This window comes from Eschscholzia californica, unplaced genomic scaffold, assembly GCF_041429995.1.
Source record: "Eschscholzia californica isolate CP2 unplaced genomic scaffold, dmEscCali1.0.p SCAF_1, whole genome shotgun sequence".
Classification (NCBI taxonomy): Eukaryota; Viridiplantae; Streptophyta; class Magnoliopsida; order Ranunculales; family Papaveraceae; genus Eschscholzia; species Eschscholzia californica.
Window position 1 is genome coordinate 30395192 of NW_028238198.1, and position 140298 is coordinate 30535489.

The 140298-nt window shown below is 35.4% G+C and overlaps 15 protein-coding genes, 1 long non-coding RNA gene, 2 other non-coding genes and 1 pseudogene across 33 annotated transcripts in view; 10 read left to right on the forward strand and 9 right to left on the reverse strand.

Moving 5' to 3' along the window:
- Positions 1-79: 79 nt before the first annotated feature.
- Positions 80-5247, forward strand: LOC147565945 (ferredoxin--nitrite reductase, chloroplastic-like). Its single transcript, XM_086652380.1, has 4 exons — positions 80-890; positions 3146-3500; positions 3953-4241; positions 4319-5247. Exons 1-4 carry the CDS (start codon positions 491-493, stop codon positions 5051-5053), a joined length of 1779 nt encoding a protein of 592 aa, XP_086508506.1. The 5' UTR covers positions 80-490; the 3' UTR covers positions 5054-5247.
- Positions 5248-24411: 19164 nt separating this feature from the next.
- Positions 24412-28763, forward strand: LOC147565946 (abscisic acid 8'-hydroxylase 4-like). Of its 2 annotated transcripts, XM_086652400.1 has the most exons (9): positions 24412-24740; positions 25012-25351; positions 25720-25869; positions 25954-26205; positions 26315-26404; positions 27360-27438; positions 27532-27638; positions 28279-28397; positions 28530-28763. In XM_086652400.1, the coding sequence occupies exons 1-9, from the start codon at positions 24511-24513 to the stop codon at positions 28618-28620; spliced, it is 1458 nt and encodes a 485-aa protein (XP_086508526.1). In that variant the 5' UTR covers positions 24412-24510; the 3' UTR covers positions 28621-28763. The 2 variants fall into 2 exon arrangements, with proteins under 2 accessions (XP_086508526.1, XP_086508527.1); XM_086652401.1 differs by lacking the exon at positions 28279-28397.
- A 2644-nt stretch (positions 28764-31407) lies between these two features.
- On the forward strand, positions 31408-32665 carry SCP2 (sterol carrier protein 2). The gene is made up of 4 exons (XM_086652381.1): positions 31408-31812; positions 31905-31965; positions 32077-32176; positions 32271-32665. The coding sequence occupies exons 1-4, from the start codon at positions 31684-31686 to the stop codon at positions 32350-32352; spliced, it is 372 nt and encodes a 123-aa protein (XP_086508507.1). The 5' UTR covers positions 31408-31683; the 3' UTR covers positions 32353-32665.
- Positions 32666-33333: 668 nt separating this feature from the next.
- Positions 33334-33407, reverse strand: TRNAE-UUC (transfer RNA glutamic acid (anticodon UUC)). Its single transcript has one exon. It is a non-coding gene; the product is annotated as a tRNA-Glu (tRNA).
- Positions 33408-34340: 933 nt separating this feature from the next.
- On the forward strand, positions 34341-38431 carry LOC147565949 (protein CYPRO4-like). The gene is made up of 2 exons (XM_086652399.1): positions 34341-36434; positions 37846-38431. Exons 1-2 carry the CDS (start codon positions 34788-34790, stop codon positions 38125-38127), a joined length of 1929 nt encoding a protein of 642 aa, XP_086508525.1. The 5' UTR covers positions 34341-34787; the 3' UTR covers positions 38128-38431.
- A 403-nt stretch (positions 38432-38834) lies between these two features.
- TRNAR-CCU (transfer RNA arginine (anticodon CCU)) lies at positions 38835-38907 on the forward strand. The gene has a single exon. It is a non-coding gene; the product is annotated as a tRNA-Arg (tRNA).
- A 2718-nt stretch (positions 38908-41625) lies between these two features.
- On the forward strand, positions 41626-42389 carry LOC147565951 (calmodulin-like protein 30 pseudogene; annotated as a pseudogene). Its single transcript, XR_015237378.1, has one exon. The product of XR_015237378.1 is annotated as a calmodulin-like protein 30 pseudogene (transcript).
- Positions 42390-45183: 2794 nt separating this feature from the next.
- LOC147565952 (uncharacterized) lies at positions 45184-49615 on the forward strand. The gene is made up of 2 exons (XM_086653077.1): positions 45184-45388; positions 49302-49615. The coding sequence occupies exons 1-2, from the start codon at positions 45184-45186 to the stop codon at positions 49613-49615; spliced, it is 519 nt and encodes a 172-aa protein (XP_086509203.1).
- A 914-nt stretch (positions 49616-50529) lies between these two features.
- PAH2 (phosphatidic acid phosphohydrolase 2) lies at positions 50530-56843 on the reverse strand. Its single transcript, XM_086652402.1, has 10 exons — positions 54105-56843; positions 53456-54030; positions 53288-53361; positions 52898-52982; positions 52491-52577; positions 52299-52371; positions 51838-51881; positions 51612-51740; positions 51425-51523; positions 50530-50981 (listed from the first exon to the last, which is right to left on the reverse strand). Exons 1-10 carry the CDS (start codon positions 55888-55890, stop codon positions 50928-50930), a joined length of 3006 nt encoding a protein of 1001 aa, XP_086508528.1. The 5' UTR covers positions 55891-56843; the 3' UTR covers positions 50530-50927.
- A 1613-nt stretch (positions 56844-58456) lies between these two features.
- On the forward strand, positions 58457-62023 carry LOC147565954 (uncharacterized). Of its 5 annotated transcripts, XR_015237384.1 has the most exons (9): positions 58457-58733; positions 59023-59059; positions 59783-59926; positions 60050-60089; positions 60196-60302; positions 60702-60825; positions 60919-60986; positions 61137-61298; positions 61865-62023. It is a non-coding gene; the product is annotated as an uncharacterized LOC147565954 (long non-coding RNA). The 5 variants fall into 5 exon arrangements; XR_015237379.1 differs by having other exon boundaries at positions 60919-61298; XR_015237380.1 differs by having other exon boundaries at positions 60919-61231.
- Positions 62024-66543: 4520 nt separating this feature from the next.
- On the reverse strand, positions 66544-69125 carry LOC147565955 (uncharacterized). The gene is made up of 4 exons (XM_086653088.1): positions 68861-69125; positions 68254-68656; positions 67725-68037; positions 66544-66600 (listed from the first exon to the last, which is right to left on the reverse strand). Exons 1-4 carry the CDS (start codon positions 69123-69125, stop codon positions 66544-66546), a joined length of 1038 nt encoding a protein of 345 aa, XP_086509214.1.
- A 3976-nt stretch (positions 69126-73101) lies between these two features.
- On the forward strand, positions 73102-79049 carry LOC147565956 (uncharacterized). 3 transcript variants are annotated; one of them, XR_015230323.1, is made up of 4 exons: positions 73102-73437; positions 75749-75796; positions 78348-78656; positions 78759-79049. XR_015230323.1 is itself a non-coding variant. In XM_086652403.1 (2 exons), the coding sequence occupies exons 1-2, from the start codon at positions 78149-78151 to the stop codon at positions 78773-78775; spliced, it is 525 nt and encodes a 174-aa protein (XP_086508529.1). In that variant the 5' UTR covers positions 76600-78148; the 3' UTR covers positions 78776-79049. The 3 variants fall into 3 exon arrangements, 1 of the variants encoding a protein (XP_086508529.1); XR_015230324.1 differs by lacking the exon at positions 78759-79049 and adding an exon at positions 74327-75020 and having other exon boundaries at positions 73105-73437; positions 78348-78486; XM_086652403.1 differs by lacking the exons at positions 73102-73437; positions 75749-75796 and having other exon boundaries at positions 76600-78656.
- A 1529-nt stretch (positions 79050-80578) lies between these two features.
- Positions 80579-85534, forward strand: LOC147565957 (DEAD-box ATP-dependent RNA helicase 53, mitochondrial-like). 3 transcript variants are annotated; one of them, XM_086652404.1, is made up of 8 exons: positions 80579-81147; positions 81715-81842; positions 82277-82688; positions 82818-82916; positions 83305-83529; positions 83679-83840; positions 84288-84790; positions 85153-85534. In XM_086652404.1, exons 1-7 carry the CDS (start codon positions 80800-80802, stop codon positions 84753-84755), a joined length of 1842 nt encoding a protein of 613 aa, XP_086508530.1. In that variant the 5' UTR covers positions 80579-80799; the 3' UTR covers positions 84756-84790; positions 85153-85534. The 3 variants fall into 3 exon arrangements, with proteins under 3 accessions (XP_086508530.1, XP_086508531.1, XP_086508532.1); XM_086652405.1 differs by having other exon boundaries at positions 80601-81147; positions 85156-85534; XM_086652406.1 differs by lacking the exon at positions 80579-81147 and having other exon boundaries at positions 81615-81842.
- Positions 85535-86985: 1451 nt separating this feature from the next.
- On the reverse strand, positions 86986-88496 carry LOC147565958 (BRI1 kinase inhibitor 1-like). The gene has a single exon (XM_086652408.1). The coding sequence runs from the start codon at positions 88256-88258 to the stop codon at positions 87254-87256; it is 1005 nt and encodes a 334-aa protein (XP_086508534.1). The 5' UTR covers positions 88259-88496; the 3' UTR covers positions 86986-87253.
- A 2685-nt stretch (positions 88497-91181) lies between these two features.
- On the reverse strand, positions 91182-103299 carry ATG2 (autophagy 2). Of its 4 annotated transcripts, none has more exons than XR_015230325.1 (15): positions 102539-103299; positions 101033-102132; positions 99357-99505; positions 98875-99050; positions 95553-98726; positions 95335-95447; positions 94686-94893; positions 94125-94238; positions 93492-93599; positions 93261-93390; positions 92382-92584; positions 92094-92290; positions 91926-92000; positions 91742-91833; positions 91182-91377 (listed from the first exon to the last, which is right to left on the reverse strand). XR_015230325.1 is itself a non-coding variant. In XM_086652407.1 (14 exons), exons 1-13 carry the CDS (start codon positions 102740-102742, stop codon positions 91928-91930), a joined length of 5949 nt encoding a protein of 1982 aa, XP_086508533.1. In that variant the 5' UTR covers positions 102743-103299; the 3' UTR covers positions 91182-91377; positions 91926-91927. The 4 variants fall into 4 exon arrangements, 1 of the variants encoding a protein (XP_086508533.1); XR_015230327.1 differs by having other exon boundaries at positions 91599-91833; XR_015230326.1 differs by having other exon boundaries at positions 91595-91833.
- Positions 103300-104979: 1680 nt separating this feature from the next.
- Positions 104980-110414, reverse strand: LOC147565960 (putative protein phosphatase 2C 12). The gene is made up of 9 exons (XM_086652409.1): positions 108998-110414; positions 107714-107885; positions 107438-107591; positions 107287-107350; positions 106727-106834; positions 106418-106543; positions 106095-106324; positions 105588-105790; positions 104980-105503 (listed from the first exon to the last, which is right to left on the reverse strand). The coding sequence occupies exons 1-9, from the start codon at positions 109208-109210 to the stop codon at positions 105469-105471; spliced, it is 1305 nt and encodes a 434-aa protein (XP_086508535.1). The 5' UTR covers positions 109211-110414; the 3' UTR covers positions 104980-105468.
- Positions 110415-113291: 2877 nt separating this feature from the next.
- Positions 113292-115586, reverse strand: LOC147565961 (B3 domain-containing protein At3g19184-like). The gene is made up of 7 exons (XM_086652410.1): positions 115310-115586; positions 115117-115218; positions 114996-115027; positions 114744-114909; positions 114429-114635; positions 113817-113897; positions 113292-113569 (listed from the first exon to the last, which is right to left on the reverse strand). Exons 1-6 carry the CDS (start codon positions 115442-115444, stop codon positions 113841-113843), a joined length of 699 nt encoding a protein of 232 aa, XP_086508536.1. The 5' UTR covers positions 115445-115586; the 3' UTR covers positions 113292-113569; positions 113817-113840.
- A 1000-nt stretch (positions 115587-116586) lies between these two features.
- Positions 116587-120269, reverse strand: LOC147565962 (uncharacterized). 2 transcript variants are annotated; one of them, XM_086652414.1, is made up of 7 exons: positions 119720-120269; positions 118546-118603; positions 118268-118348; positions 118086-118121; positions 117755-117994; positions 117529-117670; positions 116587-117342 (listed from the first exon to the last, which is right to left on the reverse strand). In XM_086652414.1, exons 1-7 carry the CDS (start codon positions 119896-119898, stop codon positions 116858-116860), a joined length of 1221 nt encoding a protein of 406 aa, XP_086508540.1. In that variant the 5' UTR covers positions 119899-120269; the 3' UTR covers positions 116587-116857. The 2 variants fall into 2 exon arrangements, with proteins under 2 accessions (XP_086508540.1, XP_086508541.1); XM_086652415.1 differs by having other exon boundaries at positions 118546-118689; positions 118884-120062.
- Positions 120270-134709: 14440 nt separating this feature from the next.
- Positions 134710-140298, reverse strand: part of LOC147565963 (uncharacterized) — an 8954-nt gene continuing 3365 nt past the window's right edge. The window contains exon 3 of one of the 2 annotated variants that reach the window (XM_086652412.1): positions 134710-135310. In XM_086652412.1, the coding sequence (XP_086508538.1) occupies positions 135124-135310 (187 nt within the window). In that variant the 3' untranslated portion in view covers positions 134710-135123. Of the gene's footprint in view, positions 135317-140298 lie in introns of both variants that reach the window. The other variant, XM_086652413.1, reaches the window with a different exon arrangement.

The following is a 140298-nucleotide window of genomic DNA, read 5'->3' on the forward strand; positions in this document are numbered from 1 at the left end:
ATAAGTAAAATATTTGAATAGATTATAACATTAGTTAAATAGCAACCTAAAGAGATTCGATAAGCTCTCATCATCTCATGCGAGTAGTTGTATTCTTATATAGATTCTATAAGACTGGATCTAGAACTGTAATTTTTAATACATTCTAGTTTTAAGTAGTGAGATGCCCCAAACTAGAACCGATCTTTTTGGTTTGAAATAGAACCAACTTGTTTTCCTTTTTGTTGCAAATAGAACCAACTTGTTAGGACCTCCAAGTTACATGAGAAAAACAAACAAAGGGGAAGAAAAAACCAAACAACAAAGGCCAATTAGGTAATCAAAAGATCATAAAAAAGATGACCTTTAGAAGAACCCAAAAGACTTCCTCCCTCCTCCAACAATTTCATCATTTTATCACTATACATAAATAAAAGGACACACACATCTCACCACCACCACCACCCCACACACCACACCTAAAGGTTCTCTTATCGGTTCTTCATCTAAGATGGCTTCTTCTTCATCACTTAGGTTTCTACTACCAACAAAAATTCCCACACAGATCCAATCCAATCGTCGAAAACCAAGAAGTAATATTCTTATAGCTCAAGCTGTAACACCATCAACTCCGTCGGCAGCACCGTCGTCGGCAGAGGAAGTAGATCGGTTGGAACCAAGAGTTGAAGAGAAAGATGGGTATTGGATATTAAAAGAAAAATTCAGAAAAGGAATAAATCCTCAAGAGAAAATCAAGATTGAGAAAGAACCCATGAAATTATTCATGGAATATGGTATTAAAGAATTATCAGAGATCCCTTTTGATGAAATTGAAAAATCTAAACTTACTAAAGATGATATTGATGTTCGTCTTAAATGGCTTGGTCTCTTCCACAGAAGAAAACATCAATGTACGTATCATTTCCTTTCTCTTTCTTTTTATCAATTTTTGCTTCTTTTAATTTGTTCATATTACTCTGTTTTAGTGTAATTTTTAGCTCAAAATTTTGTTCACTAGACTTTTCTTTTATTAGTATCTCGAGGATAAAATTATGAATTTATTAATTTTTCTTATCAAGTTTATGAAAATGTGGACCGCACATCGAAATAGTTAATAAACGACATAAATGTTTTATCGTGTCAAACACACGCGAGTCGCATGGGATGACACTCACGTGCTATGCATACGGTATCGTCGTCAATGATTCTAAAAAGTAAAAATTTCAGAACGACGATTTTTTTGTTATTAGTGATCAATTCCAGTAAGTCTGGACCATTCCTTGGTCTCGTACATAAATTATATGTATTTTCAATTGTAGTTTTAGCTTTAAATTCCTCCATTTAGTGGACCTATAGCCAAAAGTTTTATTTTAATATTTAGGGTTAATTCCGTTTTGGCCCCCGATTTGTGACCAACTGGCCGTTTTGGCCTCCAATTGTGTCCGGCAGTTCGTTTTGGCCCCAATTTCCTGTTTGGCCCCAACATATTTTTGTAAGCTTCTCCATTCTACCCTTATGGTAATTTTGTAAATTAAATGTATTTTCCGGCGACCTTATGTGGACGAATATGACGTGACAATTGCTTAGTGAGGTGGACAAAGAGAAAGAAAATACATTTAATTTACAAAATTGCCATAAGGGTAGAACGGAGAAGCTTACAAAAATATGTTGGGGCCAAACAGGAAATTGGGGCCAAAACGAACTGCCGGACACAATTGGGGGCCAAAACAGCCAGTTGGTCACAAATCGGGGGCCAAAACGGAATTAACCCTAATATTTATTAGGGTATATCTCGTGTCCTAGGGCACGAACAATTGTATCAATTAAATTTGACGACTTTCCGTATTTATTATTGTTAGATTGTGATACCTTAGTTATTTTTTGTTTGCTATTGTTTCATTTTTTTTCTCAAATTAGTTATTTTATTGAGAGAAGGAGATTTCATTTTCTTATTTTTAACTCTTGCAATATCTTTTGTTTCTTTTTTTCTTAAATTAGTTATTTTGTTTTTAAAAATGAAACGTTTTTTTTAAATAAGTTATTTTTTTAAGAAGGACTATATTTTAAATTTTAAGAAGGTCTTCTAGACAATATCCTTTATTAAAAAAAGATGTTTGTCCCAGTCAGCGTTTTCCCTTCTGTTTTATTATATAGATCATATAAATTTCTCATTTTCGGGAGTGCTACATATACAAGATCCTTGAAAAAATTTGTGACTTAATGACTATTTTTCACTAAAAGACAAATATTGATCAAAGTTTTTCAACGTTTTACTTTGATCGGGACCGTTCAAATAGCATTTTGTCAAGAATTTTGTCAAAGATTCTTTGTACATATAGCATTTTCCATTTTATAATGTGGTAAGAACACGACATGTTAGGTTCTAAAGTGCCTTGCTTTTTTAAAAACACCTTGGGCGCCTTGGACCCTAGGCAAACAGTTTTGACTTGGAAATAGTAGGAGCACCCTCGGGCGCCTTTGTCCGGAGTTTGAGTATTCATCTTCATCTTAGGGGCACTTAGGGTGGATTTTCCAATTACGGACGTTAAGAGGAGTGCCTTAATTTCATGCATAAATTTTGGATGGCTTCGACCTCTCTTTTATCTGGGCTTGGGTCTAGGCGTAGACTTGGCATGGGCCTGTCCCCAGGCTGCCAAAATCTCAAGTCGGCTCATTCATCTTTATCTCTTTATAGGCCTCTTGAATCTTCTCTTTCCCTATTTTTTTATTTATTTTGATTTGGTATTTTGTTTTTCTTTGTGTGAAATGTAGATTTACTTTTTTTTTTTTATTATTGATATGATAGGAATTCTCTTGTTGAGACCCTATGAATCGATTGAAACCTCAGATTCATACTAGAACCACGATGATTCAATAGAGCCCCAAGCCCAGCCCAAAGGTTCTCTGAGTAAGAACCGTTTGATCATCACTTATTCAATGAATAGATGAAATGACTAAAACTCCAGAGAAACATTTGTCCTTTGTTCAAAATCCCGCTTATGCTTATATTTTGAACAGGAAGTAACAACTAAATTTATAGGCACCAGTGCACCACATATACTCTTTCACCTATATTATAATTTTATCTTTGAATAGTTTATACTGTCTTGTACACAGTCTGAAATCAAGAGTACTAATGTCCTTTAGTAATTGGTGATTTTGATAGACGGAAGATTTATGATGAGGCTAAAGGTACCGAACGGAGTAACAACGAGCGCTCAAACTCGTTATCTAGCAAGCGTGATACGAAAATACGGAAAGGAAGGATGTGCAGATATAACAACTAGGCAAAACTGGCAAATTCGAGGTGTTGTTTTGCCTGATGTACCAGAAATAATCGAAGGACTTGAAAAAGTTGGACTTACTAGTATACAAACTGGTATGGACAATGTGAGAAATGCTGTTGGAAGTCCTATTGCCGGTATTGACCCACTTGAGATCGTCGATACTAGACCTTATACTAATCTTCTATCTCAATTCATCACCAGCAATTCACGTGGAAACCCGACCGTAAGCAACCTGTAAGTGTGTGTTTTTATGTCTAGCGCAATATGTCCTTAACTTTTAGAAGACACTTACATTGTGGGGAAAGCCGAGTTAAGCTAAAAAGAGAGAGACTAAAGTAGTGTTTCTTGTTTTGTTTGAATCTGACTCGTCTAAATCTGAATAGTTTGACTTATTTCGGTCAAGGGTAAGTCATTTGAAGTTATTTTAGATGAGAGTCTGACTCGTACTTTTTATATTTGACTCGAGTCAACTCAAAATCAGGCTGAGTCAGTCATTTGGATGCATTTGATGCATGAGTCAAGCACAAACAAACATTCTGAAATCAACTCGACTTAGAAGATTCAGACCATTCAGACGAGTCAGATTGGAATTAAGAAAAACAACCACTACCTAAACTTGTATTTCTCCAAAGTACTAAACTTAAGCAGAATATAATTATGTTTGAAATGCTTATTAATGTGTCCAGGCCAAGGAAATGGAATGTATGTGTAGTAGGCACTCACGATCTTTACGAGCATCCTCATATCAATGATCTTGCTTATATGCCTGCAACAAAGAACGGGCGCTTTGGATTCAATTTACTAGTTGGAGGATTCTTTAGTGCGAAACGTTGTGCAGAGGCCGTACCTCTTGATGCTTGGGTTTCAGCAGAAGATGTAGTTCCAGTTTGCAAAGCTGTTTTGGAGGCATATAGAGACCTTGGTTTCAGAGGAAATCGGCAAAAAACAAGAATGATGTGGTTAATCGACGAACTTGTAAGTAGTCCTTACCTTCAACAATTGTCTGTCTGAATTTATGGAACTCGCGTCTTACTTTAATTACGTAAATGCAGGGAATAGAGGTATTCCGTTCGGAGGTTGAAAAGAGAATGACACAAGAACTAGAAAGAGAATCTAAAGAGGAACTAGTCAAGAAAGAATGGGAAAGGAGAGACTACTTTGGTGTTCACCCACAAAAACAAGAAGGTTTAAGCTTTATAGGCATACATATCCCAGTGGGTCGAGTCGAAGCTGATGACTTAGACGAGCTAGCTCGTCTCTCTGACGAGTACGGGTCAGGTGAACTACGTCTAACTGTCGAACAAAACATCATAATTCCGAATATTGAAAACTCAAAACTCGCGAAGTTACTCAATGAGCCATTACTTAAGGAAAGATTTTCGCCCGAACCACCTATACTAATGAAAGGATTAGTATCATGTACTGGTAGTCAATTCTGTGGGCAAGCCATTATCGAAACGAAAGCTCGAGCAGTGAAGGTAACAGAGGAAGTTGAAAAGATAGTCGATGTAACTCGACCAGTAAGAATGCATTGGACGGGTTGTCCGAATACTTGTGCGCAGGTACAAGTTGCTGATATTGGGTTTATGGGATGTATGGCAAGGGATGAGAATGGGAAGATGTGTGAAGGAGTTGATGTTTATTTAGGTGGAAGAATTGGAAGTGATTCACATTTGGGTGATGTTTATAAGAAATCGGTTCCTATTAAGGATTTAGTTCCTTTGGTTGTTGATATCTTGAAAGAGCATTTTGGAGCTATTCCTAAAGAGATAGAAGATGAAGATTGAGTTGAAGTTATAAGTTTTGAATAAGGAATTTGTTGTAGTTCTTGGAGTATGTATTTTATTGTTCTTGAAGACTAATAAGGAAATGGGATCAAACTTTATGTATTTTAGTTTTTGTGTTTTCAACAAGATTGTCAATTGGTTTTAATTCGTCGAAAAATAAAAAAAGAAATATACAATGTATAATGTGTTGTATATATCTTGTAGTGGTTGTAGTTTTTCTTTTGTCTTAAGTCGACATCTACTTCGAAGATAGCCACTTCTCACTCTCTATAATTTCTTCTCTGCAATCCCGAAATTCTAAATTCTAAATTCTCACTCTCTTCCGTCAAATACTTTTGTTTCTCCTTTCCTTACTCTTCAAAATTTCTATGGTTTAACAACATGAACGTTTGGTAATTGAATTATTTTGGGAAAGAAATAAAGACGTACAAATAGATATTCATCCCAGTCAAGTTACTTCCTAACGGTTACCACGAGCCTCTTAGGCACCTTGAACTCTTTCACGACTTAAAAGGCCTGCAAAAGAGTGGATCTGGGTCAGTTGTACGACCTAAATCCTGGAACCGGAGATCTATTTGGGTTTTGCCCTTTGTGAGAAAAATGATGGTTATGCGTAAGACTAGGTGGCGTCGAATATCCATATGACATATACAAAGATAAGATCATACTACTATTGAAACAAAAGAGAATTGTATTGAATTGACTTGATATCCCTAGCTATTACATAAGGTCTTTATAAAGAGTTTTACAAGAGAGAATTTTTAACAATTACACTATGTGGGACTATATAACTATTCTAACAATCCCCCTCAAACAAATGACTTTGCTAAAAAATTTGTAGAGTTTCACTTGTTATTGATATAGAGACATCATTGTGAGTTTGCTCGTGTATTTGTATCTTGTATTTTGTTGTTGTTGTTGTTCTTCTCTATTTGAAAAGAAGTTGTCACCATTGCCAGGTTTTGTTGTTGTTGTTCTTCTTCTTCTCAATTTGAAGAGAAGTTGGCACCATTGCCAGGTTTTGTTGTTGTTGTTGTTTGTTCTTCTCTATTTGAAGAGAAGTTGGCACCATTGCCAGGTTTTGACAATTACTAATCATTGTCCGGTTTTGTTTAAAGTTCTTCCTCCCTTGGTTTTTAATAGTCCTCACACATGATTATTACTCCATCCAGGGGCGGCCCTAGGTCGTGGTAGGCCTAAAGCGAAGCCTGAAAGTGAGGCCCTTTAAAAAATTTAAAAGAAAATTTTATATAATTTTGTTACCTTATTCCTATTAAAAAGGTGTACTTATTTTTAGGTTAGATTGTTCGGATTTATGAACAAATTTGTGTAGAAAATTTCGAACAACTTAAAAATAATATTTTATTCAATACAAATATAAATTTAATCTCAATTTTAATATGGAATGCATACTAATTTCAATTAATTGTACAAAAATTATATCTTATTTACCACTTTGTTTCTAATAAAAAAAAACGAGAGATCATTACATTACTTTAGTTCGATTGGTATAACAACTTTTTAAAATTAGATTGAAAAGAACATGTAAAAGGATAACATATAAATAACAAAACTACTTACTAAAAGTAAAACTCAATTTGATTTGTATTGATGATCAAGATTTCAACAAAAAAGACAAGATTAAGAGAATTTATTAAAATAAACAATTAATTAGGATATTAATTCAATAAAGAAAAAATGAGTGAAAAACCCAAAAATCTAGACCCTAATAAGAAAAAAATCCACTCAAAAATAATAATGTCAAAAAAACCCATTTTTTTTAACATTTTTCAAAATGTTCACAACATATGTAATTATGTTGTTAACAAGGCAACATATTTTTTTCATAATTCCATTTTTACCCTTATATGTTGACAACATATATCATTGTGTTGTTATAAAATGTTGACAATATCTATAATAATGTCCCGACTTATTATAAAATGTTGGCGTCATATATAATTATGTTCTTAACAACATATATAATGTATTAGTCAAAATATTATTTGTTCGTTAACGGATTTGTTAAATACAAAGGATAATATGCATAACATTTTAATTTTTGTAAAGGACAAATAAAAAATGCTTTAGTCTTTATATTTATGTCGAAAGCAAAATAGAAAATGCGAAAACCATTTATTTTTTCACAAGACAAATCGAAAAATGTTGTAGCCAAAATGTTTGTGTTTGTTTGTCTATGTAAAATGCAAAAGAAAAAAATGCGAAATATTTTGGCAAAACAATGTCTAAGCAAAAACGAATTTGTTCAAAAATTTACAAATTGTTGAGACAAACTAAGATTTGTTCAGAAATTTACAAAATTGTCGAGAGCAAACCAAGAATTGTTCAGAACGCTGATTTGGGCGGAAAATTTCATTTTTGGAGGGTAAAATTGTATTTTTACCTACTGGGTTTTTTCCTCATTATTATTTAGTATTGGGCCTGATTCTCTTTAACTTCCCCATTTTGGGCCTTATAATTACCGGCCCATTAAATAAATGGGTTGTGTGGGTTGTGGTAGAAAAGGAGCAAAATTATGTAGACAATAGGGATTGAACCCATGACCTTTAGGGTTATTAAAGAAAGCTTTGCCAACTGAGCTACATGCATACATGTGATACTATCACGTTCAGCTAGTAAATATGTCGTTGGTTGGGGGCCCTCCTGTTGTCATCAAGAGCTGGGGGCCCAAAGCCACCGCTTTGGTGGCTTTGGGCCTAGGCCGCCCCTGACTCCATCATCAATACAATAAAAGGCAAACCCTTGATCTTATTGATTTTATCATTTTTCAAACACTAGCAATCACCATTCTTGATTTTTCTCACTTCTATTCTTCTTAATACGCTTTTCTCTTATTTCCTGTTCATTTGGTCGTATGGAAAACTAATGGAACAATAGTTTGAGAGTTCTCAACTTGGATATAAGAAGTATGAGCAAATCAAGTAAGAGAATGAACTATTTTTCCATTAACGAATCCACAAACATGTTTACGAAAAACACCAAAAGAAAACCATCTTTGAGAATAAGCATGATTTCTTTGACACATTCTATCGACCACTTGGTGTGCATCATTTAGCAAATCAACTCTTAAAAACCATCTTTGAGAATAAGCATGATTTCTTTGACACATTCTATCGAGCACTTGGTGCATCATTTAGCAAATCAAATCTTCGAAAACTATAAGTCTAGTTTCATGATAAACACGGGGTATATAACTATTCTAAAAAAAACCATGAATTCTTTCCCCCTCTCTAATAGCTTTCGAATTTCTCTTGGTTTGGATATCTCAAATAGAACTTCATTTGAATGACCATTGATGTGAAGGATATATCCGTTCCGTCTAAAGGAGATGTCCTTCCGAAGGAGTGTCTTTCAACCAAGATGGCAATGCGATCAATTTGTCAACTAGGATAACGATGACCTAATCCTGAAGATCATCCAGTCTGGTCCAATTAGAGATCATAATGTTTTGCTAGAAGCCGCTTACGATCGTCGGATCACTTCGGTGATTCACAGCTAACATAGACCGGATCTTACAACGAGTTACACATAAGAGTGGTGAATTGATCGGAGAGATTTGACTAATGGAAGCTAGGCTTAAGATGGATTAGATCCAACTAAATAGGCCAAAAGCGTCCGAATGGAGATTCTGAACAAAGATAGAAAGAACCGGGCTCGAAAGGGGTGTCCGGAGCAAGGCTCATTGGGTCGGCCATGTGATGGCCGACCAAGGTGAGTGGGCCAGCCAGGCCAAGCCCATAGTGGGCTACTCTGGCCGGCCGCACTTAAGGGGAACCCCTAATTATCCTAAAAGGGCGTTTTGGGTAATATCTTTTCTGTGGCCCGAATAGAAACCTAATTTGAGTGAGACTCTTATATTATTAGGGTTTCTATATAAGGACCAGTTAGAGAGCAAAAAAGGTGTGGAATTTTCTCATAGAGAAAATCATCTCTCTTTAACAGCTCAGGGAGAGAGGAGATTTTAGAGAAAAAACTTTCATTTTATCTATCTAGTCAAGAAGAAAGGTTCTTCTCAACCTTCCATTAAGTCCTAGAAGACATTAAGGAAGGGAGAACAAGTTAACCTACTCGTAGGCCTGTAAACGGTAGCTTATCGGATCGGATATAGGCATATCTGTATCCGAATCTGATAAGTTATCTGAATATCCAAATCCGATAATTATCCGACGGATATTAGAAATCAATATCCGAATCCGATAATATTAACGGATATCGGATAATATCTGATATCCGAAACTTTAACAAAATTTCAAATTTTTTTCTTTAAATTTTTAACCATTAGATCTAAATAATAAATCTCACTCATACATTTTATATATTATTATGAATAAATTTAAATTTTTATTAATTTTCTATATTTTTTTATCAGATACAGATATTAATCGGATCGAATATGAGTGTATCCGTATCCGTATCCGATATCCGATAAGCAGATATCCGATAAGGAATATCTGAATCCGTATCCGAATTCGAAATTTCGGATATTTTTTTAAAATTCGAATACGGATGCGGATGTCGAATATTCGGATATCCATTGACAGACTTACCTACTCGGTGTCTCAAGTAGAAGAGCGACAATTGGAGCTCTCGATCTTCCCACGCGATTGGAAAGCTTAGAGGGAAAAATTGCGATTAAGGTAAGTTTTTCCCGATTTTTAGTTCATCTTTAGTTCTTGCTATGATCCTGGTTATCTAGTGTTAAACATATAGATGTTTGAAATTTCGCTTACAACACTAGTTAGTAGTTTTAGAGACGTACAAAACCCACAGTGGCATCACGAGCCGGTTGCACAAACTAACTTTGACTAGACGAATTAGATTCGAACTTGATTGATTAGAAGTTTATGTTTGAATAAAGATTTAGATATAAATTTTATTTATACGTAATCGAATAGAGTTTTGAACGAGTTTCAAAGCATAGAAACTTTGGATTTTCGGGTTTTTGAAAATAGTTTTTGAAAAGATGATTAAGAGTTCACAGTAATGCATGCATGATAGAAACGTAAAAGTCCCCAAAAAGAATTTTGAGTAAAGACTACCCAGATTAAGACACCTATTGGTTGTTCATCGATGGTGGGTCTGCCTCCGCAGGATGCCATCTTTTACCTCGGGAGTCGGGACAATACGGGTAGACCTATGAAAAGGTCTACATGTCTAAATAGTTATTCTCATCGAGTCAGCAAAAGGGTTTTGGACTTCGAGGCAAAGGGTGAGTTTGACACTCAAGTGTGAAACTCATCAACCAAGAGTCATATGAGTATGATCAGTGAAGAGTTTACTCACCCAGAACGAAGAAGTTACGGGTAATGCCCTAGTACGCTTAACTTCGAAGAAATGAGATCTTGTAATCGTATTATTCAAAAGGAGGCGGTTTTCATTGAATAATATGGCAAAACTGTTTTGCGAACATTGAATGTAGTAATTAGCAACATCCTTTTTCTGTTTTATGTTAGAGTAGAATGACATATAATAATTTTAGTTCACAATTAGATTCACTCCTTGGGAAGGAAGAGGTGGATCTGTATGACTTTCTAATTGGGAGAAGGACTCAAAAGTGCTCTTGAGACTTCGAACAAAGAAAACCTAGTAGAGATACCAGTAAGTAATCAGAAAATCAGTGCCTATATTATAGAGGTAAATTTGGCAGATATGGCTGATTCCCCGTCATGGGTATTTGATACCGGATGTGGAGCTCATTTAATTACGAATTTAGATGGGCTAAAGTATTTGATAAAGCGAGATGGTTCTACGAGTTGCAAACAAGGCAAGAGTTGTTACTATGGTTGTAGGAACATATCATCTTAGTTTAGAAACTGGATTGATATTGGTGTTACATAATTGCTATTGTGTACCACCTATTTCAAAGAACATCATCTCTGTGTCAGTTCTCGACAGAAGGATATCATCTAGTAATAAAGAACAAAAGTTGTTCTCTATACAAAGGTGAGATGTTCTCTACCAGTGCTAAACTCTGTAATGGTTTTTTATGTTACGAACATAGAAGACGAAATCCTGAACATACACACGAAACGGCTTCGTACTCTTGATTCGAACCAAGGCTATCTCTGGCATTGTCGTTTAGGGCACATTAACATGAAACGCATGCAGAAGCTTCATGCAAATGGACTTTTGGGTTCTTGTGATTTAAAATCACACTATACATGTGAATCATGTTTAATGGGGAAAATGACATGTTCACCCTTTAAAGGGAAAGGTGATCGGGTTAGTGAACCATTAGGACTGATACATACGGATGTATGTGGACCAATGAGTACACTAGCGAGAGGTAACTTTGGGTAATTCATCACGTTCACTGACGACTTCACTAGATATGGTTACATATATCTAATGAGGCATAAGTCAGAATCGTTTGAAATGTTCAAACAATTTCAGAATGAAGTAGAGAATCAACTTGGCAAGAAAATAAAAGCCATTCGATCGGACTGAGGTGGTGAATATTTGGGTCAAGAGTTTGAGAATCATCTTAGGGATTGCGGGTTAGTATCCCAACTCACGCCGTCAGAAACACCTCAGACGAACAGTGTGTCCGAAAGGAGAAATCGAACTTTGTTAGACATGGTTCGATCGATGATGAACTTAGCCGGTCTTCCTAACACTTTCTGGGGGCATGCTCTTGAAACGGCTACTTTCACACTTAACCGTGCTCCGCCAAAAGCTATGAAAAAAGACACCATATGAGTTATGGTTTGGAAAGGTTCCAAAGTTGTCTTTTCTCAAAGTCTGGGGTTACGATGTTTTTGTAAAGCGTTTACAAGGAGATAAACTAACATCCAAATCAGACAAATGTCTCTTTGTGGGATATCCAAAAGAGACTAGGGGCTATTACTTCTACAACCCATCAAAGAACAAAGCGTTTCTTGCTCGTGATGGTGTCTTCCTTGAAAAAAAAATTCTTTCCAAGAAGACAGGTTAGATAAATATAGAAATCGAAGAAATTCGATCTAAGCAACAAACTGACACTGATGTACCGATGTCAGAATTCGTGATTCCCACCTATTCAGAGCTGATTGAAAGGGAAAGTGAGGAAGAGATGGAAGATCTCGGAGATCCTCCTGCGCAAGGCGAATTAGATTCGTAGAAGAACCCTCAAGGAGTTGAGAGTGTCTCACCAGTTGTTCAAGCCCCACGTTGGTCCCCAAGGCTAACTGAGTTATCTCAACGAACATATCTGCTGTTAGTCGAGGATAATGAACCTAGCACCTATAAAGAAGCTATGACGAGCCCAAATTCCGATGGCTTGGACTCATGAAATCCGAAATGATATCTGTGTCTGAGAATCAAGTTTGGAACTTGGTCGATTTGCCTGATGCAGTCACGCCCATTGGATGCAAATGGATTTTCAAGATGAAAACAGACAAGGAAGGAACATTAACATTTTCAAAGCTAGACTCATCACACAAGGTTACAAACAGATTCATGGTATAGACTACGATGCAACCTTATCCCCTATCGCGATGCTTAAATCCATTCGGATTATTTTAGCAATTGCAGCTCATTATGATTATGAGATATGGAAAATGGATGTCAAAATCGCCTTCCTAAATGGAGATTTAAAAGAGGATATGACATGACACAACCTGAGGGTTTTGCAGACACCAAAGATGCTGGAAAAGTTTGCAAGCTTCAAAGATCCATTTATGGATTAAAGCAGGCAAGCAGGAGTTGAAATCTTCGATTCGACAAGAGAATCGAAGAGTTCGGTTTTATGAAGAACGAAGAAGAATCTTGTGTTTACAAGAAAGTTAGTAGGAGCGACCTAGTTTTCTTGGTCCTGTATGTAGAAGACATACTGCTCATTGAAAACAACATTCCGATGTTAGGATCGGTAAAAGACTGGTTACGGAAGTGTTTATCAATGAAAGGCCTAGGAGATGCAGAATACATTTTGGAATCAAGATCTATAGGGATAGATCGAAGAGGATGATTGGACTCAGTCAAGAAACTTATATAGATAAGATTCTTGGGAGATTCCAGATGAAAGACTCTAAGAGAGGATTTCTACCCATGACGCATGGTACGGTACTTTGCAAAACTCAAACTCCTCGTGACCTAGATGAGCAAGCACGCACGACTAAGGTGCCTTATGCTTCGGCAATAGGATCTATCATGTACGCCATGATCTGCACTCGCCCAAACGTCTCATATGCCTTGAGCATGTGTAGTCGTTACCAATCAGATCCAAGTGAAGATCACTGGACCGCAGCTAAGAATATCCTAATGTACTTAAGAATGAGAAAAGATCCCTTCTTGGTTTATGGCGGGAAAGAAGCACTAATCGTGGAAGGTCATGTGGATGCGAGTTTCCAAACGGAAAAAGTTGATTTCAGAACGCAGTCAGGTTATGTCTTTTGCCTGAATGGAGGAGCAGTAAGCTGGAAAAGCTCTAAATAGACTACTGTAGCAAACTCTACCACAGAAGCAGAATATCTAGCTGCTTCGGAACCAGCTAAGGAAGGAGTTTTGGATTAAGAAGTTTATCTCTGAACTCGGTGTCGTTCCTAGCATAGAAAACGGAATAGCTTTATATTGTGACAACAATGGAGCTATTACCCAAGCTAAGGAACCGAGAGCACACCAGAAATCCAAACATGTCCAAAGGAAGTACCACGTGATAAGGGATATCACAGAGCGAAAAGATGTGGTGATGCAGGGAAATTTTCATGAGATATTCCAAGTATCTTGGATATCTTAAAATCTAGTTATTTTAGTAGTATAATATTTTTGTTCGTAGAGAAATATTTTTTTTAGCAGTTTTATATTTTTTAGGAAAGCTTTTAGGTTTTAGATTCTAGTATTTTATTTATTTAGAAGTTGTTATTAGAATTTGATTAGGTTTAGGAAAGTAGTATTTTATTTATTAGAAATTGTTATTTGAGTTTGATTAGATTAAGGAAACCCTAAGTCTATATAAAGGGGGTCTAGGAGTTGTTTTATTCATTGAAGTTTATCAATAAAGTTCAGCTTTTTAGTATTAAATCTTCTTAGTTTTGGTTCTATAGTCTTTAGACGAAGATCAAAGACTTTTTTCTGGGTTCTATAAGTTTTAGACGGAGTTCTAATTCTTTCCGGAATTTTCCGCTGCGTCATGTGGTCATTTGCAAAGTCCATACGGATAACAACGTAACGGATCCGTTAACTAAACCACTACCTCAACCCAAACATGAGAGCCATAAGAAGGGCATAGGTATAAACCGCATTGTAGAATGGCTTTAACAGTTTGTAATTCGATTAATAAAGGACTTTATGTAATCGATTGGCTACATTCAATAAATGAAATAACTTAGTTGTCTCGTTGTTAAAATCATAGTTTAGTGTTAAAGCGACAGTCCAAAATAATGAAGGATTTCAAGTACGCTTATCAAATACGTGATCTGGTAATTGAAAGTTGAAACTCTACTAAGTGAACTTGGAATAGATTCATTATTAAGTCCCTAGTCCAGGCAATGGACACCAATGACTTAAGAAGACTAGCATGTGAGATTGACTAATAGCGTAGTTTCATGGGGTATAGGAATATGGTATTCAAGTCAATTACATGGGTGTATGATTGGGAATATACACGGGATAACCCAAACATGAGAGTTTTTCAAGTGATGAAAGACGTCATAACTCTCATAGGCAAGAATGGAGAGATTCTTTAAACATGAGTACTCCACTCATGTTATGTAAGGAATGTCAAACTTTGGTACCGCCAAACATGTGATGTAAAAGGAGGTTATAAAAGCGGATTACTGGGTGAGACATGATAGACATGAAGTTAAGTGGGAGTAGAAGACTGGATTATGTCCTCTTATTAGGTTATGACTAGTATCTCCAGGCCACTTGAGGAAAAGCAACTGGAAAATGTGTGGCCGCACTCAAATGGATTAATAGTTAATCATTTGTATTGACAGCTGTTCTCCAGATCAAGAAAGTATGAAAGGTATAACATATCAAATGAGATACGAAGCGACATGGGAATCGAGCATTGCACTTGTTCTAAGTACAAGTGGGAGACTGAAGGATATATCCGTGCGGACTGAAGGAGATGTCCTCCCGAAGGCGTGTCCTTCGACCAAGATGGCAATGCGATCAATTTGTCAGCTAGGATAACGATGACCTAATACTGAAGATCATAAAGTCTGGTCCAATTAAGGATCGTAATGTTTTGCTAGAAGCCGCTTACGATCGTCGGATCACTTCGGTGATTCGCAGCTAACATAAACCAGATCCTACAACGAATTACACATAAGAGTGATGACTTGATCGGAGAAATGTGACTAGTGGGAGCTAGGCTTAAGATGGATTAGATCCAACTAAATAGGCCAAAAGGGTTCGAATGGAGATTCGAAACAAAGATAGAAAGAATCGGGCTCGAAAGGGGTGCCCGGAGCAAGGCTCATTGGGCCGGCCATGTGATGTCCGACCAAGGTGAATGGGTCGGCCAAGCCCATAGTAGGCTACTCTGGCCGGCAACACTTAAGGGGGAAACCCTAATTACCCTAAAAGTGCGTTTTGGGTAATATCTTTTCTGTGGCCCGAATAGAAACCTAATTTGAGTGAGACTCTTATTATTAGGGTTTCTATATAAGGACCAGTTAGAGAGCAAAAAAGGTGTGGAATTTTCTCATAGAGAAAATCATCTCTCTCTAACAGCTCAAGAGAGAGGAGATTTTAGAGAAAAAACTTTCATTCTATCTATCTAGTCAAGAAGAAAGGTTCTTCTCAACCTTCCATTAAGTCCTAGCTGCATTAAGGAAGGGCGATCGAATTAACATACTCGGTGTCTCAAGTAGAGGAGCGACAATTGGAGCTCTCGATCTTCACACGCGATTGGAAAGGTTCGAGGGAAAAATTGCGATTAAGGTAAATTTTTCCCAATTCTAGTTCATCTTTAGTTCTTGCTATGATCCTGGTTATCTAGTGTTAAACATATATGTTTGAGATTCCGTTTATAACACTAGTTATTAGTCTTAGAGACTACAAAACCCAACATGATGCACATTACATAGGATTCATATTGTGGAAAACTTGAGGCATTTGAAATGTTTGAGATCATTTAAGAGCTTATCTTTTGTTTTCTTCAACAAATTACTCTTGTTTTGATCTTTCTTTTTCTTGTTAATCTACATCATTATCAAATACTATTGAGAAAAGTATCGAATAATGATTAGATTTGAATGATAGAAGAGAACTGCTCTTATTGGAAAAAAAAAAACTACACTTGAAACATAAGCTAAAATCCGGCGAAAGTCTGGCGGGAGGTAGCCATTAATGGGACTACCCGCCGCTGGCTAAGCGGAAGACTATTATTGACTAATTATTTCCAAGAATGAAACTTAAGCTCTTATACCATGAAAGAAAAGAGAATTGTATTGAATTGACTTGATATCTCTACCTATTACATAAGGTCTTTATAAAGAGTTTTGCAAGAGAGAAGTTTTAACAATTGTAGTATGTGGGACTATATAACTATTCTAACAACTATGATCATAAAGATTCTATTAATATTCCTGCTAAGCATCAAGTTATCAATAGGAGGTAAGAAGCAATCAAATCAAAGGCAACAAGGACGATTGTTCTAGGGATATTTGGGAAGTCCATAAAATTAACGATAAGAAAATTACGAGGATTGAAGAGCAAGCAGAAGTTAAGCGTCAACGAACTTTTGCTTGGTTAGATGTGAAGAATGATAAGTCTGAGCTTCAGGGTACTTCGCTAATATCCCTTCAATTAGGGGATGAGAGCTCTCCTAGCTCCAGAGGCAGAAGAGCTTGATTATCTGTCTACACCTTTAATGGTTGTCTGCGCACCCCAAACTTCGTCGCTTGCTCGGGGGCTAATAAAGAAAATTTTGTCCCTATCGTTTTTCCGCCCTGACTTGGTGTTGATAAGATGAAAATCCTTAATCCTTAGCAGAAAGATGATACGGAGAACCGTCCAGCGTACCATTGTGCAAACATAGATGATCACCACGACATTCAGGTTTAGTTGGCAAGGCAGAATTTAATAGTAAGACAACGGGGAGGTTGAAAAAAAAAAGATGCAAAGGCAAGAAAAGCCCCACAAGAAGACTTCACAAAATCCCAGGACTTGAACTACAGTCTTAAAGATGAATGATTTGGGTAATGTGAACAATTTTAGAGCTAAATTTTCAAGTTAAATGTCCAATTTTAGATGAATGAGTACGTTAGACTTGTTAAGCAAGGTTGACTTAATCCGTCCCAAACCTGTACTCACTCAGTCACGGTGTGTCGATGTGCCAAGAAGAAGTCTCATTAGGATGGGGAACCGAATTCTCCAAGATCCATCTCGAGCGGGTGCTTTTATTTGGGAAACCATTTGATCTCTTGGACATTAGAAAAACAACCTACAATTTCTAGAAGTAGCATTAAGGCCGAGTATTGCGCAATTAGCATATACAAATGTTGAGATTAATGTACGAATCCAAAACTCTAAAATCAATATCCAAATACTGAAAGTTCTTACTTCAAACTTATTTGACGCCTTAACTATACAAGTCAATAAGAACGCAATGACATTAGGCTAATGTCATTAGCACATAGGTAGCTCCCAAAATAATTTTTGAAAGAACAACAAAATATTTGTGGTGATTGGAAGAATGGGCATCCGCCGTATGTTCCAAAAATAGTGAAAAGAAGATGAAAAACATAGTCTATCTATTATTGTAGAGTACTAGAGGGTCAGGGTAGCAAAGAATATTTTCATCTCATCTAGTAATTATTCATTAGAAAAATCCCCTGTTGAGGATATGGAGAGATTTGGGATGGGAGGGGTGTATCACATAAAAATCCATCTCAAATATCACAGAAGTCATGATTTTTCCTTCCTTTTCTTTACCCATTTGGTCTTATTAGGCCTCTTTTTTTCTCTTATCTAACTGGTTGTTGTATTGGGTACTCACTCTTTGATGCATGATTGTGAAATTTATATGACAATTTTATTTGGGGTATCCAATTAAGATAGCATAGGATCTCCTAAAGAGAGAAAGAGAGGATCTATTATGATAAGTTTTGCAGAGTGGATGATATGGTTGGGGATTTGGGGGAATCATATATCTAAAGTCAAAGAGAACTAATTTTCTATCTTGAACTTCAATCTCCAACTTCTCACTATTGATATTCTTTTGTTATTTACCCTCTAAGTTCTTGCAATTAGTCGAATTTCACATAACATTATAAATAAGATTATCATTTAGATAAGATTAACAAATTACTTAGTTCGATTCATTTGTAATGTTTTCAACAAAAAAAAAGTCATTGAAATGATATGACATTAATTGTGGGGGGTCATTAGCCAAATATTAGGTCCATTCACATTTTGCCCCCACAAGAGACAAACTCATTTTGTGACCTCTAATTCGACTTTTGAACCATTTGGGGACTAAAATGGAGATTTAGTCATATCTACATGGCCAAATCAGATAAGTATGAAAGAGTATAGTTCTTGTTTTTTTTTTTTTTTTTTTGTTGAAAGAGTATAGTTCTTGTTCTTGTAATTATATCTGCAGAGAATTATATCACTTAAAAAAGGGAAAGAAAACGATTTAACAGGTCGGCAAAATAAAAGCACACAAACATGACGTTGATTTGTTTCCAATGTCTCAAACTTTCCCGACCATGGAATTTCAATCTCGGTATGAAAATGTTTCTGGTTGGTGAAACGTAAATTCTAGTAAGGGCGAGGAGTGACGAATGCTGCTTTCATATGAGCTGGACGTCACTACTTTTTGCCATTACTTTTTGATGGAACAACTTTCACATTTTTTTACATTTTTTTATTGATTTAAATTCTAATATTTTTATATTTTTTTTTATTGATTTAAATCCTAATATTTTTTCCTTCACTAATATATCATTGGGTTGTTTTTCGTTGCACCTCCTAACTTGGGATCAATTTTCAGTCTGAGTCCTTCATTTATGCATATATGCTGATGATCTTATTTTCAATACATTTGATTAGCTAGAAACAGAATATTCCACTTTCCTGAAGTACTCTTTTTTATATTTTTATTTTGAGTTAATTCCTATATGGCCCCCTACTTTGTGACCAGCTTCCTTTATGGCCCCTTTTTTTTCGTAAATTCAAATATGACCCCCTATTTTCATGGAAATGTCCTAACTACCCTTCCTTTAAATCTTTTTTCAAAATAAAATCAAAAAAACAAACATAATTCCACCTCACTTCCCTCTCCACCACTTATCTCTCTCCACCTCACCTCTCTTCCCAAATCATCTTTCTCTCTCTCCAACTCACCTTTTTCTCTCTCCACCTCACCTCTCTCTCTCTCTCCACCTCACTCTATCTTCTCCGATGAAGGTCGCCGGCCGGAAAATTTTCCGGCCGACGACCTTCAACCTAAAAAAAAGAATATTTTTTTTTTTACTCTCATCTCTCTCTCTCTCTCTAAAAACTCCGGCGAAGGGGGTTCCCTTCGCCGGAGTACGGGTCTGTTGAAGAACAGACCAGATGGTCTGTTCTTCAACAGACCAGATCAACAGACCAGATCGGTCTGTTCTTCAACAGACCAGATCTGGTCTGTTCTTCAGCAGACCCGTACTCCGGCGAAGGGAACCCCCTTCGCCGGAGTTTTTAGAGAGAGAGAGAGATGAGAGTAAAAAAAAAAAAAAAAATTATTTTTTTTTAGGTTGAAGGTCCCCGGCCGGAAAATTTTCCGGCCGGCGACCTTCATCGGAGAAGATAGAGTGAGGTGGAGAGAGAGAGGTGAGTTGGAAAGAGAGAAAGATGATTTGGGAAGAGAGGTGAGGTGGAGAGAGATAAGTGGTGGAGAGGGAAGTGAGGTGGAATTATGTTTGTTTCTTTGATTTTATTTTGAAAAAAGATTTAAAGGAAGGGTAGTTAGGACATTTCCATGAAAATAGGGGGCCATATTTGAATTTACGAAAAAAAGGGGGCCATAAAGGAAGCTAGTCACAAAGTAGGGGGCCATATAGGAATTAACTCTTTTATTTTCTTTCTTCTACCACCAATCGCCAGCGAACATCTACCGTCGGCTAACGATTTTTAGTTTTCGTTAAGTGGAGATGTTAATTTACTTTGATCCCTCTGTATCCTTAGCTTTTTCAAAACCATAGGGTATTATAGTCCTCGTAACTTATTTCATTTCTTAATTGTACCAGTGGCGTGGCTGAGAAATTGGGGGTCTGGTGCTAAAATATTAACGGGACTTTTTACATACATAAATTTTTTTTCACACAGATTAATAAACATAAAATTTTAAATAATATAACTATAAAAAAATACTTCATCAACAAATTGAATCTGAAGGTCGTATTTTGAACTAAATGATTATATTTAATATTCTTATTTGATATTTTTTTTCTCCTCACATTTTTTAACGAAATATTCAATTAAACGTTTACAGTCAATCACAACAAACAAAACTAAGTGAGGGGGCCCTGTGCGGGAGCACTGCACCCCCCACCACACGCTATTGAATTGTACTACAAGAAGGAAAGAATGACAAGATTGGTTTCAAATCCACATGTTTCGTGGGCGATTAGTCCAAAATAAAACGAATATTGGGTTTAAGGTCCAAATTTAACATAAAATAGGTAAAAAAATCTATTTCTTTTGATTATTTGTTTTTGCATTGCACAAATACACAAATGTGTCATTTATGTGTTGATTGTTTAGTGAATGTATAGATATGTGTAAGAATAGGTTCGTTTTGTATGCAACACAAACCAAATTGTGTGAAGTTCAACAGTAAAATGTATAGAGCCATTTACGTTAGTTTAATGCAATAAGATAATGATGGCATGCAAAAATGATTTATTTGGAAATGTAGTGTGTGAAAAAATGATTTGTTTTGCGTATTTCAAAAATTATATTTTTCAGACTTTTAGCCTATTTTGTGTTAATAGTGGACTTATTTTATCAATAAGATCTATTTTTTGGACCTTCCTCTAAAAATTTCATTTCGAATTTATTGATACTAGGGTATATCCCGTGCCATAGGGCACGGAACACTTGTATCAATCAAATGTTACGAAATTTATTGTTATATTTTATTGAGAGAGAGATTTTTATTAGTTATTATTTTTTTTGTATTATTTTTTTGTTTCTTTTCTCTTAAATTAGTTATTATTTTATTGAGAGAGAGAGATCTTAATTTCTTTTTTGAACCTTTGAAAATTGTTTTGTTTCTTTTTTTCTTAAATTAGTTATTTTATTTCTAAGAAGGAAATGATTATTGTTTTTTAAATAGGTAATTTTATTTCTACGAAGGACTATATTTTAAATTTGTAGAAGGACTTCTAGACAATATGCTTTATTAAACAAGGATGTTTGTCCCAGTCATCGTTTTTTCCTTCTGTTTTATATAATTGATTTAAGATAATTAGTACATCGTGTAAGAAAAAGATAATAGAAAGAGAGAGTTTATTGACTACACAAAAATAATATTTTTTTCTCAAAAATAGAGAAAATATGTGTTCGCTCTACGAATTAGGTTGGATGGTTCTTAAGTTGGGTTCTCAACTAATATGACGATTACATAGTCTTGCTACAAGCACGATATGTTGTTCATAATACATAATGAACAGAAGACAAATCAAATAAATGATCAATTGAAGCTTAATCGGGTTGGTTAGAGAGAGAAGATTAATTGAACTTCATGATCAAAATGATAAAAATAAACCTGTTAGAGAGAAGTGATGAAGACAATGACATGCTATGAGAGAAAGAGAGAGGACATTCATGTCGACTAAAAAGATAAGAGCTAGAATCATCATTTGATCGTTTTTAGGCATATAACTTCATTTAGTCTGCACAATGAACCACAAAGAAATTTTATTTAACCTTAAGCTTACCATCTATTAAAATTATATCATTATCGTGTAAATACTAAATCCCCCGTATAATATGTGACATCAGATCTCTGAACTCTGACTGAAATTGTGTATAATGTAGAGTGAAGTTTGTATTAACTAAGCATTATGTAATGCTTTGGACATTGTCAACTATATATATTATAGTCTATACTGAAATAATTTAATTGTGTTACCAAGTCATCATCTCCTAATCAAAACCTTTCAAAAAAGAACAACAAAATCACTAAGACGTACAAAGAATTACTAAGTGTACAAACGGTCCTACTCATCTACCCAACACATCCATATCTAACTCCCAAATTTCTGACCAGTCATACGCTACGTGGCGTTGTTTTAGGACGGCTGTTGTGAAGTCTTCCTCCTTCATATGACTACCACGTGTCAATTTGTTTTCCGTCAAATAACTCGTGCCAGTCGTATACGATTGCTACATTCAAGATTCCGGATTTCATGCAGAAACTAACGTGGCAAATTATGATTGAGCATGCGTTAATTTTCCTTTTTTTGTCCAGACTAGTTCACCATGACTTTAATTGTGTTATTTAAAGAAAAATAACTTCAATTGTGGATTGACAAAGTGATCCATGCTGACATAAACACGAAATCTACCGACGTCTCATGTTCAATTTTCAGAGGAAGTGAAATCTCTATAGTTAATATAATAAGGTTGTCGGATTTTGTGTCTCTTTCATGTTGTTAGATTTTTAGATCTCTTTTATTATTAGTTTGACTTAGGTCGTTATCGTACTTATCACATCTTCATTTTGTATCAATGTCGTGTAACGACTAACACAGATCGTAGTTGATTTCTTAAAAGAAAAATTATAACTTCAATTTTGTTTTCGAAAAGTGAATATCACATCTATGAGATGTGATAAACATTAAACTCTTATAAAGACTGGCCTAAAATCCAACTAAACAACGGTCTAAAGCCAACTGATCTTCGGGTTAACAACCCAACTAAACTACTTATTTATATTTTTAATAACTCAAGTTCAATAAAATATTGATTCTCCCTTTTTCAGAAATCAAACCAGGGTCCTCCAGGATTTGAGAGTTGGTTATATCTTCTATTAGACCATCTCTACAGAGAAACTCAAAAACAGATTTTTAGCATCTTTGAAAAAGTTTCTAAAAAGATACCCTACGACACACTTATTGACAATGTAGATGTAGTTAGTGTAAAGATACTTAAAAGGACACCCTAATCAAACTTTAAATTTAAATTAATAGAATATATTATTTTGTATCTATTGTTTTTTCTAGTAATATAGGAGTGACATGTATATCAAATAGAATTAATATAGAAATTTATATTGGAGACACAGAAATTTTTACTTTGTTTGTTTTAGGAATGTCAGTCGTAATTGACACTTAATCGATAAAACTTTTAGTTTTTTCTTAAGTGTCCTACTAGGGATGCTCTTAATTAGTCTATATGTATATACTTGGAAAAATTTGTATATGCAGTCCGACGTGGTGAAATCCGACTAAATCAAAATCAAGTGATCTTTTGTTTTGTAATGAATTCGAGTAATGTTACTCTCCCGATTTCTATTTTGTTGAAGGAAATTCTGTGGTTAATACTTAAAGATTGCTTTCAGATTTGTATATCTATATTGTAATGTATACACCGTCAGATTTGTATATTAATTTTTGGGTTCCTAGTCCAAAAATATACACCTAAATACACATTTAGTCCACCCTAATATTAATATAGGATTTTAAACCAAAATAATAATTATAATGGATATTTAATCTAAATTGATCCATCTATAGGAAAAAAAGGTCCCTATCATTTCTATTTAATTATAATAACTATTATAACCCTTTATATAAGAAAAAACTAACTTTTGAAAACCAATTCCCAAAATTCTCTTTTTTTTTCTCAGATTTTTTGGATTGATTTCAAACTTACTATCTGTTTCTCAATATACACGTTATTTAGTATCAATTACGTATATTTCTACAACAAAACACATTTAGTATAGTTGAAGTATGTCTAGATGTCAAAGTTACAGTGTTTTTTTGTTTATTGATTCTTGTTTTGTTTCATAAATTACGTGTTATTTATTGTTAAAGTTTCATACTTTATTTCATTTTTTTATATGTGTTATGTTCGTGTCATAACATAACACATTATGTATCAATAATGTTTCTTCTAAAAGGGGAAATGACTAAAATCTTTTTTCTGGAAATATTAGACCTTAATCTCTTTTTGAATTTTATTTTGGACCTAAAACTCGTGGACCCTTTGTATATCTAGAAATTTGGGTGGCGTAGTGTTGCATCGCTGCCCTCCAAGTGTTTTGAATTTCTTTGACCATTGGCAATTTTAGGTGTGAATCATAAATAGGAGATCTTCCCAATTCTTATCTCATTATTGTTATTTTCTTTTCTTCCTCTTTCAAATTTTTTCTATATAAACCTTACTCCACCAAACTATAAAATCTCACGTTCCCAACTTATATAGCCTACACCCACCTTACTCATCTAGGGAGAGAGAGAGATAAAAAATTAGGATACACACAAAAGCTAGAGAGAGAGAGAAAGAGAAAGATGGAGATGGGTAGTTTGCTTTTATATTTGCTTCTCTTTGTCACTACAATCCTGTCTTATGTTTTGTTATTGATAAAATATAGAACCAACAAAAACAAAGGAGATGACAAAATGAATCGATTACAAAAACCAAAGCTTCCACCAGGCTCAATGGGTTGGCCTTATATTGGAGAAACTCTTCAGCTCTACTCTCAAAATCCAAATATCTTCTTCTCTAATAAACAGAAAAGGTTTGTTTTTTTATATTATATAGTTTTCATGTCTCTTTATATGCATGAAAATGCACCCAGAGATACTCTGTGAGGCTCGTCTCTCGTGTGAATCCCAACCGAGTGACTGGACAGGGCGAGGTTTAGAGGGATAAATTAAGTTTTTCCCTAAATCTCGCATGACCGCGTCTCCCGCGAGACGGGTCGGGCAGAGCGTCATTTTTTCAAATATTTAGACTTTAATTCTAATGGTGATGGTGAAAATTTGTTATGTTTCTTTTTTTTTTTGTAGATATGGGGAGATATTCAAGAGTCATATATTGGGTTGTCCTTGTGTTATATTGACTAGTCCTGAGTCAGCTCGGTTTGTGTTAGTGAGTCAAGCAGACCTGTTCAAACCAACATACCCTAAAAGTAAAGAAAAAATGATAGGACCATCAGCCTTGTTTTTTCATCAAGGAAATTATCATTCCCGTTTGAGGAAACTTGTTCAATCTTCTTTATCTCTTGACTCAATCAAAAATCTTGTTCAAGATATCGAAGTTATCGCTATCTCGACGTTGAATTCTTGGGCTAGTAATGATAATGATGATGATAATCACATTGTCAATACATATTATGAAATGAAAAAGGTAATTAGTTTACTTACTTAATTAGTTTCTCAATAATTAGTGTTTATTAATTAAAATATATAAGAGAATATTCAAGATTATATTACCATTAAATTATTGAGTTCACTTTCAAAATTTATCCTTTTTCGGAAATTTAAAGAAATTATTTTCTATTTTAAGATGATTTTGAAGTCCATTACCCTTTTTTTATCAATGGATTGTATTTGAATTTTGTTTAAATTAATGGGTTTATGTTTAATAACTACATATTAATCATTTAATCCCTCTGCATGAAATGAGTCCTAGTTTTTTTTCCAGAGTTTTCATGGTTCATCTCATGAGGGATAATGTATTAATGTCATAATGTTGTTGTTGTTGTTTTCTTGCAGTTTTCTTTCGATATAGGCGTGCTTTCGATTTTTGGTAATTTAGATGTTTACTATAAAGAAGAGCTCAAAAAGAATTACTTCATTGTTAATAAAGGATACAACTCTTTCCCTACAAATATACCAGGAACTCTATATAACAAGGCACTCTTGGTAAGTAACATTTACTAATTAATCTCATTGTCATTAAGCTAATAATATTTCCTCTGTTATTGATTGATGATTGAATTCTTGAAGGCAAGGAAGAGGCTAAGTAAGATATTAAGTGAGATAATATCTATGAGGAGGGCAAAGAGATTAGAAGATCATAAAGATTTATTGGGTTGTCTTATGAATTCTAAAGATGAAAAGGGACAACTATTGACCGACGATCAAATTTCCGATAATATTATCGGAGTTTTGTTTGCTGCTCAGGATACTACAGCTAGTGTCCTTTCATGGATTCTTAAGTACCTTCATGATGATCCAAAACTTCTTGAAGCTGTAAAGGTAATGACAATGTGGGTTTTAATAGTATATCAAATTCTTAATTGGGTTTAAGATTTCAGATATATACACAGAGCATTTTTAATGATAATCTAATCTTTTTCTTGTACAGGCTGAACAGAGAGAGATTTATGAACTGAATGATGAAGGCAAGAAACCTTTGTCATGGACTCAAACTAGAAATATGCCTCTTACTCATAGGGTAAGTTATCTCTGGCCCTTCATGTAATGACCCAAGAGTTAGCGATTATCGATATTGTCTCTGCTTTAAGCCCATATACAAACTCAACAAATATAGAGTTTTATTCCTGGTGAAGATTCAACTGACTCCACCTTCACTACATTTACTAAGCTTGAGCATGGACCTATCCCATAACAAGATTCAACGACTCCACCTTCACTGCGTAAGCTCAGGACGCTATCCCAAGCAATGTTAGACTGTTATACCCCCTACCATAACAAGTTGTCATTGACTTTGATACCACATGTAACAACCTAAACCTTAACAGATATTGATATTGTCTTCGCTTTAGACACCTATACTCAAACCCAGTGAGTATACACTAATTGCTCAGGCTTCAGACATTCTAGCTCCCACGCAGTATTGGATTATTATACCCCCTCCCCGCCTCTCCCACCATCATTTGGGACGAGTTGTCACCAGCTCTGATACCACCTGTAATAACTCAAATCTTAGTCGTTGGCAATATTGTCTCCTATTTAGAAACATATGCCCAAACTTAACGAGTGCAAGATTTTGTTCCTGATGGCAGGCTCTCTCTCTAACTACATATGTATGTGTGTGTAACTGTGAGAATAGTCCGACACAGTAGAAGGGTGAATTAGTAAACAAAAATATAATGTTTAGGTCCTCTTGTTTCATTGTCGATTAGTTTTGAGTTGGATGACCACAAACTTTAACATGGTGTCAAAGCTAGGCTACACGTCATTGGTTTAAAACTACACGCACTCACGTCACCCGAAATAAAATAAAATAAAAGAATACGTGGACTCAAAGAATCCACACGTGAGGGGGCGCACGAGAATAGTCCCTTAAGAATATAATGTTTGGGTCTTCGACACTCATTGCAAATTGATTTTAAGTTGGAAGACCACAAACAATAACAATAACGGTTGCATTTTGATTACACTTACAGGTTATCTCGGAGAGCTTGAGAATGGCAAGCATAATTTCATTCACATTCAGGGAAGCTGTAGCTGATGTTGAGTACAAAGGTATGACAATTTCAAATGGATTTTTGGCTCTTATTGGTCTTATTTTTATTGAGAATAGAATTTAATTGATTTGGGTAAATTTCTAAATGACAGGATATCTTATTCCAAAAGGCTGGAAGGTATTACCATTGTTCAGAAATATTCACCATAACCCTGAATTCTTTCCAGAACCTCAGAAGTTTGATCCATCAAGATTTGAGGTATGGGTGTTGGTCATTTAGCTTGAAGTGGTTTTGTTTTCTTTGTTGTTTCAGTTTAGAGGTAATTGAAAGCAAGTCATGGAGGTTTCTCCCATTGGAGGATGCAGTGATTTGTTTGGTTTTTATGGACAGAGTGTGTGCAACGAATAGCAGTTATTAATATTGTCCCTGCTTTTGATACCCATGGCAAAAACCAGATGGGTACGATATTTTGTTCACAGTGAAGTCTCCACAAGCCACACAATATACCCCCATTTAATAAGCCTGGGCTCGAACTTATAGCCCAAGCTTGATTGTTTTCCCAGGTGATTGTGACGAACACATCTCCCCACCATTGGAAACTAGCTATCCTCGGCTCTGATACCACTTATAACAAACTGATGCCTTAGTAGTTATTAATGTGTGCTTCGCATGCCTTAGCACTTATTGATACTGCATGTCCTACTTTTAACACGCAAACCCAACAGGTACAAAAATTTGTTTTTGGCCAAAACTCAATTAAAAAAAAAGACGTCAGACACTTACTAACTTTGAGCTCTCATCTATAGCCTATAGTCTGGAGGCTCTCCCAATTAAGTGATGTGGACTATTAGAGAGAGAGAGAAAAGGTAATTGATCTTAGTTTATACTTATTTTTCAGGTAGCACAAAGACCAAATACATATCTACCCTTTGGAAGTGGAGTACATTCATGTCCAGGAAATGAACTTGCAAAACTAGAGATTCTCATATTAGTCCACCATTTAGTCACAAAATTCAGGTACATATACATATGCCCTAAACAACAATCTTGAATTTAGCTAGGGCTAGCTAGTAAAAAAGCTCAAGAACAAGAAGAAGAAGATCATTGTGAGTTGTTAATTTGACAAGGTTGTTGATTTTTTTCTTGCAGGTGGGAATTAATGGGATCTAAAAATGGGATTCAATATGACCCATTTCCAGTCCCTCAACAAGGTCTCCCTGCTAGATTTTGGAAGGAATAGGACTAACATTATGACCTTGATTTGGGATATAACATTTTCAATGTCTATTTTTCTAACTAAGAATTTTCAATGCTGACATCAATAATAATCAATTTAAGAGCAATTTGAATCATAATAGAAATTAATGATAGTCCTATTCTGCATTGCTGATTGCAAGTATTCATGTTAGCTTTAACGTCACATCGCTTTTTGTTTTGCCTCCTGTTATCCACTCGAAGGTCCAAAACTACGCCATTTGCGGGGAAAAAAATTCCGAGAATTCTACCTTTTTATAGTCCGATTAGTCTTACCTCTGGAATGCCCTTGTTTGTTGGCCATTCACTTAATCCCATAAGTTTTGTTGGATTTTTATGCATTAATACTTTCGAACGACCAATATGTCTCTCAAAACATTAGGAATCGGGTAGTCCTAATGTTTTTTGTTTTTGTCTCGAAAGAACTAGCATGTACCAACTTTATGTAACCCCTTTTCGTACACCAAAATATACAAAATGAAGGCAAGATTTCAAATCATCTAAAAAGTATATATATATATATATATATATATATATATATATATATATATATATATTATCTAAAATTCCTTATTTCATATTTCCCCCGAGCTTAACTAAATTAAACTTCTTCCTAGTTATCCAAATGTATGAGCTTTTTATGAGTACACAACGTACATCTCTCTATAACTATATAATATATAAAAAAAACAAATACGCTACTGACACGTATAACACTGTGCAAAATTGCATCTTATTAAATAGAAGCAACGTACTCATTTTGGTGTTCGGTGTCTTTAGCATTGAATATGCCATAACACATTTAAGAGGCAACAACGACTTTTTTAAGTCGTCTTTGGTATTATTCATTTAACATTTTTGACGTGGCAGACTATTTTTAGTTAAAAAAAAACTAGTAAAAATTCTAACAAAACGGTTTATACCATAGATTTGCTTATTGATATGTACCCCAAATATGCATATTTCAATTTTGGAAGGCAAGGTAGGACTAACACGTGTCATCGTATAATCTAAATACTTCTTATAATGTAAACGTAATTATCCATCAATTTACAATGTATTCAGCATAGAATAACTTCTCATCTTCCAACTCCAACTCTTATAAGGTTATGACATTTAGTCAACGAGCAATGCTAAACGATCCAACTTTTAGAGCAGACCGCAACCAGAAAAGTGATGTAGTCGGCCCCAATAAATCATATAGTTTCTCTCTCCTCATAATCTGACTCAATAGAGCCGTCTGCATCACTTTTCCCCGTGATCGCCCATGGGGCTTTAGCACTGGGTTTTTTGTACTTACCCCCTCCTCACCAAATGGTAATTGAGTTTACCCCCGCAATAAATTGGAAACATCACACCAGAGAAAATGGATCAACAACTACTCACCATTGATAAGTATTGAACGGATGAGATCTTACAGCATGGCTATTTTGTTCTATGACGATGAGAGATCCTCTCATCAGAAAATATCCTAACGTCACCATCTCAAAGTTAAGTACCAGAAAATATTGATTTGCGTGATAGATAAGTTCTAGAAAGGGCTAACTCACATTTGGTCCTCATTTGTGATCAATCACAAATTTAGCCCCATACATTTGTAGGTATAAATTTTGGCCCCTATGTTGTTTTCCACTTCGCCGTTTTACATTTTTAGGTTTAGGTTATTTGAACTTACCCCTTAATGAAAATTGGTAATTGAGTTTACTTCCTTAGATTTATTATATTTGTTAAAAACACTGTTGTGTTTGACACACGTGAAATAATTGTGACTACGAGGAACTTTAATGCGATTCATATTCAATTGTTTTATCTTACATTCTTTATTTGATTTGGTCAGGAATACGATAGGTAAAGATTTATTTTGTTTGCAAATTATTTATTTTATGAGTTTTTCTTTTTTATCTCTTTTATTTTTGTCCTCTCATCGCTTATCTTAGATGGGTGATCATCGGTCAATTGCCGATCATTTTTGTCTCAACTAGAGCCAACCCGATTAAAAATTTGGATAATTAAGTTAAGTCTAGTTTCTCTATTTAGTCGGTCGGTCTAGGCGATGTAATGTATCACTTATTTTAAAATGTAAAATTCTTCTTAAAATTTTATGATGCACAAAATGAATTTCAACAAAATGTTTGTTTCATACTCTTCTATTAAAAGATATTACCTATACAAAAATAAAATAATCGAAAAATGTTTAAACAACTTAACTTTATGATGAAGTTGTAATTCATTATGCAGAAATATATATAAACCATATAAAAAATTTATTTTATATTAATTTACGACATATAATAGGTTTGATTTGAGCGCTTTCAAAGTACTTAAACTAAAGGCAGACTAAATCGATGAGGTCTGATCTTGGTTAGTTTGAAAAAGCATCCATGTCTAGTCGTCCAGTTTGGTTCAGTCATTTTTCTCACCTCTATCCTTGGAGAATGGGCGGCAAAAAAGGATAAAATTGAATAAGAAATTAAGAAGGATAATAATAGGAAATGTAAAATAAATTTAAGATTATATTCAATACTCGAACACTTATTGGATCAAATTTTTCTTTCAATTGGTTAAAAATTGAGACTCAACCGAAGTCAAACTAAACTTATGAAGGGAAGTTTGGTTCGACTGGAAAAACATTCAGTTTTTGTCGATCCAGTTTGATTAGGTCCGTTTTGCTCACTGCTTACGCTAGAGAATGGCCAAACTTAAAATTGGATGGAGTAAACGAAATTAAATCCAAAAACCGTAACTATAAAACATGAAAGTTAGAAGCAAATTCAAGGGGAAAATTAACAATCACTCACCAAAGGGATCAAATTTGAGCTCCACACACATATGAAGGCCAAATTGAACATGTGGTTATAAATTGAGGATCAAAAACTGAATTAACCCTAGGAGAAAAAAATAACTTCGACAACTCGTCTTCTTCATGATCCCAATCCCCCAAGTTTCCCCCCATTAAATTTCTCAACTTCCCCACCTCTTCTTTCCTTTCCAAGTCCCAATTCCCAAACTTCAAATTCTAACTAAAGAAAAGTTCCAATTTCAAACACTCATGGCGAACAAAAGTTCACTGAAATCAGCTGCCCTGTTGGAGCAGATGAAGCTTCATCTTGCTACCGACGCTGGTAAAGAAACCACCAAGAAGATTGGCCTCGTTTATCAACTCAACATTGCCCCTAAGGTAGACAATTCTTTCCTCTCTCTCTCTCTCTCTCTCTATAGAATTTGAAACCCTAGTTCAAAAAGCCCTAATTTTATTTGTCAAATATCCAGAAAATAGGAATAGATGAGGAGATTTACATCGTTGATCTGAAGAAAGGAGAAGTTACCAAAGGTTAGGGCTTTTTTTTCTTAGCTCGTGAATTAAAATGGGTGCAATCTCAATTTTAGTTTAATTGAGTTAATAATTGAGATTGTGTTTAATTTGTTGATTTTTCCTAATTAGGGCCGTACGAAGGGAAGCCTGATGCAACATTTTCATTCAAAGATGAAGACTTTCTTAAGGTTGCTACTGGGAAAATGAACCCTCAAATTGCTTTTATGAGGTTAGTTTTTCAAACAAATTTAGGGTTTTTTGATGAATTGTGTTTTATGATTCTGATGGGTTGTTGTTGTTGTTGTTGATGATGATGAATTCAGGGGAGCAATGAAGATCAAGGGTAGTTTGAGTGCAGCAACAAAATTCACTCCTGACATTTTCCCAAAGCCTTCAAAGATGTAAGCCAAAATGATGAAGTATTGAGAATACTACTCTTTGAGAAACTAGGGTTTCAAATCAAATAAGAATGTTTCAATTAGTACTTGTTAATTACCAATATAATTTCATCAAAATAAGAAAAACAAATGTTTTTTTTAGTACAAACAATGATGATTACTAAGTTGATCTAGAATTGGGAACTATTAGGGTACAACTTGGGAGGCTTCAAATAATGTATTCCCTTAGTTAAGTTAGAAATTTCTTTCTTTTGTGTTTGAAACTTTGATTATCTTGATCTTTAATTGGTGATAATTGAGGATCTTGTGTTGATGAAAAATTATTTGCTTATGTTTTGTTTGGTGTTTTATGTTTCTCCAATTACAATGGAAGCACATAATCTAGAACGAAAGTCGAATCGAATCTTCAAATCCATGCTTGAATCACATTAGACAACTAGTAGAAATGTATGATAAATTTTTCGGTATTTCTACTACTAGTTTAGAAAGAAAACAAACACATTTATTTGTGGATTACTTGGCTGATCCACATTTCAGACACGACAAGAATAGTCGCATAGAAATAGTGGGCCGGAATTTGGGGTGGATGGCCATGTTTATCCGACCAATCGGGGGGAAGAGGCAGGAGGCGAATTTGACCGTCCACCTTGGATTTCAGCCGATTTTATCATATACCAAGAGAGAGTTGCTTCTTTCAACAAAAAAAAAGAGAGTTGCTTAATTCTCGATCTCCTACACGATCGCCCAAAGGAATTGAGTTCAAGTATAATCCTCTGTTGTAGAGTATCCTTTGATTTATTTTTGCTTCTAGTAACGTTGGAGCTTGAGAGAGGCAACTCTGATGAACAAAAGGAATTGTTTTGTTTAAATTGGGAGATATCATCTTGTGCATAAGCTTGAACGTTTACTTGCAACAGAAAGGCTTGAATGTGTAAATTGGGAGATATCTTGTGCTTAAAAGTTTGAAAATGCAAAAAGAAAAAAAAAATTCCATTGCCGGGATTTGAACCCGGGTCGCCTGGGTGAAAGCCAGGTATCCTAACCGGGCTGGACTACAATGGATTAATGACAAACCGCTGGTCATGACATTATTATATCGTTCTAATCCTTTCTTTGATTAACAAAATAAACACCATTATTAAATGTGAATTTAACATTTATTTATTAAAAATTGATTTTTTTTTATCTTAAATGTCATTTGTAAAGATGTGAGTTTGGATAGATTGAGTTGCCCCCATAATCATTTGTATTAAGATACACACAATCATTTGTATTAAGAGAATTTTAATCATGGCACAAAGTCATCTCTCATGCAAAACTCAAAATAGTCTCCAACTCTATACATTCCATATGTTAAGTTTTAATTGGAATTTTCGTTTTTAGGTAGAGAAAATAGAAATTTTCAATTATTTTGTGTCTCCAGCGGAATACTGTAAACTTGTTTTATTTATTTATGTGGCATGCTTAATTTTGTAAAGAAATATATAAGTATCTTTTGAGAATATACGAAGACTGGATTTCTATTGGTTCAAACTCAAATATTGATGGGTAAGACAATTAAATATCTCTATTTAACTACTTCCACGCCATCTTGAAGATTCAATTTGAGTTCTCCATTGAAAGTCACTAAAACTCTAAAAAGCACGTGACACTCGAAGATCAACGCCTACAAGCTACTTTTTGAACTTTTTAATTGCAACAAAAAGTATTTACAATTACGTCTATTTATCATTTTTTCTTCTTTCTGAAATCAAATTTCTATTGAATTAAGCAAATACAATCCAAAACATGATTTTGGTTTGAAAAATCAAGAACTAAATCTTGCTAAGCGAAATTTTCCAGGAAAGAAATAATTTTTATTTTGCTAAAACATCATTTAAATGATTGCTTCATCTATTTACACAAGTAGCTGTGAAAGCTAACACTGCAATGAAAGATCCGGACAGTCTCTCTTTACATTCTTATATATTCGTGTAAAATTATTTTATCGTGTTTAGAAAAATAAAGAACACATAACAAAATCACAAGAAGAATAAATTCTTTTTGAGTTAGAAGAATAGGTTAAAAAGTTTTTTTTTTTTGGTCCAAACACCAATAAGTAAAAATGTTAGGAACCCAAGCACCAACCCCCTAGTAAAAAGGGTTTGTGTAATTGCATTTGTGTTACCTTCATCCACTTTCTAAGTTTTCAACTGTTTTAAAGTAGAGATTCTTTTACCATGTTACTGCAAATCCACACCTCACATTTCAAACCCTAATTTGAACTCAAACATTAACCGCCGCTTCGTTACCTCCAAACTTCAAATTTCAAATTTCCCCTCTTTCTCTCCCTCTCTCTAGAATTGGGCAAGATCCCTAATTCATTTAACCCTAGAATTGACCACGATCCCCACGCTCATTTTTCAAATTCACACCTAGATCTCTCTGTATTTTGTCAAAAAAATGGGGGCTAATCACAGTCGTGAAGATCTAGAGTTCTCAGATTCAGAAGAAGAAGCAACAGAAGAAGAAAAAACAGAAGATGAAGAAGAATACGAAGATTCTAAAGACAGATCTTCTTATTCTGCTGGTTCGGAATTCAAAAGTCCAGGATCTTCATCTCTTGATGAAATTGATGCTAAACTAAAAGCTTTAAAGCTCAAATACGCTTCTTCTTCTTCAAACCCTTATTCTGTTAAGCTTTATCTTCACGTCGGTGGTAATACCCCTAATGCCAAATGGATCGTTTCCGAGAAATTGACTACTTACTCCTTTGTCAAATCTTCTCAAATCAACGAAGAAGAAGATGAAGATGATTACGACGATGAAGAATCTAGTGGGAAGGAGGAAACATTTTGGGTTTTGAAAGTGGGTAAAAAAATTCGAGTTAGGGTTGGAACTGAGATGCAGTTGAAGGAGTTTGGAACCCAAAGACGAGTTGATTTTGTTGCTAATGGAGTATGGGCTATGAAATTTGGAAGTGATGAAAATTATAAGAATTTTGCTTCCAAATTTAAGGATTGTTTGTTCGAAAATACGTACGGGTATGAAGCTAATGATGCTAATATGGTTAAAATTTATGGGAAAGATTTCCTTGGATGGGCAAAACCAGAATCAGCAGATGATTCGATGTGGGAAGATGCAGAAGATGATTGGGGTAAAAGCCCTAGGACTGCGACGCCGAAGAGGGTAACTCAGGATTTGCTGGAAGAGTTTGAGGAGGCAGCTAATGAAGGAGGAATTCAAAGTCTAGCTCTGGGTGCTCTTGACAACAGTTTTCTGGTGAGTGATTCTGGAATTCAAGTTGTAAAGAATTTCAGCCATGGAATTCAAGGTAAAGGTGTATATGTTAAGTTTGATGATGGTGGAAACTCCAGAACAAAGTCTAATTTAGGGTTTTCGACACCAAAGAAGGCACTATTAATGAGAGCAGAGACTAATATGCTCCTTATGAGTCCGATTAATGAGGGAAAATTACATTCGAAAGGGGTTCAACAACTTGATATCGAAACAGGGAGAATTGTTTCGAATTGGAAGTTTGAGAAAGATGGAACTGATATCACCATGAGAGATATAACAAATGATAGTAAGGGTGCTCAATTAGATCCTTCGGAATCGACGTTTTTAGGGTTGGATGATAACAGGCTTTGTAGGTGGGATATGCGTGACCGTAGAGGAATAGTTCAGGATCTCACAGCCGCTAGTTCTCCGGTTCTGAATTGGACACAAGGGCATCAGTTCTCTAGAGGAACAAACTTTCAATGTTTTGCATCTACTGGTGATGGTTCAATTGTTGTTGGGTCTCTCGATGGGAAGATTAGACTGTATTCAACTACTTCTATGAGAATGGCAAAGACTGCTTTTCCTGGACTTGGTTCACCTATTACACATGTCGATGTTACTTTCGATGGGAAGTGGATATTGGGCACAACTGATACTTATCTGATCCTTATATGCTCCCTTTACACCGACAAAGATGGAAAGACCAAAACTGGTTTTGCTGGCCGTATGGGTAATAATATTTCAGCTCCAAGATTGTTGAAGTTGAATCCTCTAGATTCACATCGGGCTGGAGCAAACAACAAGTTTCATGGTGGGCAATTCTCGTGGGTAAGTTTCCTTTTCTTTTTATACATTTAATCTCGATTTTAATGTCTTTGCAAGACTAACGGTGCTTGCCGTTAATGTTGCCTACTAATCAGCTTTTGTCGAAAAATAATCACGGTGTCTCATGATTATGGTCAATTACCCCTGTATCCATAGATGTGATTGGTATTTTTCATTAATATTGTAGTGCACAAATTTTCGGATCTATATGGGTGCTGACAGACCATAATCACGTCATGCCGCAAACTAGGGCTGCCTTATTGTGTATGATTTGGATATATGACTTCGTCCTCAACTTAAAACTCTTTTACATCACAAAATTTATCAAATTGAACAAGTGTACAGTTTTTAAGAAACACACCTTGGATGGGTAGCATGTGTTTCTTCCATAGAGGAGAGAAAGCATGGTTCCATCCACGGTGGTAAGGTTCTTGGCCTCCTAAAAAACCAGTCTGACTTTTGCGAGAAAAAAAACTTACAGATCTTTGAAGATGTACTTACAGAAAAGTTTCTATTTTGAAACACACATGAGCGAATGAGCTCATTATAACATGAGCGAATGAGCTCATTATATTTCATGTTTCTTAGATATTATATTATGCTTTGGTTCTTGCATATACCTTTAGTGTAAGTCGGGTATATTGGGTGGACTTGAGTCTTTCATCATAAATCTGTATAAGAAAGTACTTCGGTTCACACTGTGTTATTAGAAAATTTACAACTATTAAGTATCACAAAATTTCATGTGGAGGATGCAGAGAAGTGCATTTGCACTACAAAGAAAGGCCTTGAAATTAGTGTGTCCTCTATTAGTTTCAATTAACAATATTGGGTCTTTTGAGATATATCAGCATTCATTATGTTGCTTCTGCATTCTGCAATGATGTTTTATCACTCGGTCATTTCTGCCGAAAATCATTATTTGGCTTAAATTATCTTTTGGCTGCTTGTTCTTTTCATCTTTATCGTTTTCATTTCTTGTTTGTCTGTGTTCATGTGTGTCTACTTCTGAAGGTTAATGTGTCTTAGTGAACTTCAATTATTATGTCTTCACTTCCTTCTCTGTAAGACTTGGTCACCAACACAGATTCACACAATTTGCTATAGAGCACGCCACTTGTTGATCGATGAGATTGCTACTAAAAGCCTTAAGAGTTACTGGTACTTCCTTTTTATTCAAGGAGCTAAATGGGGGGTTAGCCTTCTTTAGGAGCTAACCCCAAATGCTCATTGGTTTAAAATGAAGGTGACCCTGAAATCAAATCTCACATTTCTTTTGAAATTCCTATTTCCAATTTCATCCAAGCGTCCTATCATGGTCGAAGCATTTTTTTCTCTTTTGATCATAAATTCTAACCCATGTGAATTGTAACATTTGGATGAATCGTGACGGTATGCCTTTTTGTTCATTCAGGTCACAGAGAACGGGAAGCAGGAGCGCCATTTGGTTGCAACAGTAGGCAAGTTTAGTGTGATATGGAACTTCCAGCAGGTAAAAAACAGTAACCATGAATGTTACCAGCAACAGGAAGGCCTAAAGAGCTGTTATTGCTACAAAGTTGTTCCAAAAGAAGAATCCATTGTTGAAAGCCGATTTATGCACGACAAGTTTGCCATAACTGACTCACCAGAAGCTCCACTCGTCGTTGCTACCCAAATGAAAGTCAGCTCATTTAGCATATCCAGCAGACGATGACACTGAACTCTGTCAATATCGATTCTTGATATTCACCCCAACTTTCTTATCGAAGATCAAAATGTTTGTTTGGTATGTTTTAGTTGTACCTTGTAGACTGTTGTTTTTACAATCTTATCGCCTTCTAGTATATTAAAACTTATGTAGCTTAAGATGACGAACCTCTCTTTCGTATTCGACGTTGTTGTCGTCAGATCAGTTGGCAAATGTGCCTTCGAAGATGGGTGTGTAATGTTTTAATTGAAACCTTATGACAGATTTGTATGCTTTCCACATGCTAACATGTTTGAAGCCTAATTTTGTATTTGTTATTCTCTTCCTACTGTACTATATCAATTCGTCGGCAGCTAAAACGATAAATTTCTTTTGCTTCGATTTTGTCACGTAGAGACCATCTTCATTTAAAATCACATCGTTCTAAAATGTTTTAGCAGTGCCAAAGCAACTCTTTTAACTTCTAGCGAGAAAAACCAGCCTTTTAATATGCAAGGAGATTTGTTAGATAAGAAATGAGATTTCTCAACAAAAAAAAGGAAATGAGATTTTTCTACTGGCATTTGCTTGCCGAATCGAAATGGTTGATATTTGATATATTTGGATTGAAATGATTATAGCTGGTCTATTTCTGAAACCTCAACCTTAGTTTGGTTTACATCGGGAAACAGAACAAACTTAAATATTAAACTAGTAGTTTATCTTTAACAATAGCGCCTGTAGCTCAGTGGATAGAGCGTCTGTTTCCTAAGCAGAAAGTCGTAGGTTCGACCCCTACCTGGCGCGGTTTATTACCTTTTTTCAAAGGGTTTTTGAGTCAACAGTCCAAAATCTGGGGGGTAAACCCAAAAAAAATCCACTCTTGCCCAAAAATTAGTTGTAGGTCCAAATGTCAGTTTTTTTTATTCCTCTTTTGCCCTTGGACGGGACATGCTGACGTTTTCCTGGAAAAAAAACTGACTGGTAAATAAAATAATTTACCAGTACACGAAGAATTCAAAGTTTCAAAATTTTTTGAGAATTTGAAACGAAATTTCAAATTCCCGCTCAGCAAACCATCTCTTCCCGGTAAATAAAATAATTTTCCGTACACAAAAAATTTTAATTTTCAAACGAAATTTTTTTTTCGAAATTTTGAAATTTTCAAACGAAATCTTTTTTTCGAAATTTTCAAACGAAATTTCAAATTCCCGGCCAAATTTTCAAATTTTTTTGAAAATTTTAAATTCCCGCCCAGCAAAAGTGTCTACTACAGAAAAAATTTCCAGTAAATAAAATAATTTCCCGGTCACAAATTTTTTTTTCGAAGTTTTGAAATTTTCAAACGAAATTTCAAATTCCCGTCCAAATTTTCAAATATTTTTACGAAATTTCAAATTCCCGCCCAGCAAAAATGTTTAGTACAGAAAAAAATTTCCAGTAAATAAAATAATTTCCCGAAAAAATTTCGTTTCTCAGGAATTTTTCGGTGGCAGTTCCGTAATTTTCTGAACAGTACATATTCTGATGGACGGGTTGTAGGATTCTTTTTCAGAAAAAACATCGTTTCCCGAGAATTTTCGATGGCAATTTTGTAATTTTCGATGGCATGAACGGTAAATACTTTATTTTCTAAGGGCCCTTTACGTAATTTTGACCCCCAAACTGACACATTGGACCTCCCTTTCATTTTTAGGCAACTTTGAGTGGGATTTTCATTTTGGGCCCCTTTTTGGACCAATGGCCCAATCCCTCTTTTTCAAACAACATCCTTTTTCTCCCTAGCTTCGATATATATCCAAGGTTTTTTTTTCTTTCTTTCTGTTGACAGGGTCCAAGGGGTTTTTGGGTGCTACTTTAAACTGTCTCACATGAATAATTATACTCACTCTCCGATATATGATGTATCACAAGAATAAAGAATATATCTTTCTTTCGGTATGACATGAATTATTATACTTTCGTGTATACACCAGACCTTTTGAGGCGGTCTACTAAGCTAGGGATGGAAATCGGTCCGGGTCGGGCCGGTCGGGTTCATGTCATTCATCGGGTCGGGCTTTTAAACTCTCTGTCCATTCGGGTTTAATCGGGTGTGTTATATAAAAAATCTTAATGTCCAAAATCTGTCCAAGTCCGTCAAACTTTTCGGGTTTCTTGGGTATCGGGCGGTCGAGTATCGGGTTTTCACCAAAGTTTCAAAATATCTCAGTCGAAATGACCAAAATATTTCTATTTTGATGGTACCGAATTTCTATCGAAACTAAAATTTAATTAAGTTTCTTTTAACAATGTTGTGTCAATGGCACTCCGCACTTGGACAACAATATATGTATATTTATCTATATTATACACTTCAAATACTTTAAAAATATATCTATATATATGTTATACATGCATACATAAATACATACAATCACACATACATATATGTGCATAGGTATTAGCGTGTAAATGGATAACATTATTAAGCGGGTTATGTCAGGTAAAGATTATCGGGCGGGATGCCGGGTAGCATTTTAAAATCCGTACCCGACCCGTTGATTTCATCGGTCGGACTAAACCCGCCTTCGAGTTTTGGGTACCTGCGGGCTCCAATGAACTCGGGTACCCGTGACGGATTTCGGATTTGCAGACTTTTTTCCCAGCCGGTAACTAAGCCCATGAATTGTTTATTTGGTGGAAGTATATAAACGCGTTATGGAAGGAGATAATTTAACTTTCTTTTCTTTTATTCTTTCACATGCTTTTTGTTTTTTTTTTTTTTTTTTGAGAATTCGACTACGGTCTACGTTAGTCGTTACAAGGCATAGATGCATCATGGAGATGTAATGAGCATGATAACCGCCTAATTTAAACTGAGAATGAAAGAGGCCTAAAGCCCGACAACGAAGAGGCCTAAAGCCCGACAAATTACTACATTATTCATAGTCTAAATTACATAGGATAAATCTTGATGAAAACTACTTTCACATGCTTTCTTGATCACCATAAGAATGTGTTAAAAGGATATTCCCTAGTCCCTACTTCTAACTCTTTTTTTCTTCTCCCTAGCTTCGTTATACATGTCCAAAGGTTTTTTTATTCAACTTTAACTAGTCTGATATAAACAAGTATATCTTTTTATGTATATGAGGTATCATAATTTGTAGAGAGATGCTAGAATCACAAAAGATTTCGACAAAAAAAAGTTCCCAGCTGATGTGGCGGTTGTGATTTTCATCTCTCAACGGCCTAGATTTGGTCAAAGTTTGAAACCACACCCGCCACATCAGCTGGAAACCTTTTTTTGTCAAAATCTTTTGTAACTTTATCATTTCCCTAATTTGTATGGTATGAACTACTAAATTTTTTTGTATTAAGTCGGTCAGATTTTTTAAGGCAGTATACGAAATTATGAATCCCATGAATTATTTATTTTGTCGCTTTACGAAAAAGAAAGAATCTCACTTTTCTTTTTCTATCCTTTCACACGCTTTGTCGATCACCATAAGAATCTCTTAAAGGACTCCCTACTTTCAACTAGCTTGTATATAAATATCTTATTTCATCTAGCATCCAAATTCACATTCCTTGATCACAAAGGTCATAAAAAAATGTCAAAAGTTAGTCTAACAAATTTCCAAAACAATATTTCTAGGAAATTCTCATCGATATCGAGTAAATGCGGATCAAGAAATAAGCAAACTTCAAGTCCAACTCCTGTTTTTCTTCCAAATCTTGATAAAATGAAAAGGGTGTTTGAAAAATTTGATGTTAATAAAGATGGTAAGGTTTCACAAGAAGAATATAAATCATTGTTAAAAGATTTATTAGGAAAAAAGGATGTTGAATTAGAGGTAAGTCGAGCTTTCGAAGAAGCTGATAAAGATGGAGATGGTTTTATAGATTTCAAAGAATTCATGGATCTCCATAAAAGAGGAGGTGGGATAAAAAGTATTGACATTCAAAATGCATTCAGAGCTTTTGATTTAGATGGTGATGGGAGGATTAGTGCTGAGGAATTATTGGAAGTTTTGAAGAAATTAGGAGAGAAGTGTAGTTTGAATGTTTGTAGAAAAATGGTGAGAGGAGTTGATGCTGATGGAGATGGATTAATTGATACTGAAGAGTTCACAAAAATGATGACTAATTCTTTGAAGCTTGTAATTTAGTTAAGTAATTTGAGTTAATGTTTGCTTCTTTTCTCCTATCATATAAAAATGTTTTGTTGTTGAAATGTTAGTTCATATGATATGTCTCAATCGATCACTTGATGACGTAATATATGTTATAATTTTCTTTCTAAAGCCGTCTTAAGAAATAAGTAAGGTTTAGATTTTTACTAAAAGCAAATTATTTTTTGGGAGGGAGGTTGTTTGTCTATTTGCAATATTTTTATTTTCTCTACCACTTATCATTGCACTTTCTTTAATACCACATTGTCCGAATACCATAAATGTCATTGTCCATAAGGAGAATTAGCTTTAAGGGTTGTATATTTTGGGGTCTTGTTAAATAAGAAATTCAATTTTTGATTTCACTGTCAACTGTCTTGAATAAGGTGTCGAACTCACTTCTTTAGACCTCGCAGTTCAGGGTTCAGGCTGCAAAGATAATTCAGATCCACTCTTCTAATGGCTTTTAAATTATAACATAGTTTAAAGTGCCTAGGAAACTCGTGTCAATCTCACAATCCATGCACAGGTGGCAGAGCTCTTTCGGATCTACCCTTCTGTTGGTTGTATTGAAGTCTTGTTGGCTACTCAGAGTTTTGGCACATGTCGCCCAAAGTCAATCAGTTGACTTCTTAACTGGTCAAGTCTGACCGATGATTGGCTCAGCAATAGCAACGACCATGGTTACATACAGATGCATGAACTATGAAGAGGCCCAAAAGTTTGTTGCATCCAACTCAAAACTACGGACAAACTATAAGCGGAGAGGAACTAGATATGATAATTTTGGTTACTTCAGTACCCCCTTCCCCTCGTCCGACGTGTGACATTCTTTTGAGTGGAACGATGTGTTTTTATCGTGACTTGGAGCGCAACCATTTGATCATCTCACTCAAGATCAATTGACAATGAATGGAGATAAATAATAAAATCTTGGTTACTTGAGTATCCAGTATCCTCTTTCCCATGCGGGACTACTCTCAGAGTGTTCATCTTCGTTCTTAATTTTCTCTCTTGGCTGCTTTGTTCTTTCTAGCATTCTTAATTTTCTCTTGTCTCCACTTCTTTCTTTCTTAGAGTGAAGTGGCCAGAGAAAAACAAAATGATAAATGCCCAAAAAAATGTGGGCCGATCACAAACAAACGGATGAAGAGGTCGTCCCGATTTTCCTCAGAGCCGGCCCTGGCCCAAAGCGAGCAATGCCTCGCTTTGGGCCACCAAATTTTGGGGGCCACATCTGTGTGGGCGTCTGTAAAATTTTTTACAAACTTAAACCTAGCCCAACCCGTAACTAGCATGGGAGCGCCACCATTCAAGATGTGTTACCGTGTAACTTCTTTTTGTTCAATTTCAATAAATGGGCCCCACCAAATTATACAACTTTATCAACAAATTAACTCCAACCTCTTGAGTTTTGACACATGTCTAGTAACAGGTAGTCCTTGCTCTTCATGTTTCATCTCCACTTTAACTTCTCACTACTCTTTAATTTCATTACTTTATTTTTTACGGAGGTTTATCTCTCTACATTTTTAGTAGTATGTGCTTATTAGTGAAGTTGTTATCTATTTACAATATTAAATATTAGTTATTATTTGAAATCAATACAAAATGCACACGTTTAGAACATATGTAGGTTTACATTTTTTCTTTTTCTTAATTGACTTCACTAAATTTATTTCACTTGTATTCATTATTGTCGTTGTTTTTTTTTCGAGATATGTTAATTGTAAAGTACAATTGATTTAAATATTATTTTTGGATGGTTTCCATCACTATCATGTTTAAGTTACGTCAATGAGAGATGTCAAACAAAACTCTTCCAAAATGCAACACCTATTTACAAGCAAATCATATTCTTTTCATCCATGGAGGTCGAAAAATTTGGCGCATGGGAATTTTTTTTCTTGTCTTCTTAGTTCTTTCTGATAATGTAAAACATAAAACTGTTTTTATACGTAATATAGTTAACAAAATAAGTTCGACAAAATTTTATTTTATCCTAGATAAATCTAAATGACCATCTTTATTGGGAGACATCTCCTTCTAATCCAATATGAGATCTCAAACTCAATATTCCTAAAACAAGTGGTGTAGAATTCCAAAGATAAAATCATCCTAATATCTTCTGGGCCCATTTTAACATCACAAAAAACTGCACCCATATTTGTTAACTAACAATTGTCATGATTCCAACCAAGATTAAATTGGTAAAAAGTATATTATGTATGTGTTTTTGAATGAAGAAAAAAATGTTTAGTTTCTACGTAGGATTAGTAGGATGATTTCGGGGTCGATGTAGTTTCGTGAAGACCTAAGGTAAATATTGAATTTACGGATAATGCAAGGGGCCTCATTTTTAGATTTCGCTTCGGGCCACCTAAAAGTCAGGGCCGGCCCTGTTTCCTAGCATATTAGAGAATGAAGATGTTTGGAAAATCTGGGCCAACAATATCAGACATGGGACTGTGGTTGTTTGGACTAGAGTTTCCGTGCCATTCATCATCCATGGAGAAAAAAGTGAAGCCTTTAGAACTCCAAGGCAGAAAATCTCGGCTATCAACTTGGAGTCATGGACAGACAGGTCATTGCTTTACTGGGTCGTAGGTTAGTGTGGTTCTAAGGACGCTGATGTTGGGGCCAAGCACTTGCTTGGGGACAAATTAGGTTGGGGTTTGATATGGTCTGTTTCGGGCTCACACCTAACTCGACCGGGCTGGGGTCGGACTCGGAATTCCACTGAGGTTGACGGGCCGGACAGATAACAAGAAAGTGGTGCATAATCCCCCACCATCAATCGTTAAAAGTAAAGTATTTAATGCTAATTCTTTCTCCACTATATATCCATAGTTTTTGAGTCCCTAGTTTGCAACCTAGCATTTCATCTTCTTCTTCAACTTCTTCTTCTCTTCATTTCGAGATAGAGATGGGTGTGGCAACATGTCTGCGCGGTAAGAAGTTACCGAAGCGGACGATGTCATCTGAAGAATTCAAAGTCTGGATTAAGCAATTTGATGCTGACAAAGATGGAAAAATTAGTCGTGAAGAACTAGAAATAGCACTTGCAAGTTTAGATGCATGGTTTCCATGGTACAAGGCTTGGAAAGGAGTTATGAAATCGGATATCAATGGTGATAAAAAAATCAATTGTGACGATAAGGAAGAGATGAGGAAGTTCATCCAATATTTCAAACAACAATCCAACATCAATATTTCACATTGAAGCTTGCTCGCCATATATAAGAACACCGTCACGTTTTATAATATATAATATATATACATACATGTGTGTGTCAGTGTGTATGAACTACAAAAATAATGATGTACTACTTATCCATGGTTAAATATTTACGACCTAAGCGGTGTGTTAGGATTTTATTGACGACAATAGTGTGTTCGGACGGTGTTTTATTCAATATGAATGCAAATTATATTATATAGTTACATGCATTTAAAAATGGGAGATGCTAGAGCGCCCAAATTTTTGGGCATTTTAATGCCCAGCTGATGTGGAATCACTAAAAGACAAGAGTTTTTCAAAGTTTGACTACAGTGGGGACCGCTTTTGTTTCTAAATTTTGGGTTTTTAGTCAAAAAATCTACCCCTAAACACACATTTAGTCCACCCTAATATTAATATAGGATTTTAAGCCAAAATAATAATTATAATGGATATTTAGTCCAACTTAGTTAAAGTATGTTTATATGTCAATGTTATAGTGTTTTTCTGTCTATCGATTCTTGTTTTGTTTCAAAAATTACCTGTTATTTATTGTTAAAGTTTCATACTTTATTTCATTTTTTCATACTTTATTTCATTTTTCTTTATATGTGTCATACATAACACATTATGTATCAACAATGTTACTTCAAAACGGAAAAGGACTAAAAACCCATTTTCTGAGAAAATTGAACCTTAAACCCTTTTTGAACTTTATTTTGGACTTAAAACTCACGGACCCTTTTGTTTCTAAATGAGGAAATATGTCACCCTCTAAGTACTAATTTCTAAGTCACTCTATCATTTCCCTTTAAAAATATTGTTAAAAATCGGAAGAGATAGCTAAGCTGACTTGGTATAGTTTACTGTCAAATAACTCTTTTGTGAGAATCTGCTAGGCCAATGGGTTTTTTTACTTACTAACTTGTAAGATTGTCTTGATATTAATTCAAGTACTCACTACCTGTGACAATTGTCCCACACAAACAAAGTGTACTCTCTTCTAGTAAGATATACAATATACAGGTCTTCTCCCTTTATCGCCAATTGATTATAAATTAAAAGTACACAAACTTAATATAGTATTAGATCTAGCTAGGTCTATATTAATTAAGGGTTGCAAGTGTTAGTTTGATGTCAACCAACAAAAACAAATATTGTAGGTTCAAAACAACTTCACATGTGAGGGGAGCATGTGAAAATAGTTTCACATGGATAAAAAGTAGAGTACTTTATAATTAAGAATATGATATCAAGGTTGGTTCCACTCATTGTGAATTAGTTTTGAGTTAAATGATCTCAAACTTAACATACCTTCAAAACTAAGCTCATACATAATAAACCCATTCATAACTGAGAGTTGCCACCCAACAAAAAGACACGTACCAAGCTCAAAATAACTTCACACGTCAGAGAACGTGTGAGAATAGTCCGACAGAGACCAAATTAAATTATACAATTACAAACATGAGTGCCCTTGATTTTTCATGCTCTTGTCTCTTACTGTGAGAATAGTCCCATATGAGAGAAGGGTTATCTAACAACCAAGAATATAATGTCTAGGTCCTCTCTTCTCATTGTCAATTGGCTTTGAGTTGGATGACCACAAACTTAACATGGTATCAAAGCTAGGGCAACACGCGATAGGCTTAAAAGACACACATACTCCACGTCACCCGATAAAAAAAACACACGTGTCAATTGATTTTGAGCAACCAAGTGGTTTTGAATTGGATGAACAAACTTAACACTCACACACAATCTCTAGAATATTTGTGTATGCATGAATAGTGGGTGCAAGTCAATTGTCAACCTAAAGCATCATCCCAAAGATGAGGAGGAATAAAGTGCGGATAGAATGGTGTTAGTTATTTCACATGTTATCTTTGGTTTTAGAATCACATAATAGTAATTCCAAAATGAAAGTGATTAATGTGGTACATAGAATTGGTTCTGTTATATAAAAATGTCTATTACGAAAAATATGATAGTTTTGAATGAGATTTTGATCTGGGCAAGAAATTAGGTGATCAGGTTTAGAAGTTAAAGATCTTTTTAAAATCTTAAAATTTTCTCGGATGATTGATTATATTAAAAAAAAAAATTTCACCATACAAATTTTATCACTAGTTGTAGTACTTTGAAATATCCTCCGAAGTGGATGGAGAACGTATATCCGACCCCTCCACATGCAAAAAAGTAGAAAGTTAGGAGAACTTGACCCGTCACCCACATGGAAGAATATTTGTTATGATTTGGATTCGAAGATAGTTTTGTTACTTTGGAAAACATGAAGAAGAGGTGAAGAACAAAGATGATTGTAAATGTATTTTTATACTGATCATAAATTTGTCCATTTCACGTGGTTTGTTTCTACATCGGACACATTTGATGTTTCACCAATACTAATCGATGGAGTCGAATAAATTTTAATGTATGACTAGATATTTCCAATCTAATCTGTCGTGAGCATCTCGTCTTATCTATCTTAACAAAGAATAATGATATTGGATGGTCTCAAAATATATTGCTTTAAGTTATTGTCTTATTGAATATCTAAAACTCTATCCTGTTATAAAATCGACATCTTTCTCAATTATAACTTTCTTAAAATATTTTTGCAATTTTGATATAATAATTTCTTAAAATCTTTTAGGGCTCGGGAGGAATTTTGGGTGAGGTTTGACGTTAGTTGAAGTTGACATTGAGTCTCGCACTCTTTTATATACATGAGGAGTCCATTGATGAAAGGGCTGGGGAAGGTTTGAACTCAATTCGTACAGCCATGAATTTAAACCCTATTTTGAAAAGCTTCGGGGCAGCTTAGGCTTATTAAGAAGTTACAAAGACTTTTACCGTGGTTCGCCACAAATAAAATAACTTTGAATGCTCTACTTGATTCACAATACCTTCTTTTTTTTGCACCTACACAGTAACAAAGTTCAATTCATACTGCCCAAACAAATTGAAAGACTGATCTTCCTTGGTGAAGGAATAAAACAAATAAACCGCTTGGTTTTTAATTTAATGAAAATTCATGTGAGAATTAGGCCGCTTGGTTTTTAATTTAATGAAAATTCATGTCAGGATAGACTCGCATGGGAGAAGACTGATCTAGTAACTAAGAATACAATCTAGGTCGTCTCCACTCATGAGATAACAACAAACTTAACATGATATCAGAGCTAGGCTCACACGTAATAGGTTAAAAGCTACACGTGCTCTTTGTCAACCGAAAAGAAAAAAAAAACATGTGTTAGGATCAAAGAATATTGCCAAACGCGAGGAGGCCTGTGAGAATAGACCACATGGAAGAATACCAATCTAGTAACAAAAAATATAACGAATAGATCCTCTCTACCCATTGCCTAGTGTTTTCAAATTGGATGATCACAAACTTAACCATTCAAACCTATAAAATTATGGGTGTGCCGCGTGTAATGTCTTGTTCTACTAATACCGCGACTATACGCGTCTTCAACAACTTATAACATAATGCAATGATTAAGTGAGCTTTCTAGATGCCTCCACAACCAATGACAATATATATTCCTCTTAATGTGTAACTCGTGGGAGGTGGCCGGCCTTCATAAAGATTATTCTAAAAACAGATAAGAAGGAACAATTTAAAGTAAGAAAATATTTTCAAAAGAATGGCTCCAATTTGTTTGCATATGTGTGAATCCATGAAAGTGAAAATGTTATATAAATCACTAAACATTCCAAGAATTTGGAAACACAATCAACCAATTTCTTTGAACAATTTTCAAAGCAAATAATTTATAAGACTACTAATCTTAATTTTCATTTGGTTCTTGTTTTAGTTGTTATGGCAATCAAACAAGTAAGTGTGAAAAGAAGTGTGTCTAGTAAGGGAAAACGTGAGATGACAATAGAAGAATTTAAATTGTGGTTGAAAGATTTCGACAAAGATGGTGACGGTCTTATCAGTAAACAAGAGTTGAGAGAAGCAATTCGTAAAGCTCCGGGAGGAGGAGGGTGGTTCACAACAAGGAAAAGTGAGCGTGGTATACGATCGGCCGATGTTAATGGTGACGGTTTTATTAATGATAATGAGATAAATAATCTTGTTGAGTTTGCTAAGAAACAATTGGGGGTTAAGATAGTCCCATACTAACTACCTTGTAGTTAGTTGTACTAAGCTTCATATTTTCTTATAATTTCTTGTGCTTCTTGTTGATTTTTCTTGGTTGTGTTTTTATGGCTTAAGGTTTTCTTTCTCTGTATAATAGTTGTGTTTTTCCTTAAGATAGTCGGGTTTCGGTGGAGACCCGTATAATCTAGGGACAATGAGTGTAACGATCACGTAAAAAAGTTATGTGATCAGAAGAAGCATCTGAGTTAGAACCAGTTGAACTATTACTTTGGTTCATAACCGGGATTGAACCAATTGTCTCACGGTGCGCCGGTGCGTAGAACTTATCAAGTTGACTTTGACCAACTCGGTCGATTACTTTTCTATAACTTTGTTCTTGTTGTGATTATCTTCCCTTATCATTATCTCTCTGTAATATGATGTGGGTCGGAAGTCCTTTGGTTTGTTTACGACTAACTTGTAATTTATATAAATAATAGAAGTTTTTCAATATTATTCTTGTGAGCAAAGTAGAATATCAAAAAAGAAAGGGTTAAATCCGTTTTGGCCCCCAATTTGTGACCAACTTGTATATGCAGCCGTATATCTATCGAATCCACAGTCACATGGACAATCATGATTCATGAAGAGACGTCCATGTTACCACTAGACCGAAATAACCTTCACTATGGTTAGACCAAAATAACCTTCACTATCGTCACTGATATTACTGATAAACGTTACTGATATTACTAATCAACTCGTTCCTCACTGATATTACTGGTCTTGAAGAACTTCCCACGCTAGGGAATATGTTTAGCAACAGTAAGTTACCATCAAATGAGTCGTCCTTTAGCAACACTTAATTACTGTCATTGCTAAAAATTCTTTACTAACATAATATCATTAACCATAAACGATTATTCGAAACAATTAGATAAATATTCTGTCACTTGTTTGATCAATTTCTCAACAAATTTCATATATAGCTAATATGTGCAATATTCTGCAATTTACATGAATCAAAGAAGAATGTCTTCAATTTCCAAAACAACCATTTTGGAATACGATTTAATAATCTCACCAACAACATGAGAGCTCATGAAATGATCAGGTGGAATAAATTATACACCTTCACAAATTTATTAACCAAAAAAATTACAAGGCAAGATTGAGCAAGATGTCATCTCTCAGTCTCTCCTACCCTTAACTCATCGGCGAATCCAATCCATTCCTCCTGCTGATAAATCATCGACCAATGCATCGATTAAACTACATATGAACATGATGAAATCTTTTACCCTCTAATGCCAAAGGGTTAGGCAAGAATTTCTTGTTGAGTATGTCAAAATCTTCAGATATCAAGATGAAGAGGCAATTTCCAGTAGTTCCATGAGTTGAATTCTTCCTGCAACCAAAATTGGGAATTCAACAAAGAAACTATAGGCAAGTTTGATTTTGTTCACGATTTGACACAAGCCCAACTCCGCTAACTAAGATGTCATTTCCATTTCAAAGAGGTGAGGATTAACCCTAGATCCAGGTTCATATTTCGATCACCCATAACCAGACAGGCTCATATATTCAAGATAAAAATAATATTAAGGTAGTTATGTTACTTCTCTACGTTGTATCTGAAATCTGACTCGAGGACTGAACTGACTCGAGTCAGATTTCAGATTGTTTGTTTTTGTCTGACTCGTGTGCATGTATGATTCAGTTAATTTTGGTCCATTTGATTTAAGAAGATTCAGACTGAGTAAATCAGACGAGTCAGATTCAGACAATGAGAAAGCAACAAATACCATGTCGGTATAAAAGGGTAAACAAAGTGTAGGTTGCAGAAATAACCTTCCCAGCTGAGGACATGGCTGGAAACATTCCATTGACAAGTGCATGAAGAGAAGTATATGATTTCGTGTCAACTTGACGATGAACCACAACCTCGCCCTGTAATATTATCGATAAGGTAGTGAGATTGATGGTACTGATTTACCCTATATCGTATTATTGAGAAAATTATGAGTTGTCAGATTACCTTAGGATTAATTGTGAAGATTTTTCCTTTTGGAATTCCAACTTTGAGGTAGCTAATCTCATCGGTGTTTCTGTTGCCAAATCCAGCATAAAATGGATTGCAATCCGAAGGAAACAGCGCCTTGATTTCCTATTAGAAAACCAAATGGATTGTCAGTCTTTTTTCTTAACTCGCATCACACGTGAAAAATCACTTCCGAATGATAAAATAGTAGCGAGGAACTCACCTCTAAGCATGCGATCTTAAACTCATGTGGAGCTCTTCGGATAACTGTATAAACAAAATGAGACGAGAGTTCTCTCAGATCATATATTTGAAGTATAAAGCAACAGACGTAAAATGTCAGAATGAAGCTTCACTTTTTGTGATAGTCCCACATCGCGTGTGATAATGTCCGGAGCCTGGGCTCTAGGTGGACGCCCGAGCTTAGTAAGTGTCGAGCCTTTTTGGGTGGGCTCATGAAGCCTTCGCCAACAACAAAACCCCGAACCCGTGGGCTTGGACCTAGGTGTCTAAAGCAGGGACAATATCGATAACTGCTAAGGCAGTAAGGCTTCGGGAGTCACACTTTTTAGCCGATAAGATGTAAATGGGAGGATATCAATATATAATCTTTGCCCAAATTATAAGAAGACAAGAAGCAACTAAGAGGGCGAGGGAGAGAAAAAAGGAATCTTACGGCATTACCTTCTCGAAACAGGGAAGGAAAAAGCCCATCTGGAGAAATGACAACAGGCCCATCTGGTAGTGCTTTTCCATCCTGCACAAACCCGTAATAAGTTTTTCGTCATGAAACATATAAACTCAGCTGTTAAAGGATGAAACTTCAAACTAAAAACACCGCTTAAAACAGAAGGTAGCATAAGATTTATGCCTTACCTGCTTAAGGTTGATGATGAACTGTCTCGTGAGATAAGCCTGAGAAACCGAGCGTGCGCTAAGAAACAGGAACTGATATCCATTTTCCTGCAACAACCAAGATGTGGATGAATCAATGACACAAATATTGGCGGTAAAGAGATTATATCGATATGCTTTACTTTCTACGTTTTCATAAATACAATAAATCATCAATTACGGGTTAATCAGGAAAACAAAAACAATTTATGGACTAGATTTCTCTTCACCGAGGCCATAGATGTACAACTGCCAGACCATGTCTGTACGGGCGAAACCGTTGATTAAGTATGAAAATTAATACATGCCGAAAGAACTTCTTTTACCTTGTCCTGAGTGAGTAAGGGGTTAGAGAGGGTAAAAGAGAAGAAACAGAAGATGAAACAAACCTCAATTGCTGAAAATAGGTGAGCCACACCTGTCTGTGACCAATCTTTCCCTACCAAAGGCATGAATTGACCGAGAACATCTGATCTGTTATAAGTATATAATGAAAGATGAATCACTCGCCTTGAAAATAGTTTCTTTAATAAACAGAAATATTTCATGTCAGCGTCAAGGAAATGGATTTGCATGTTTTCAAACAACTATCTCAAATCATCCGCAAGACAACTAACTATATAAAGCGACCTATCAAATTACTAGACTTCCGAAAGGTCACAATGAAACTTTCCCGAAATTCAATTGACTTAATCATAATTGTGGAAATTGGAAGGTAAGAAATCAGATAAGTATGAACTATAGGTAAACAAAGAAAATGACCAACGAAAAAACCTTACCTGGTAATTGTCCCATCAACATCGGAGATAACAATACGGGAATTCCATTTCCATAGATAAATTCTAGCATCCACCTGAGCAAGATTTTATTTTTATCCCAAAAGAGAGCATAAGATAACCGAGTCAACGTACTGAATGAGATTATCAAGGTATAGCTAGTATAATCACCTGCTGCTTCCCCAGCATTGCTGTTGAAAATGAGAACTTTACGATGTTCTGTCCTTCCTTGAGATTCAACGAAGCTAACTGTTTAGATGTTGGAACAACTGACCTCACCTTCTTCCCAGGCACCTTCACTTTTTCTTCAGTTTCATCCCCCAACATAAAACTTGAGCTTTCTGTATTTTCAGTATCAGGACCCATACTATCAGGGTACCCTGAATCGACAGACCCCATTGTCCTTGATCTTCTGAAACTGAAAGGCCATCTCCAGCTTCCGCCAGAAGCAATGATAGATCTCGGAGATTGTCCTTCAAGAATCTTACCAACTTGGTCCACTTCAATCATGTCTTCCGGCTGAAAATTTTGGGCATAAGAAAACGAAGGCATCCCCGACATGATTGGAAATGCTGCATCCCACGGGAAGTAGCGCCCACCAATTCTGATAACGAGGCTATCGTTCTTCAAAGGTGCGGAAGCTAGAGAAATAAACTTCTCCAGATCTACTTTTTGAGCTTCAAAAGCTCGGGAAGCGGCATCAACCCCCATCCCTTCATATAACAAGTGCTTGCATAGAGATAACTCTGCATATAGCACAGAATAAGATATGAGCTCTGATAAATGAAGTAGAAGAAGTGCAAATACTTAATTCTCTTACCAATTCCGGGAATAATTGACAGTCTTTTAAGTTCTTCTGCGGTACAAGTATCTCTACCCTCCTCTTCCACAAAGACGCTTTCCGAGTTTGGATTTGATTTAAAGGGTATGCTACCATCCTTTTTGAGCATTTCCAGCCCTAGATTTTTCGAGCTTGAATCAAGCGAGCAGCTTAGAGGGTGAAGAACATCACATGTATCCGTATAGTCAATGTGAGGTTGGAAATTTGGCAAAGACCCCATTCTCCATTCCACTTCCTCAATCGAACCTTTTCTACGACTTGGAATATTTAGTGGGTTAGATTTGCTCACTAGTTCATCATGAGACATGGGCAATGTCGTAGAACGGAACTCCTGATCAAGCTCATCCGAAAACGAAGGAGGGTCGTGATTTAACTCATTTGAGTCATGCTCATTTTGGATGTCATCCAGATAAACCAAAGGCAGATCTTCTGATCCCACAAAATCTGCAGACATTGGTTCTTTGCACTCAATGTCATTGACAACTGAATCATCAATGGTACCAAAAATAAATTGATCTTCGTCTGAACTATCGGACGTCTGACCTCTCAAGTTTCTTATTTCAGTCGGAAGATTATCCATCTTATTTTCTACACTAAACTCTTCCTTTTCTTGATCTTGATGAATTGAATTGCCAACAATGTATGGCATATAACAGTTAGGTGACTCGTTATTTGACCTCAAAGATTGTTTCTCAAATACCTCAACTGATTCAATCTTATTACATACTGCCATGAAATCCATACCCTCGGCTTCAGTTATAGTACAAGAACTATCATCACTGAATAAGCCTAAACCACTCCCATTAATCATGATATCACTGGACAAAGATCGAGAATTTACCTCGGAAAAACGCTCCTTCGATCCTCCATGAGTAATTTCAACCCCACCCAACGAACTATCCGATGCTTGGATTCTCATTTCATCCTCATAAACTGAACCGGGGTTCACCTCAATTTCACCCAAATTAGGATTCTCCAAATCAAAACCTAAAGACCCAGATAAGGAAATCATCTCTTCTTCGTTACCTGCATTTCCTAAACCTACTGATTTTGCAGATATTGTAGTTTCAATCTCTGAAAAATTACTTGCTTCAATATCATGTTCTTTAACTTTAAAACGACTTAAATTTCGATTAGTTACCTCATTAGTTGGAAGATTAGTAGACCATTTCATCTCCATAAGCTCTGCTGCAATTTCAGCTCTTTCTAATGAACCAACTCTTTCTATATTCCCTTCTTTGACTTCAATTTCCTTTGTCATAGATTTTCGCCCAAATACAAGCCCTAAAATCCTAGACCTTTTTGAATTTGTTCTACTAACAATCTTACCATCTTCTCTCCCATTCTGATCACTTGAATTAGTCTGATTAGGATCAAAATTTTGACTACCCAAATCAACTAAACTTTCATTCTGACTCTGAGATTGCTCATCTGTTTCTTCACCGGATGATGGAGGAGAAAATACTGATACTGATAAATCTTCTTCTTGTTCAACTCCAATAGAATCACTGAGAAAATAAGCTTCTCCTTTATGATCCAAATACATGTGAAAATCTGATTCAACTCCATTAACATTTATATTTACTACCTTCTCTCTCGTTTTCAACATTCCTTGAAATTTACCAAATCTAACATACCAAGGTGATGATTTGAAACTTCCATCTGGTTGTTCAACTACAATTATATCAACAGCACCTCCAAATGGATGAAATGGACCAGAAACAGTATAAACCCCTCGAGAAATCAGCTTCGCCACTGTATACATCTTTCACTAAAACCCTCAAATTTCTCAATTACCCAAATCATAAAAATTCAATCTTTTTCCAGTAATTCAAAAACCCCCCCAAATTTCTCAAATACCCATATCATGAAATTTTAATCTTTCTCTAGTAACTCAAAAACCCCCAAATTTGTCGATCACCCAAATCATAAAATTTCGATCTTTCACTAGAAATTTTAATAAAAAACCAAATTCTTCAAATACCCATATTAGAAAAATTCAATCTTTTCCAGTATACTATTAAGAAAGTACCCAAATTTCTCCAATACCCAAATCATGAAATTTCAATCTTTCTCCAGTAATTAAGAAATTCCCAAATTTGTAAAATACCCAAATCATAAAAATTCAATCTTTTTCCAGTATTTCAATCTTTTTGAAAATTGATCGAATACTTCAGTTGTTGAATTTGAATTCTACTTCATAAAGAATGGTAATGATTGCCAAGGATACAGTTTCCAGTTCATAACAACGAAAAACAACTAGTTCACAAATATAAAGTATATTTATTCGAACTATCTGAACTTCATCGATAAATTTCAAACAGAAGAAGACAATGTTTGATTAAAATAGGGAAAAGAATAAGATTTATGGTTTAAGTGGTTTGTTTGGAAGAATGATCCAAAAGAAACAGAAGTAAAAAAAATGAAATTATAATTAAATGGAGGTGATGAGGTTTAGAGAGAGAGAGAGAGAGTAAATTCCTGAGGCGTATTCTTGAGAAGGACGAAGAAGATAATTTGAGTATTAAAGTTTTGGAAGTCATTGAGTTGGTCACTACTAATAATTATTGAAGTTAGGTGGGAAAGATAAGAGCACCTCGTTTGACATGTGAAACAACATACATCACCATTAGTAGTCTCTTTTTTTTCTTTTTTTGTTGTTTTCATCACCATTAGTAGACTAGTCTAGTAGTAGCAAAATATCTTTTAAACAACCCCATTCTTTTTAAACAACCCCATTCTTTTTCTATTTTCTTCATCATATTTGACCTTTTTGAGAGAACTCAAAAATAGATTTTAGCTTCACATTCTTGTGGATAGAACCCAATCATGCGCTAATTGATGTTGATTGACGTTTGTGAGGTAAAAGACGTCTAGACTATAATCTGAAGCATTGTTCTACTCGTTGAAGTTTAGGTTCAGTAATTTGGGTGGTGTTGATGCTAGTAATTCGTTAGCTCCTCCACCTCAATGAAGTGAACCATCGGTTTATACTAAAAATTGTGGTTTCAGATACCTCCAGTGCACACAATACGTCTTACAAACTCAAATGTTTATACGAGTCTTTGCTCTCGGGAGTTAGGCTCTTAGTCCATGTGTATGATGTTTCTAAAACACTGAGACACTCTGTCACGATCTCGATAGTTTGGATGTTCAATGAATGATAACTAAGTCGCAAATGTGTACATTTATCTAGCCCTTCAAGATTCTGAGAGTGGTACATACTTTAGGGGATTAAACGATGAAAAGGAAAAAACCAAAGTCTCGCAAAAGGAAGGAACAAAAGCGTCGCAAAAATGCGACAAATCATTGTCGAAAGCGGTGGCAAAAGTTTTGTCAAAAGTGGGACAATACTTATAAGCGGGTGTTTGATTTTTTTAGCACTTATAAGTGATAGTACAGTAAGTGAATATCAATTACTAAGTGCTATCGTTTTCTCTCCAAAAAAAATGCTATCACTTAATAAGTGCAATGCGTTCGTTTTTTACCACTTGTAAGTGTAATGTCGTTTATTTTTTTATCACTTACAAGCGGTATAAAAATGCTAATGGTCTAAATTATCCTTGCATAAAGTCTCTTAATTTTCTAACTTTTGTTAGTACGTAATTACTCAAAGAATTAAGGGTCCGTGGGGATATAGACCAAAATAATAATCAAAAAAGGCTTAGGATCCAATCTTGTTAAAACATAGTCCTTTTACTCTATGGACAAAAAAACCTTATAAATCCTATAGGATTTACGTTTGTGTCCCCTAAGCAATAAAGACGAAAATATTAATGTTGGCTGCGCGAGAAGATTTGGTAACGGAAAAAATCCGTAATTTATGGGTTATTAATAGGATATTTCGATTTTTTACCTACCCAACTTTCTCTCTCTTCTTTTAACGTTTTAGGTAAAAAATGGTTTTTACCTAAAACGAAACGGTGAAAAACCCTAAATCAAACACTGAATCGCCATCATCGAAAGCCAAGAATCTTGCTGTTTCATCAACCTTCTTAATCTTTAAACATTTCGGTTGAGATTTCCGGTTCAGGTGAAAAGGTAATGATGAAATCCCTCATCGTTTAGTTCCGTCGTTTGTTTTTTGAACCATCGTTACTGTCAGGTGACACTACAAAAAAAACGGTCAATAGGGACAAAGGTTTTTACATATGTCCCAAATATATTCAAAATAGGGACAAATGTTAATTTAGAAGAGGAACTAAATAAATTGGTTTTGGGAACGGCTTTTAAAAAATAATTTAGCGCGAAAAAGTTTTGGACAAAAAAATGGCGCAAATTAGTACGCCAATATCCCTAATTTTCTTTTCTTCTCTCTCTCTCCTCTTTTTCCTCTTCTGTACACGATTTCCTTTTTCTTGCTCTAGGGCACGATTTCATCTTCTTCTTCTCGGTCTAGGGTTGGATTTCATCTTCTTCTCGTACTAGGGCTCGATTTCATCTTCTTCTCATTTTAGTGCTCGATTTCATCTTCTTCTTCTTCTTGTTCTCGTGCTCGTCCTCGATTTCATCTTCTTCGATCTCTCTCTCCTCTGCAATTGGTTCGTCTTCTTCTTCTTGGTTTTTTTTCTGGCGGCATCACAGTTCGTTTGCATCTCCTGCCACCAGGTTTGTTGTTCTCCTTCTCTTCTTTAGATAAAGCTTTATAACATGAAACCCTAATTTGCTTTAGAAGCAAATTTATTCAGTTTCAGAGTTTACATAACTCAGTTGTTACCAGGTTTGTTGTGTTCTTCCTCTTCTTCTTCTTCCAATTAAGAGTTTATATAACTTTATTTGGCTGTAAATTTCAATTTGGGAGTTTATATAACTCTAACTGTTCCAATTTCAGGATGTTTATTTTATTATGATTTTTTTGACCCATCTTAAATAGCTGATGTATGTTGATTTTGGGTAGGTTTGAGCAAAGAGAAAAAGTAGACAGAGATAGAGAGGTAACCTTTTCTTGTTTCTTTTTCTTTGATTGAGTATTAGATTCATTTTAACACCATAATTTTGATGTTTTTGCTTATGGGTAGCTAATGGGTAGGTTTCAATTAGCTGCTACTTGTTTGAATTTACTTTAAAAAGAGATAAAGGTTGTTCCTTTTTTTCCCTTTTCCTATTTCCTATATAGAGCTAAGTTAACTTCATCTACTAAGTCTTGTGTGTGTGTGAACCATCTTCATTAAGTCGTGATGGATTAAGGGTTCATACAAGAGTTGGGTTACTTAGGTTTTTGTTAGGCAGAAGGCTCTTGCTTGAATTGGTCTAGTATATTTGGCAAACATGTCATGTGTAACTAATTTCAGTTGTTTTTTGGTTATAAAGATCCTATATTTGGTTATGGAGCTCGATTTAATTAAGTAGTAAGTAGTAACATGTTTGTGTCTCAAGTAGAGATACCAGAGTCTGATTCTTATTCTTTCTGGAAAAAATAAAATCCTAGATTTGGGCATTAGAGGTTGTATTAAACATTAAAAAGCTCAATGTTAGGATATATAAACTAGTAGACCGTTTTAACTTGATAAAGAAAATCACCATGAAGTTGTATATATCTTTGTGGCTCAGTATTATATAAGTAGCATTCCCCTATTGACTTGTTTTACTATAGATGCTAATGTTCTCTTACCTATTTCAAAAATCGCCTTGGTTGCGTCTGTCTCTTTCTTTTCCAGTGTGTGAAATGCCAAAAGGAGTTGTTTAATGGAGTTGAAATCGACACAAGTTTGCCCCATTTATTATTTAAATTTTAGTTGTATGATCTAACTGGAATGCCTCCTAAAGGGTAGAAGATTATGGTTTAAGGTGGCTTACTAAAGGTAACAAGAGAGTTCTTTACAATATTCTAAGGCATTTAGTAACAAATTTTTTTGTTGTTTTAAGCTGGTTGTTATATCACTCTATTTCATTTAATTTATTTCTCATGAACCTTACCTGTGCAGGATGATGTTGATTGGTCGACTTTATATAGGAGTAAAAGAGGTAGTTTCTCAATGAAACTTTCTGAACCTTATTCTGGTATATCCGTGATTTTGATTTTTTAGTGCAACTGCGCAAGCCGGTGCTTAAAATTCTTGGGTTACACCAGGGTCAAAAGCTAATGATGATGGGAACTACGGACTAAATCGTGGAAGCTCCGGAAAAGGCCCAGTTCTTATAGAAGATCTTCTAGAAGAGTAACTAGTTGTTACTGTGGTGAGAATTCCTGATTTTTAGCTCCATCACAATACCAATATCAGGGCTAGCAGTAATGACCACATCTTTGTTTTTTTTTTTTTGAAAAAAGAGCATGGTTTGTTTGAGATCAAAGAAGATGATTATTAATTTGGACCCAATAAGGATTTTGCTTCTAAGATTCGTTTAGATCTAGATTAATGGTTCTAACATTATTATGTTGTGACAATCTTACAGGTCAGATGAAATTTTTCTTATTTTTGTGCTTCTTGAAACTTAAATCGATTTCTTATTATTAACACTTTGATGACTTTGTTAATCTTTATCCGCTCAATCAAGGATCCACAATCTTCCTTAGTCCTCTTAGTCTAGCTAGTATATGCATTTAGTGTTTATAGATCTTGATAATTGTTATTGCAGGCCATAAGATACAAGCTAATGTCGATGGAAGTGAATCAGACGAGCCAGTAAATCCACCAAAGGTTGAAGATAAGATTGATCCTTTTCCTCATCGGTTGTTTACAAATTCTTTTGTTGCTAAAAGGTTCTTATTTTTGCTCAGCTAAAAATTACCTCTTTCATTCTAATGAATGAACTATTGAATCAGATTTTTGGAAATGTGAATCTATTGATTCAGGGGGGACATAGTCAATGTCAAGGAGATCTATCCACATCAATTCAGAGAAGTTAGAGTTTCAGACTGAGGTTTCTCGACTTATAGATATCATTATCAACTATCTTTACAACATCAAGGATTTCTAGTGAAGAGGAAACATCTATTCACCTATCTAGCTTATTAGTGGTTGCTTTACTTATATATGTTACTAACTCATAATTTTCTTCTGTTCAAAACAGCTGAAAGCAGCACCACATCATCTAAAAATCAACAATGCCAAGAGATGGCATCGACGGAAGATATTGAGAACCTTGCTATTTGTTTGCTAAATATGGTACACTTTTGATTCATCTTTTCTGTTCGACTTTTTGAAGGTTGATAAAGCTTAATATGAAAATAAGGTAATTTTTTTCCTATTTATTATCGTATAGTATCACCATTACATTAGAATACCGAATGTCAAAATATCTTAATTTTAGGTGAATTTGTCATTTCCAATAGGTATGGATGTTAGCAGTAGTTCTAATTTGAACATGAGAATAAAGAAAATTTAGGTGCTAACTTATTTTTAACGATCCCAAAATCATAATTCCGATTATTTTTGTCTAATTTACTTCTTAAGTTGAGTTATTTAGATCGTTTAATCTCTTGATGTTTATGACTCCAAACTGTTACAACAAAAGTTTTTCAGTTTTACTCACCCTTCAAGTCTAACTTGTTTGTACTTGATAGTTGATACCCAGATATTATACATGTTAGTATTCGTAAGATCAAACCGATTGGGCTTGTTTAAGAACATTTATCTTTTGTTAATACTTATTCAACCATTTAATTTACAACTTCAATTGTCTTATTAGTTTTTCTTTGCTAAAGCTGATTTCCTATACATCATAAATTTTGGGTTTGTTTTCTTTATGTGTATATGTAGTGTATGTGATTTGACAGGATTCATTTTGTTTCGTTTCAGGGAGTATAAAATCTTTGATGCGCTAATGGCAATAGTGTTTTCTGGTAGCGATTCAACATGTGGCATGGTTGTGAATGTATTTTGTTTATATGCTTTAATTAGTTGATGTTGTAACAAGAAAGAATCTTTTGTTAAACATTATTAGTTAAGTAATCAATGTATGGAAATTTACTTTTAAAAGTTTGTTTTAAGCAGGATGTGAATTACCTTTAAATAAAGAATCTGTATATATTAAATGATGCCTATGAACATTCCCAAAAACAAGCAAGAGAAATTCCCACCAAATTTTCAGGGACACATGTTCATTATCCCCACAGTAAATGAGAGAAAATTTCAGTCACATTTTTAAGGACAGTTTATCTCTGTCCCGAATAATTGTAGCTATAGGCACAGATATACATCGTCCCCAAAGAATTATTGGGGACAGGTCCTATCCGTCGCTACATGTGTCCCGAATACTATTTGGGACGCCACTTGCTGGGACGGACAAAAACTGTCCCCAATAAACTAATGGGGACGGTTTTCACATTTCTGGGACAGTTTTCTACCGTCCCTAATGGCCATATTTTTTGTAGTGTGAAAACCCTTATAAATCCGATTTTGCATGTTAGATTTTCATCATAAAGAAGTTAGTTGCATCGTTATGGTAAGATTTTGGTTCGATTGTTAGGGTTTTTTCTGTTCTGATCTTATTATTGAAGTTGTAAAGCTTAGTAATACATCTTAAAATTTGGGATCAGTATGATAAATTATACATAATGTTATGTGATATAAAGAATCGTTTTGATATCATTCAATAAATTTATGATCCTTTGTTTTTGGGGGCTAGGGTTAGTATTGTGTTTTGGCCGATTTTGGTGAGTTTGTAAGGGTTTTTGATATGATTTTAAGTTGTTCGGTTTCATGATGTTACTATTCTTCATTTTATAATGTATAAATTACATGAAATTTCCTATAAATTGTGTTTCTAGGGTTCTAGAAGAATGAGAACATTTTAATTTCGCTTGCAGGAGAATTCAATGGCACCGAAGTAAAAAATGACACCTAAAGCTACCAAGGATTCTACACCACTCAGAAGAAGTCCATTAAAAAGGAAAGCATCAGAGGAAGAAGTAGTTCCTGCAAAGAAATCCGAAAACAAAGAAATCTCATCCAATTTAGAAGGTGAAGCTGTTAAAAAGTCGAAAAACAAAACACTTTCTGTCAAAGAGGTATGATTTATGAGAAAGTTTTAATAATTTCTATCCATTATCTTAATTTATGGTAAAGTATAGATAATTTACATGAAAGAGTGTTATTTTTACATATAAATGTTTCAAATTTATGTAAAAGGTGGGAGCAAGCTCAACAACAAAGAAAGGGAAGAAAAAAGAGAACAATTGCCGTACTGTTGACATAGTGGGGGAGAAGAAGATAATACCGGAGGGGAAGACTTTCAATCCATTCAGATACAGCTTGAGTAAACCAATCGAGTTGATAACAAGCCACCGTCAGTATATGACGGAAGAGATGAAGGAAGAGATTGGCAATACACCTTTCTCAAAGCTTTTTGATTCCATGGCAGAGGGTTTCATCCTTAGGGAAAACTATAACACTCGTCCAATAAAGTGCAATACTAGATATTCTATGTCGATACAAAAATTCGTTATTGGTGGGGTTGAGTTAGAGTTTAAACCAGAAGATGTATCCCTATTGCTTGGTATGCCAATGGAGGGTGCAGAATACGATGCTTTCCAAAGTTTCATGAACAAGATCCCTTCAAGTGTTCCTTTCTAATGAAATATTCCGAGGAACTAATAAAAAAGTCCAGTAACAAAAACAAGAGGATTTCAAGTGCTTATGTTGCAATGGCACTACAGATGTATTAGAAACCATGAACCAGCAATCGAATTTGTGAGTCTTTTAATCATGTTTTTAGCAGCCAATTTCCTGTTTGCAACTTTGGCTGGTTTCACTGTTCTGCCAAGCATTTATAAGAACATAATGTCGAGAAGGGCTATCAATAGGGTATCATGGCCAAGAGCCATACACTCTTACATGATGGAGACCATTGACAAACATGCTGAAGAACCAACCAAAGCATCTGGTTGTCTGTTACTTTTACCTGTAAGTATGCATACTTTACATGATCTCTGTTAGACTTTATTTAGAGATAATATACTTTACATAAAATTATGTTTATAATAGTTTTGTGATGTGGAAATTTTACATTTTGTTTTATAGTTTTGTATATGCATGCACACATCACTTTATCCTAAGAATCCTTTGAATGCAACAAAATATCCAAGGTTCTTGAGGTGGTCAGTTGATGCTTTTAGTAATGGAATGGAGATCGATATTGCCGGACTTGAAGAAGATCAGGTATAATTTTATAACGCTAATTTATATTTTAGCATAAAGTATATATAATTTATATTAAACACTGTTAAATTAACATTATCTGATTCAGATTAAATCATGAAATATATGTTCTTCATAATAAATTTTGAATAATTTACATTCAATAATAAGTTTGGCCATGAAATTTTGGGATGATGATTAATGTTCAAATGCAGGTAATTGTTAGTGTTGAAGAAGAAGAAAATGAAGAAGAGCATGGTTTGCTCAAATTTACTGAAAATGTTGATATTGAATTAACCTATGATCAGAAAATTGATATGCTAGAGATGATAGAATCTCTAAAGAGTGGAATGAAGTCTAAAAATGTTGAAATAGAGATGTTGAGAAAAGAAATAGCTGAGTTGAAGGAACAACTTAAGTTGAAGGAAAAAGTTAATGTGGAGGAATGTGAAGATCAAGGTAATGATGGAAATGATGAAAGTAATTTTGGTCTTGAAAGTAATGTGGGAGATAAAGATGTAGGTCAAGAAGATGGAATGGAAGGTGGTTATGAAAATAGTGAAAAAGAAGAAGATAAAGATGTTGAGCAAAATGTTGGTGATGATGGTGATAATCAACAGGATAGTGAGAATAACAATGATGGTGGCAACAACTTTGGTGAGTCATTTTCTATTTGAATTTATTAGAAATGTTGGTATTACATTACATACAGTATGCATAATTGCAACATCTGTTATTTATCGATATCTTAAATTATAGATACTTTAAACGACATTATGATTTGTTTAGATGATTTATTTCACTACAAATGTATAAATATGCATGATTTATCTGAAATTCTTTTTATTATTTGTTCAGAAGCTGATGAAAATGTACCATGCACAGCCATAGTCAAGTATCAAATGGTTGAAGACAGAGTTTATAGTAGCACACCAACATTTGACCTGGGTATTGATGATAATGAGCCAAGTGACTTTGCTGGTATAGCAGAAATTGCAAAATCTTACAAAGGAAAAGATGTACAAATAGATGAAGATGATGATTTTGTAGAGCCTTCACCAAAGACAGTAAAGAAGTCAAGGACAAAGTCAAAAGCATCAAAAGGAGTAGGATTAAAACAAGATGATGCTGTTAAAACACCTAAGCAAAATTCTCTTATCAAGAGAGTGAAGGAAGCCCCTAGGACAAGAAAGCATACTGAAGAGGCAGATCCAAAATTAATGGAAGGTAAGGTTACTAAGAAGCATGCTACAATGTCAAAAAAGGAGGTCGTGAATGTCGAAACTGTGGAAGATACTAAGGAGAAGAAACCAGCATCAGATGAGGACGAGAAACTGTGCAACTGGAAGAAGAGCAAAGTATGAAAACAAGTTAAAGATGATGAAAAGGGGCTGTTGGAAGAGTTTAGCAAAGAAGGAAAAAACACGTAATTGGTTTTATAGATATTAAATATGTTATATTTTGTGAACAATGTTATGTTGTTGAAGTATTAGTATTGTGTTTGTAACTGACATTTTGTGAGCTTTATGAAATAGTATATTTATGAGTTTTAGCAATATTTCTATATTGACTAACAATATCCGACATGCAGAACACTTGTTTGGACAAATCAAATCATGAATGAGATCAGAGGGAGACAGTTGGACCTACTAATGATGAATTGCGAGACAGATGCTCAGATTATAAATTGGTGGAGAAAACATTTATTTTCTGAAGTAATGGTTGGAGCTGGACAAGTATTCATTCTTGGAGCAGAGTTATGGGTAAGTGTTCAGATAATTTATATTATGTTATGAATATAAATTTATAAAATATACATAATTTACATGAAATTGTCAGTTACGTTATATTATGAAATGCATAATGTATGATAAAGTATTCATGATTTACCCAACAACATGACTGCTGCACTAAAACAGTAAACATCTTGGTGCAGATTTATGTGTAAAGTTATGTTCAGACCATAATTTTTAGATTATAGACTGTAAAATATTTAAGATTTACATGAAATATATCATATTGTTTAATGTTTAATTTAATTTTTATATGATACAATGCAAACTTGGTGACCAAATCTTGAATGGTTATTGTACAGACAATGATAAAATGCAAGGCAACCAAAGCAAACATAAACGCATTATTCAAAGATCGGATTTTAAATGAGGTTGATAGAGGGCTGCTGTCGTATTTAGTTGCACCAATGTGTCATGCGATGATTACAGATGTAAGTAGGGGTATCCATTGGACGTTGCTTGTTTTTTATTATTATGATCAAACTTGGACACACTACAACTCGTTGTTCTTCGACACCAAACTACGTAAAGTTTGCGAAGAAAATGCTAAGAAGTATGCGCAGGAGATACTTGATGTGCTTCATGAAATACAATATGTGAGTCCTGAATTTAAAAAGAAATGTAAGGAGTTAAAAACGCCGTATGATCATCAACAAGGAGAGAAGTAAGTAATAACCTTGTTATATTATTTGACATATTACTATTATACAGCTTGATTAAATGATACTTATTTCATGGTGGACAATTTTTCATTAATTTATAAATGATGTACAGTGCGGATTGTGGTCCCTTTATTATGCTACAAATGGAGTTGTTATTCATGAAACATTTCAAATGGGGAGTACAAACAGAATTTCTTAGTGATGATTGGACGGATTTAGCACAACGAAAGAGGGAGCAAGTTACGTACGAGCTTCTGAATGAAACGAAAGATCAGTGGAGAAAGAATTTATAATAGTGTAGTTTTTAATTTTTTTGGAAGGTCTACAATTTTTTGTCAAATGTAATATCTAGCAGTATTTGAACCCAAAATCAATTTAATGACAGATTCTCTATATGGTTTTATTATATAAATGTTTGGATTGTGATTTAAATTATAGTAATTTATGTTAGTGATAATAAAGAAATAACAATTTATATAGTGTACTGATACAAACTCAATATGATTTCTTCGGAGGAATTCATCATGTTCCATAAATTATTATAATTTATGGAATAAATTATAGTGTGTATGTAAAATCTTGACAACTTTCTACTAAATTATGTATACTTTAAAGTAAATTGTGCAGACATTTGGAAACAAAATGACACATTTATCATAAACAATGAAATTTTCCAATTTGTTTGTCATTAATAAGAACCGGAGATACATTGTTTATACTGTAACTGAAGAAATAACATCAAATATTAACCCTACATGTGGAGCGATTGTGGTAGGAAGGTTGCTTACACCTACCACATATCCTCAATTTCCTGGGAATGTTCCCTGAGTTCTTGATCCGTACTGTTCTTGGCCTACCCGGTCTACGACGAATCAACGGTGGAAGTGTTTTTGATTCTTCATCAAATGAACGAGGCTCATCATAATTTGGGATTGGCATTATATGTTCCTGGTAAGTCTTAACATAAGACTCAGTTGTCCATATAGGATCATAGAAACAATCTTGTTGATCGTCAGCCAATGTTTTTATACACAACATGGCATGCTCACAAGGAACCCCATCTACCTGCCACCTTCTACATGTACAAGTCAGATTTAGAAGATCAACACAATGTGATGGATCAGAATAAACCTCAAATATGAGTGGTGCAACCTGTGCATAATTCCAAGTAGCTGCACTATCATGTTTAGATTTCAAAAGATCAGTGATGGTTGGACACAAGAACGTAGTCCACTTCTTGGACAATTCACCTGCTACATTCATCTTGTTCATTATATGGGTACGTATTGCATCCAACATTGCTGTAATTGGGAGTACACGAGCATATCTGATTTGATTATTAAAGGACTCCGATAGTTGAGAATTTATTGCTGTGTACCTGTTATAAGAACCAAAATAATATAGTTATATCATGATCTAAAGAATTATAAAAGGTGTTTACATTATAATTTAATTGTTCAAAATTACGATGATGTATCTGACATTATACATAATGTCGGTATAGTATGATTTCAAAATCCTAAATCATGAAAAATGTATTAAGAAACATATGTGATTTGCACCAATGTATTTTGTATAGTTATATTGATCAAACCTTGGACCGGGGAAGAATGAATCTGCCCATGATGCAGGGTCTAAGGATTGAAAAAATGCAGCAACTTTGGAACCACCCATCTGTATCATCTGGTTAATAGTATTATTATACTCAGACTCGGGAATAGCTCTGGCTGCCTTGAAAATCAAAGATTGAAAGAACTTAGATTTTCGAGCTCCATTAGCGAGTCTCAAATTGAGATTGTTCCTTAGATGCCAAACACAAAAAGAATGGTTTGCTGTAAGGAAAACTTTCTTAACACCGTTGATAATACCGTTGTGACGGTCTGAAATAAAAGTATATGTCTTCTCCATATCCACAGCATTGCGTAAATGACCTAAAAACCATTCCCAATTAATGTCATTCTCGGCGTCAACAACAGCATAAGCAAAGGGAAACAGACCTGGAATTACGAATTATGTTAGATAATTACATAATACTGTAATCATATATGTCTAAATTACACGTAAAGCATAAGTAATGTAGATTGGTTTTTCAAACTTCTTTCTAAATTATGGTGGGAATATTACAATTATGAATAATGACAAGAAAGTATACAAACTGAAGACATAATATATTATATTTAGAATAAAGTTTGGGAACTAACCATTGTTTCCATTCTTAGCAACAGCAGCTAGAATGCAACCGTTAAAACGAGTTTTGCAAAAGGTTACATCAACGTATATAACAGGTCTACAATATTTGAATCCAGTCATACAAGCATGTGGTGCTATAAAAATTCTTTGAAATCGACGACTAACATCGTCGATTTCTAATTGGACTATGCTGTTTGGATTTGTACGTGAAAAAGCATCAGTATACCATTTAAGTTTTGCATATGAATCTCCTTCCTGGCCAAATGCTTCGTTCATTGCAACTTTCTTCCCCTCATAAGTGTAGTGATATGGAAGTTGAACGTCGTAGTTTTTCAAGAAATCTTTCTTCAAACTTTTAGTGGAACGATCTGGACTTCTTGTTACATCATCAAGATTAAGTTTACCAACAAAAGAAGTGTTGATTTTGGGTTTTTTGATCTTCTTAATGAAATCAGCACAGTCATGTTTCATTTCCAAATCTTTCAAAATGAACATCGATTCGCATTTTAATGGTGCCAATCCATGCACTCTCCATTTGCAATCTTCCACAGGACACACAGCAGTAACACGCTTTGTATCATTTTTTCAGAGAATTTGAAATCATGTCCTGTGTTAATACTATATTGCCTAAGAGCATATCGAAATGCTTTGGCACCACCGGGAAAGTGCTGTCCTACTTCTGTAAATATCTTATCCCAACCCTCTGATTTCAATTTGATTTGCTTAATTTGATTTGTTGATTCTGCCTGGGAATCCATCTGTGATAACATGTTGAAATATAATAAATACAAATAAATTTTGCATAAAGTATATTGTGTAAAATAAATAAAGCATAAATTAGAATAAATTATATATACTTTATTAAAAATCAATCATTTGGTGTAACAATATTGCGAATATTTTATGTTAAAGAAACGAACACTGATTTATTTTAAAACATACGTAATGTTGTATTGCAAACATGTAATTTATGAGCCATAATATAGCATTCATTAAAAACCTGATAAAGTATACTCCCTCCGTCTCAAATTAAGAGACCCAGATTCCCTTTTGGTTTGTCTCAAAATAAGAGACTCATTGCCCTTTTTATCATATAAAATTCATTAAATTTCCAACATTACCCTTTATCTCTATATTACACATTTGTGCTCAAATATATATTGGCCAACAACCAAAAAGGTAACTAAATCAAAATTACTTAACTAAGAATACTTACTTAATCTTTTTTTTACTACGAATATTTTGCTCTTTAGTTTTATTCGATTAATACATACACGAACTAAAAAGAAACAAACAAATCAAATTAAATGACAATGACATCAATTGCTTAAAAATTGACTAACAAATACGTGGAAGTAAGAACTTTGTCAGACCATTGTTTAAAACTTGATTCTGCATGCATTTTTGTATTCTTTGTCTAAATCAAGTTTTGGAAGCATACTTTTTGGTTGATTAAATCTAATTTTACTCTCAGAAACAAAATTTAAGTTTGAACCAAGTTTTACCTCCAAAAAAGTTTCAAGTTTCAACAATTTTTTTGTGAAAATATTTGTGTCGATGGAGGAATTCTATAGAAGTCTATTTGTATTTGCTTGATTATTGGTAACAATCTAACTTGGAAGAAAAAATACCATCAAATTTAAAGAAAAAATACCATCTAATATTAGGAACAATTTATATTGTTACCCAAAATAATTTGACCATTAAATTGAAATCCAAGTTTCCTCCACCTATTTTCGGTAAAGAAATTCATTTTAGATTTAGTCTAAAAAAAGAATCACACAAATCTGAACATTAAATGAGGGTATAAGTGGAAGAAAAAATAAGTGAAAATTTTGAAGGATTTTAGGTCTGGGTCTCTTAATTTGAGACGGAGGGAGTATATAATTTGTTAAAGAATCATAAAATGGTTTTAACAAGCTCAAAATCATTGAAGTTCTGATGTTTGCATGATTTACGACAATATATGATACTTTATGATAAAGTACAGGAACTGATAATTCTGTTACGGTGAACCGTACGGTAAAAACACGATTCAATTATCCAAAAGGATTGAAAACCGGATCTGAAGAAAGAGTACAAATCTCATTAAGCTTAATCAAAATATCTTTAGATGATTGAATCTTTCTGTATTAAAATGGATTTGTAAGATTCAGTAATGAAGAATTAATTCATCAAACCAGCTATCATTCAATAGATCCTTAGAGAGAGAAAGAAAATCCTAATTTCATATCCATATGAAACAGAAACATTAAATAGAAGTTTGTTTACCTGATTGAAACTTACGGAACTGATTTTGATTAGCTCTAATGAAGTTTTAAAAATTTCTTTGCATAAATGGAAGATGTAGATAGTTATTCAACATCTTCATAAACTAAAACAAAATCAAAGAAAGTTATAATCAGATGAATGTTTTACCTGATTAAGAATGGTGATTATGATTGCTGCAACTCAAATGATTCTGTTTTAATGGAGGATTTACGTTCGAATCAGATGAAGGGAGAGAGAGAGAAAGATGATTAGAAAGAAAACGATATCAGTTACAAAACTTGCTTATTATGATAAGATCACGATTGCTAAATATAAAACGTGATTGGAGAGAGAAACAGTGAGATAAAAATGGAAAATATATTAACCGATTTTGATCTTTTAACTGTTTAGATATTTAAGAAAGGTTAGTCTGGGTATTAATAAAGTATAATTATTCTAGGGATTTGTGATTGCTCTCTAGATTGAACCAAAAGGATTAGATGTCTATTTCTAATATTATTTTGGTTTTTATACCCTTTATGGGATTAGAGGGGACTAAATCTCTTATTAGGGTCAGTTTTTTGGGCCATATAGCCAAAATTATATTTTCTCTTCTATGGATTGTTCCACCTTTTCTACGGTCAGGCCTGGGCCAAAGTGAGTGAAGCTCGATTTGAGTCACAAAATTTTGGGGGCCATATTTTAATTTCAACCTTAAGGAATGAGGGTGTCTGTAAACAATTAATTCACTAAAGCCCACTGTTACTAACTCCCACACAGACCGCCTTTCCTCCTTTGAGTTTCACGTGCCTGTTACCATTTTTTTTTTGGAATGGTTAATTACAATTTGGCCTCGGAATGTAGCCAACAATAGAATTTGGCCCCATATGTTATCTAATATTCATATTAGGCTCAAAATTATAATTTCATCTAATTAGCTTTTATCTTTTCGATTTTATTCTTTTTCCTTTTGGAGTGTTTTACTCATTAATCTTTCTATATTCTAAACTATGTTAATGTCTAAAAAATGACTCGCATTGTAGATTAGTGTAAGTCGACCATTTGTAGGTGTCTCGCGAACACAGATCGCTCTCACCTCCCTCTTTCTTTTTTCTCTCTTCTCCAGCTCCTCCTTATGTCTCTCTCCTCCCCCTACTTCTTTCATTCTCGGAAATTTATGGACAAATTCTCGACGAGACTCTAAGATTTAAGTCAGTACAAAAGACATATCTAAAAAAATTCAGTTGAGAATACTGATAATATGAATGAGTATAATCTGACGAGGCTCTTAAGATTTTTTTTCAGTAGTATTTATAATACAAGTTTAATCAATATATATTGGATATATATATATAAGAAATGGAATCAATTTTCTATTGGTATTGTAAGAAATCATGTGAACATTCTCCAAACTTCAACTACCTGTCAAACTATACAACTATGTGTTAACGTGTGCAAATGTGTGTGTAAGTCTTGCATATACATGACTTCTACAAACCCATCCAAACTTATATACAAAATTCATGCTAAATAGTTGATCGATCTTTAATGGAAAAAAAGTTTTTGGACAAAGTAATTTTCCAGTATATATAAAGTATAGGACCACACTTAAATCTATACGCTTCGGGCCTCACAAAAGTCAGGTCGACCCTGACCTTTTCCCACCACCAATTTTTAGTTGAGCCTTTAGGGGCGTAGGTGGTTATTAATAGGTATGTCTTTTATGTCTTGAAACTCTTTTTCTCTCTCTAATATTCTCTTCTACGGTTGCTGATCCTACTTTCCTATGCACATTTTTGTTCATGTCTTTTAGGTTTTTTTTTAGCTCTTATAAAGTAAATGCAAAAAAAAAAAATTCAAGTTACTTTGCCACCACTTAGAAGTAACTTTCACTTAGCAAGAGAAAAAATAAATAACTTAAAATTGTCTGTCCGCACTTATTAAGTGAAGCGTCACGAAAAGTGGCACAATATAGATCAACCAAACACCTAAGTGCTGCCAAAATGGGACAAGAATTTCTGCTTAAAGTGAAGCGTCACGAAAAGTGGTATAAGCTGACTAGGGCGGAGAGAGCTACCGGAAACCCGTTTACCGCCAAATTGGTACAATATAGATCAACGTCAGGGAAATATTCTGAGTTCTATAACCGAAAACTGAACAACTTTGAAATGGAAGAAGAAGATTTTTTATTTCATCATCAAACCCTAGAAGCTTCAGAATACACCATGGATGTTGAAGAAAAAGAAGCCGAAACGAAAATTAAACCCCACGTCGATGCTCTCCATTTGATTATTACACAGATCGAACAGAATTCCCAAGACGTCTCTGCTTTCGTGAGGTACCTATTTAATCTCGAATTAGGGTTTTCTTTTATTAGGTTTACATTCGATTATTGCTTAAAAACTGCTGATAATGGAACCCTAATCCATACAAGTAGTTGTAGTTGTAATTTCCCCCAACTTTTTTTTAAAGAATTCCATATTGATCTTTAAATTTCTTCTTCAGATTCCTTAAATGCAATGTTTGATTGATTTTACTGTTCCATTGTATACTTTCGCGAACAGAATGATGAATCTATGTTCTAGAAGAAAAACTACGGAAATCAAGACTTTTAAATCATAATTAGACTGATCTTGCTTCAGCCTAATGAATATCTAAAATTTCTCAACTTGGCTGACGAAAAAAACCCTAGGGTTCTCATAACATTTTATTATATGAAACTTTGCCGCTTTACGTTCTCCCAAATGAACTTGGATTTGGAGTGCGACCCCCTTCTAATTGTTGGTTAAATTTTGGGTACTGCTGAAAATGATGGTGCTTTCACTAGTGGACTACCTCTAACTGCTGACATTTTTGCATTTGGGACTCGAGTTGTCAACCAATTGACAAATTTAAATTTGACACCATCATATTTTTAAGCAATGTCATAGTGTTCGTGTAGGTTAGCAGGTATCAAAGAAGCCAGTGGTTTTACTCTCATAGGGAAGTAGTGGATTCAATGTAATACTTTCAAGCTTGGCAAATACGCAAACTTGGTATTAATGAATAATGATGGGTAGCCTAAAATCTTGTTTGCTCGAATTTGAAAGAAAACGGCCTGACATCACATAAATATGCCATCTAAGTATAAATCCGTAACAGTCTAGCATATGAATCTAACCGAATTCAATAATGGTCTATACTAATTCAGAATATGTGCAATTTTGCTTTTGAATTCTGATATGTAGCATAAGCATGGCACGTTGTGCATCAACTGAATTACACCATCATCGTAGCCTTCGCAAGTCATATTGTTCTTACTAACCAGGTTGGTGGGAAGCTTGGTTCTGTTCAACGAAATATGCATTCAAACTCTGATGGTGGGGAAAGACAAAAACGTACTTTGTTAAAGGGAAATCCCATAGAAGAAGTTGTCCTTACTCTTGCAGCAATGCTTGCAACTATATTAGTAAGATCTTCCCCATACTCGTACTGACATTTTCGTGAACTCATTAGAAGTCATGTACTGGAAATCACAAAAGAAATCTATGAAAATAACAAACAAGTTCCTAGGAACCACTATCTACGCACCCAACATAGACTATAACTATCGGGTAAAACTTACCCTTAAAGAAGTTGTCTACTGATTAATGAGTCCAATGATCACGATGATGAATCAGAGATCTTATGAACCAGTCTAGAAGGGTAAGCATTTCCACATATACTCCTCATTTGGTATTAGAAGTACCCAGTCTCAAGATTTGAGACATGAAAGGGGTAAAATTGGCTGAACTTGGATGCGTATTTATTGCGTAAATACAGTATAACTAGTTTGACACTGATAGGTGGAGGAAGCTACCTACAGCAAAAGGGGATGAATGAGATAGGGGCAATATGAATGCCCACCAAGGGTTTAAGCATGGTGGAGTGTTGAAGTCTAAGGTCAAGTACTTCACTTTTCAATCCTCATCAATTGCTTTTGATCTGTATTCACGATATACGTTGATTCATGGCTGAAAAGTTGCATTTCTATCCAGGCAACTCATTCTTGGACTGTTCTGTCTTCCATTAACTATCTTAAAAGAAACAAAGAAAAACAAGAATGTCAGTCTCAGAGTAATTCAATTGGCTTATAATCTAGTACTAGCCCTAAGTTACCTACTAATTACTAAACAATTACTTGTCTCACTTGTTGCATACTTGCATGTGTGGATATTCTTTCTTGTTTAGATATCATGAGAAGAATGCATTTGCGAAACATATCTACTGCAACACTACAAAGCCATTCTGACATGATTATCTAATACTCTAATGCTTGTACATTGAAACCAGTCATTCTAGTTTCTAGGTTTCCCATTTTCATATGTTGGAAACAACAAACTTGCAGTAAACCAAGGAATAAGGTTTATCAGAAAATGAATCTAATAAGAACTCAAGATGAAAGTAACATGACCTTATGTCTACATCTTATCATCTTCAAATTTGAATAACTATTGTGGAAGTTTTCCTATTATAACCGGAACTCTTATAAACTTATTTTTCATGGTAGGTTTAGATCAGTGTCTCTAAATACTTTAAATGAATCAAGAGGTTGTTATCACTTTGTGTTTGAGAGTTGAGACAAACTGATGCTTCAGTTTCTGATTGAGGTCATTTGTTTATATTTGCAGGATAAGACACCTACCGCCTACATGTCAATCGAGGGCGCAAATTAGAAGGTATAACATCAATTTATCACCCCCTCATTTATCGCCCCTGCTGTCGCCACAATTACTCACATAAACACAACCAATTATTTGTTGATAGACTAAATGATGATTATAAAATTTGCTGAACCCATTATTAACAAATGAAAGATATATTATATCAATAGCCTAAACACCAAAAGAGGTAAAACATTGAAACACTAAATCACCCAAATCTAGTTAATATTTTAGTTAAATGATCTAACATTTGGTAACGAGCCCTAAGAAAAATATTATTTAAGAGGACTTGAACATGTAATTAGTTTAATCCTGAGATAATCCAAAGCTATTGCTAACAAAATAGGAGACCAAAATAGAAACATCATGTGAGTTTTAGACCTTAACTTTGTCGCTCTATTATGTCCAAAAGTTCGATGACTTTGACTAGTCCAGCCCCTAAATCATATTTTTTCCACTACTTGGATAATTGGGAATCTTACACATGTCCTAACCCCGTTTGGCCGTCCACTATTTATTCGACCAGAACAGGGTAAATCCATATGACGGACACTCTGTTTACTTTTTAAGAAATTCACTCTTCAGTCCCATATCAATTTCAGCCGTGATACTATGCCCGACCACTTTTCCGGGTAAATCCCTTGTTAAGAAATTTCACCTTCTCTCTCTAAATCTGGCCCGGCCACCTCACCCAGCTGGGATTCACCCGGGAGAGTGGCCGGGCGTAGCAACATTTAATACAAAAAAATTCTCCATATACTCAATTTAAAAACACCTTCATTCTTCTCTCATATATATATCCTTCCCCCTCTCTATATATATATTGTACTTTAAACATTTTAAAAGAAACAAGTGAATAGAACCTCATGCATTACGTACATGCTAGAACTTAGAACAATGCAACATATATAGGTCGGCCAATTAGCTATATTTAGCTCGCCTAGCGACTATTTTTGTAAGTGTTTTTGTATTCGTGAATATGTATAGTGTAACTCTATAGACACCTCGTCCTCATGTGTAATATATTGAATGTTTTTCTAATTAGATGTAGTAATTTGATGTTTGAATTGTTCTTGTACCCAAAATAACTATATGTTAGGCCATCGCATGCTGATAGATTCCTACGGCTATAATCTTTTTATACATATTTATCTTGTGTTCGGATAAATTTATCATTTGTTATTGGGTTTTCTTTTTTCTATATAGCAGCTGCCTTATCTATTGCTCATCCTCATTTAATACACTAAACGATGTCGATTATATATTGTTTTATTCGGATTGCTTATTTGCTTACATGTTATTTGATGAACTAAATAAAATAAAGAGGTAGTAATGGACTCTAAGTCCTTGTCTATTAGCTCATTTTACTGAAGACAAAATAGAAGTCAAAGAATTGCAACATAACGCCAGAAATAGAAGCTGTTACACTGACCTACTTCACTGTAAACTGGTCTGCCTGACAAGTGTCATTAATAATGCCTCTACTTCCGCCATTAATGGCTTCTGTTCCACCATCAGCACACTAACTGCATGTATCCATGCATGACTAGTGGAAGTCATATGAATTATCATGCTTTTGTTCAAGTATCAGAAAGGTTAATCTAAAATCTGAACTCTAATCTTAAAAGAGAAGTAATACCCTTACGATAACCAGGTAGATTACTAGGTCATCACATTGATCATTCAAATTAAGACATTGTAATGACTCTTGATAATTGTCATATTTAGGAAGTTTCTGTACATACAAATCTCTCGAATGAAAGGGATGCCGGCGGGTTGGCTGAAGCCTAATGTGTAGCAGGCTTCTCGTTAGCCCCCTCAGGTCACCTAAAACTGCCGCGTCTGATAAAAGAAAATGAGACGCTTCCATGTGAATAAAATAATATATACTTCTGTGGGTAAATGAGTTGTATTACTTTGTTCCGGAAGGTATTTTTCACTAAGACTCTGTGCTTTTTTTTATACATAACCCCTGATTATGCACATATATATACGTTTAGAAATTGATAGTGTAACTATGCATTTATATTAACCAAAGTTTCACATGGTATCCTATCCTTTGTGCACATAAAAAAAAAACAATTTTACATCCATATGCATCTTTAAACTCTCACATGACAGATCTAGATGTTGGTCAATAACAGAAAGACTACATCAATATAACATGATGTATAAAGTAATATATATATATATATATATATGTGTGTGTGTGTGTGTGTATTTGCAACTCCACTATCTACATACATATAAATACAAGCTCCCCAGGGAGGTCAGATACAAGTTTGAGTAGAAAAGACACAAACATTTTAGATCTGTTTTAGTCTTTTGAGAACTTTAACATCTGTAGTAGTAGTTGTACTTATTTTCATGGCATGCTTAGAAATGTTCAATACAGATCAACTTGCTCCAATGAGTCCAAGAATCTCTTTCTCTAATGATTTTGTTGATACCCAACAAGCAATTAAGCAGCATGAACAACATAGAAATTCAAGATCAGATCAATCATCACTTGATTTTTCATCAAATTTTGAATTCTCTGTTTCTAACTTCAACATGATGAGTGCAGATGAACTTTTTGCTAAAGGAAGATTGTTACCTTTTAAACAATCTGATCATGAAAAAACAAAAGTTACTACATTGAGAAATGAGCTTCTTAATGATGATGATGATGGTGAAGATGATAGCATTTTCTCTCTCAAACCACCCAAAGGTCCTGTTAGATGGAAAGAGTTTTTGGGTCTTAATAAAAGAACCCATGTTTTGTCTAGTAAGAAAGTTCATGATCATAACAAGGTTCATGATGGATCAAAAATGGAGAGGGTGGTAGAAGGTAATGAGTCAATGTTGATTCAGGAGGAGGAAGCTCAGATCAGAGGTAAGTGCATCTAGTGGGTATAATTAATAATTGCTTAGTCTTAATTAATATTTTTGGAGAGAGAGAAAGAGTTTCTGATTTGGATTGTTAATGATATTGCAGGAAGTTTTAAGTACTGACAGTAGAAGTAAAGGGCTGTTTTCAGGGGCAATTGGTAATTTCTGCTAATTTGGTGAGGGTACTTGGGGTTGGGGATAAAGCTAGGGTTTAAGCTGTGAGAATGAGATGATTAATGTAACCTTAACTCTATTTTTTTTTAATTTGTAGGTAAAAAGTCGGTTTGGGAAATTGGGGTTTGTGTGTTCTTTTCCTAATGTACAAAAAATGTTTGCAAGTTGATTAACTTCTGTGTGATGTTAGTGTAATGAAGTACCTTAATTCCATGATTTTGCCCTACATAGATGTAGTTGCTCATTATTTGTGAAATCATTGCTACTTCAGGTATAATTGTGAGATCTCTATAGAAAGAGAAGATTAGGCAGACACCAAAAGTACTATATACATGATAACCAAACACATTTGTGCAATTCACATACACACCGTCTTCTTCCTCGTTTGCGCTGGCGATCTCACTGACCACCACCGGGCACGCCACCACCCAATCCTCACTCTGCCTATCCTTTTTAAGTTTTAGTTCCAAAAAATTTCAGAGTAGAAGGGACTTAATCGTGGTCAGTAACCTAGCCTAGATAATGGCTTTGACCATCCTAGCACGATGATCATTTTGGAGTAAAACAAAAGTAGAATAAGCACAAAAAAAGCGGTGTCAAATCTCTTACTTGGGGGCTGCGGCACCATACTTCGCTTCCCATTCTACGGGGAGGAATAGATTCACAACACATTCCCTCAAAACCACATCATTGTAGATAATGATAACCTATTATCAATGGGTGCAAGCCCAACACTTCTATCTACTTGTAATGTTGTTTGCTTTGGTAGTTCAAAATTAGTTTTAAAACACTAACTATATAATGTCAATGTCTAACAAGAGACATCAAACTTAGCCCCTTCTCCCTAGTGTGGAATTGACTTACAGCTTGTTATGATCTTTCTTGCCACTTAGTTGCTTATCAAATTGGGTCGGGCTGGCCCATCCCAATCCCGTACAGAATACGGCCAGGCCAGCCATACTTATATCCCCGTCTTGGGTTGGGTTTGATTTTGAGCCTTGTACGCCAGTCTGCCCGCATTCACAGTAATTTCGGGTCGGGGGAAAAAAATCCGCTTGGCCCATCTCATTTTTTGTTATTTATTGTTGAATAAAATTTAAGAAGGAATTTTAAATTAGTTGTGGTGGATAACTATTTTACTAAGTACTAAATACAAAGTTAAGATTTAAAAAAATGTTTTGAAGATCATGTTCATATAATCATTTGTACAAAATAAGAAGTTGAGAATGTTTTGAAGATCATGCTGCTAATCTAAACATATTGTTGGCTCCGTTATCACGTTGGTCTTGTCATCTTTTAGGTTTGGTGCGCAAGTTTGAAGCTTTTCCTTTTTAATTTAATTTTTTTTAATAGTTGGGACTAGTGCCCCAGGGCCCAGACTGACTTGAGTCAGGGGAACTGGATTTAGATTTAAACAGATCTGCCCGACCCAACCTATTCCAATCCGAGTTGATTAGGGCCCGACCCAAAACTCAGCCCACCCCGTTTTTTTCTGGGCAGGCCTTATAGGCAACACTATCTTTTTTGAGATAAACCAAAATTTTCATTAGTTCAACAAAAAAAAAACCAAAATTTTCATTTATTCATAGGAATATAAATAGTAAAAGTATAGTCGGTTGTCAACAGTTGGTAGCCCAAGTGGTTCCAAGGTGTTGACATAAACTCCAGAAAGCCCTGTAAGTCCCAGGTTGGGCTTTAAGTCGTTGTCTTGTTGAGCTATAGGCCCGGTCTTATTAGTGTTTCAGTGGGCTATAGTCGATTTCTCAAAAGAAAAAAAAAAAAAAAAAAAAAAAAAAAAAGTGTAGATCCGGAAGAGGTGATGGCGGGAATAGAGGTCACGGGAGACGTTAGATACTTGGTTTCGTCCATATAAATTCAATCTTAATAATTAGCAGCAAACCCCACCTTCCTCTTTCGCTAGCTTTAGAGAGAGTGAGAGAGAGAGTGGATAGACCTTCTTCCTTTTCTGCGAAATGGCGTCGACTTCACTCCTCTTCTCTCCTCTCCCTTCAACAGCTTTCTTCCACAGAAACCCTAATTCTTCTTCTTCAAACTCTTTCCTTCTCTCCAACTTCTCCCCACTTTCAATCTCCATTTCCATCAATACCTCTTCACGTACCACTAAGTCTACTTTCTATGTTTCTTCATCCGCCGCCGCCTCCCTCGATTTCCCCACTCAAACCCTATCATCCCTATCTCACGATGTATCCCCAAGCAGCAGCAGTAGTACTAGCCATCTTGATATTGCTCAACTTGGTATCTCTGAAGAAATTGTTTCTGCTCTCTCTCGCCGTGGAATTACCCATCTCTTCCCCATTCAGGTCTCCCCCTCTCTCTCTCTCTCTCTCTCTCTCTCTCTCTCTCTCTCTCTCTAACGTATACTAAAGTAATGCAATTTAGAAAATAGAGATTGGGGGTTTTATAAGTGACTGCTTAATGTTATTGTAACTTTTCCTTTAATTGGTTCCATGAAAAATGATTACTAGATTAGTTTATTTTGATGGTTTTGAGCTTTAAAGTACTTAACTCAGCATTATAGCATAGTAAAATGATCAAATTAGGAAATGCCCAAGAAACAGAACTTGATATAAACAGTGAAACCAAGTCTTTTAGTTTATTTTGTACAAGATTATGGAATTTCAGTAATTCATAGACCTGCATTTGGCACTATACTTGGGTTTGGGTGCAGGTTAGATACCCAAATTGTAGTTGCGAAAGATTGTGCTGGACTGTTGAATACGTAGAACCTTTTTGTTTTCGTCGGTCCGAGTTTAATTATCGATGTTTAAGTTTAGATTCTAGAGGTGTTGAAAGCTGATGCATTTTATGGTTAACAAGGCATCTCATATATTAGGACGGTGTTCAAAACATTACTCTTTTCTCCGCAGAGAGCTGTGCTCGATCCTGCCATGCAAGGGCGTGATATGATAGGAAGGGCTATTACTGGATCTGGGAAAACTCTAGCCTTCGGTATTCCCATTTTGGACAAAATTATCCAAAATCGTGCTCCTCGCAGGTTCTTTCTGACTCTCCACCCCTCTCTTCTATAGTATAAGAGATGCATCTGCCAGTAATTTTTAGTTTTTTCATCCTTTTCCACGACCATTTAGCATTTTGGAGTTCATTTGCGTACATTCTCTGTCAAAATCTCTTAACACTTCCAGAATCAAAGAATGTAAGGAAACAGAATATTTTTTTCCATTATATTCTCCCGTCAAACTTGAAGAAATTGTTAATTTATTTAGTTTAGAAGTTATGCTGGTGGAATCTCGAGAACATTTTGGCTGAATTTTTAAAAATTAAACTAAGTTTTGTCTACATCTCTTTTCGACATTTTGAATGTACTTATTGATTACCTCCTGTGTTATTATATAATTGAACACACAAGGGTGATTTTTGGAGGAGCAGTGGGGAACATGATTAACTTGTTGGTGACTTTCTGTGTTATAGGCAAAAGCGAGCCCCTTCGGCACTCATCTTGGCTCCCACTCGGGAGCTTGCTCGGCAAGTGCAGAAAGAATTCAAAGAATCTGCACCAAATTTGGATAGTGCATGCCTCTATGGCGGAACACCAATAATGAACCAAATCCGTACACTTGGATATGGACTAGATATTGTTGTCGGTACACCTGGACGTGTTATTGATCTTGTCGAAAGGGGTGCCTTAAATCTATCTGAAGTCAAGTTTGTTGTGCTGGATGAAGCTGACGAGATGTTGGCCATTGGATTCCAGGAGGATGTTGAATGCATTTTAAATTATTTACCTGCAAAGAGACAATGCATGCTATTTTCAGCGACAATGCCTCCATGGGTGAATGAGCTCTCAAAGAAATATCTCAGTAATCCTGTAGTAGTTGACCTTGTAAGTTGATTATGACACTATGTTTCCTCTACTTGAGCTAATGTTTTTCTTATCGTTGCATTGCTTGTGTCAAAGTTTTAGCGAAGTAACTCTTATCAGGAATAAGACTTGCAAATTCTCCCCATGCAGGTAGGTGACTCGGAACAAAAGTTGGCTGATGGTATCTCGCTTTACTCGGTCGTGTCAACCTCTTATGGAAAGGAAAATATTCTCCCTTCACTGATATCTGTAAGTTAGTAGCCCAAATAGTAAACGACGTTCAATCTATGATCTACAGAATCAAACAAATACTAAAGGCTGTCTGCCATGTTCTTGTTTCATTCTAATCGTTGAATATTTATTGTGCATCATTGAAGGAATAGATTTACAGACCAAGTAAAAACTGATCAAGGGGTAGGAATTGTGCGGCCTATCCCAAATGGTTGCGGTACAGCTGTCTGCTAAACATTGTGAAGAAAGAAATTTTGGATACTATGAGGATACTTTATATTTGATAAGCAACTAAATGTCTATATCATTCTTCTAGGATACCGCTTTTTTAAATATCATGCAAATATCATGCAGCTATTATTTTGGTGATTTTTGTTAATTCCATTTAACTTTTTTTTATGTGCAGCAATATGGGCAAGGAGGTAAAAGCATAATCTTCACAAGGACCAAAAAAGATGCCGAGGAACTATCAAGATCCATGGGCGGTACTCTTGCAAGCAAAGCATTACATGGGAACATGCAGCAACTCCAGAGGGACAGAACTCTTGCTGCTTTTCGAGATGGACGATTTAGTGTGTTGGTTGCTACTGATGTTGCTGCTCGTGGACTTGATATCCCAAATGTTGATCTGGTAATTCAATACCACGTTGCCACTGTTTATTTTTCTCTTTCCTCGAAAGAAATTAAGTAAACAAAAACATAAAACTAAATAAAATAAAAGAATACTTACTCTTCATCAATGTCTTTCCTGGTACTTGAGCTATAAACAAATCTATGCAGGTCATTCACTTTGAATTACCAAACACATCCGAGATTTTTGTCCATAGATCTGGCCGGACAGGTCGTGCAGGAAAGAAGGGGACTGCAGTTCTTATGTATACGAAAGCTCAGCGCCGTGCTGTCAGCACTATAGAAAGAGACATAGGCTGCAAGTTTAAAGAGGTATCCTAACTTTGTTAACTCAAATCCACATTTTGGCTTGCTCTTTATATGTCAACATATTTTTGATCTCCTAGCTAGGGCATCCTGGTCTGGCCAATTAGTAGACTCTATCTTGTTAAAGCAACATTTAGCTTGTTATTTGAATCAGTAACTTGTCTGATGTAGCCTATGTATGTCATATAAAATCCGGTTAAGATTGCTTGTTATGAATCTTCTGAGTTAAGACCTAGTCTTGACTCACAGTGATTACTTTTTGTCCCCGCAGAGGGAAGGATTTTCTTAAACAAAAAAAGAAATAAAATCAAACTGTCCCCACCAAGGTTAATATCCACTTCAACGCAATTATTATTTTCGAGCTTAACATTCCCTTCGCTATAAAACTATGTAAAAATATGAAGTTTCAACTTACAACAAATGTGTTTAACTTGCTAATAAGTTCACTGGCAGCTTCCAAGCATTACAGGAGTTGGTGGAAACCAACAAATGGCAAGAATGGATGTCGGGGAGAGAAGCTATGGAAGGTTTGGTGACTCAGGAGCAAGCCACCGGCAGTATTCTGACCATTCCAATGAACGCCAATTTGGAAATTATTCAGGATCTCGAGGAAGCACCTACGAAACTAGAACAAGGAACTCAAAAGATTATAGACAGCCAGAATCACGTTTTGGAGGTCACGGAAACGAGCCTAGAACTAGGCAACCGAAAGATTTTAAACATAGAGAAGAACGTTTTGGAGGTAATGGAAGGTCTAGAAGTAGTAACTACTCAAGGATTTCGGACTCAATGAGTGTTCCTTTTGCGAAATCTAGAGACTCAGGATATAGTGATTTTGTGAATAATCAGACTTCAGAAAAAGATGTGAAGAGGATAGAAGGTTTCAAGCAGATACTTGATATGCTTAAAGAACAAACTTAATTGCAGTCACAGCCGAGACACTGGTGATTTTGTTGGTAAGTTGCAATTTTACTTCATCTGATTATGTTTCAGTCAGAAATTCGAGCAAATGACCAAATCCTGCCAGAAGTAGAAATTAATAGGTTCTGGCAAAGACAATAAATCAAGTTGTTTGTTTTAAATATAAGGATACATGTATATATCATTATACTTAAACAACTGGAAGATCCAGAAGCTAGTACCTTAGAGTTGGCACTCTTCAACTGAACTTCTAATTCCTAAATCTACGGAAGCAAGATGGGCATTGCACTTCTTTCGATAGTGCCCACCTTATTCCGTTGAGTGACTTAAGATACAAGTTCCCACGAAACTTTTTCAAATTTTCAACGGATTGAGATTGTGTTTTCGTTATATGCAGCAGCACTGAAGGCGATGAATCACGGAAATGACCCAGTGACAAACGCCTCTCGTAGCCGCTGAAGCAATCTGATTATCAGTCCTTGTGTAACCAGCGAAACGGCAGGAAAGTTATGTTCTTTAGAACCAGAACAACAATCCTGGCCTATTATGATTGTTAATGGACGAACAATGTATCAATCAGGTTATGCTATCTCGAAACCCTCCACCAAGTAAGTTTTTGATTTTTTAAATATTCTGTAATAGGTCAAGGTCCCAATCAAAAGTAAAACCATCATCCTGCTTATCTCGTGTTAAACATTTTCATCGATACTCTTATTAATGTACTCGTCAAAAAATTGTTAAGAATCTTGAATGCTAAATCTATTTGTTTTCTTGGTGTCTCTCTTTTGCTTCCTTTATATTCTCATATGAACCAAAAATCATCAATTTATAGATGTATAAATGCTGGATACTTGAAATCATCAATTTGTCCAAATAAGTAGATCTGAGGATATTAAATTGTCCTTGATCTTAGGTTCATAAAATGACTAGTCTCACTCAGTATTCCAACTTCCTTAAAAGTTAGAAAAGTGTTTCCAATATTTACTTCCATACTTCTTTTCTTGGTTTTCCCAATTAATGGCCCATCTTTTCCAAGGATTTAAGGAGATCACATGATCATAAAGAATGAAAAACAAAAAGATATGGTTCCTCCTTGAGCCTCCAAGTTAAACCCTAAACTTGTCTTTCTTTTCCTTTTTCTTTCTTTTCTTAGATTTGATTGACAATTTTTAACCTTGAAATACCATCTAGTCTTATCTAATCAAATTCCACCCAATGGGTTTTAGTATGCACATATATTAAAATAATATCAACACAAGTATGGGAAAATTAGGTTTTTTTTTTTTTATAATGGCAAGCAACCAGTGTGAGTTTTCCACTTAAATTTCCTTTTCTCTGATAAAGCTGATAATTATATTTATAAGTCTAAATTAGCTCTTACTTTTCGATTATCTTCCATAATCGGATGGGTTCAGATTATTATATGTATTGGAAGAACAAAATGTGCAAAGAATTTGATTGTATTTTTCTTCTTATTTCTTCCTTGTGGTATAAGGTAATTGTCCAATAACGAACCCTTTCTGATCGTTGTCATAATCAACATAATGTGTGACTCAAAATTAGACAGATTACCTTCTCCATTATTGTTTCTATAATTTTGGCTTTAGGTATAAAATTCCATAACCATCAAAACCATTAGACCCACATCCATGCAAATCCCCAAGGCAAACTCTTTTCAATAACCCTACCTCTAATGTCCCATAACCATAAAATTCAGTCCTTATTGCCTTTATTTCTGTCAAGAGAGACAATGTCTTATCTTGAAAGTTTAATCAACTTTATGCCAAACCTTCTTTTCACAAAATCTATGCCAGATGATATATTTTACTTGTTTTAGGTTTATCTTATTAATGGTGGATCTTTTGGGCAAGTCATTTTATTAGGTCAGGTGGTGCTAGACTGGTAGTTCAGATTTCTCTTATCAACTACTAAAATTTACATATAGCTTATTTTAACTTCAGTTAAAATTCTGTCTAATATCAGAAACGTACGTCGAATCAGATTTCTACTGTTATCGAAAAAAAGAAAAACGAAAAAGAATGTTCCGTTATATGAATTGGCTTACAGTATCTTCTTAAAATTCATTAGAATGACATCTGATCTTATGAGAATGATCTATATTTCTATCTCCATTTAAAATCAATGTATTAGGAAAAGATCTAAATCTTCTAAACCCTCCTCACAAATTTAAATTTTTAAAATTTGTAACGTAAAAGAAATTCAATACCCATACTCAAATTTTCCAATTCATTTCATTCATTATATTATACTTACATTTAAATAGAATAAATAAGATTTAGATCATTCAATATAATAGCAAAAGATATAAAATTACAAGTTCATTTTTTCTTCTTCTTCCTTCATATTATAATCTTACAAGAAATATCCTAAATACATGGAACTAAATCTTCGAATATCTTCAAGTATCTTGGACTCTTCTTGATCGTCGAATTTCGCCAGATCCATCCGTGGCCTATATTAAGTGTTACACACGTATCTCAACAGCATTGAAGATTCTCTTCCTTGACTGAAATGGAATTTTTACAGTGAGCAATGGCAGCTTGGATTGCACTTTGCAATTCTTCCATTGAACTTTCACTTGTAGAAGAATGAATTCCTGTTGGAGTTGTTAGTAAAAGACCACTATTCGTCGGAGACGTCCACATCGATGCCGGTGCTGAAAATTCTCCTCTTCTTCCTCTTGATAAATCTTTTTTATTTCTTTTCAAACTAAATGTACCTGAAAATGAATGTGGTTGTCTATGAAAATTCCCATTTTCTCTTGATTTCCCTCCTTTATAGAATAAGAGAGGTCTAACCATTTTCAAATACCTCTTTAAAATTTGGCTCATATTGAAACTTATCTTCTTCTTCTTTTCTTCTTCCTCTTCCTTCTCTATTTCTCCATTTTCATTACCTTTTCTCTTTTTCGAAAACCCGAAAAAAGAGAAAGACTTGGGTTTGGTTCTTCCTTTGTTATTCTCATCTCTAGTGATACTACTACTAAGGGTATTGATGTTGGTGGTGGTGGGGGTAGTAGTAGTAGTAGTAGTGGTTGTGGTGGTGGGTTTTTGATGGTCATCAAATAATTCTTTGATTGGAAGAGTAAAACTATCTAATGAATTCGTCGAAGAGCGAGGAGATATGGGAAGGTGAGAGAGAAGATGGAGAGGTAAGAGATGTCCATGGAAGAAGATATCATCAGCAGGGGATAAGTCAATTGCAGATGGAGGTGGGATTGAAGTTTTGGTTTTGGTTGGTGTGAAACCAGCTGTAGAGGAAGAATGGAGAGAAATTGTGAAGGAAAATTCATGAGAAGGAGAAGTAGTAGATGAAGGTGGTGATGAAGGAAATTGTTGCTTGGTTATTGTTGATGATGATGGTGATAGTAGACTATGTTTTTCTTCTTGTTTTGATGATTTTTCTCCCTCACTTAACAATCTTCCTTCTTCTTCTTTTCTCTCTCTTTCCTTTATTTGATGGGTTTGTATGTTGTTGTTCATAGCTTTGAAGAATACTATGAGAAGATGAATTTTGTGTGTGTATTGATCTACTTTTTTATGGGTTTTCTCTCTCTCTCTATGAATGTTATGTGTTGATAAGGGGGGAGTGAAGGGTGTGGATATGAGAGAGAGAGAGAGAGAGAGAGAGAGAGAGAGAGAGAGAGAGAGAGAGAGAGAGAGAGAGAGAGAGAATGTGTTTGCGTGTTGAGTACTTAAACATGAAGGTTAAAGAGTGGAGTGGTCCAAGTAAACTTTCATGGTTTAGGTTTAAGAGGAAAGGATGAATAAATGACAAAAAAATATACAAAATCCAAGTGTTTTTTCTTTCTTTGATTATTAATTCTTGGGGATATTAACAAGAATCCTTCATGACACACCACATAGTCCATTTCCCCATATACCTCTTTCTCATACACACCAAATATTGGATAAAACTCATCACTCTGTTTTTTTTCTTTTTTTCAAAATTTAATGATTTTTTATCCCTGAAATGACAAGGTTTGAAGTGAATCTTAATTTGCAATAGATCTTTCTTTAGCCTAATGTTTTTTTAGAGTCAATCAACAAAATTGAAATCGTAAATAGGACTAACATGTCGATTTGTTAGTTACTTCACTCTTACGCTTCTATACATTTGTAACAATAATAATTTGTAAAAAGTCCAAGCTTCTATATAGTAGCACTTAATAGACGAGGAACATTTCAAATTTTAGAGCTAAATTAAAGATAATTTGGATTCAATAATAATACTCCCTCCCTCTCAACTAGGCTTCTTAAAATTAGATCCCTATCTGTCTTTCTTTGAAGTTGGTAGGTGGAAAAGTTGTCCAACTCAAATCTTTATTCAAGATTTGCTTGAGCATGATTTTAGTGATTAGAAATAACACATGAGAATTTAATGCAATTTGTTTTGACAGGGGAAAGGAAGAAACTAGAATAAAATAACATAGTATTGGAGGTCATTTATAAGGTACATGTATAAATGAAGTTATTCATTCTATTACCCATGAATCAATGTCCCACCCCATGCCCCATCTAGACAGAAAGTTAGAGAGAGATGGCAGAGTTGGCTGAAAATGAGAGTTAACTTTATACTAGTGAGGAACGACCATTCATTTTTGGTTTGGTTGGGCGTTGTACACCATTTTGATGATTACACCGACTTCAACACTGAATGAAGTACATGAGTTGTAAAATCTATCTCTCTACCGAAGAAACTGTAGTTTGAATCTTACCGCAAGAAAAATGCGTGAAACTCTCATATATTTTTTTTCAATCTGTAACTTAATTTAATCTTCTTCACTCTACCACCACCACCGCTTCCAGTAGGTAGATAAGTAAAATTTTATTTGAAGTTTAGCCATTGAAACCAAAATGGCATTTCTTTCTATTTGAGTTTCAATCCCGATACCTCAAATAAGACTTTACCCGTGTGTGTTGGTGAATAGAAAGAGAAAAATAAGAGAAGTAAAGAGCACGATCCAGAATGTTTGGGTTTAAGGATTTCTTTTTGTGCTAAAGTAAATTTAACTAGATTTTCACAAAGCTCATTGCTTTATAGACCATTAAGACAATGTTTTTAACAAATTAAAGCACCAATATAGCACATGAAGGATGGGACACCTCTAGAGGTACCCAAAAGAAAGAGAAATATGATTGGTTCATTCATTGCATCTAAATGAAACCCTAGAAATAATAATAATGTAAAATTATAAAGGGAAGAAAAGTTAAGGTGGGTAATGAGGGGAGAGGGGAAGACCCACATACACGTGCTGGTCCAAATAACCAAAAGGGTTTTGGTCTTCTACTACCATACCCCGTGAGTGGAAGTTTTGTTTCTTCTTTGAGAGTCAACATCTTTAATCATACACCTAATTATTCATTCACTCATTTCCTACTCTTCTTCTTCTTCTTCTTTCAAGACTATTTTTCCTCTTTCCTCCTTTCTTTCTTCCCTTCTACGACCATTATAGTCCTGCTCCACTAATTGCAAGTGATTGAGTTCTCCGGACCAACTATGTAGAAAAAAATTACTCGCATATCTTATCTGATTAACTCAACTCGTCAATTTGGCATTTGCCAGTTAATCAAATAATATTGTTCACTTTTGTTTGTTTATATAGAAATAATTTCGATGTTAGTTTTGTATATTCTTATTCAACTAGAGTCTGACACTTTCGAAAAAATTACATATACGAAAAAAAAAGTTGTTGTGTTTTCACTATATTTAGAATTTCACATTATACGCGTTTATAATCCTTATTATGTCTTCTACACGGGGTTGAACTAGGCGCATGTAAAGTGTATATGTGGGTGCCCCCATCATAAATAATTTTTTTGATATGGATGAGACGGTCAACACGGAAGTCATCTTAGCTGTCGAGACAAAAAATATGAGTCAGAAAGAAACATGGTGTGCTCCTACAAGACTTAACTATCAAACACCCACACGGATGCGTACATTGCACAAACTCTTCTTCTTCATTCATTCTCTCTCACTCCAAACCACTCAAATTCTCATTCTATATCCTCAAGAATCAATTCCAAAAGGTGTTTCCACATAAACATACAATCATATAATACAACCCTTTCTTTTTCGTTACAGGCCTTAGAATTTGGTCCTATTCATAACTCAATCGATCTAAAGTAACAAAATGAATGGGGACAATTCGGGTCGTAACTCAACCATGAATATCTTTTTAGACTTCACCTCTCCGGAAAATATCTATTATACAAGTTTGCCTGCGGAAATTTGTGTAGTAGAACAAGATTTGCACAGGAAGCCCCAAACCTAATAAAATTAAAATAATAGGAGTGTGAGTCTTGGTTGGTGTTTTTGTGAACCTCCAAAACTTGGGAAATGGATCATATGGTCTACATTTAATACGAATTTGCTGATTCTAAGAAAATAAAGGAGAGCCAGTTTCGAATAAAAGAATGCAATCATTGGCATTTATATATACAAAGAACTGTTTGTGTTACAAACCTGTCGAGAAAAAAATCTGCACCCCTTCACTAGTATAATCAAGCTATAAAAACCACTCATTGTTATTTACAGTTTTTTATGTACAACCCTACTATAAAAAAAGAATCTGTTCAAGTTTCACAAGTATATACACCTGCATCCATCAAACAAACAATTATACTCCGTTAAATACCATTCCCATTCAGTGTATTCATTCTTCGCCAATACTCAGATAAGTTCGATGACAACTAAATATAGAGTTTACTACAGTCGGAACTTGCATTTTAGATAATACAGCACTCACAAAGAGAGCTTATAATATGTGGAAGTAGTACTAGAAAGTAATACGTATGAAAAGCTAGATCTAATACCTACTTGACTATCCGCTATTTGGTGTTTTCGAGTTTGAAAATACAGGTCTTTGTGAAGCGATGAAATGAACAGTGGGGTGGTCCTATGTGGTTTAGTAAGCGGTCAGCTGGGAGTTCATGAAGCAATGTTGATGGTTAAACTCTTACATGATACAAGATGTTGACTGAGATCACAAGGAGTTCATCATTCTTCAATTGTCGAGTTACTTCAAATTCTCTTTTCCTTCTCCTACAAATGTCTAACATGTATAGAATATTGTCAGAAGTTGAGGAAATGCATCAACTATTCGTTGCATTTTTAAATATATGCAGAAAGGATACTTCAAAATACCATCAATCGTTTTCATGACGTTGATCGGGACCCAAATATTTCTCCAATGATTCTTTCTTATGTTCAGGATCCAAGCTGCATATGCAAATTCACGATTAATCAGTTTCTATGTGAATTAAATTTAGGGCAAACCAAGAGTTGAACTAGTGTCACAAGAAGAGGACTAACCTATTCCTGAATCCAAGAAGGGTACAATGAACCGCTCGTATAGCAGCAGATGCAGGAGCTATGGCAGCAGCAGGAGCTGCACAAACAGCACTTGCTAAAGCGGACCCTGCACCACCACCTCTCTGGTAAGTCTTCAACGGTGTTGCAACAAGTGCAGCAGCAGTTTTTCCGAGCCCATCACTCAGACTTTCGTAGGCCTGTCAACAAGAATGATCAGGCGTCAAGATGTTTATGTATATTAAATATATTTATAAATTATAATCAGTGAAGTGCAATTGAAATGGATACCTGTTGCATTCCTTGCTGTGCATCTTTAGGCTGATTGGAGCTAATGTTTGTCTTTGTTGTGTTTCTTGCTGAAGTCGGAAGAGAGGGAGGAATGCTTGTAAGGATATATTCTGTTTGGAGTAGAATCTCATGAGCTCCAGCTGCTAAGTGTACACCCAGTCCAACAGCTTCAAGTGAAATACTTTTCAGAAAAGCAACCGCACCTGGAAAAAAAATATTGAATTTTTCTAGAGATCTAGCAGGGAATGAAAATGATCAAATCACATTAGAGCACTAGTTCATATGCCAATATGCCGTATAATGAATATCGATATTGGCTAAACGCCTAACACATCTATCAGCAGCATGCATCCAAATAAGTCTCCAACTGAAGATATGTAAAATTTTCCATGGGCGAGGAATAAAAGGTCTTCAGAGATGAAAAATAGAATGAAAATCAAGTTCCAGAAACTACTTAGAAGATTATAGGTTTATAGCTTCTCATTGCCTCCCTGTCCTTCAAACATTTTTTTTAGTCTACACAGCAGCAGCGCTTACATCCATCAGTAGTTTATATTGAATTTATTATATCGACCAGGGAAAATATACATAGGCAGTAGGCTAGGGTGCATAACGATGTGCCACTATGTCAAGTTGTCAACTACATAGTTACATCCTGTCACGTAAGATGTAATATACCTTCCACTTTTGAGCGATGCTCATAATATCATGCGGCAAATATATGCCACATGATTTATGAACATAAAATGAAGATAGATAGATCGATTCTAGTGTTCTAATAGGATAATAAAAAAATTCTTTCCGATGCGCTACAAGAAAACATCTGAGGATAAAGTAACAAACTAAATTTAGCAGATGTAGGAGAAGGGACTCTTGTACCTCTTTGGATTCCAGTAAGTAACCTGTTGTCCTTATAGTTCTGAACCGGTAAAGAGACCAATTTAGCAGCGCCAGAACCAACAGTAAACAATGACCGAATAGCAGGAAGACCTTTCAAAAATTTGTGCATCTACGTACACAAATAATACCTCATCAGTAACCCCCCGAGGAATACTACCTCATAATTAATCCCTGGCAACACATAAAAAATCGGAAACAGTTTGATCAAACCTGATTATGTGATATATCTTCCAACCACTCCCCTGCAATTGTCTCGCAGACACTGCTCCAGCCATATATGCCAACTGCATTTACATGCTTTAGTTGTAGTTCAATCCCCTGTATTCGACATACAAGATGGTGAACCTTGGAAAACTTCAAAAAGGAAAAGCTTAGAAAACTTTATGTTAGCCATAGATAATTTTAACAAAAAATGGATGGAAACAAATTGTTGTGACGCGGTGACGCCACTTGGAAACTTCGTAGCCTTGATTCTTGGGGCATCACATGAATATAGTAAACGTCTAAACCCATATAAGATAATAAGATAGTTAGATGAAGCTAAAGAATGTTACTATATTTTAGAATTGTTATCTACAAACGTTTAGTTGAAGAAGTGTTATTTCTACCAAAAAAAAATAGTCAGAACAGCAAAATGCAGGACAAATTCTGAGAATAAAATTCAGACAACAATAGCATGACTACAAATCTGATAAGCACTTAAAGACGTAAGGCTTAAACTTAAGAGTTCAAAATTTACCATATTTAACCGAGGTTTATTTTGTCACAACTAGTATGTTTCTGTATCTCCAATTATAAGAATTGTTACTAGCTGACATGCCACATGACAGATGAGAATTTTACCTTCCATCGTACTAGGTTAACAAGATGTACATAATTCCCTCCGCGTAAAGCTGCTAGATCAACACGGCGAGGCTTGTAGTCGACCCGCAGAACAACAGGCCATATGTCAAACTTCTGAAAGAAATACAGTTATTGTCAAGTACAGTACAGGTGAGGAAAACTTGACAGCCCGTCTACTCAAGGAAAACAAACAATTTCACAAATCACTCTGAACAAAAGCTATTTCATGGTTTACTCATTGAAGAAAAGTGATCCATAAATAAACAAAAAAAATGACAGAACCAACAGGGCCCATAGAGAGAAAATAATCAACTTGATGGTAACAAAATCACCTACATGATCAGCAGGGAATTGCAAGAAAAAAAAGGAAGATCGTAAGGCATGCGATGAAGCACGAAAAGTGTAGGAACTCGGGGCTAGATGAGCAGTGAAAAGTTCAGATGCATGTCAAGCTTAAAGGCCAAAGCGAACTCTAAGGATGAAATAGCAGTTACAGCATAAAAAGTTTTCTTTTTAAATTGCATTTCTTGTCCTAATTATTTTTTTGCTTTGATCACTTGCCTGGAAATAAGGAAGGAAGGCTTCCTCCGCAACAGCATTCTCCTGAAGATCACTATTTATCGCCGGCAGTGTTGCGGATCTGTGCAGATCATGAGAAATACTTGAAGGCTGGTCCACTGATGATCCCTTATTCCCAAAGAAGCTGATTAAAAAATCAAGCTGGTCTTGATCAAGATGCAAGAGCAGAGGAAGAAGAGCAAGTCGCAACCTGAAAAGAGAATGAGACAATTTAAAAAACGGCGATTACATACAGGGAGGGGTTAACACTTGTGCTGTAAGACCTCCAAGTTTTTATGGTTTTAACTTAAGAAAGCAATATCCAGTGTGGACCTAACGTCAAGGTTAGATCAAATTCTTCAGAAAGATTGCAGGAAGAAATATCTGAAATGATACTGAATCTCATGCCTGAAGAGTCCAGACTAAGACAATGCTTATTTCAAGTTTCAATGCTTTATCCAATTCATTATCTTCCTTAAGTAGGAAAGGAAATAATCAACTTCAAAAGGACAGATGTTAGGGCTCTCATTTCCACCCTAATAGTATCCAGAAGAAATTTTGAAATAGTTAGAAAATAAATTTCGAGATACAATCTGAATTATATAGATTTGAACACACCATTAAGTAAATATCAATGCACAATAGCACTAACCGGTACTCCTCAAGAGGCGTGGAAGGATCTGGCCTGACAGATTCTAAGTCCAATTTGAATGCTTTTGAAGAGGATTCTCTAGGACGATCTTTTGAGTAATAATACCCCAGCACCTTCAAAATCAATCAGATACTCGTGACTAACATAAAAATCTAACATCTTATAAAGTAGATATGTGAATGAGTTCGGCAGACAAATAACTAAAAGTCGAGGCATACCAACTTCCAAGGTGCATCTCTACTTCTGTCGTAAAGATTTAAGTCCCGGACCGACAAAGAAAGCTTTGAGACGCATATATCACCATCAGGAAACATGTCATACTGAAGGCCTAATCCAGATAACATAAGTTCTAGGCACACAGTTGTATCTCTTCCAACTTTTTTTGCAGTAAGTTGGATGTCCTGTGAGTGAGGCCAGTCAGACCCTGCATACATTCTCCATCTGACATCGATTTTCTTAAGAATCAGTCGTCCCTTTGCATTAGAAAATTCGTCATGTCTTCCACTATTACTTGAAGAAAATTCATCCCAAAGCAATTGGTCTTGTCGTAGATTTTCACTTACTTTAGGGATATGATCTTCCACAATTTGCGGAGATGAGTTTTGATACCATCCACTATTTCCAGACCGAACTTGTCCATGACCTTTATTTGTGTGTAGAGGTTTAACATCTAAATCCGGTGAGTGGGATACCTCAGGCAAAGGACATGACCCAGCAACGTAGTAACCTTCTATTAATTCAGGAAAGCATTCTTCCCTGAAAGACGATGCTTGAGTACTTCCAGATTCTGTTCTAGACGTTAACCAATCGTCAGATGTATTGGAGGGGGAATATTTAGATCGACCAGATAGAGCAGACGGGCTAGTCTCATAGCCATGCAAATTAAAAGCATCCTCACATATCTCGTCCATTAGCCCAATCCCCTGATATCTCTCACTACAGTTTGCTTCTGGACTTCGATGAGCATGAGAAGATGATGAGGCGGAGTCAACAGAAGATTCCCCTGTTTGGATAGTGATATCCAGCTTGTTAAGTGCCTTTTGAACAGTATTCCATCTGGTTTGCAAATGGGATGCTGATTCCTCCATGTCAGGAGCATACAGCTGCTGAAGCTGAGCAGCCAAACGGATTAGACCGGAAAAAGTGTCGTGGCAGGTATCCAAGTTAATGAGACAATCTGAGCATTCTAGTTCCCAAAGGAGGCCATTCTTACACTGTGTTTTCAAAACAAAATCCAGAAGAGCTTCCCGTGCAACTTTAACATATCCAGCCTTGCGAAGATATTTTACATTATAGATGCAGGAAGGACTTCTTGGACTAGACAATTCACAAAGAAGAAACCCAAGATCTTGCACTCTGATTTTGTACTCATTTTCCACAGAACGAGCTATTGTTTTATTAGAAAGGCTCAAAGAAGCTGCAGCCAAGAGACATCCTACATATTGTTGCCCTAGCTCTCCCCTAGAACTAGTTGTAGCATTTAACTTAGACTCTGGAACATGGCTACTGACCACCAAATTAGTGAAGTGTGGTTCATAAACAAATCCAATATCCACTAGGTTGAGAGCAAAAGATGTTCCATAAGCAGCAGCACCTTCAGGAAAATCCTCTGGAACACTATTATTCATATCTGGCTCAGTCTCACAAGAAGGCGAGCTGAAAAGGTTGCATATTGCATTCAACCAATCCACACGACCACCTGGTGCAATTACTGTACCACATCTGACTGTCACAGATGTAAAACTCTGGAGAGTATGCGGCTCCTGCATATGAAAAAAAGAAGTCCCGGCAGAACCTAAAGACAATGCGTTTGCACCTTCTCCATCACCACGTCGCATTGTAGAGCTGCTACAAGATATCAGAAGAAGCTCTTTACCACCAATGGATCCGCGCAACTCGCCTTCACCGTGACCTAGCCATGTGAAATTGCAACCTTTAATTCCTCCAATATTTGATACAGATAACAAATCAAACTTTTGGATTTGCAGTTTAGCACTGTCCCAATAACCTGGAAGTTCTTTCTGTATCGAACATTTTATATCTTCCACCCTGTCCAGATCAGTTATAATTTCTACCGAATTACACTCCACTAATACTGATGTTTGTTGCGCAGAAACTGTTTCCTTTTTAATGCTTTCACTTGCGGTTGTATTAGAACTAGACACATGTGAAAATACATCGAAGGCTTGATTCAGAAGCTGACTCAAAAGTTGATACTGTAGACTATCTAGCTTTACTAAAACAGATGAGAGACGAATGTGCAAGAAAATGGAAGAGCTTAAAATTATCTCTTGTCTGGTACTAGAATTTATATCCTCAAGGTTTCCCCTGGATGTTACAGATGCAAACTCATAGCCTTTACCTCTCACTTTATCTCTGCTCCTGGAAACCTGTGAAGTAGCCAGACTTCGAGCCCTATTCGCTATCCAGGGACCAGTCACAGGACCATCTTGCAAAATCATACTAATGCCAGATAAAAAATTTAATCTGTTGGTCACAGAAAGAATTTCGTATGCAGAAAAATAGGTTGACCCAGAAGGCCTTGAGGAGTCACATCTGGGGGCATCTCTAGAAGTACTGATTAAGTAAACTTTGAGATTTCCAATATTCAAATGGATGGAGCTGGATGAATTACTTGAAAATCCACGTTGCAGATTTTCATCTACTGGATAGGTGTTCGGAACTTTTTCTTTGCTCAATGATTGGGATATATCCAGACCAATGAATTGGTCCCAAGAAGAATAGCAACCAACATCTCTCTTATCAGACGGGAAACATAAAATAAACCTTGCATTAGGAAGAACTACATTTCCTAGCAAACCTCCTTGTGTTGAAAAGGTCTTTGTACCAGGATGAAGGCATCTTTTGACATCCCCATGACATGTCGAGTTAAGCTTGTCAGTGGGAGACTCCATCCCAGAACCATTGTTGTCGCTCCTCATTTCAAAAGCATCTCCTACTTGCTTTAAAAGATCCAAGACCATGCTCAGCAAGTTGATGTTCAGCCACAGAATGAATGGTGGCAGTTTCACCGAGAAAGATGTCGAAGATACTAAATCTCCACTCCCATAAGTCGACGTCATCTTAAATTGGCAGCTACTGTCACTTGAAGTTCTAAGCAATTTCATCTGGACTAAATCATTCCTGTGAAAGATTCCATGACTAACACCTCTTCTGTTAATTATTTCTTCTGAATCAGTATTCTGTGACACAGTGAATAGAGGAAGAGCACTGTGAATTCCTGCCTGCATATGTTGGATTGAGAGAGTTTGGCTTTGAGTACTGTTCCCACTATTCAAGTCGAACCCATCAGCATCCTTTCCATAATAGTAGTAGTCATCAAGTGCAATATGCTTTATCATTGTTTCGAACTTCATTTCACAAGAAGATATCTGTTGACCTTGTCAAAATCTCAAAATTAGTCTAAAAGAGATCCCTAGGCAAGCCCAACTTGATCTAAAAGGATAACGCACACACACGCGCGCAAGCACACACACACACACACACACACACATATATATACCGAAACACAATTATTACCTGTAGATCAAGGAGTATATCTTGACATTTCAAACCAAGATAATGTACTTTCTGCTGAGTATTGTCAAACCTGCCAACCTTATCATATGAATACTTTTGGTCTTCATCATGCAAAGAAAGCACAACAGAAAACTCAGCAACAGTGGCCTTAAGATTTGTCTTGACTGGGTGCTGTTCTGCAAAATATGGAAGAATTTATAACTTATAAGCCCGAGAAATGAAAGAACCACCACAAGGGATTATACAAAACCAACATTCTACAGAAAATCTGATAATGTAGAAATTTCTTTTTTCCAAAATTATGCCAGGAATTCATTTCAGCAGTGGTTTGATATGTGATCTGTGATGTGTGAACATTGCATCAAGTTGGGGAGTCCTTATCTGCGGTGGAAATGAAATTCAGGCCATCGCCGAGTAGGGAGTCTTGGGATGCTTGAAACCTGAAAAGATCAGATACGAAGTTTTTTTATGATGAAACGTACCAGAAAGAATATTCAGCGATCCAGAAGCAAGAGAGGATGCAGCAGTAATTGCACTAAAAACAGGACATGTCCAGTTCCACATGCCGCTGCTGCCTAAAGCTGATTGAGAAGTCCGGAGTCCATCAAAACATTCGAAGAACTGATCTATGCTGCAGTTGAAGCAGAAAACACTTAAAATAAGAACTAGAATTAGTCGGCTTATGAGCTTATCATTAAACATCGTACACAAACGCTTTTTACATAATCCTTAGGCACCCTTAAAAGTTCATGTTTTGGTTTCTTTTCGCAGTGGACTACCGACTACTAAATGGCATACTACAGTCTCCTAAAGCCAAACATGAAAACTGAACTTACTATTTCACGTCGGACAGTACCTTGAGCTAAGCAGGTCCGACTCTTACTCGACCGAGTAACTCGGGACTCGGGTCGGATTTGGGGGTAGCCCGAGTCGCCTGGCTGAGTCTCCGAGGCTAGGGTCTGGCCGAGCAACTCGGAAAAGTCCCGAGTCATCTTGACCCGTCAAACCACAAGTCGGGGTGAAACTTCTTTTCCTTTTATTTCTTGTCTTCTTCTTTTTGAGTTATTTTCTATGTTTTGCCTCTCGACTTCTTCTTCTCCCTTTTTTTTGGTTCGCCATCAAAAGTTCTTCTTCTTTCTCTTTTTCTTTGTCTTCCTTCTCATTTTTTTCTCATCGACTATTACCTCTTTCTTTTCCTGCCTTTCTTTTGTTTGCTTTCTTTCTTTGTTCTACCATTCTCCACTTTTTCCCTTCTTCATTTTCTTTCCTCCTAAACTACTTTCTTTACTTCTTTCATGTTTAATGCTCTTTTCTTTCTTTTTTATTTCCTTCTTTGTATTTTTCCTTCTTCCCTTGTTTCCTTCCTAATTTTATTATTTCCTTCTTTTCTTTTATACTTTGCGCCTTCCTCTCTTTCCTCATTTTTTTTTTGTTATAAAATTGGGAGAGTATTTTGAGAATTATGTCATATACATATATATAAGAGGAGAACATGTCTATAATTACATAAAACTCAAGCCCAACTTCGTATGAAACATATGCATGAGAACTACATAAAAACTAATGTGCCATTATATGGTCAAAATTTGAACTTTATTTGCATACAATCCTAACTCGGCTCGACTTGGGCTCCGGCCTTGGCTGATCCTGAGCCAAGACCAAGTTTAACAGCTTAACCTTGAGAACCGAGAATACAGACCTACAAGGTATTATGTGATACATCAAAAGTAGGTAATGATGCTGCTACAAGAAAAGAAGTAAACATGAGAAATAGAAATTACAGAATAGGGTAAGAGAACAAAATATCCAGAATCGCAAATTCGACGTGCTTCTTAAGTTTTTCACTAGGTTTCAAAAGGACTTGAATCTGTAATTTGAAATGAATTTGTATAGAGGAATAGTTGGAAAGCATGTTAATACAAGAATGTACACATGAAAATTGTAGTACGAGGGAAAATTTGAGAATAGCATGAAGTCTTTCTTGTTATTACACTAAGTTTAAGAATGGTACTTTTCATAGTACCAACTATAGCAAAGCTAATCACCTTCCAAGTGTGATTATCAAGATGAGGAAGTGTGAGGGAGCCAGAACAAAATCCTCAGTGTGCCTACTATTTTACAAATCTATGTTATCAAGGTAGAAATAGAAAAAACAAACCTTGCTCCAATATCTGATCCTGCTTCACCTCTGCTATTTTGATTTTTGTTGGACGAAAAGGGCACCCAATCCGCTATAACATGTGAGCTCTGTATCATAGCATCGATTGTTGTTGCACGATTTGAAACATAAAAGGCATCCGCTGGCAAACTTTCACTCCTCGGAATTGCCTGGTTCGTAGACATTATGGAGGAACTGAGGAAAGAAGAATGGAACTGAGAGGCTGAATTATGGTACACGGAATCTTTACCCTTGTCATGCATAAGACCCTCATCATCTTTGTCCAACTTCTTTAGAGATTCCCATAAGCATATGATCCACATTATGGTGCTGGGCTGAAGTCTTAATTCCAAGGGATCAATAGAAATATCTGAATCCACTTTCTGAATATCTAGAGTGCCATTTTTCCAGGGTATACTTAAGTTCATGGTCCCTGAGAATCCCCCACCTTCTCCAGTCAAAATTGGAGTATTTGCATCCGAAGCAGATTTTCCCATACATGAGTCACCGAAGGTTGTTCCTGAAGTAGATGGGAGATGTGTCTGGTTTTCAATATCATCCATATGAAGAAGTTCAATTACTGCTCCATCAAACTTCATAAAGTTTGTTAACTTAGAAATACCAAGAAAGCTGTCAACTCTTGAATCTGAACTTGCATTGGCATCTTCAGCAAAGCATGTTCCGTATTCTGTCTGAGTAATACGAAGAACCAAAGCTCTATGAGATTCTGATCTTGTATCATCCTTCCCTGGATCATAAGCCACAATCAAATTTTTTATTTTTACATTGAAGCTTGTAAGCAACCACCTAACCATCTTGGCAATTGTCTTAACTCCTTCATGAATATCCAAGGAAATAGCCTTGATATCATTGTTCCCTGTCTCATGATCGTTATTTTCTGAAGAATGGCTAACCGACTGTTCACAATCATGAGTAGAATTACATGTTTTCGCTGCAGCTGCTGCAGAATCTCTAACACGGGGAGCAAGGATAAGCTCAAGTTCTTCTACCTCAATCTCGCAATTTCTAACCCTCCATGGAAATTTAACTAATAAAGATCCAATTGACCCTTCCTTTACAATGAATGGTGTAGCACCCAACTGGATATCATGAAATAAGTACGAGCTATTTAGTTCCAGGACACATGATAACAAAAGTTAATGAATTTAACTGTGACAGGTACTTCATGATTGAGCCAATCCATTAACAGAACGAATTAAAAAGAGAACATATGAATATATCAATTCACTAAACTAGGTCAAATTGGTACCAATCCAAATGATTACTATTGCAATCCTCTTTACAATTCTACATGTTCAGAACCCAAAACTCTCCTTCAGCTCATAAATTACCAAAATTTGCTAATTATGTGTATCAAATTCCACTAAACAAACACCAAAGTTATGTGCGAGATTCTCAATTGTTCTAAATTAAGAAAATTACATTAAGATAGTAAACAAAAAAAAAAACCCTAAAACTGAAAGACAATAAAAGCAGAAAAATTACCTTTTGATTAAGAAAATCAACGTTGAGGGCGAGGTCACTAAGTTGCAAGGTACCAGCACCAAGTTGTATATCTAATTGATCTAAATCTAGGTCTCCAATAATGAATTGCCCTAATTTCTTCTTCAATACGAACTTACAAATATGTTTAATAGCCCATCGAGGGAACATCGCTTCTGCAGATTTGGCGAAGTTCCATGGAAACATAGCGTTTTCGTTTTCCCCAGAATTTTGATTTCTAGGGTTTCGAGTTGGAAATATTTGTCGAGTACTAATAAGTTAGGGACTTTCTAGGGTTAGAAGTTTTAAAAGTTAACTTCCAAGATTCCAACCAACAAAGGAGAAAAAGTAGAGAGAGAGAGAGAGAAAAAGTAGAGAGAGAGAAGGAGGGGGTTTTTTGGGTTTTGGAAGAGAATGATGATATAGTAATTCAGTTGGAAATTACATAAATCTTTCAACCAGAAAGATAACATCTGTTATTAACAACGTTTTTCTTGCTTAATTGAGATTATCTTATGTTATACTTACTAGATAATCATGCTTGTTGATTTTTTATTTACCTTGTGCTTTTCTTTTGATAAAGATTTGCCTTCTTATTTTGAAACTCTTATTTATACTCCAACTTATATCTATCAATCATTAAAAAGTTTGGATGTTTTCCACTTTTTACTATATGGGAGTGGAGAGTCCAAGAAACAGAGACATGATTAGTTAACCAACACCAAATAAACAAATAAAAAAAAAGTGTTATTAGCTAAAGAGTTGGGGCAATAGTGACTATGGAAGATTTATAATGACCTTCTTGATCTTGTTGAAATTATTCTGAAATAGTTTGAACTCTCAAAATAATACTCCTATTTAAAGTGATATTCTAACTCTATGTATTATGAAGTTCACCATAGTCCATTACTAATATATATTTATCAGAACTTGATTTTCACCAAAAGATACTCAATCTCCAAAATAAATAAACTCGGAACATATCACGTGTCTCTACCAAGTATGAAACTCATTGATATGGCATTGAAAAATAGGAGAAGTGAAGTTTACGTTTCACAAAAGATATGAAGAAATGATATTTTTAGAGTGTGATGGATTAACTTGCCTTCTCTAGTGAAGCAAAGGTCAAACACTCAAAATATGAGTCATTTTTCATTTTCTTTTTGGATAATTTTTTTTTTTCGGACCCTTAGTTTGTGATTAGTTTTGTTTTTGGCTTCCTAACTTTTATAAATAAAAAAAATGAATTTCTCTCTTAAATCGTCAATTAACTATTATAATTGATTGTTCCCTAATTATTCTTCCTCTAAAATTAATTCTTATATGTCTCATATCCGACGTTTGGGGAGTGACTGCCTGCGGTCAAGAAACCACTGATGACTGTCATGAGTTTCTTTTTTCACTTCTTTTCTCTCTATAACCTCTCTTCCTCTCTCTCTATTTTTAGCACACCTGGTAGAAGATCTCTCTTGTCTGCAACAACAACAACAACTATTGCTAGTGCTAATAAGTCCACTTGAGGGTCTTTAGCAACAAAGATTTGTTGAAACAATTTGTTGTTGCAAAATGTTGATTAGCAGTCTCCATTTGGTGTTTTTGCAGATTTGGGATATCTTCTCACAAATTTGCTAAAAAGAATAAAAAGAGAGGGGGAGATTAGAGATTAAAAAAATCATGAAGATCGACAAATATGGCAGATGAGATTTGTTTTTCGAAACAAAGCTAAACATAAAAATAAAATAAAAAATCAGAGGTCGAAATTGATTGACGATTTAAAAACAAGTAGTAGGTTATTTAGAATTTACGAAAATTAGAGGTTAAAAATGAAAGTTGGTCACAAATTAAGGGGCATAGAAAAATTAACCCCTTATTTAAATGAAAAACTGAATTATTTGAGAATAACCACTTAATGACAAGTAAAGGGTAGATCCCCACATTAAGACCAAGAAAAGAAAAAGAATAGTGGTGGACAAAAAAAACAATTTATATTGATGTGTTAATGACATTTCATTAAAGACAAGTATCATACAAATCCAATTCTAGCTTATAATTAAGCATCCCAATTCCCAACTAATTGAAATTATCCACTTCATAAGCTACAGTCAAATTCTTTTCAAGACAGATTCCAGGAGAAAGTTAAGACCGACCTGCCTAACCCAAAAGGAGTTTGAGCCATACAGGACTAACCTAGCATCCCAGAACTTCTTGCAATTGATAGATCAGATCGGTAGGTCGGATCAGACCTGTTATCACGTCGTATGTCACGTAACACCAGTCTTGCCGAGAAGGTGAATGCGAGTGACTCCTGCACGGATGCTGAGTCGAAGTGACGGGCAGGCCCACCCGGCTGGGAGACAATCAAAAGTGATATATTGCCCTTCCTGTGCTAATTATTACCTATAAGCCTAAGGGATCAGTTTAAATTTCCTTGTGACAAGAAATACTTAACAAGTCTGAACATTTTTTCATTGCAATCTCCAAATTACAGTAGAATTTCACTCATTTCCCAACAAGACGATATTACAGTTTATGACGTCTTGTTGGATTCGAAGTCTAATCAAATTATATCAAAATATACAGTGGAACTGAACTTTAAAAAATTGAGTTATTACTATAGAAACTAGTAAGGCACTACTGAATCAATCACACAAACTCCCTCTCTTCTAAACCATATGAAGAAAGCAGGCTAGTTGCATAGGTACTTTATATATCTGAATGCGGAATTCGAATAAATGCGGATGCTCAAACTCTGATCTTCAAGTTGAAGTCGTAAATCTAGAGATATCTCACAATGGGTCGTAAAGAAGATGGCGTAATGGAGTCAAACAATGAAAGAACGAAACTCTTATAGCGAAAGATCTTGTACTTATCACACATCTCTGGTCAGCTCTGAAATAATTTTTGAGTAATGAAATGTTCGCTGAATAGATTGGCTAGTCACCATGGCTGTTGTTTCTAGATCGACTATCTGAGAATGAACAAAATAAGAGTCGTTGTATTAGGGATATCATAATAACAGTTTGAAATAATAGGCGAACGAGATATGATGTACCTCTTGATTGTTTTCTCCCTTCCATTGCTTCTTTCTTTTCTTGACAACTAGAGCACAAGAAAGGACCATCCCAAGAATGTAATCTACCAAGACTTGATGAACTAGACCGTACTGAAACTCCTTCTTTGGGTTTCATATCAACCTGACAAACTGCACAAGCGAACAGCTTGAACATGTTGCATAGAGGATATTCCGTATCCAACCTGCATCAAAACCAAATGTTTCATTTTGCATTTTTCTTCCCACTAAAGACTGTTTACAATATAATAGTAAGGTTGTGTTCTTTTTTCTCTAAATCTGATTTGAAATCTGACTCGATGACTGAATTTACTCAAGTAAGATTTCAATTTCAGTCAGATATGAAATAAGTACTAAGAGGCCATTTTCCAATGAATATTGTGCCCCTGATTATGACAAGTCAAATTCAGACAAGTCAGACTCAAAGAGGAGGCTGGTTCAAACAACGAGGAAGAAAAAAATGAGCACCCAAGTCTTCAAAGGACAGACCTTTCGGAAAGCATAGCAGATCCTTCCTCGTATATCTCCTCCACACTTTCTGGTTCAAAATGCTCAGAATGAGATGATGATTCAGATGATTTCTTTCTGAACATAGCCTTGAACACTCCCTTTCCATGTTTTTTTGGTGGTGGAGCAGGAGGTGTTAACTTCTCTGGAGGCAAAATATCTACCACAATGCAAGTTGTATCATCTCGAAGACCTTTTACGTGTAAAGACTCCTAAAATATAATAAACCGTATCTTATTAGATAGCGAGAATATTAGAAAAATATCTCAGGAACAAAGTAGTTCTCGTAACAAAGTAAATAGTACCTTAACAATTTGATTAGCTGCAGCATCTGGTGCCATCCCTCTACAACAATTCAAAGCGGTTTCTGAGGACAAAGCATCCCAAACACCATCACTTGATATGATAAGTCTTCCTCCAGCAGTAGACATCTAATGCACATGATAGGACAGTTAATACAAAGATATACTCGTGAAGGTGAAAACAGATATTGTAGGTTATATCGTCATTTTTATGTCTATTCATTTCCGTATTAGATATAGCCTAAAACCAGGAAGTAGTATTGAAACATAATCGACTAAAATGTCAATGTAATAGAAGTAGATTAATGATACCTTCACTTGCTTTACAAAAGGGACAGGAACAATAAACTCGCCTACATCCATATCTCCAATAGATCTTGAAAGACATAAGCCACCAGGCCAGCATCTCAGAGGACCAATCTGAAAATTAAATAAATTTGACTAAGCTGTGAGCTATGCTCAATAATTGTTGAACTAGTCACTGACTCACTAACATGTCGACTCTAGAGAGATTTAATTCAATGAGAACAACAGAGAAGAATAGTTTTGAGAAATAATATAGTAGATACTGCGACGTGACTCTCATAGCTTCTGTGTTCACTTAGCACGATAATCTTTTCAGACATTTTTAGCTCAATACTTGAATTGAAACCCCTTCTTGGATCACGTTTTCATAATTTTAGGCTTAGACCAATATCCAGTTTAGGCGTGCATATCATTCAGAAGATGGATTTCCTTTTCCCTGAAGTGATTTTCTCAATAATGCAAGAATTATTTCTAGCAACTAAAAAAGGGAACACAGGCCACTATACTAAATGATGCACACACATGAAGTGTTCTGAAAAAGTATTCATGACTCTAAAAATAAGTACCTGTGCACCACCGACAATATTAAGCCGACCAACTTCACCACCACTTGCTGTTATTCGGTCCCTTCTGTTAAAGGAATAAAATTTAATTTCTAATAATAGAGTTAAATCATGTCTCAAACGAAGCAACTAAATTCTTAAACTTGAAACTTACTCTTCTTCATTGCATTCCAGTCTATGATCCACTGATAAAGAATATATAGCACCTTCAGCAGATTCAAATATACAACGAGAATCACCAACTGATGCAGCAGTAATCACAAATCCATCTATTACGACAAAGGTCACAGTTGTTCCGGATGTTTTTGCTGAAAATTGAACCAAGTTATCACCTTATACGTATCAGGCCAACCCGCCAATCGCAAATAAATATTTCCCTGACAAAACCGAACATAGAACTGTAAACAAATAAGATCTGCACAAATTATACCTTTGTATTGAAGGTCTTTATCAGTTTTTACAAATCCTGCAACCAAAGCTCTTGGTAATGCTGCCAACCATTCGTCTCTGCTAAGATCTGAAGGAATAGCACCCACAACGTTGTTAAGGAGATTCTCCTTCGTGTATATAGCAGCTGTGGATCCATTATGTCCATCAAATAACTGCACAGGAGGCAATGAAGAGGGTATTTTAGTCCAGCAAATACAAAAAATGATGGTATTGGTCAGGTAGGCAGCCAGAAGATGCACATAACATTAAATAAGGGTATCACCACATACAAAACTGACAGGAAAGATATCAAAGCAAGCTGGTGAATAGAAACTGCAGCAAACAAGGATTAAGAACAAAACTGAGAAGACTAATGCACCTAACAAAATCAAACTTTAACTGAACTGATTTTCAAATTATTGACAATCAAAATTAACGTTTGAAGTTCACAAGTTCAAGATGAAGTATTCCTGGACTTGGAGAAAAAAATATTGGCCTATATGTTTCATGTCATGGTTAAACTTCAAAAGGTGGCACTCCAGTGAAAACTTTGTAAAAGCTTACAAAAGGAACTTTGATATGTATATTAGCAATCAGTAGTCCATCTGAACAGGAAGAACTCAATAGGCACAGAACATCTTGTAACTAACTATACTAGGTAAAGTATCACTTCTCTATATGAGCTTCATTAACTCTAATATTAGAAGCAATAAGTTGAAGCACCCTTAACTACCCAACTCGAATCAGCTGTCGGATTCATTTCATAAGACTTCTCCGTAAGTTAACATGCCTATAAACAACCAACACCTACCCAAAAATAAACAATTCGAGCTTCTCCTTCACAAATCTTCCTTTTTTATGACTACTAAGTTGAACAAGTAAACAACATTAAATATAATTTTGAATGTTTGGGTGCTTCGATCGAATCCTGATCACAACATCTGATTCGTTAAACTTTCACTAATCGACTTCCCGAAGAAATCTCGCTTCGAGAACTCTTCCATATTCTCCACACACAGTCTCCATTAGTACCAATACTTCAAAACAACCTATAGAGTACTTTTTTAACCCATCCTCAGAAACCAACTAATGAATCCTAAGCTCAAGTAAACTGTAAACATAGTTCAAGGTCCATTAATGTACTGTAGTGTGTAGAGAGGAATAAACTACACAAATTTTTAGGGGAAAAATGAATACCCATTCGTATACCCACTAAACAAAATTCAGAAACTCAATTATTTCTAGTCAAAAGTTAGGGTAAATTCAAGTATAATCAATTGCTTACCGCAAAAACTGAAAATGTACTATTCCCATCTCCAGGTACTCTTTGGCATTCTGTCTTCAATAACGTAAAGTCCTCACCTTTCTTGCTTTGACTCGCTTGTCCATGAATAATTTCTGGTTTCTCGATCTTCTCACTTGTTACCTCTCTCTTCAACAACACAGAAAGTGGAACCATATTATGATGATGATGATGATGGTCGCTCTTCGTGGACATTGTGACTTTCCCCCTTCAATAACAACAAAAATTCCTCCTCAGTGGAAAAATGCCCACTTCTTCAAACCCTAGAATTTAACCAAACTAACAATAAAAATCACTTCTTTCCTTCAATTCCTCCGAATTCTCATCAATTCGACCCCAGATTTACTCAATTCTCACATTTCAATAGGGGGAAAACACAGATTTCGTGGAAGATCTTTGAAGAAATAGAACAAGAGATGAAGATTGAAATTGAAATTGGATGAAGTTCCTAAGAAGTTTCTGGAGTTTAACGAGTGAAGAAGAAACTGAGAGTAAATGAAAAATGCATCAATGAAGAGAGAGATACTATTCTAAATAACTCAAAAGTAATGTGTAATTAATCACAATTTGAGTTAAATTAGGATGAGATTAGTATCTCTTAACGAAACGAGTATCTAGATCGAGAGTCGCTTTGATCATGAAATAATTGAAACAGAGAAAGTTTTAGAGAGAGAGAGAGAGAGAGAAAGGAAGACTTTATTTCTTTCTTTCCAGTTTCCCACCAGTATGACTGAGATCGATTTAACATGTCAAGAGAGTTACCCCGGTTTATAACTGGAGTTCAAACAAGCGCCTCGGATCCGGTTTCTTTCTTTTAAGGGACAAATCCATTTTGCCCCCCTAAACATGACTAAATTATTATAATGGGGCCCTAAAGATGACAAACTTCCAGATTGAGCTTTCGCTATTTCTCCGTTAGTCAATTTTGAGTTTTTTTTTTTTTTGTTTGGAAATGGATTATAAATCTATGTTAGTTATCACAAGGCATTGATACGTCATCAAGATGTAATAAAAACGATAATTGTGTAAGTTAAATCACCAATCAAAGAGTTTTAAATTTCAGCAACATACTAAAGAGCCTAAAGTCTAAAAAAAATATTTTATTTATACTTTTAGTAACTCAAAGTCAATAATCATGGATTCCGCCTCCTCTAGGAATCAAACCTGAGACTATTTTGGAGTATGAATACTTCTTCTTTGTCCTCTCTCTATGCTTTTCGTCTGAGAAGATGCCAGTAAATGGCCAAAGAAAAAAAATTATTTTCTCCTTCCACCGCCACTACCACCATCTCCTTCACATTCATCTTTCTTGTCTCTTTTGGTCTGGGACTTGGATACTCCGAATCTCATACGATTGTTCCACTGAGAGACCATCTTCTTCCTCGAGTCAGCGAAATGACTGGAAAGAAAAGTCGGGAGAAAATGGAGTCGTTTTTCTCTATTTGAAAAAGATATTAATAAACAAGAAGAAAAAGATGACCAGGAGGGTGAGATAATAGATACAGAGATTATAGCGAGCGAAAGGCGGTGGTAAAAATCTTTAGGAGGTCGTCAGAAGATGGTAGACTGACCGTCTGGCATTGACCTCCTTATATGATGGGAAAAAGGGTAGAGAAATAAATGACTTTTGAAAGGAATAAACAGATGAAAAAAAAAAAAAAATAGCCAAAATCTAGACAACCCAAAGATGAAAAGAAGACCTTATAGAAGCTAATCATATTCAAAGGCTATTTTGGTGCCGGTCATGTTTAGGAGGCCAAAATAAAATTAACACTCCATAGATCTGGTTTTATCAACTTCACTATTGATTTATAACTTCCTATTTGGTCAAACAAAGATGGGTCATTAAGATGAAGTGGTTAATATTTAATGGGACTACCATTCACTGTACTTACTGACCTTATAATAAAAATATTCATCTGTCATAAAAGAGATAATCCTAACTATATATATCATCTAGAGTTAGTCCAGTTTTTTTTTTTTTATGAAAGATAGAGTTAGTCCAGTTAGGCAGTTACTAACTAAAAAGGGATATTAACCCTTTCACAGAAAACCTAATAAATATTATTCATTGACAACTTAAAAGAGTTGGATGATATTTTATGTGATTCAACCTGGCAAGTTGGTCCTACTTATATATATATAACAGTTGGATATCATAGAGAAGAAAGTCATTACCAAATACAATTGACTTTCCTATTTGGACAGGAAGACATACCCTTAATTCTCGCCACAATTCATTCCAATCCTAGGTGGCCTCCACCAAGTTAAATGAATGAATTATTAGTCAGACTTTCAACTATTTTTAGTGTAAATTAAAGTAGCGTTGGTTAATGGTTTCTTTCAGTCCATCTATATCTATATCTATACCTATAAAAAGAATACCATTAACCTGAAATTCTTTTTTGTTCTTTTTTTTTTTTTTTTTTTTTTGTTGAACTAAATTCTTTTATGTTCTTATCCTATAAAAATTTCAACCAAAAAATGTAATTTCTTATGATAAAAAGGGATATCGTAAGAATTTGAAATAGAAATTAATAAACCCTATTAAAGAGAAAAGCAATATCTTAGTTCTAAGTAGGATGTTAGAGTAATTCCAACCCCAACCTGTTTTAGGCGGAAAAACCCACATTTTCACCCATCAGTTCAACCTCAGAAATTCAGCTCCAACTCAGCTTCTTTTTAAGTCTAAAATTTGTGCATGGGTGAAACACGTGTGAGTTTTTTGTAGGTGTGCGAAAAATGTGTGTGATCTTGTGTATGTACGAAACACGTGTTTAAACTATTTTTGAAATAATATTTTTTTTCCCCAATATCGAGAAATTATTCGGGAATCGACACATTGGTGGGATGTATTTTAATTATTAATGTGTGAGATTTTGTTAGAGTTAAAAAATAATTAAACTAATTAAAGTTTTAAAAAAAAATTAAAAATAATACATTTAAAAAATTTGGAAAAGATCCAACGGCTAGAGATGATACCCAACGATCATGTTGGGGACCTTCAGCCGACCTTAAACCTTGAATCAGTTGAAGTTCAAAGAGGGTCGAGCCGACCCAAGTTGGATGGGTCGACTGAGGTCGAAAATTTGGATTTTCAGCATTAGCTGATCCAGGTTGGAGTTGCTCTTACACCTACAAACTGAAGCGGTGAACATGATTTCGAGAGATTGTGAATCTCTCTGGATCTTGTTTTTCCTCTTCAACCAGTCAATCTAATACTTTTTTTTTTTGTGTTGAAACAGTCGACCTAGATAAGTTTGACTGGTAGAGAGGAAAAATATTCTTAGTGCAGTTTTTGGTTGTTCCTTCCCAGCTGGGATGCATGAGGAAATCATGTACATGAAACCACTTCATTTTTTCTAGCGGTCCACTATGTTTTTTCTTTTTTGTTAAGAGATAGCGGTCCACTATGTGATAGTGAGGTTTAGTTCTTTTCATCGATTTTTTTTTTTTAAGACATATTTGTTTGACATTGATATTTGTTCGACATTGATATATCTGCCAGTTTTTAAGTTCTTTTCAAATTCCCTAAAATCTCACACAAATATACAAACCAATGGTTTGTAAGAGATTTACAAACTATATATCTAAAAGTAAGAATCTACAACCAATCTAGTGGCAATTGTTTTTAACTATTAAACAAAAATATGAGAGCATGCCACATCAGCTTTTGGCTTGTGGTGGCCCTCATTTTCAGACCAAATAGCAATCCTGTGAGAATTTACATACTCCTTTTTTTGCAAGGGAGTTAACATACTCTTTGACATACTATAATAGAAAATTAAATATTAAATATCAATAAGATTTATCATCAAATAGTACTACTAACATTTTTGAAAGGAGCATACTTTCACAAGTGAAAGAAGAAACAATTGCACCTCTTCACTTGGCTGTTGAGGTACGAAAAGTCCAAATCTACCCAATAGTGGTATCAAAGCTCATGAAGAATAAATTATGTGCAAAGAAAGCCTGGCCTCTTAAGTAGCTTTTGACGAGAAGCCAAGACCACCCAACACTATTATTAGAATAAAGTAATACTCAGCCTCATACTGTTTCGAGGTGAAAACCAGACGTGAGAGCATTGCGATTGTTGATAAAACGGGAGAATGTGTCAGTCGATAAAGTGAAGGGAGAGCTTCACCTCTTAAGCTAGCATTCGGGGTGGGAAAGAACTAAGACCGCCCAACATAAACATTATTTCTAACGAGTTCAAGGTCATCCAAATGGCAAAATCTACATTTAGCGGTTTAAATTTGTTAATATTTCGAGGTCATATCCAACTTCTTTCTTTCAATTTTCCTTGATGCAAGATCTAGAAACATGATCCTAATAGAGTCATGACTGAAGTGATAAACCTACACTTCGATTGAATTCTATAATTAAACATGCCAATACAGAAACTCACAACAAAACAAAACAGTCACAGACTCACAATATCCATCTTGTACAGTAATTTCCTTTGCTATTGCCTTGAAGAAGATGTCAGATTCACTTGCACCAATATTTCCCGACATTTTGATATGAAATCGACAAAAGTCGAGTCCTACTACCCTGTTTCAAGATAGAAAAAATTACATAAAGATATTATATTTGAAGCTAAACAATAAAAGGATAGATATCTTGTCAAGTGTTTTCTCTAAAACTGTTAAAGTATGAAGTGTTAAGTTTTAACGACATAAGTGGAGGCGAATAGTTTAGTATGAATATGACAATGATTTCTAGTTCTACTTCAAACTTGGAACACAGCGAAGGAGGGATAGAACGAAATCTAATATGAAATGGCTAGACATCAAATTACCTGCATATGTTCACTCATCCCTAATTAAGAAAGTAGAGCTTCATCATCTGCTTCAGAAGCGTTCGCCCTTACTATGTAAACCTAGACAGGAAGACACTGTTAAATTCATAATAAATGTTAGGAAAATGAAGTTATATTTATAACTTATGGCCATTTTGTGCATGGAAAAAATTTGAGTACCTGTCACTATGACTCACATATATACATATTGTTCGGTGTAATCTAGGGCAACACATCGTTTGCTAGTCGATTGTAAGTAAGGTCCCAATACACTTTTATATGGCATCAGAACCTTGTGCCCCGAGGATGGACTGGGTTTATTGTCCGGTATCAAAGTCTTTCAGCCGCTTCGTCAGTTGATGCAGTCCATTCTAGCCCTAGGTTGAGGGTTAGTGTTACTCTACATCCTACATCGCACGAGCATCCTAAATTCATGATGTGTTTAAGGCTTGTGTTATAGGTTCCTTCTAAGGCGGTTACAAGCGATTCCCACCCATTAGGGTTCTATAATTGTTTAACACGACAACCCCAATTTAAGAACTAGAGGAAGAAACAATCTGAGCAGAACTTGCACATTGAAGAAGATCATATAGACAACTAGTAAAATAGCACCTTAAATGTGGTAGGTTCAATCAGCTGAAAAACAACAGCATCTCCATCAATTAGATCATGAGATATAGCAAAACCTCTCCATCCAGCACTTAATCCTGTCTTCAAAGCGAGATAAGTCGTATCATACTCCTCCCCTTGTTCATCAACTAGAGTAATCGATGCGTCACGTTTTGGAAGATTCATCTTACAAAATTGAACAGGAAGACCCTGCTCAATAATAAAGGATTAATATTTGTTATTCCTCATTAAACATCTAACTTTAAACTTCTTGATCAATTTTGGTAACTTAAAGATTGGTTAAGAAATGATACTTACCAACCAAAACCCACGATTAACATGAGAATGAAGCATTGGTTTGACAAAGATTGGAAATTCATTTCCAAGAGTAGATTCAAGTTTCTCAGCTTTCTCTATTGCATTTACCCTAGCTTCTTCACTTGCTACTGGGAATGAATGATCTTTAGGTCTATGAGAGTAAGATCTTCCAAAAAAAAAAACCCAAAATAGTGTTGATATATACTTATCATTTGGCCCTAAAAAAATGAAATATTGATTTAGATTTGTTACCTTCTAGGTCTTTCAAACTCAACAGTGGTAACCTGAAATCAGAACTTGACAATTAACAATTGCTAATCAAAAGAAACTGAAGAAAAAAAAAGGAGGAGAAGAAGAAGAGAGTAAGTAGTACTTCTCTGTAAACAGGAACAGGCTTGTCTGTTAATCGACTGGATCTTCTTACTTGAACAAACTCAAGTTTTTGCTGAATCATTCGTGGTTTTGATTGTTTGACCTAAAATGTTGAAGAAAAGAGATGTATTAGAGAGAGAGAGAAATCAAAACTTAGAGAGAGAAAGAGAGAGTTTTAGAGAGAGAGAAAGAACCGGTGAAGACTTGGTGGATGAGTTTTTAAGAGCACGAGAAAGATGATTGAGCTTGAGATCTTCCATTCTCTTTTTGTTTTCTTCCAATCTTTGTAGTCGGAGATCTTCATAGTTGCTTTTACTAGCCATCACCATTTTTAACCAACAAGCTTTCGCTCTCTTCTTTCTCTCTCTAAAAACTCTCTTTCTCAGAGGTTGAAGAAGGAAACGACGGTCGGGTTACCCTCCTGGCCTGGGTTTCTTACAATCATGAATGAGAAATTGTACGGTCGAGATTAAGCGGGAAAAACTCAATTCAAATAAATGAATAGTTTAATAGTGTGATGGCTACGTCCACCACCCTTTGGTGTAACGGATGGACACTCCTCTTAAGACCATGAGGTCGTGGGATCGAGTCTCGGTGGAAGCAGTTGCCATCAAGATTTATCCTATGTAATTTAGGCTATGAATAATGTAATAATTTGTTGGGCTTTAGGCCTCTTCGTTGTCGGGCTTTAGGCCTCTTTCATTCTCAGTTTAAAGTAGGCGGTTATCGTGCTCATTACATCTCCATGATGCATCAATGCCTTGTAACGACTAACGTAGACCGTAGTCGAATTCTCAAAAAAAAAAAAAAAAAAAAAAAAAAAAAAAATAGTGTGATGGCTACTACGGCCTAATACGGGTGGCAGTTGGCTCCTCCATGCTCGGGCTTCCACTCACTTGAAGCGGGATGGGGCAGTCAAGACTCAGGCCGGTCGACCTCGGGATTCTCGTACCGTTATTGTAGGGGCGTAAATTCGAGGGCGGGGGATAAGAAAAAGTTGCGCACACCGCCCCATCACCCTTGACAACTTTAGACAAACTGGACGTAAATTTATTTTATTTTATTTTCCTTCTGATTTTCATGTCGATAATTGAGAACATCATTTGAGTTTTGAAGATTGAAACAAAATTCAATTCAATTTAATTTACTTTTACTTTTGGGTTTCATGTTTGATATTATTCGTCTCCTTTAACGAGTAAATAGGTTGTGTTAATAGATCTGCAAATAAATGCTTTAAGTATGGGGGTCGACACAGAAATCTAGATTTGGCATATTACAGATAGAGCGAAAGGAAGAGGACAGAGAAAGAGAGAGGAAGGGGAGAAAGAGGGATAGAGGAGAGAAAACAATGAGGGAGAGAGAGGAAAGAGGAAGACAGAAATTCTGGTGGCGAGAAGAGGTGGTGGTTGGAGGAGAAGAGAGAAAATTGAGAAAATTTTGAAGAAGAAAAAATTGTAAAACAAACTTGTAATTTTCTCTTCCTTCTCAACTAGATAGATCCATACTCATATTTATACTATAACTTTTGAAGTATCTACAAGATTTTACAGTTCTCTAGGGAAAAGAAGAGCAAGATGTTAAGTCATATATAGTTACCCTAATATAGTATCATGTACATAATATGCAAGAAGAAAATTTGCTCCTAATAGAATGCCGAATTAGAACACCTGATATCAACATCTTCATCCTGCAAACTTTAATGCCGACTATTAGAGGTGGGTCTTGGTTCAATTATGAAAATCTTACAATCTTGATCGTCGAATGCATTTTATAGGATTAAAAGGTGATTTTCTACGAGATGAGAGTCCATTCAAAGAACTAGACGCCCTTATATCCCAACCTTCAATGTTCTTGGGAACACACACGTCAAATAGAATCTGCCCAAGGACGCCGTTTGCATTGATCTTCGGGGGACTATGGAGATGGACCAAACCTTCCTTCCGTTCTTCCTGAAATGATCCTACATCCTTATCTTCATGACCCTCGACTGAGCTAGGTAAAAAAAAGTGGTCACTAGGATCAATAGCAACTCTTTTGAAGCTCTCGTTTGAAGTCACCGCTGCTTTCCGAAGGTTGCAGATAGACTCGGATAAGCCATTGTGGTTCTCTTCCATACCCATTTTATCTTCTTCAAGTTTTTGAATCTTTCTAGAGAAAATTAATGCTGCTTTTCCGAGTAACTCGGTTACTGCAGCCTTATAATCAGTTGGGTTTTGCTTGTAGTGACCTGCAAGGACCGAGATGTAAAATGGAGTAGAAATAAGGAACTATTTGTCAATATAGGAAATTCGAGCCGTTTCTCCAAGCATCATTTTTAGTTTCGCTGTCAGTACTATTATTTAGATCCAGAAAATCAACCAACCAACATCGAAGAAACATTAGTGTCCCAAAAGCAAGTTCATTTATGACTAACCTACGTGAGGAGAACTGTTCCACTTCACTAGTTTAACATCAGCGCCAAGATCTTGTAATCGTTGAGCAAAATTGCAGATAATCGGGTAAGGAGCAAGATCATCGTCTTCTGAGCATAAAATGAGATACGGGGCACCCATTTTCTGCATCGAAGTGATCCGAAATGAATTGATTTGACCTTGGAAATTGAAAAGTTTGAAGGGGTGTAGCTAGAAAGACAAACTTACAACTGATGCATAGAGAGTCTGCCAATAGTCAGCGCGTTCTGATTCAAATCTATTCAGGAAGAGAGTACCTAGACCAGAGGCAACGCCATTTGCTATCCATGACAGGACTCTTGGTGGACTGGACATCCCGAGGACAGTAGGATGTAGAACAGACTTCTTTCCAAGATCACTGGTAAAGTCTACAGGACTAGAGTCGTAAATTTGACCAGAAATGCACTCCCTAACGAGACGATATTCATCCTTCAACAGAACCAAACAAAAAAGTATATTAGAAAGGTAATACGAAAGCAAATTTCATTAACTATATAATCAATCCAAGGTGATTTGGTACCAGGTTGTTTTGTGATCCGCGTTCTGCTTCAATTATCTGCAACAAGATAGATAGATAACATGAATTTCAAAGAGACTGAAGATAAAAGGAGAAATTTATAAGATAAAACACCCAAAACGTGTATCGAGATTCAACAATGCAATAAGAAATTGGGCATTGTTCTCGTAACTTCGCGGATTTACCTGAAGAGCCTTGTACATACATGCTTTTGGACCACCAGAAAAAGATGCAAAAACGACGGGGAATGGTCTAACTCTCAACGCCTGCACGTTGAATTGAAAATATATCAAACTAGGCATTATTACATACACTGAATGCCAATGGAACCTCCCCTAGAAGTACCAAGAGCCATTGGAGCTTCTTCAATGACGAACTTGGCACCAAACCAAAGTTGAGAACATAATATTTATGATGGCTCTAGGAACGATTACATTTTTGTAGCAAAAAGATAAAGACTAACCTTCATGAGTTCATTGAGTATTCCAAGTGCAAGAGTTGCAGCTCTCTCGGGAAAAAATCTGTCAAGTACCGAGGTACCAAAACATCACCCATCAACTTCATAAAAAATACAGATTTTATAAGTTTACTACCAATTTCTCAAATTCTCAAATGCAGCAAATACAAAGGCCCAAATCAATCCGGTCTAATAACACCAAGCTCATATAAGGAAAACTTTGCTACATTAATTCTAGAATCTAGAGCACCATTTGCAATGCTAATGGTGTGCCTAGAGAATAAACATCGACTATTCTAATGAAGGTAAGTGTTGAAGATAAAGTCAACTGTTAATTGCAATACAATCTCCTACCAATTAACTGCACCAAAGAATTATTTTCTCAGGGAAAGAACAGAAAAGGAAAAACATGGCTAGAATTCAACTTCTCCGCACAATAACCTTAAATTATACTGTTTATACATATACCATATTTTTCCACCAGACCAACATCAAATACCCGACTTTCATGTTTCCCTTGGGCGAGAGTCGCCATAACTTCATTGACTCCCAATTTTTCACTAAGCACACCCAACTATCAAGGAGTTTACATACTATAGTATATACGTTTTGATATACTATATACTCGTATAAAGTAAGATTTCAATGTACAGAAGTGTTCTCTTATTGTACTTTCAAAACTTTCTGTGGGATTTCATAGGGTAGATATAGAAATACCACTATTTAATATGAGGATAGAAATCTATAGATATTTTCTAACGGTGGATTGTGTCCCAATAGTATTTTGCAATTTCATCAATAAGATGCAATAGAAACTCTGCATAAATCCACTCAATGAACAATCTGATATGAGTAACAAGCCTTAGTACAATTCTTTCACATTTTATGAAATTTTTAGTTCTAGAAATAGGAGGTACCAACTACCAACCAATATATCAACCATGGGAACTTCACATAAATACCTAAAGCTGATCTTAGTACAATTTCAATACTTTATAAGGAAAATCAACTTCAAAATCATTAATTATAAAAGACCCACTATCAAAATCAAAATCAAAATACAAATCAAGCAAATCACAACTCAAAAGAACTCCTTACTAATTCAATTGAACCATAATTAATCATCATACCCATCATTATCAAACTGAAAAGGCACAAAATTGAACAAAATTGAACTTACAGATTAAGGTATTCAGGATGACAAACAAGGGAATTCCAACCCAAGGAAGAGTAGAGCTGAATATAATTCTTCAAGTGCTTCTCTTGATTTGACATCCAAGAAAAAATCACAACAATTCCCTCTACTTCTCCTCCATCTTCTTTCCTTCCCCAGTAAAATTTACCTCCATTTCCCCACATCTCTTCCTCCCAACCAAAAACTCCTATTTTCTTGCAGCTGCTTTAACTCACCTGTCTTACCTCAAAAACCCTAATTTTATTCAGTAGATCTAAACTTCCAGATAAACCCTAACAATTAAAATCTCCCCATGGTTATAATGCATATCATAGTTGCAGAGCGAGAGAGAGAGAGGGAAAAGAATGGTCTTGTTTTTATCAAGAAAAAAACAACTTTGTGGGTAAGAAAGCTAAAATGCGCAGGATGCGGTCATTATACGGTTAGACATTTATGTGGGAGATGTGCGTAGGTTAAAGAGTGTACGCAGTACAGGCGTATTTTAGTGAAGGAGATAAGAAATGCATTATTAGTTTGTTTGTCTTTATCTTACACCAAGAGAATAGGGTAAGTAACATCCATCCAATATACGTGTGAAGGGAAAAAGTTTGGAATCATGTTTGAAGTTGATATTTTCTTGCCACACCCCACTCCCCACTTTGCTCCACCCATGGTTGTTGCTTTGTGGTTTGATCGGTTTAATAAGTCTGAATCAGCCATTTGGGAAGGTCATATTTTCTTGCCACACTCCACTTAGCTCCACCCTCGTTTCTTTGTGTTTTGATATGTTTAATTAGTCTGAATCAGACATTTGAGAAGTTCATATTTTCTTGTCACATCTCACTCCACTTTGCTCCACTTTGGTTTCTTTGTGTTTTGATATGTTTAATCAGTCTACATCAACTATCGAAATATGAATTTCCACTAATCGTATTCACTCAATTTTATAAGACGAAGTGAATTATTTTATACTGTGACATTATATTGTAAGAGTATACAGGTCAATTAGACAAAATGACATAAAAAAGAATACACATGTGGTATTTTTTATATAACGGGTGAAAATAAGTACACTTCTAAGAAAAGGATATTTCATCGCAAAAAAAAAAAAGAAGTGAGGATTTGAGGTGCCAAAAGCAAAATTATAATTGTGACCCTTGTGGTTATTTTTTTTTTGTTTTTTTTTTTTTGTTGAAATAGATTGCATTAAATTAAATCAAAACGTTATTACAATATTTATTCACTAAAATACACGGTACATTCGACCACACTTTGTTCCGCTGATTCTTTCTTGCCCATTTCGCTAGTTTGTCTGCATTCTGATTCAGCTTTCTCCTGGTGTACTGAAATTTGATCATCTGGAAATCAAAGTTATTTTTGTTTGTTGAAAGTTAAAAGTGAAACTAGTCGCTGTGTGTATTTGGGAAAGTTTTGAAATTCCACCATTTTACATCAGCCACTGAAATCTATTCCTTAACAAAAAAAAAAAAAAGCCACTGAAATCTATTGTCACCGTCATTGTTGCATTTTTTAAATTGATAAATAATTGTGTATTTCCTCCAAATTTGTACATAAAATAATGAACAGGTTGTTTATATTATAATTCTCATACTAAGGAAATATTATAGCCCTCCATAGGTGAGTTACAAACGTTTCCTCATTTGACTGACATGGATTAAGTGGTCTAATTTAAATTATTGTATTAACACGATAGAGCAAATTAATGTTCCATGTAGACTCTTTTAGCATTTTATCTTCAAGAGATCGATATTTAAAAATTCTTAGTTACTAATAGAAATAGAATTTTTCTGACCAGTGAGGGTGTGATCGATTGCCACATAAGAATAACAACATGCAATGAGCCTTTTTTGCTTGCTTACCTTTTGCTGCCCGCCGCTTTAGGCAAATAACAATATTTTCTACTGTGGAAATTTTTTTAAGTGAGAAAACGAGATTTAGAAGAATTTTTCTGAAAATAAATTTTAAGGGGAAACAAAATTTTTCTTCTTCTTCTTCTTTTTCTTCTTCTTCTTCTTCTTAACTTATTATGTATATGTCTCTCTATAGTGACATAACTTAGGGCAACTCCAATGTGGGGCTCGGGCTCCCAATTTTGGGAGCCCCTGAATTTTGGGAGCCCCGGGGCTTAGAGCAACTCCAATGTTGGGCTCTCAAATCCAAATTTTGTACATGTGTGGTGTACGTGTGTGAGGTTTGTGTTTTAATTTTCACCCATAAATTTTGGCTCTAATATTTGAAATTTCAAATTTTACCAAAATTTTGGGGGAAATTTGAGTGTATTGAAAACAACTAAAATTCATACATAATCAAAACAACTAAAATTCAAACATAATCAAAACAACTAAAATTCATACATAATCAAAACAACTAAAATTCATACATAATCAAAACAACTAAAAGTCATACATAATCAAATCAACTAAAATTCATAGATTTTCCTTTTTCCAATTTGAGAGCAATATCCTATGAATAGCAAGTTGTTCGGGATCCATTTTTGAAGTATCTTTGCCCGCCAAGTCTATCCCCATTTTCATCCGTTCAACCTTGTTGTTATCTAGTTGCACGTCTAATTTTTTTGCTTCCACCTCTAATTCTTTATGTTTGTAGTCTATTTGTTTCTCTTGAAGGAGCATACTTCCATTGATAAGTTTATCTCTACTATCTTGTTTCTCCATTTTCTCTTTCCAAAATTCAAGCACCGCGGAAATTTCACTACCTTTGGATTTATCTCTAGCCTCCTTGCTTGCTTTTCTTCCAAGTGGTCTTTGTTGGGTTATTGAGGGAGATCCTTCGTCTTGGACAAAAGAATTTTTTCTTTTGTGTGACGAAGATTGAGATAAATTTAATGACCATTTGGGATGGTCTTTCAAAATTTTATAACAATGTTCGAACTTAAATTCTTTGTTGCCGTTCTGTTTAAACATCGCTATTGCGGATTTTATCTACAAAAATAAAATTTTAAAATTTCAAATATGTGTCAAAAATAAATCATAATGTTGTCAAAATGTAATAAGAGTAATTACCCGATCATTATTATTTTCTCCGCTTTTTGGGTTCCTTTGCAACAATGCCAAATACCCACAAAACTTCGCGCATTGCTTGTTAATTTCGCCCCAACGACATTTAAGACCTTTTGGTACACGATTTTGATTTGTACGTTCGTTGAAGTGTTCGGCAATTTTGCTCCAAAAAGTATCCGCTCTTTGATCATTACCAATAATCGCATCGGTGGCAATATGCAAATAAGCATGAACGAGCACAATATCATCATCATTAGTATAACGCTTACTAGAAACCGACGACATTGGCGTTTCATTACAATCAAGACTTTCTTCGACCCTTTCTTCGATCCCATCATTGGATAAATTAACTTCATCGACATAATTGAAATCGGAGTTCAACATTTTCATATAGCCTAAATTATGCAAATTGGCATTTGGATCCATTGAAAAAAAAAAATTAATGGAGGAGAAATTGATAGAGAGAGAGAGAGATAAAATAGAGAGAGATAAAATAGAGAGAGAGAAAGAGATTAAAGAAAAAATTGGGCTGGGTCCCCTTTTAAAGGGGATCCACCCCAATATTGCCGTTCCCCCAACGGTAATTAAATTGGGGCTGGGAGCCCGGGCTCCCAGCCCGGGCTCCCAGCCCGGGCTCCCATTTGGGAGCCAGGGAGCATAGGGCTCCCAGCCCCACAGGGAGCCCTGCCCCACCGGGAGCCCAGCCCCGGGGCTCTCGGGTTGGAGCATGTGGGTTGGGGCTCCCAAATTTTGAATTTGGGAGCCCCAGCCCCCCACATTGGAGTTGCTCTTAGTAATTAGAAGATACATTTAGATATTGAGAAATGATAATACATCAATTTATTTTTCATTACGATTAACTTTCTATTATCCAAACGTAAAAAGTTTTTATTCCTAACATTTTTTTAATCCTGGACATAAGTTTGTTATCTTTCTTTCTTCTTTTGTTACGCCATTAGCCCATAATTTTATCTCATTTTTTTATTTTTTTTTCATTCAACTCACCACCTGCTTACTTACATAAATTACACAAAAAGAATGGTTTGCTGTAGGGAAAATTTTCTTAACACCGTTGATAATACCGTTGTGACGGTCTGAAATAAAAGTATATGTCTTCTCCATATCCACAGCATTGCGTAAATGACCTAAAAACCATTCCCAATTAATGTCATTCTCGGCGTCAACAACAACATAAGCAAAGGGAAACAGACCTGGAATTATGAAATATGTTAGATAAATCCATAATACTGTAATCAAATATTACAAAATTACACCTAAAGCATAAGTAATGGATATTGGTTTTATAAACTTTGTTCTAAATTATGGAGGGAATATTAAAATTATGAATAATGACATTAAAGTATACAAACTGAAGACATATATTATTATAATTAGAACGAAGTTTGGGAACTAACCATTGTTTCCATCCTTAGCAACAACAGCTAGAATGCAACCGTTGAAACGAGTTTTGCAAAAGGTTCCATCAACGTATATAACAGGTCTACAATATTTGAATCCAGCCATACAAGCATGTGGTGCTATAAAAATTCTTTGAAATCGACGACTAACATCGTCGATTTCTAATTGGACTATGCTGTTTGGATTTGTCCGTGAAAAGGCATCAGCATACCATTTAAGTTTTGCATATGAATCTCCTTCCTGGCCAAATGCTTCGTTCATTGCAACTTTCTTCCCCTCATAAGTGTAGTAATATGGAAGTTGAACGCCGTAGTTTTTCAAGAAATCTTTCTTCAAACTTTTAGTGGAACGATCTGGACTTCTCGTTACATCATCAAGGATAAGTTTACCAACAAAAGAACTGTTGATTTTGGGTTTTTTGATCTTCTTAATGAAATCAGCACAGTCATGTTTCATTTCTAAATCTTTCAAAATGAACATCGATTCGCATTTTAATGGTGCCGATCCATGCACTCTCCATTTGCAATCTTCCACAGGACACACAGTAGTAACACGCTTTGTATCATTTTTCAAGAATTTGAAATCATGTCCTGTGTTAATACTATATTGCCTAAGAGCATATCGAAATGCTTTGGCACCACCGGGAAAGAGCTGTCCTACTTCTGTAAATATCTTATCCCAACCCTCAGATTTCAATTTGATTTGCTTAATTTGATTTGTTGATTCTGCTTGGGAATCCATCTGTGATAACATGTTGAAATAATTTAAATACAAATAAATTTAGCATAAAGTATATTGATGAATGATAAATTAATCGTACATTAGAATAAAGTACATATAATTTATTCTAAATCAATCATTATGAATAACAATTTTGTGAATAATTTATGTTAAAGAAACGAAATCTGATTTATAATAAAGTATACATAATGTTGTATTGCGAACATGTAATTTATTATCCATAATATCGCATTCATTAACATCCTAATAAAGTATATATAATTTATTAGGAAATTATGAAATGGAGTTTACAAGGTCAAAATCATTGAGCTTCTGATGTTTGCATAATTTATAACAAACTATGATACTTTATGATAAAGTACAGGAACTTATAATTCTGTTAGGATGAACCGTACGGTAAAAACACGATTCAATTCTCCAGAAGGATTGAAAACCGGATCTGAACAAAAAGTACAATCTCATTAAGCTTAATCTACATATCTTTAGAGGATTGAATCTTTCTGTATTAAAAAGTCAAGTAAGATTCAGTAATGAATAGTTAATTCATCAAACCAGCTATCATTCAATAGATCCTTAGAGAGAGAAAGAAAATCCTAGATTCATATCCATCAGAAACAGAAACATTACATAGAAGATTGTTTACCTGACTTTGATTAGCTCTAATGAAGTTTTAACAATTTCTTTGCATTAATGGAAGATGTTGATTAAATCAACATCTTCATAAACTAAAACAAAATCAAAGAAAGTTATAATCATATGAATGTTTTACCTGATTAAGAATGGTGATTATGATTGTTGCAACTCAAATGATTCTGTTTTAATGGAGGATTTACGTTCGAAACAGATGAAAGGAGAGAGAGTGAAAAGATGATTAGAAACTATACGATTTCAGTTACAAAACTTGCTTATTATGATAAGATCACGATTGCTTAATATAAAACGTGATTGGAGAGAGAAACAGTGAGATAAAAATGGAAAATATATTAACCGATTTTGATCTTATAACTGTTTAGATATTTAAGAAAGGTTAGTCTGGGTATTAATAAAGTATAATTATTCTAGGGATTTGTGATTGCTCTCTAGATTGAACCAAAAGGATTAGATATCTATTTCTAATATTATTTTGGTTTTTATACCCTTTATGGGATTAGAGGGGACTAAATCTCTTATTAGGGTCAGTTTTTTGGGCCATATACCCAAAAATTCTTGTAGAAATAGAAAGTTAGACTAGGTTAAGTTGTTTTTTTGAGAAATTAAGTCATCTTTATTGTGGGCCCTTAATGGTCGTGATTAAACGACCTTCCAAAAAGGTAAGATAACATGAGAGGACATGAATTTTCAGAGTTTCAAAACGGTGTTAGTGGGTTTTTGTTGGTAATGGGCTTTTTATTTTGGGCTGAGTTTTAACTTTATAAGCTTTTTGCAGGGAAGTGCCTTTAATGAATTGCAATTTTGGGGCCCTTCTACAAAATGAGGCCCAAAGAAGCCGCTTTGGCTGTTTTGGGCCTGGGCCGCCCCTGGCTCTATAAATAACAAAGTCTTATTTACAGAGAAAGTGAAAAAGTTTCAACTTTTGGGTTCTGTAGAGAGCCAAAGCTCTATAAATACCAGCGACTTGTATAAAAAAGGTCGATGAGTGCTGACTGGGGCAAACAAGTGACAAACATATGGATAGATCTAGATGTCCGTTATCTTGTGTTAAATCTCAACCCTCTATGTATTTTAACATCATAAAAGAAAAGAAAAAGTACATAACTCTAATTTATTGCTTATGTCAACAGCTCTCTTTAATGGGTTATAACTATTCCATTGACCAATCTAAGTCGTTCATCAACCAAACAAGCCAATCTAAACCATTGAAGAACTTCAAACCTCACGATTATGACTCTTCCATCTACTTGGAGAGGTTACGCCATCCCTCATCTTCTATGAAATCAACGAGGAAGTGAAGAGATTTCAGTAATAAATTTTGTGAAAAGAGGAAAATTTTTTGTTACAAATTAAATATTTTCAATGTAGTAATTCATTAAGGTCATAACTCTCATTTACACCAGCATTCAGAAAAGTTCATGATTTATATAGTATGAAAAGATACATGGATGGAAGTGATTTTGATGGAGACCATCTTCCTATTGGGCCTCACGGCCATGGTGATAGTGGGCCTCACGGTCAAGAAGCTACATTAGCGTAGTTTCTATAATTAAGTATTTAGGGTTTCCATAATTATGAGTCTTAGCAATCAAGGAAAGTATTGTTAGTAGTTATCTTATTTCCTTATTTGAGTCTATCTAGGAAAGTACAATCTCTATATAAGAGAAGTCTAGTCTGTCTTTGTTAACCAGATCAGAGAATATTATCAACCAAGTTTATTATTAATCAAGTTTATTGTTTATCGTTATTTTATCAGTTTTATTTCGTTAGTTTAGTTTATTAATAATGGTGGATTTCATTACTTTTACGCTTCCGCAAAAATCTACATCAGCTGGTATTCAGAGCTTTAAAAATCTGGGAACAAAAGATGAAATTTTTTTCATGGATACATCTCTCCTTGAGTGTTGGAAAATTTTTCCACGTTTAGATTGGGATCCCGTTCGAGATTCAAAACAATTTTATGTTGATCGAAAATATCCAGAAAAAAGTAATACCGTTTCTAAAATTCCTCTATTCGACGGTCAATATCATATAAATTTTTGGATTCAACATATGGAAGATTGGTTCATAAACCAAGATATCCACGACGAAGATAAGGTTTTTCTCATCGAACAACATATGTCCGAAAGAATCTATGAACAATTCAATGCAATGCAATGGGGACTCATTAATCAAGGGAAAAAATTCGTAGACGATTGGACTACATTGAAAAGCATCTTCAGGTATGTTTTTCTTCCTTTAGATGAATATTTTTCATATGTGGAGATAAAGATTGAATCAAGTAGACAGTTCTCCAATGTTACTTCGGTCACCGTGTTCGATAGTATTGAAGAAGAAGAAGTTCTTGACAAAAAGAACAAAATTTTCTCAATGACTGAGGAAAAAGAAGAACAAAGTGAATTATCCGAAATTTCTTCGACTACCATGGTCGATACTGTTGAAGGAGATTTTCTTGATAAAATAAATACTAGTTTTTCAATGACGGAAAAAGAAAAGTTCAATGAGATGAATAATACAAGCTCACACAAATTATTTGCTCCGTATATAATCCCGGGAGAAGAATTAGTTGTTTCGACTCTCAAAATTCCTTCGACCACCATGAGCAATATTGTTGGAGGAGAAGTCCTTGATAACAAAAATACAAGTTATTCAATGAATGGGGAAGACGAATTTCTCACTTCCACCGCAATAATGGAGGAAGAAAATTTCGATGAGACAGATCAAGAAGAAGAAATTCAACTGACTAACACAAGCTCGAATAAGTTGTTTGATCCATATATGATTCCGGGAGACGAATTAGTTGTGTCGAATCATAAAATAATTTCTCCTCTATTGATTTCTTCATGGCTTTCAACTTCAAAGAATCATACAAACGAATCTTCATGGCCATCCATCGTTTTTCCAAGAACAAGACAGGTTGTATATGTGATCTCTTTCGTCAAACTAAAAGACGACGGGCGATGTCGCAATTTACTAGACGTATCTATGTTGGTATTGCTTTTGCGAGTATCTTGGCAATATATGTTTCACATTATAATTGGTGATAGTCAATATTTTTCTTCTTCGGATTTTCGGCAATTTTCGTGAAAAGTGGGAACTAAGGATTGCCTTCAAACTCGTCGCCGAAGTTACCTTCAACATCGCTGATATATATCCTCATTACTTGGACGATCCGCTTTATGACAACACCAACTTGGGGGCAAGTTGTTCCGCAGCGGGGGAGTATGATGGAGGCCATCTTCCTATTGGACCTCGCGGCCATGGTGATAGTGGGCCTCACGGTCAAGAAGCTACATTAGCGTAGTTTCTATAATTAAGTATTTAGGGTTTCCGTAATTATGAGTCTTAGCAATCAAGGAAAGTATTATTAGTAGTTATCTTATTTCCTTATTTGAGTCTATCTAGGAAAGTACAATCTCTATATAAGAGAAGTCTAGTCTGTCTTTGTTAACCAGATCAGAGAATATTATCAACCAAGTTTATTATCAATCAAGTTTATTGTTTATCGTTATTTTATCAGTTTTATTTCGTTAGTTTAGTTTATTAATAATGGTGGATTTCATTACTTTTACGCTTCCGCAACAATCTACATCAGATTTTGTACTTTATTTAAGGATTTGTATATGGATATCTTCTTAGAGTAGTTAAATGGATAAACCTTGAGAAGAATAGATCACAAACCCTCTAATTTGAGATGGGTGGTCCGTAGTGGTTACTAGTGTTTTTATTGACAATCTACGAAGAAAAAACGAGCTAGATTCTTGGTAGAGATGAGACTTTGATTATTGGTAGAGATGACCTTGTTTCTTATATTTCTTTAATTCAGCTTCAAATCAATATCTTCTATATATTGAGTTATTTTAAGTTGTGTCTTTTTTATTTTGTTCACTCTGTGTATTGTACTGCTTCCACTTCAAAGACATAAAAAGTTGAATGAAGGTTCCTTGAGAAACGGGACAAAAGCTTGGTTGTGTGTTTCGGTTGTTTACTTTTTGGATGGTATTCTTTGCCATTATTCTTATTTACTGGTGCGTTTCTTCAATATTGGAGGTTTCCATCTTTATATTTCTTCAATGTTGCAGGTTCACCCTTGTAGTTTCTTCTTTTTATAATAGTTTTGTTTTAATTTTAAATGGTAGTAGAACTAAGTATATTGAATGGTTATTTAGTTTTGTTTTTAATTTTGGTGGTGTTTTTCTCCAAATTTTCAATGTTGCAAGTTTCTATCTCTACCTCTCTTATGGTACGTTCTTCTAATACATCTTTGTAGTGTAGAATTCCTCAGAAATTGATTTACTGGTGGTTTTAAGTTTTTAGACACTCTGGCCATGTAGAGTTTCTGGTTTTATTTATTTTGATTATCCTGATTTTTATTGAAGGTTTAGTAGTGGGTGTCTCATTCCTTGAAAAATATTAGGTATATATCTACACCCTCACTCTTCACTCTCACAAAAATTCTGAAGTTCGTTTTATGTTTTGACCTTATCACATATTCCACCTCCTTATGTAAAAGATTTGATTTAAAGTTGTAATATGTTGCACCGTATAGTTCTTTGGTTCATCTTGATAATGGGAATGTGTTACAATTAGAAAGAATATATTCATCCCCTCTTTTCGTTGTTGGTGTGAAATAAGTAGATATTTTTTGTCATTTTGTAAAAAGATGTTCAAATGATTTTTTATCTTGCATATGGCGAGGAAGAATATAAAATATTTATTGAGTAGTTCGAAGTTGTTGGTGTGAATTAAGTAGTTTTTTTTTTGTGAAACGATGATCAAACGAGTTTTTTTATCTTACATATCGTGAACTCCATGAGGAATAACAATACATTTAATGAGTAACTCGAAGGCAAAGAACTAAGTTAGTGCAAACTGATAATCAATGATCGGCGAAGTTGCAAAGAAGATAGAAAAATATTACTTCTTTGTGGTACTGTTGTCGAAGACAAGCCTCAAATTGGTGTGCGTGGAGCCCAAGAAACAAACTCAGTATATTTTTTTTTATCAAAACTCCCTATTGCAAATTGTACTTGACATGGGATTTTAATTTGTTGTTTTCAGTATGAGTTTCAGGTTTCTAAATGCTTCGGCGAACTTGCAATAGCTGATTTAAAGATATGAGGTCTTACTGCGGATAACGTGGAAACTGCCATCAGTATAGGGTATCGAAAGTTCAAAAATTATGATCGTTTGCAATATTTATATACACCATTTATGTGTCTGTTAGCCAACATTGGTGTCTTGAACATATTTTATAGATTTTCATGTAGTTTGTTTAAACAAGGAAATGAAACAAATTATTATGAAATCTATTATTTGCTATCATTTTCTCGATTTAGCTATTGGCGGGCATATATGTTTCCAGTTCTTTTTCGTAACAGATCGTAAATTCTATTATTTGCTGTCAATTCTTCACCGAAGAAGAAAACGCTTGTAAGTTCGTAACCTTCGAATAAATTGAATAAGTAATGCTAAAGGAGTGATTCAACATATGAAGGTACAAAGTCAATAGAAACGCGTGCGATTATCCGAATGTCTGTTTCTAGAGAATGAGTTCTTCATTTATGATTTAACTATTCAACAATTAAGTGGTTTATCATCTTTCATTTTTTTAACAACATTGTCTCATGTATTTTTTTTTATGTACTTATTATTTCCATTTCATCGTGGCACACACGTATGCTAGTTAATATTCCTTGTATGCTAGTTAATAAATACTGTAAGAATGTTTTAACTGTTTAATGCAGTTCTGGTTCAACAAAAAAAGAACATCGCACACACGTAGAGTGCTCAATTTAAGCTCCTGTGTCGATGACACATGTTATACCTACTGTATTTAATAAAACAGGTGGATGGGTGCTGACCTGGACAAACCCCTGGATAAATTCAACCGTCCGATCCATATCAACATTGATATAAACACTTGGATTCTTACTAAGTGGCCACTTGGGCACATCTTCTCAAGGGGCACATCTTCTCCGTTCTCTATCATAACTGTTTTGTCAGCGAACATATCTTCTCCCTCACAGGAATCATTTTCTTTCATTTTTTTGGCTTCATTGTAAAGAAATTCTGGACAGTCATAGAAACTCAAAGAAATTTCCCATTTTTTTGTCAACGAACGTATCTTCTCCCAATTTTGGCTTCAATGTCCTTAGAATTCTCGTTCTCTCTCTAAAACGCTCCTACGTTGATGAAGAATATTTTTCGATCATTAAGCAATCGATCTTCATAAGTGTTTGTTCTCTGCAATGGATTTTCACTCAACTGTTTCAATTGATTCAGGTATCCGTAACGATGAACTAACAGTGAAAAGCTCGTCCAAGGAGATACTGTTCTTTCATTCTTTTGCTTTACATTATTTTTTCCTACGTGTTTTAGTTCATGTTAGTTCTTGATCTTCTTATATTCCCCATTATCTTCCCATTTCTCACTTACTTTCATGTTATGAGGTGGTTCCTCACGGAGGTGTGTGTGTCGTCTCGGGGCTTACGGCTGGTTATCTAAAAGGTGTATTTCCCAAATGACCCCTAATTTATGACCAGCTTTCCGCATAACCCATAGTTCATCAAAAATACCTAGATGACCCTCTTTTTGCCGTTACCGTCAGTTGACTACCAATTGACTGCTAAGTTTTTCCTTATTTCGAGATATACAGTTGTTTAATGTTTTTTACTTCTTCTATTTCCAAATTTTTGTCTTTATCTCTCTTCTCTACCATCGTCTTATTTTTTCATCTTTTATTTTTCTTTCATTGGCCTTCATTAATGGAGGTCAAAATTTTCTCCAGTTCTTTTAACAGTTACCAACATAGATCAAATCAAATCATATTAGATCATAAACTCATGGAAAATTTGACTTCTTCAATTCGTTAAAAAATAGATGCACAAGCAAAAATAGATCAAAGAATTTATACTGCGGACCAGTACATCCCATGGTTGTTCCTAAACCTCCATTGAGCTTCCACACCACTAATTTATCCAAAAGCTTCTTAGTTTCCTCAAGTTCTGCATTGTTTCAGATAATTATAACATAATACTTAATTGACGAGGTAGAATTCATCCAATATTAACTGAAACTCAATTAGAATTTTACCATTAGGAATAGGTGTTAAAGTTTCATATCGAACAACAACTTCGCCTGTTGGAGTCTTAATCTTACTCCACTAAACATGTTGAGCTTCTCTACTACAATCAAGAAAAAAGAAAATCAAAATGTTGATTCGAATCAAATAAACAGATTCAGAAACTCAAATGTTTAGATCGATAATTACACTTGATATAACCTTAAGTGTTGAGAAACAAGATTAATGAATCATGCTTTCTAATTCTCACTGCAAAGACAAAATCAAAATTTAAACTCAGATCTGTATAAATTCAGACTCTTTCTTATCGAATTCTGTTACTGTTACTGTCATACAAGTTCCATTCACAGCAATGTTGTCACCAAGTTTGACATCTTCAAGACTTGTTTTTGCTAAGATTTTCATCTCGGTCGGTACCGGGATCTAACTTCATCGGATCGGTCGGTTTCAGACATAAAATGTTGGTGACCACCTATTTGCTCGGGCGGTCACTTTTAAGAATTATTTGTCCATTAACAGTCCAAGACCGTTTATTTTATCTGGACAGTCAGACACTGGTCGGTCTGGGCTTTCCAATTAAAATTTTGCAAAGACTTACTCCCTCCGTCCCAAAATGAATGACCTATTTTCGAAACCCAAGTTATTAAGGGAACATCATTAATTGGTGTTTGACTTTAAAAAACAACATGGTTTTCCAACTGTATCCTCATTAACTATTTTAATTTACAAAGAAAAAGTTGAACTTACCATTAAATAAAGTTGTCATTAAATTTATAATAATGGGTATTATTGGAAAGCGAAAAGTTTCTTTCTTTATTTTTCGAAACAGGACACTAAAATGGGAAAACCCAAAATAGAAATTAGGTCATTCGTTTTGGGACGGATGAATTATAAATCATTTTCATTACTAGACAAACAAAACTACAAGTTACACGTTACAAATGAAAAAGATTAAAAAAAAGATACAAATGATTATAAAAATAAATTTGATTATCATTTGGCAAGATATAATTAAGACTTGTGCTAATCGTTGAATCTACCTCCACATTTCCGATAACATACATTTATGCCACTATAAGGGCCAAGACTAAGCACATCCTCAGACAATATGTTGTTGATCTAAGGTTAGCTCCACAAATAAACCATACCAAACCATCCGAAATAGCATCAGATCAACATATTGACCTTGTTTGCAAAAAGATAAATCCAAAATATGTCAAATTATACTAGTGAATTATCAAAAAAAAGAATAACAAAAGATGCAGCAGTAGGCACTAGACACCGTCAAAAAGTCACAAGTTTGGAAGTGTGCAAATCAAATGTTATGGGATTGCATACACCTCAGTATCACTGAATGCCATAGCATCTTGGCATCATTCAAAATATAGCGAGCCTACAACATTACAGAACTCTTGGGTGTCAACGGTCATTCGGTTCATTTGAAACGATCGGTCCATTTCAAACGGTCGGTTAGCGGGCGGTCTCCCGACATGGAATTTTGACCGAGACCGGTCCGCCTACTCTTTCGAGTCGGTCGGGGAGTGACCGTTTGGACCATCGGGTTCCCACGAGCCTCTTTTCTCTCAGACGAACGGGTCGGGTCGTCTTCCAGTTTTTTCCCACCACTATGACTATGTGGTAATCAAAAAAGGGCATTTCTGAAAAATCTAGAAAAAGTTAACGTTGAATTGACGGTAAGGGTAAAAAAAGGTCATCTGGTTATTTTCGACAAACTAAGAGGCTACGCACGAAGCTGGTCATAAACTAATGGGTCATTTGGGAAATAATCCTATCTAAAAATGATGGTTATTACAATTTATATCACACTATTCAATGAGAATCAGGACTTTCTGTGAAGGTGTTTTATAAAATGTCTTAAATAGAATGTAGGAAAGAAGATGTTTGAAGGGAATAAAATTAATGTTAACAAGTATTAGTCCATATCTCTCATCAAACAAAAAAAAAGTATTAGTCCATATGCTTCATTGATACTTGATTTTTCAGGAATGCCCTTTTACTGTTTGGAATTAACCCAAACATAATCTCTCTATCTAAAATTCTAGACAAGTAAAATTTGTTCTATGTACAAGTACTCGTAAGCAACAATTACATTAGGGTTTCCATGAGATTTGAAAAACTAATATCAATAAAATAATAATTAAAGGTATATACAAATAGAAATAAATATCTAAAATCTATGAAGACTGGATTAAAAAGAAACAGAGTTAAGGTGGTTTTCTAGCACACTCATGAGTAGTTCCAATTGCAATGTCAAACCTCTTCGGCAGATCCGAAAATTGTCAATGAATCAAATTATTTGGCCTTGCTGCCATTGACCCCTTAGACTGAGAGAATCTTATAAAAGTAAATGAATGTTAGGAATCATGTTCGATGTCAAGATGGGCAGTGAATATTCTAGCTTCAACATTCTTCAAGAGTAACACCATTTTTTACCTCATGTTCAGATAATTTATTTAGCCAATTGAGCTCTTCAACTGTGTTCTTAGACCAACTAGGTTCAATCCAACTGCTATAAAATTGTTCATCGCTGTCGGTAAAATCCTCGGCAGAATGCTGACCCCCAACAGAGTGATAAGTACCTGTGTCCAGGGAGAAAAATATAATCTTTTCGTCGTGGAATCTGGAGAAGTATATTTTGTTCTCCATGTGTTATAACTGAAAGTCGCGGAAGCTATCGAACCTACCCAGAAATTGATCCGATTATGAAGATTAATCGAAAAGCTAAGTCAAAATCAAGTATGCGAACAGAATTTAACGAGGTTCGGCTTTAAAGCCTACGTCCTCGGGCGAAAAGAAATCTTTATTGAAGGATAGATGAAGACGACTCACACAACCCGCAAGTTCGTCCCAAGATGGTACCGTATAGAAATTAACCTCTATACTAAATCTTCGACGACCGAGAAATTTAACACCGCTCAAAAACTATGAATAAATTTTCTCTCTTACTTGCTCACACTCTCTAACTCTCTATTGAGTAGTTGTTGTGTTGTTGTTGGTGTGTTAAACAAGCACTCAATGCCCCCTATTTATATATATTATAAGCCGGTGGAAAATTGAAAACCATCCAATTTTTGGAAACTAAATTGAAACCGCCTATGCTTGCTTCTCACAAAACCGCCACAAGCCATAGTTGCCATAATTCAATTGGAAACCGCCTATGCTATATTTAGAAACAGCCTTAAACCGCCAATCCAAGAAACCGGCAATTGAAGCACCGTTAATGGCCTCTCACAATTCTCCACCTCGTACACAATTTGATACTCTTCAAATTTTGGACGAACATCAGGATACTCCTTGTAAGATATATCTGCTTCATGTAACTTCATCTGACTGCACCATATGACCATGGCTGCCTACGTACCCTTTTATAGGATCAAGCCTACCGTAGTTCTACCAACCCTTCACATAAAGATTACCTTGTCGTCATTACGCCCTTTCGGGTAACTTAACACGAGCCGATTTGCAGCAATTCCAGACAATGCTGAAACTTGCTACACGTCACCACTTTAGTCAACATGTCCGCGGGATTCTCATCTGTGTGTACCTTCATGAGAGAAACATCACCTTCCTCTATGACATCTCGTACAAAGTGATACCTGACATCGATATGCTTAGTACGAGCATGATGGACCTGATTCTTCGCCAAGTGGATCGCACTTTGACTATCACACCATACATCCACGCACTCTTGCTTAATCCCTAGATCATCCAGAAGACCCCACAACCACAATGCTTCCTTCACACCCTCGGCCATAGCCATATACTCGACCTCCGTAGTAGATGACGCAACTGTAGATTGTAACATCGATCGCCAACTAACTGGAGCACCATGTACCTTAAATACATAACCAGTAGTAGATCATCTTCTATCTAGATCGCCAGCATAATCCGAGTCAACATAACCGCTTACCTGACATGTGTCTCCACCAAAGCACAAACCCGTATCAACAGTACCCTTCAAGTACCTCAAGACCCACTTCACAGCTTCCCAATGTGTCTTCCCCGGGTTTGCCATAAACCTACTAACCACACTGACCGCCTGTGAAATATCTGGACGAGTACACACCATAGCGTACATCAAACTGCCAACTGCACTAGCATACGGTACACGATCCATATGATCCTTCTCCACCGTAGTAATGGGAGATTGTTTTCCCGAGAGCCTGAAATGTGGTGCCAAAGGTGTTGACACCGCCTTTGCATTCTGCATCCCAAATCGAGAAACTACTGGTTCGATGTAACCTTTCTGATTCAAGTACAGTTTCTTACTTGACCGCTCTCTCTTAATCTCCATTCCCAGTATTTTCTTTGCAGCGCCCATGTCTTTCATCTCAAACTCTTGACTGAGTTGAGATTTCAACTTATTTATCTCCACCATGCTTCGAGAAGCAATAAGCATGTCATCCACATACAAAAGGAGATAAATAAAGTCACCTTCGCGAAGCTTCTTGATGTATACACAACAATCATAGTCACTTCTGCGAAAACCATGCTTTAGCATGAAAAAATCAAATCGTTTGTACCATTGGCGAGGGGATTGTTTCAATCCGTAAAGAGACTTCCTCAAACGACATACTTGATTTTCTTTACCTTCAACCTTGTATCCCTCAGGTTGAGCCATATAAATTTCTTCTTCCAAATCCCCGTGCAAGAAGGCAGTTTTAACATCGAGTTGTTCCAGCTCAAGATCACCGTGAGCAACAATACTCAATAGCACCCGAATAGAAGTATGTTTCACGACCGGGGAGAAAATCTCATTGTAGTCGACCCCTTCTTTCTGTGCATAACCCTTGGCCACTAGTCTTGCCTTATACCTTGTACCCTTGATCTCGGAAGAATCCTCTTTCTTCTTGTACACCCATTTACAACCAATAACAGACTTACCTTCGGGCAATGGGACAACCTCCCATGTCTGGTTCTTGTGAAGAGACTCCATCTCTTCTTGCATAGCAACCAACCAACTCTCTCTTTCCGCCGCGGTGATAGCTTGTTTGAAGGTGACCGGCTCGTCGTCTTCCACCGAGAGTGCATATTCAACCAGATTTGCCTGCCCGTGATGCCTAAGAGGTTTGTCTGACCCTAACCTCTGTACCGGCTTATATAACCGTTTCGGCCTAGTGTGTACCGAAACATCCTGCTGTTGTTGTTGTAAAACTTGTGTACCTTCCCCTTGAACCTCCTCATGATCGGGTTCATCAATTTCCTCATCCTGAGTATTATCCTGATGCTCCACCTGATCATGATTCCTAGAAACCCGTTGGTCTTCGGCTTCTACTTCCACTACTTGAGCTTTAGTAGACCCAACATCACCACAACTAGGCACCGTAGCTTTCGCCATAGCTACAATAGATGACTCATCAAACACCACATCTCTGCTGATTACAAACTTCTTGTCTTCCGTACACCATAGCCGATAACCCTTGACTCCTGTAGCATATCCTAAGAAAATTGCCTTCTTTGCTCTATTGTCAAGTTTGTTACCTTTAACATGGTAATAGGCCGTACAACCGAAAACCTTAAGTCTCCCGTAATCTGCATGTTCACCTGACCACATCTCGTAAGGTATGCCGCCATCTAAAGAAGAATGTGGAGACCTGTTCACAATATAACAAGCTGTAGCAACAGATTCTGCCCACCATTCTACGCCTAATCCCGAATTGGAGCGCATACATCTAGCCTTCTCAAGTAGTGTACGGTTCAATCTCTCTGCGACTCCATTCTGCTGAGGTGTGTTTACTACTGTCCAGTGCCTCACAATGCCTTCCTGATTACAAAACTCCTTGAATGCCCCATCCGTGTACTCGGTCCCATTATCCGACCTTAACGTCTTCAGCTTTCGACCAGTTTTGTTCTCAACCATTGCTTTCCACACCAGGAATGTGTTGAATACCTCATTCTTATGCTTCAGAAAATAAAGCCAGACAAATCTCGAATGATCATCAACGAATGTAACAAAATACCTGGAACCACCCTTGGAAGGTAACTTTGCCGGTCCCCAGACATCGGTATGTACGTAGTCTAATACCTCTTTGCTCCTGTGCTTGCTTGTAGAGAACGTCACCCTGTGTGCCTTCCCGAACACACAATGCTCACAAAACTCCATGCAAGGGTTCTTCATGTCCTTCAACAAGCCTTTCCCGCACATCAGAGATAGACCCTTTTCTGACATATGCCCAAGGCGCATATGCCAAAGCCTCGTACTAGCCGTTGGATCCCTTCCACTGATTGCTACTGCTACATCTCCAGTAATTGTTGTCCCCAAAAGTTTGTATAAATTACCGTAACGAGTACCTCTCATTACCACCAAAGAACCCTTAACGACTTTTATGGAGCCATTCTCTATAATTATCTTACAGCCGTTCCGCTCCAACACACCAAGGGAAATTAGATTTTTCCGCAAATCGGGTATGTGTCTTACGTCCGTCAATGTTCTCACCACTCCATCGTGCATCTTGATACGTATTGTTCCGAGTCCCACAGTTTTACATATACTATCATCACCCAGTATAACTGTACCACCATCTATACTCCTATAGGTAGTAAACAACTCCCTATTTGGACACATATGGTGTGACGCCCCTGAATCAAGCATCCACTTATCGAAGATTTTCTCAGACACCTCTGTCACCGAGAAACATTCATCCGCCTCTTCTGACACATATCCCGCCTCTTGCATCTCTTGTTTCTCCTTGTAGCCTTCGTTCTTTTGCTTCAACTTTCTCTTTGGACAAGCCGCTTTAAAGTGGCCAAGCTCACCACAACTAAAGCACGTTTTCTTGAAAGAGCCTCTAGATTTAGATCTAGATTTCCCGCCCTTTCCCTTTCCCCTTTCATTACTCCTCCCCCTCGTTACAAACAACCCTTGTGCTTGTTCTTTGTCTACTCCACCCGACGCCATACTGCTAGTAGCAACCTTACGAAGGTCATCCGCTAATAGCGAATTTCTCGTCTCTTCCATGCTTAGACTATCACCAACAAGCATCAAAGTTTGAACAAGGTTCTCATAGGATTTAGGCAATGAAAGTAACAATATGAGGGCTTGGTCCTCATCCTCAACCGTAACATCAATATCCTTCAAATCTGAGATAATCCTGTCAAACCTATTCACATATTCCTGAATAGAAGAACCCTCTTCCATTCTACATGTGAATAATTTGGATTTTAAGTAGACCCGATTCGTTAAAGTTTTCGTCATGAAACTGCTTTCTAGCTTTAACCACACACCAGCCGCCGTTGTTTCTCCGTCTACTAGGAACGCCACGTCCCTCTCAAGACACAACATAATGGTAGCCCGTGCTTCGAGATCTAACTCCTCCCAATCCTCATCTGACATATCTCCTGGTTTCTTTCCCGTCAACGTCTTGTGTAATTTCTGTGAGATTAACAGATTCTTCATCTGCATCCGCCAATAAGAAAAATCGTTTTTCCCATTGAACTTCTCTATCTCATATTTCCCTGCTTTGACCGTACCACTTCTCGATCCCATCTTCTCTTCGTTCAATCTCAACAAGGCTCTGGTACCAATTGTTATAACTGAAAGTCGCGAAAGCTATCGAACCTACCCAGAAATTGATCCGATTATGAAGATTAATCGAAAAGCTAAGTAAAAATCAAGTATGCGAACAGAA

Excerpts from the sequence above, each read along its gene's own strand:
- LOC147565956 (XM_086652403.1), top strand. The coding sequence starts at position 78,149 with ATGGCATGCTTAGAAATGTTCAATACAGATCAACTTGCTCCAATGAGT.
- LOC147565958 (XM_086652408.1), bottom strand. The coding sequence starts at position 88,258 with ATGAACAACAACATACAAACCCATCAAATAAAGGAAAGAGAGAGAAAA.
- PAH2 (XM_086652402.1), bottom strand. The coding sequence starts at position 55,890 with ATGTATACAGTGGCGAAGCTGATTTCTCGAGGGGTTTATACTGTTTCT. Across the intron at positions 53,362-53,455 it reads CAATGCTGGGGAAGCAGCAG|GTGGATGCTAGAATTTATCT; the intron begins GTGATTATACTA and ends AATCTTGCTCAG. Across the intron at positions 51,524-51,611 it reads TCTTCACAATTAATCCTAAG|GGCGAGGTTGTGGTTCATCG; the intron begins GTAATCTGACAA and ends ATAATATTACAG.
- SCP2 (XM_086652381.1), top strand. The coding sequence starts at position 31,684 with ATGGCGAACAAAAGTTCACTGAAATCAGCTGCCCTGTTGGAGCAGATG. Across the intron at positions 31,966-32,076 it reads GAAAGGAGAAGTTACCAAAG|GGCCGTACGAAGGGAAGCCT; the intron begins GTTAGGGCTTTT and ends TTTCCTAATTAG. Across the intron at positions 32,177-32,270 it reads CCTCAAATTGCTTTTATGAG|GGGAGCAATGAAGATCAAGG; the intron begins GTTAGTTTTTCA and ends TGATGAATTCAG.
- LOC147565952 (XM_086653077.1), top strand. The coding sequence starts at position 45,184 with ATGGGTGTGGCAACATGTCTGCGCGGTAAGAAGTTACCGAAGCGGACG. Across the intron at positions 45,389-49,301 it reads TATGAAATCGGATATCAATG|TTGTTATGGCAATCAAACAA; the intron begins GTGATAAAAAAA and ends TTCTTGTTTTAG.
- ATG2 (XM_086652407.1), bottom strand. The coding sequence starts at position 102,742 with ATGTTTCCATGGAACTTCGCCAAATCTGCAGAAGCGATGTTCCCTCGA. Across the intron at positions 99,051-99,356 it reads ATCGCTGAATATTCTTTCTG|AACAGCACCCAGTCAAGACA; the intron begins GTACGTTTCATC and ends CATATTTTGCAG. Across the intron at positions 92,001-92,093 it reads CTTCTTGGATTCAGGAATAG|CTTGGATCCTGAACATAAGA; the intron begins GTTAGTCCTCTT and ends TTGCATATGCAG.
- LOC147565960 (XM_086652409.1), bottom strand. The coding sequence starts at position 109,210 with ATGTCCACGAAGAGCGACCATCATCATCATCATCATAATATGGTTCCA. Across the intron at positions 107,592-107,713 it reads TAAAGACCTTCAATACAAAG|CAAAAACATCCGGAACAACT; the intron begins GTATAATTTGTG and ends TTCAATTTTCAG. Across the intron at positions 106,544-106,726 it reads CTTTTGTAAAGCAAGTGAAG|ATGTCTACTGCTGGAGGAAG; the intron begins GTATCATTAATC and ends CATGTGCATTAG.
- LOC147565946 (XM_086652400.1), top strand. The coding sequence starts at position 24,511 with ATGGAGATGGGTAGTTTGCTTTTATATTTGCTTCTCTTTGTCACTACA. Across the intron at positions 25,870-25,953 it reads TATATAACAAGGCACTCTTG|GCAAGGAAGAGGCTAAGTAA; the intron begins GTAAGTAACATT and ends GAATTCTTGAAG. Across the intron at positions 26,405-27,359 it reads ATATGCCTCTTACTCATAGG|GTTATCTCGGAGAGCTTGAG; the intron begins GTAAGTTATCTC and ends TTACACTTACAG.
- LOC147565962 (XM_086652414.1), bottom strand. The coding sequence starts at position 119,898 with ATGTGGGGAAATGGAGGTAAATTTTACTGGGGAAGGAAAGAAGATGGA. Across the intron at positions 118,604-119,719 it reads CATCCTGAATACCTTAATCT|ATTTTTTCCCGAGAGAGCTG; the intron begins GTAAGTTCAATT and ends GGTACTTGACAG. Across the intron at positions 117,671-117,754 it reads AGACTCTCTATGCATCAGTT|AAAATGGGTGCCCCGTATCT; the intron begins GTAAGTTTGTCT and ends ACTTCGATGCAG.
- LOC147565949 (XM_086652399.1), top strand. The coding sequence starts at position 34,788 with ATGGGGGCTAATCACAGTCGTGAAGATCTAGAGTTCTCAGATTCAGAA. Across the intron at positions 36,435-37,845 it reads ATGGTGGGCAATTCTCGTGG|GTCACAGAGAACGGGAAGCA; the intron begins GTAAGTTTCCTT and ends TTGTTCATTCAG.
- LOC147565957 (XM_086652404.1), top strand. The coding sequence starts at position 80,800 with ATGGCGTCGACTTCACTCCTCTTCTCTCCTCTCCCTTCAACAGCTTTC. Across the intron at positions 81,148-81,714 it reads CCCATCTCTTCCCCATTCAG|AGAGCTGTGCTCGATCCTGC; the intron begins GTCTCCCCCTCT and ends TTTTCTCCGCAG. Across the intron at positions 83,841-84,287 it reads TAGGCTGCAAGTTTAAAGAG|CTTCCAAGCATTACAGGAGT; the intron begins GTATCCTAACTT and ends GTTCACTGGCAG.
- LOC147565945 (XM_086652380.1), top strand. The coding sequence starts at position 491 with ATGGCTTCTTCTTCATCACTTAGGTTTCTACTACCAACAAAAATTCCC. Across the intron at positions 3,501-3,952 it reads AACCCGACCGTAAGCAACCT|GCCAAGGAAATGGAATGTAT; the intron begins GTAAGTGTGTGT and ends TAATGTGTCCAG. Across the intron at positions 4,242-4,318 it reads TGTGGTTAATCGACGAACTT|GGAATAGAGGTATTCCGTTC; the intron begins GTAAGTAGTCCT and ends ACGTAAATGCAG.
- LOC147565955 (XM_086653088.1), bottom strand. The coding sequence starts at position 69,125 with ATGAACGAAGCATTTGGCCAGGAAGGAGATTCATATGCAAAACTTAAA. Across the intron at positions 68,657-68,860 it reads TGCTAAGAATGGAAACAATG|GTCTGTTTCCCTTTGCTTAT; the intron begins GTTAGTTCCCAA and ends TCGTAATTCCAG. Across the intron at positions 68,038-68,253 it reads TCATTCTTCCCCGGTCCAAG|GTACACAGCAATAAATTCTC; the intron begins GTTTGATCAATA and ends TTCTTATAACAG.
- LOC147565961 (XM_086652410.1), bottom strand. The coding sequence starts at position 115,444 with ATGGTGATGGCTAGTAAAAGCAACTATGAAGATCTCCGACTACAAAGA. Across the intron at positions 115,028-115,116 it reads CTGTTCCTGTTTACAGAGAA|GTTACCACTGTTGAGTTTGA; the intron begins GTACTACTTACT and ends TTCTGATTTCAG. Across the intron at positions 114,636-114,743 it reads TTAATCGTGGGTTTTGGTTG|GGTCTTCCTGTTCAATTTTG; the intron begins GTAAGTATCATT and ends ATTATTGAGCAG.